At 40.2% G+C, this 144,179-nt stretch overlaps 2 long non-coding RNA genes across 2 annotated transcripts; one reads left to right on the forward strand and one right to left on the reverse strand.

The window, feature by feature from the left end:
- Positions 1-4,589: 4,589 nt before the first annotated feature.
- Positions 4,590-98,418, reverse strand: LOC142109407 (uncharacterized). Its single transcript, XR_012680368.1, has 3 exons — positions 98,344-98,418; positions 96,927-96,989; positions 4,590-5,142 (listed from the first exon to the last, which is right to left on the reverse strand). It is a non-coding gene; the product is annotated as an uncharacterized LOC142109407 (long non-coding RNA).
- Positions 90,722-92,864, forward strand: LOC142109403 (uncharacterized). Its single transcript, XR_012680365.1, has 3 exons — positions 90,722-90,811; positions 91,625-91,763; positions 92,430-92,864. It is a non-coding gene; the product is annotated as an uncharacterized LOC142109403 (long non-coding RNA).
- Positions 98,419-144,179: the final 45,761 nt, after the last annotated feature.

The following is a 144,179-nucleotide window of genomic DNA, read 5'->3' on the forward strand; positions in this document are numbered from 1 at the left end:
GATATATTTACTAAACTGCAGGTTTAATAAAGTGGAGATGTTGCCTATAGCAACCAATCAGATTCTAGTTTTCAGTTATTTAGTACATTCTACAAAATGACAGCTAGAATCTGATTGGTTGCTTTAGGCAACATCTCCACTTTTTCAAACCCGCAGTTTAGTAAATATACCCCTAAGATCCAAAAGGAAATATGCAGATATGGGTAGTTTTAGTTTCCCTTTATCTTAAAACTGAAGGGAACTTGTGATGACAATAGGAACCAAAAGTTCTTTTGAATAGCTTAGGACCCTGGTCACTTAGGTTTAAATGTCCCTAAATCAATCTTGAGACAAATCCTCCATTTTACACATAGCATCACAACGTATGTGGCAAACTGTAATGTACATTGGCTGCTGTTGTTTTCAACATGCAGTGTTTTTGTAGTTTGTCACTAGTGGCTTTTAGGCAAGCAGTCAGAGAAAGGGATTAATCACTTTCAAATGTCACAGAAAGAAAAACTGTCTTTCAGTTGTATTGCTGTTCTATTGGATCTATATATTAATGCTTATTTAGATCAATTTATTGTATTTATTAGGGATCAATGGAGCCTGACATCATGTATACAAGTATAAGCTATGCATGATGGACGATTTATAAATTTGATCAAATTACTGCATGCTACGCTTTATTCTTTAAAATACTGAAAATTGTAAATGTAAATAAAGATAAAGACTAAAGGTCATGAAATCCCATAGTAAATAACTTGTTTAGCTTTAATATAGTTACAGGATAAATAAGAAATATTAGGAAATATTAGATGACCTTTACAACTAAATACCATTCTAAATGGTATCTTATCTAATATACTGTATGTCCAAAAAAGAAGAGAGAAAGAGAAAATATGTATAGAGGGGCACTCAATGGGTTTAAATTGTTGAATATAGACTGTCAAATTGAGAAAGATTCATATATATATAAAAAACATAGCTTTATTGGTATTCATTAAAATACTAGAGTTCCCCATATAGTATCTGGGGTTAATGACAAATCACAAAATTAGCGAAAATATTAAAAAATGTGAATGAGTAATAGTGACCAGAATTAAGGATACTGTTAATAAGCAGTGTTACCTGCTATTCTGTGTTGCTGTCTGTAATATTAATTGTGGGTAAAATACCCTATATAGCATAAGTCAAAATACCTGTAGTCTAAACCTTACAGTGATAAGAGTATAATCCTTTTAATAATATGTAACGATATAAAGACCGCGTTTATACGCGTAGTCACTCTGAATGGAGTTGAAAGGATAGATCAAGATATACAGTTTCCTGTAATCAGCTGTGCTGTGTTTACATAAGGATTATGCTAATAGGATTATCCATAACACCTATACAGTACTATTGTATTATTCGTTGTTATCTATGTGTGTAGAGACTTTATTGATAATATGAGTCTAGTTTTATTATCCAACAATAGTAGAATCAAAAGCCCATAATGAGTGGCTCTGCATGGTGGGGTTAATGCTGCTTTCCCTGTAAAGGACCCTGTATAACAGACGCTGGTATACGCGACTATTATGTTAACATATCTATCCTAATACGGAATATAGACAATGTTATAAGTAGCCCCCTAACATGAGCCCAGTCTTTATAGGATAAAACCCATTGAGTGCCCCTTTATATATATTTTCTCTTTCTCTCTTCTTTTTTGGACATACATGTTATAGTATGTAAAGGGGGCACCACAAATCAGTAATAGATTACTTATATAGGTCACATTTGTGTTGACTTCATTAAATATTTTTGTATGGGTTTACCCAGTGCGGTCTACAATTTTCTAGACCTAATATACTGTATGCATGGAATAAATAGGGATTTTATTATACTAATATGATAAATGTTTTTGTTAACTGTATGTCGTACCAAGTAACTTGAATAAGTCCTTATATGTAGGGTTTACATATTTATGTAACTGAAGACCAGGACACCCACATGGCATGCAATCATTTAGAATTCTATGACTACAAGATTCTAGGATGGATTAAATAAAGTGTGTTAAGTATAATGTTAAGTGCTCCAACTTCTTCAGAGCAATATCCAAATGATTTGCTTGATATTATAATACATTAACTAATCATACTGAAGTTTTGCCAAATAATTTGGTATTGTGCCTATAATTCTGCTATATACTCACTGCTTCTGAGTGTCCCCTAAAAACTCTTTCAAAATTTGTTTTGTGGATTTAATAGATCTATGAAATCCAAAAATTGCTTTCTCCATGTGCTGAATAAAACAATATTCCACATAGGATATTCCTGTCCACCTTGGTTCCTACACCACAGTAATTTTTTCTCTTTCTTATCTTAATGTCAATAGGAGCTATAGAGGGAGTTTGCCATCATTATTAATTTGTTGCTGTGCAAATTTGCAATATGTTTTTACAATTCACATATTATCTTTATTAGTTAGAGACCTAATTTTATACATCACTTTTGATTATGTTGAGATTATATTGCAATCATTTAAACTGAGCCTACTGTGATATTTGAGGCCTTTATTAGACAGACAATTTCAGACACAGTTAGTATAAATTATATTACAATAATTTCAACCACAACTACTACCTTCTTTAATAGAGTGAAAATGGGTATTTGTAAGGCAATTATAATAAAGTGTATTAAAGCAACCTATAACCCAAATACTGCAGCACTTGACTGAAAAAGAGTTGTTTATAAAATAAATTAGTGTTGCAATTAGAATGAAGAATATTAAACGAATTGCTACACTATTTATTTGAATAAATATTAGCTATTTACAGGGCAGTAAATTTATGAGCACTTAGTATCAAATTATATTCTGATCATTTGACCAACACCTATTTTGATATTTATTTGAATGAAAAATGAATTGTAAAAGTGTGGCTAAACTTAAGCACAAATCAAAAATATTGTTTTCTTTATAAGTGCCATCAATACATATAGTATCTGTCCATCATCATTGTATTTGTCCAATTCATCACAATTATAGTTTAAGGATGTATGCATTTGTGAAAGTTCCATGTGAGGGGCATTTAGTTAATTTCACTGTAGTGTGTTGTTGTTAACATAAGTGTAATGATCATTTTTGTATTACCACGAGTCTTGCTAAATAAGTAATGCATTTTCTGGTTGCATAAAAAACTATATTCCATTAAATGGTAATCACAAAAAAATGCAGTAATTATTTCACTGAAAAAATAGAATGTTTTAAGAAAGACAATTTCTTGTCACTTTAAGGATAAAGTATATTCTTTTAATCTGCAACCACAGTACAACAGTATTTATTTGAGTGTAAAAAAGGTTTTATAACACAGACAATTTTCTGGTTCTATAAGGATACAGTAACTTGTATGAAAATGCAACCATATTTGTTTTAGTGAAAAATAGGAATGTCTCTATAAAATTAAAATTAAACACTAAAACAAAGTAATATAATTGCATAATGTAAATTATATATATGAAGTTATTGACTGCAATGTACTTGTTATAGACAGATATTATTCATGAGATACACAGAAACTGTCTAGACTGAGAAATCTGTGCAGTATATGACTGAACAGTTTATGTAGACAGCATTGTATGTGGGTGTATTTGTAAGAATATTTAATAGGCAGAGCTGTGCAGAAATTTCAAGATTAATTTAACCCCTCTATGGCCAGAGGTATTTCATGCCTTAATGACCAGACTAAATTTCATATTTAGGAGATATGCTACATTCAGCAGAAATCTATATTATTATTATTATTATTTTTTTTAAATGTTTTAAATGAATTTTATGTTGCATTATTCTTCTTGTAGCATAATTGTATAAAATATACAGTATATATTTTTTTTTTATTGCGGGCCATTGTATATGGAAAATAAGCACATTGGAAAAAACAATTTCCCATGATCCATCCCATTATTACTTACACACAATTAGCAAACATCAGAAATGACCCCCTCCATTTAATCAGCTTGTTATGACATGTACAGGTGATACCAGATATGTGTACATAATGCAAGCTCTATCTAAGCTGTAGGACAAAGTAAAATGTGCAGCTACTCCACTTGGGTGGAAAGCACTGGTATGTAAAAGTCTCCATGGTGGTAAGGCAGGGCCACTGGTGGGCATACAACATTTGGAGGGATTTCTCCTTTTGCATGTGTGACTTGCATGCATTATTGTATAAGGTGTTGAAGGCAGTAGGAAATGACATGGCAATGCTGAGGACTGTCATCACAGCAAGGACAAGGTTGTTTGGAAGACCTACTGAAGTTCAGCTGCTGAATCATCAAGGTATGTATTCTGAGTGCAACCTATGTTCACAATTATATGCACGTATTTAGGATTAATGTCGCCAGAATTCACAAAGGCACAGACCTCAAGATGTGTGTGCTTTTGAAATCAGGGTCAGGTCTGTTGTAACCTACTAACCTGGATGCAGCAGGATGTGTCCAATACCTATGTGGATTATAAATTTGCACAGGGAAAAAAAATCTTGCATTATTGTATTATTGTTACATGATATTAATAAAAGCATTAATGTTAAAACAGGAAAAAAATATTTTTGATTATCTTCTTTCTCCATGAATTATATTTATTAAAATGTTGTTACTGTCTGCTGAACACAAAATACATTTTTACAGTTGCAAACACATGTTCTAGCATGCTACTTATCGGGACTTAGACCAGCCCTTTAGCTGACGCAAGAGATACAGCAGAAAAACAAGTAACTTTGAGATGTCCAAACCTTTATTCTGACGTGACTACGTGCGCTCGAGTTTTGTCCGCCCACCTGTAAATTCATTACGCCAAAACGCCCTTTCCCCATCCAGTTCACTCCCCAAAATCATAGGCTGCAGTGAGTGTCCTTTGTGCTCACAGGCACATGGAACAGGACTGCGATCATGGATATTTCTGTTTTGGGCATGCGCAGAGTGATTTTGCATACAATATGCTCATAATCGGCAGATACGTGTCCTGGTGAATCAGGCCCAGTGAGTTTGACTGTCATTGTTGTCAACTATTTTCACTCTTTGCCATATCTTACTCCTTGGCCATCTCCACTCCTTGGAGGCAGTAGCTGTCTTTAAACATACCTCCGATGAACACAAGAGTGCCCTTGCAGCACGTAAGTCTTCTCTAGAACACAAAGAGAAAGGAGGTTCAGTTAAGATAAATAGTGAAAGACAGTTATGTTCCCCACACCTCTTAAATTGTTATCTTGTTTGAGCAGAGACAGCTTTACTTTCTGTTTCATGTCATTGTATATTTTACAGAAAGACCACAGTGTTTTTTTCAGGGAACACATGTCCACTAAAATATTGTTGTTTTTTTTTTAAAAAAAAAACCATATTACTTCCTAATAAAATTGGCAAAACCTCTCACTGGGGTGAAATATTGAATTAAAAGATAGAATTATAATAGCAAATTATACTTCTTACAGTAGTTAATAGGAAAGATATTGTTTTGGAAATCTTGTAGGAAGCAACACACTCTTAGTAACAAAATCATATGTGTCTGGAACTCTTTACTATATTAGCTGGTTAAGAGAAATACAAAAATGATAACTATGTATATATATATATATATATATATATATATATATATATATATTAACACTGACACCTGGCAGATGACAGACACAATGCCTTCTTTCTTAAATAACAGTGCTTTTATTGTACACATCACCAATAATACCGCAAACTCCTACTAGGATGACACCAGCCAACCCTGGCTCTGCCAGACCTCCTGCCTAGTCACTGGGCCAACCAGCTCTGCATTGTTCATGCCACACAAAACAACAATACAGGTTTAAATACTTTACACCCCCACCCCTTAGCCTGATGGACAGGTGACACATTTAACTAATAAAATGACCTGCAGACTGTCTGCTGAATATCTATGTTTTCTCTCTGAGACCTTTGTCAAATCACTCCCTTTGTCACTATATATATATATATATATATATATATATATATATATATACATACAAGTTAACCCGTGCATGATACTCATGCATTCTAGTCAAATCAAGCTACTTAAGGTCTTAAAAAGGTACTGGTCATGCATTTGGGCCTAGCCCAGGCCTCCTCAGGGGAAGAGCGTTACTTCCCGACGCAAGCGGCCTTTTTAATGTGTGTTCATGAGGTAAAATTACCTCACGAAAATGAGTTTGAGCCCTCAACTCGTAAATTTAGCCTTTACTACCCCTCCCACGGGGGAAGGGGGGGGTGATGGAAGTTAACTGACTTGACTATTCTAATTTTTTGTCAAATAATGTCATTATACCAAATTTCAGGTCAATTGGATGAGCCCTTTCTGAGAAAATAGTTTTTTCCACACACACACACTAACGCACGCCTCTACACTATGTGTGTTCATGAGGTAAAATTACCTCACGAAAATGAGTTTGAGCCCTACCAAATTTCAGCCCTTTTTGAATTTTTTTCCCCACACACACTAAGAATTTAGTAGGTCAGTGTATAACTCTGCCCAGCAGGTGGCGCTGCAACTTGGTTTTTTTTTATTCCACACACACACAGACGCCACTAAGCATTTATATATTAGATATATATATATATAACTTTGTTTGCGTATTACAATATTATACTGTGTGTGTGGCTCTGGCCAACATCATATTGGAATTTAAATTAACATTGTTATTACAATATCACATTTGATTTAATTAAAAGTTCTGCTGTACTGGAAAAGATGATAATGTATTTAAAGTAACGACAACCAACTGAACAATTGGATTTGCAATTCACATATAAGGACATAGACCCTTGGAGGATTTTACTTATAAATCCCACTTGTATTTTTCCCAGCAGACTAAAATGGGTTTCTTAGCAACTTTTTTGTTCTTACCTTTGATATTCTTATTCACGATTAACATATTTTTAAATCAGTATTCTATATTTTAATTCAATATTTCATGACAATGAGAGGCTTTGACATTTTATTAGGAGCTAATAAAGCATAATGGTTTTTTTTATAAAAATAAAAAGTCTAGACTCACTGCAGTGTTTCCCAACTCCAGTCCTTCGGTAGCCCTAACAGTGCAGATTTTCCAGGTCACAAGTGAAATAAGTAATACCACCTGTGAATCTTTCAAAATGTGTCAGTCAGTAATGAATACACCTGTCCTCTAGCAAAGAGATATGGAAAACCTGCACTGTTAGGGGTCCTCGAGGACTGAAGTTGAGAACCAGTGGACCTAGTAGCCCTGAAAATCTGGTCTTCAGCTTTGACAAATGTTAGGAAAGCACCCCCTCAAAATGAAATTTGGATAAATATTACAACATATTATGTAATAGAGAAAGCATGGCCCTGTTTCCAGTGAGGACAAGTATTTTATTTCATATCATTGCTTGTATTTGTTTGTGATCCCATTAATGTGCAGCTCTGTATAATATGTCAGCGATTTATAAATATAAATTAATAAGAAAAAGAATTTGATCTCTGTTACAAGTGATCTCATATTGCTGGGGTGCAGGGGTGACCTAAATTCGCCAGACCTATTAGTCAGATCTCCTGCACGTGGGTGTAATCAGTTTTGAAAAATGAATGCAATAAATGCTCCTTAAATAGACAGATATATTAAAACATATCATATTTTTATTATATATATGGTTTTTATATGGTTAATGTACATCTCTAGTCACTACACTGAATTATTTTGATATCCTGAAAAGCAGTTCAATAAAAATGCCCTATTGGGCACTCCAAGCAATAAAGTACAGACAGTAAAATTGCCACACCTACTTACTATTTAAATACACCATTACTCATGGCATTAAACTACAGAACATCAATCATTGCATTTTAAAGCAAAAAAATTGTTTCAAACACATACATATAAAACAAAGTTTGGTACTACACTTTGTGCAAAATGGTGCATGACAGTATGAACAGATAATTCAAACTTAACATATGCAAATATGACATGTCTGAATTAATGCTGGACATGCGGAGCTATGGATTGTAATGATTTCTTCATTTATATGTGCATAAGATTATGCATATTATTATTATCCTTAATTTAAATAACTCCAACATATTCTACTCTGCTACCCAAGAGAATTTTATCCAAGCACATGAGTCCCTTCCACAGTGGTGTTTAAGATCTAGTTTCCCTACCACTATGTACTTAGACTGTGAGAGGACACTGCACAAAAATGGACAGAATATATAAATGTTTTTCAGAGAGTACGTACCAGGTTTGAAACTGAACCCAAGGTCAAACACTAGGAAGTTGCAATGTTATCCATTGTACAGCCATAGTATACTCCTGAATACATTCTCTGTCACCTGCCAGTGAGAATCAATTTGAACCAGCTAAAATGTGTGCCATCTAGTCTATAGATTTATTTTCAGGCTCTTTATTAGAATTTCATGGTCCATGCTCTATGAAATGTTGCAGAGAAGTCCAGAAGGTTGACTAAGTGACTGGGGTTATCATTAGGTCAAGGACTTCTAATCCACTCTGAAAACAAGAACAAGGGGTATATTTACTAACCTGCAGGTTTGAAAAAGTGGAGATGTTGTCTATAGCAACCAATCAGATTCTAGCTGTCATTTTGTAGAATATACTTAGTTAATGATAACTAGAATCTGGTTGCTATAGGCAACATCTCTACTTTTTCAAACCCGCAGTGTAGTAGATATACCCCCAAGTGTGTGACTGCATTATAGTAGTAGAGAATAAAGTGTGAAGTCCAGAGCATTCATCGTGCGGAGGAGTTCTTGGCTAAGATGTAAGAGTGTATCATAGACTTGTGCATTTAAATCCCCCCAGGATAAGCCATTGTGATGTCCCAGGACTAGACCAGCAAAAATATCTGTGATTTCTTTTATAAATATCTTCCCATCCCCAGAGGGAAGGTGGGCGAGGGGAAGAGGGGGGGATGAGAAGGACTCTGAAACCCAAACCTATAGCATTCTGGGCAGCTAATCATTTAAATGAGCAAGTTATTTCCATTGGGTGAACCCTAAGTGTTTTGCCACTTCACCTACCTTGGGTTCTTGTCTTACGCAGTGGATCACAGAGTATTAGGTTGGGACTACAGCTTCCAAGATAGGGGATGCACTTTCGTCTAGCTAGGTCTCCATAATGCATGCTACATGTGATGATTCAATAAGGTCAGCAATTGCAGGAAACTTGTTTCTTATAGATCTGGCATTACAGAGGACAGACCTGATAGGTGTCAGATGCCATCCCTGCACCTTTCCCACTGTGCAGGGACAGACGCTTTTTATCCTCCCGGCCCGCAACAATACGCGACTTTCACCCGGCTGGAACCAACACTTCTGCGCATTCACATTCTGTCACTAAGTAACAGGACATTTGTGTGTGCCGTCGGTCAGCGATGTCACTGACCTCTGGGGCAGTCTAATTAAGCACCTATATAAGGAAGACTCTGGCACCATTAGGGTGCCAGAAAATTAGGTCTCCTTAGCTCCAGCACTTACTACCTGTTCCAGTGTCCAGTTCTGCTCTCCTGATTCCTGTTTTGCTCGATCCGTGGGGTTGTGACTTCAGCTTGGTACCACATACCCATCTGGCTATTGATCTTGGACTGTCTGACCTCGCTTTCTTAATCTACCTGTTTAGCCAGTGGCTGTCCTTGAGAACTGCAACCTGCGTGTTACACTCAGCGAATCACATACTCCCTTGCTGAGGTCCTTGGTGAATACCAGGGAGCGTGGTAGACTCTGCGCCTCTTAGTTCAGTTGCGCTAATTACTGGCAAACAGCTACCATCCTCATTTTCCATCCGGAAAATGTGAAAATAGGGCATATCAGAGGCCTGAGGGGTCTCTGGGTATGGAGGTCACACAGGGAGCATTCACAGATCCGTTCCTCCAAGTACGAGACCACCCATTGGACACCACTTCTATCTATCTGCTCTCTGAAAGTGGAGGAGGTGATCAGTAAATGCTGGACTTTTATGTTGACTAATTAAAATAATTCTTCAACATGTGCTGCTTTACCGCAATGTGAGTAATAAATATTTAATCTTGAACTGGAAGTTTATAGAATAATAGACAAAAAATGGAATGAATGGGTGAAAAATGTAATCATTTCTCTTTAAATTTCCCTTACAGAGTGAACGAATTGGAAACTAATACAGAATATTCACTTGGGAAGTAACTATGCCCGAATAAGAGTAAAAAAGAGTAAAACTACAAGAATTCTAGTTAAATTCATATTATTTATGATCAATATTTGATGACTTGATGTATAAAAGTCTCTGTTGACATACTCTACGTCTAGGATGCAGTTCTGAAAGATTCCCTGTTGTGTAACAAGTTTGAGCACATCCTGGCAGATCATGGCTATTGAAGCACATAAATGTGGAGGAACTGTAAGTAATACCAGCAGATGGTTTCAGGCAAATTCTTTTTTAAGCCCCATGCTGACAAATTTAAAAGTATCACATCTCCTCTCACAAGGCCACCTATAATCATGCTATATAAACATGAGTTCTTTAATCACACATAATATATTTATTTGTCATAGCTGTCAAAGCTGCCTTGTGCTTTCAGCAAGCACTGCAGGTGTATTTTGTAGGAAGTAAGAAAGATTATAAAAGCCTTGTGGCCGCCTGGAGACATAATACAATTGCTTGTATGGATGAGGGATACATTTTAGGATATCTTTTTGTGCTGTTTATTTTTAAACATACATTTTCTTTTTCAATAGTATGTAGATTGCTTTTTCTGATTTCACGTGTCTCCAGATTCCAATGTAAATATACAGTATGCATTTGTATTCTTGCCGTTGTTGGCATTTTCATTTATAGCAGAAATGGCAACAAACTGTTTAAGTATCCAGGGTCCTATTTACAAAATGAAAATGATGTGAAACTGTCCCAGAGAGGTAATAGTAGCTTGGGCCAGCCTCAAGGGACAGTGGAACTGAATGCCCAGACTTGGACTTCCAGTTCAATTAGTTAAGAATAAATAAATAATTTCTAAAAAAACAGAAATGTAACCCCCTGTCACTGTGTGTAGTGTGGGGTGCAAAGGTTACACAGTGCACCTGCTTCTCAAGCCCTGGCTAGCTGATGGGCATGGGTCAGGGGTGCACGGAGGATTTTTTAGGGGAGGGTTTCCCCTTCACCTAAAAAAGAAAAAAAGCGAGAGAGCTGCAGTGCATGCGCCCGCGCATGCGCAGCAGCTCCGTTTCGGCAGCATTGTACTATACAGCAGCCGCTGTACTCCTCCTGTACACATCTTACACTGCTGGTATTATCACAGTAGATGCCAGATTCTCCTGGTCACAGTAGTTCCACAACTTCTCACAGTTCAGCCACTGTCTGTTTCCAGTACACACAGGCAGGAAGCACAGTGTAGCTCTCAGCTTTGCAAGCAAGGGTACAATCCCTTGTGCTATGACACTCTTCTCTAGTGTTCTCTCTGCCCCTCTCTGGGTTTCCAAAAACTCCACAACTGCCTCTCTTTGCTACAATCCTCTATCCAGGGGTCTCTGCACTTACATCCCTTAGTATATGCATGCTGCCACTTGCAGCAATCCCCTCCTCTCCAGGGGTCTCTGCTCTGGGGACTCTCTCCCTATTCAGGGCAAGAAATGTGTGCCCTGTATAGGGAGAGAGTCCCCAGAGCAGAGACTCACATTCCCAGGCAATGCTGGGGGAACCTGGGAGCTCCCCAGCTGCTCACATCATCTCTCTTCTATCTCCCTGTCTGTCTCCTCCTTTTCCTTATCCCCCTTTTTTACAGCCCCTCCTCCTTCTCACTCTGTCTCTAGCAGACTGGGCTGGGTTGTCCGCATAGCAACCAGTCTTAATCACTGCTCTTTCCACAAACACCTAACCCACCACTAGGTTAGGTGTAGTGGTGGGTTAGGGTTAGGTGGGTTGTGTAACGCCACCACTAGGGGGCGTTACACAAATAAACAACATCATATAGAATAAATAGCTTTTTTAAAAAGGTTTAAAATCATTATTGAAGACAATGGGGTAAATTACCCCATGCAATTTAATGTGTGGTTTGTAAACCACACTGCACAATTTACTAAAGGCAAAATCGCTCATCAGATCTCATGAATCAAACTCGCAAGGTCTTAAACCACATTTGCGGTTTGACAATCTTGCAGGCATTCAAGGCATTCCAATAATCAAACAGCACTCAGAGTGAAAAAAATTGAAATAAAGAATATAAAATGCCCCCCCCCCCCTTATATTCTTTCTTACAGCCCAGCCTATTCAGGATCAGGATCAGGGATGTCTAAAAAAAATATAGAGCCCCTATACCTAGAGAGTACCAGCCCAATACTGACTAGCACTGGGCTTCTCCTGACACTCCATGCCGTGTGCACTATAAGTGTTGTGCCCATAAGTAAAAAAAATAACTATAGCCCCTGTAATTAATAAAGAATTCTCTCCTAAGTAATTAAATATTATTTTATGCTGTGCCCTTAATAGATACCTTCTTAAAATCTTCTTTCTTTCTTGGTCTGCCTTATGCAGTGACAATCTTGTAATCCATAAGAAGAAATTAAACAAAACCCCTATATAATGAATGGACTGATCCTGAGAAACAATGCGAAATGTATCAATCTCTGTTGAGCTCAACTAGTTAATAGCCAGGCAGCCAATCAGGAATAGTCTCGTGCACTGCTCAGTCAATTACAGATAAGCTATAAGCAATTGTTAAAATGACATTAAAATGTCCGCTGATGTGTTATTACAGATGTCTCTTTCTTTAATTAAATGCATTGTTTTAATTTATTACTGAGATTAATGGTAATGTGCAGCCCTTTTGAAGGTTAGTGGGTTGCACATGTACCTACTGAAGGTTGAGCATCACTGACCTAAATGATAAAATACAATTTTGCAATTAGTCTTTTTGAGGTAGAGGCCCAAATCCTAGCGTATTAGCGTATTAGTGTTTAAAACACTTTAATAAAAGTTGAAAGTTTATATCTCACAAACAGAGGATCAAATAGGGTAGTACAGAGTGGGGGAGTTGAGGTGATAGCCAAGACAAAGGAGTTAGGAGAAGGATTTGTAGGCTTATAGGCTTGAATACAGAAATGAGTCTTGCAGAAACAGCCCAGGTAAAGTCCTGGAGGCAGGAGTGGGAAGAGGTGATTTTGATAATGAGGCAGCAGTTGATAGAGTGAAGGGGGCGGCAATAAATCTGGTTAGAGATAAGGTTGGAGATGTCAGTGTTTCAACAATATCAGCAATATCCAAACATAAATCACTACAATACATACCGTATTTCCCCAAGTATAAGACGCATCCATGTATAAGACGCACCTTAATTTTGGGGCCCAAAATGAAAAAAAAGCTTCCTGGGACGACTGGGGTTACCACTGACGGCTGGACGTCCCGCGCCATCTGATGCTCTGAGCATGCTGCCCTCCTGGCGGTTTTCAGATTCCCGGGTGCCCCCGCCTTCTGAGAGTCCCTCCTGGCCCTGGTGGCTCCTAGCTGAGTGCCTTACCTCTCGGAGCGCCTATCCCGGTAATTGTGGCCTGTTTCCGGTGGAGACCAGAGGCTGGAGTTGGAACAGCCGGCGGACCCACTACTTCCGGTTACGCGGCGGGACTTCCGGTTCACCCGGATCGATCGGAGTCAGCACCTCATCACTGGAGCCTCTAGTGCAAGTTACCCCCACTGCTCCTCTTAATCGCTGGGTTAAAGCTCGCATAGGGATGGCTCCTGCCAGCAGGGACACGCTGTTCCATACAGCCAGCGGGGACTCCCCCCCTCTCCTCTCTCACTTCCAGGTGCTGAGTTCTTCATTGAGTTAAGTAAGACTTGCAGTGTATAAGACGCACCTTTTTTTTAGACCCAAAATTTGGGGGAAAAAGGTGCGTCTTATACATGGGGAAATACGGTAGGTCACTCAATAAAAATATCTCCCTTTGAAGTTAGGCACTAGTACTTCTATGAAATGGGTTTCGCTGGACAATCACACTTAAAAGGCAACAAGTTGCAAACAGGTCAACTAGACCATTACACTAAGTGCTCCTGCAGCAGATTATCAATCATAATAGATTTTTACTGCAATTATAAAGATTACACTTATCACACAAAAAACAAGGATTAATCCAACTTGATCAGGTTAGATGCCTTAGAATAAATGACTGCAGACTAGTGTCACTTTACAATAGAGATAACGCCCAGGGGTAAATTTTAATTCACAGGTTAAAGCAAAGTTTCAGCTGGACATATTAAAGTTATTAGCTTGACTCCTAAGATCAGTGTAAGAAAAAGTAATTCTGCACAATACTTGATTGCCAGTGTAAGCAACACCTGTCACCGTCTAATGGAATAGGCAGTGCTCAATCAGCAACTGTAGAGTTAAATAACTTGCCATTTCCTCCTTAGCAGCCATTTTAGGCAGTTTCACAATAGGATCAAACTACTGATGCAATATAGACAAACTCGTATGACAAATAGTTTCTCTCTATTTCCTTAGCACTCTGTGTCAGCTTGCAGATAATCTTTAAATACAGCAGCTTTGGCTGGAATAAACTCTTCCTTCAGACAGAGCCATAACCTCTCAATAACAATGATACAGTACTTGACAGAGGTTTTAATAACACATGTTGACGTCTCACTTGCTTCACTTTAAGTTGAACATAGCAAGGCAAAATAAATTGTAAACTTATCTGTCTTCATATGAGTCCTGCTGACATCCGATGGTCTTTACTCCAGAGATGATTTCTTCTGGGATGCCTTTTAAAACTTGAACTTTAGCTGCAATCATCCCACAGGGCAAAAGTCCAGCAACAGCACTCAAGCTCTAGTGAGCAGCTTGGGGCTTTAGTTTGAAGTTTGTCCACGCCAAAATGGCCAACGTCATTTGCAATGAAGTTCCCAGGCACTCTGGGAGATGTAGTTTTCTGAATGAATGCATACAGCAATAAACCTGTGATTTATATAGTAATACATTAGAATCGAATAACCCACCTTATTGTAAACATTACTAAGAAAAATATGTGTTTCTTCTACACATACAAATCCCTTTACTCAGTTGAACGATGGACAAGCTGATTTTATACAACAGTAGTGTGACAAGGCTCCACTTGGAAAAATCCTGACTGCCTTTTCATGGTGTAAGTAAACAATATAATCTCATATATATATTGTCAATAAAATATTACTAGCCTCAGCGCCAAAAATCAACCAAAATAGTCAAAGTAATGTATGTGCACAGTGTATATATATATATATATATATATATATATATATATATATATACATACAGTATATTGTGCCAAAGGGAAGGGTTTGCCACAGACCTCTAAGAGAGGATTCAGCTGACAGTCTGCTGGTAAAAGGCTGCAACTTGGGTTATATACAGGTCTGAGACATGTGTCATAGAGTAGAAGAGTGAAAATATGTGATTTAGCTTGCATACTTTGAAAGTATCTTTTCCACAGGAAAGGGTGTGTCTGCAAGAAGTAATTACAGAGCATCAGAGCGCCGAATATTTAAAAAACATTATTTTTGGGTTGCCAACAAGTGTTTTACTGCTGGAAGGAAACCTCACCATAACACGACAAAAGGACAATGCAACGAAGCAACAAATCTTATTTTCTAAATAGCAGTTTTGGTCTGCTTACCAAATAGTTTGGTAATATATAAATACTGCTACACACCAAAATATGAACGTGAACATTTGTTTTACAAACAAAATTAGATCCAAAAGCAAAACACGCGGTTCATACTAACAGTCCCTCAGTAAATACTACTAACTGACTTTCTCCCCATCAGTTTTCCATGTTTATCTCTAAAAACTATGGTTCTTGTTACAAGATCTCTTAACTGAAATTGATGTATTTAATTCACAAGCAATTGATATACTGATTATAATTTTCTATATAATCATTTGGATCAAGTCTGCACAATAGTGGAAGCCAATACTATAGGCCTTCATATTATCTATATGTCTATTTAGTAGCTCATATTAATGTATTATTTTTATGTCATCCATGCGATGTGAATTTATATGTTTTTATGTTCTATATTGTATTTTAACATATGAGCTCAAATTAGTTGTGTATGGATATAAAAATATAATATAAGAGTTTAATAAAAATATTATTAACTATCAATGGATCACTTTTTTGCTTGCATGTAGATCCAGGGCACTATTGCAGTTTTATTTTTTGCAGTTTTATAAGTCGCTTTTTATGTATTAAGGTCACATGGCCTAATTTTTGGCTCTACTGTATCTCCAAACATGCAGGTCTCCTGCTGCGTGACAGGGGGAGTTGGCGCAACTTGATGGGGTCGTGGCCACATCACAATTGGCTGCTTAGTGCTATAAAGTGCTAGGCTACCCATTATCTCTCGCCCTTCCCCCAACATTCCCACCCGCGGGACAAACATGTGCTCCGGCAGGACAGTGTCACAGAGCTCTAAATTCGGAACTGTCCTGCTGAAATTGGGACAGTTGGGAGATATGCTAGACTCTTTCACTAGTTATAAAAATTTACTTTTTGGCCTTTCAAGTATCCACTTGTGTAAAAAGAAAACAGTATTTTATGTATTTCCAGAAACCTTATACAGAAGTAACTTAGTTTAATGAATTTTTAAATATATTCTGCAATTCTACAAATATATTCTGCTTTCATTTACAACTCCTATGCTACAGTTAAAAAGACGTTGCAAGTTAGGCTTTTACTTTATCAGCATAACTGGCACAAGACTCTTGTGACATCTTAAATATTCCTTCCTTAGCTGGGAGCCCCCACAGAGAAACACTCCCAAATGACTTTGCTTTGGTTTTTGTATTTGAATCATTTCATTTTTTTTTTCAACTTCTTTCTCAAAGTTGATTAAAAAAATAATGAATTTTACAACAAAATATCCACCACTGGATCCTGTCATCATAACTCTGGAAAACCCTCATGAGAGAAACTCATGAAAATATAGTTTGTAATGTTGAGGACAAGTGTATACTTTAGATATAAATGAACTGTAAAAAGTTGTACATTTTTATGTAGATTGCTAAGTTTGGCATTATTTGGAAATATATACAAGACACTGTATTTTCACTGCCCATCCCATTGTGTTACTAGAAACTATGGGCCCCATTTAGAGTTTGATATCTTGCGCCCTGAACATATGCGTAAAAATTTGGTTACAAAAATAGCAGACTTACATATATATGTTGAGTCTCACATATGTCAAGATACTTCCCACTTAAAACACAGTTGTACAAATGCACACACTGATTTTTTTTTTATTGAAAGCCTGGGAACATGCAATCAAAATCCAAAAGTGCCCAAAAAAGGTGCAAAACCATAAAAAAGTGCACTAAGGAATGCGGAACTTGGCCTGGTCCCCGACCCCCGGAATCAAAAGGTCCCTTAGGGGTCAAGGGTCTTCAGACCCCCTTTTCCGCAAGGCTAGGGTGGTCCCTTTAGCTCCACCGAGGCTTCACCCAGGCACTACAACTATTCCACCCTCTAAGGGGAGGACCTTCGAGGGGTTTCAGGGGGGCCAGAGCCTCAGGACCGCACAGCCCCCCCTAGATCTTCCGGGGACAGGAGCCCAAAAGGGCCTACCCACACCCAAAAAAATCCAACAAACGTGAAAACATAAAAGTAAAAGTGACAAACGTGAAGAAAAATAAATAGTGCCGAGTGGATACGGCCCCAGCCTAATGACAAATGCACACACTGATAGTGTAGAGATGCAGCTTGACAGTGTTGGTTATAAACGTGAAAGTCGCATTATCCTATTTGTGCACAATATAATGTAATGAAGACTCATATACATAAGAGAGGACAGTGTCTTTACAATGTTAGTTCTAAATGCAAGAATCAAGCATACAATTTAATTGCATGTTAACACCCCCACATCCCGTATTGACCACTTTATAAGTCCAACAGGAATCTCCTTTCCTACAGTAGTCCATCTGGCAAACAAGAAATACAGATTTCCACAACTTAACATAATGCTGACACTAACGATACAAACAGCCAGTGCTGCTGGTGTTATCATCATCACATATCTATACATCAGGCCTCAAGTTCTTGCAAAAGATATGCCTCCTAATTAAGGATGAGCGGGCTCAGATTTTCTAAATCAGAGCACCCACAAACAGTGCGGATCCGAGCCCGATCCGAGTGTAAAGGTGCCCGCGGAGATGCCCAGCCTCGCCGTGTCCCTGGAGGGACAGAAGATGCCCCTGATTCCTGTGCCCAGCAAGAGGGTGAAAAAAGAAGAAATAACCTACTTACCCGTCCAGTGCTCCCGCGGCGGTAAGTATAGCTTCTTTCCTGCAGGTTCTGGCAGCGGAGGAAGGATGAGCCAATCAGGGCTCATCTTTCCCCGCTGGCCAATCAGCGGCCGGATACGCGAGCTAATCGCGGCTCGCACCCGGCCATTTAAAAGATTGGCGCCGACGCGAGCCAATCGGTGCTCGCGCCGGCTGATGACATTGCGCCGGCGACTATATAAGTCGCCGGCCGGCGCCATTTTAGCAGAAGGAGTCCGGCGGATCAGAGAGAAGGACATCGGGGGACGTCCGGAGCGGCGAGTCAAAAACAGAAGACATCTAGCAACAGGACTCCGGAAGTGGCAGGGAGCCCTTGTAAGGGCTAGGAGCGACCCTGCCACTTATCACTCACCGCGGAGACGTCGGCGGGGAGCCCTTGTCAGGGCTAGGAGCGCCGCCGCTTCCGGAGCAGCCAGAAGACCCGCGCCGAACGGGAGAAGAGTGAAGATGGCGATGGCTGGAGGGTCTGGAAGACCCGAAGAAAAAAGAGGAAGACGGTGTGGCAAGCTGAGATTCCTGCGCAGAGCAGGTAAGTCGACTCAGCATTAATTCGGGCACTAGGCCCGCAGCCATGGTCGGGCTTAAGGCTCGTGGGGATAATTAATTAGGGGCACAAGGCCCAGGGAACTGGGCACTAGGCCCTTATGCAGTAGTGGGCCAGTAGGCCACAAAGTTGTTAAAAGGGGACAAGCCTCTGTTAGAAGATAGAGAGGGGGAGGCTCAGAGCCCCCAGTTGTACAAGGGCACAAGGCCCTTAGGTAGTTAGTGGCCTAGAGGCCATAGAAAGGCCACAGGGCCTGAGTAGGGGCTGATAGCCTGTAGGCTATAGAGGGCATAAGGCCCTTAGCAGTTAGCTAGGGAGGCCACAAGGCCTATGTAGGCAGGGGCTAGTGCCACTAGGTAGTAGGGCACAAGGCCCTTAGTTAGAGGGCTCAGAGCCCTGAGTTAGAGAGGGGGCTGAGGCCCAAAGTCTTAAAGAGCACAAGGCTCTATGTATAGTTGGGCAGAGGCCCATGGTGTGTTGGCAGAAGGCCATGCTTGTGATGTGTTAGAGGCGTGAGAGCCTTCTAAGTGTAGGGCACGGTCCAGTGTGAGGTGAGCACACTAACGTTGAGAGGTACAGTAGAGCGGAGGCTCCTGTGGGTGCTGTAGCAATCGGCTGGTTGGCTAGCAGCGGTGTGCTCTGGTGAGTAGCGTACAAAGTACTGTATTACTGTATTCTGTCTGTGCGGCGAGTAATGTCTGTATTACTGTAACTTTGGGTGTGCTACATAATTGTGTCCAGGGGCAAGACGTCAGGCCCTCATTAAAGGTAGGCTCTTGTTCCCTGTGTTTTCCTGTACTAACCCGTGCTGTGGGGACAAGTGTAGTTACCAGCTTACACATAGTCAGGGAAGAACATACATAGTTTTCCCGTCCCTTAGGTCCCTGGGGTCACACTGGTTTCCAAAGGGGGTGACTGAGTGAGTCAGTGGCAGTGCAGCACAGCTCAACGCAGTTCCAGGGGCGTCCCGTGGTTCTGGTTGAGTGTCCCAGTCCTCAGTCCCCTGGCAGTTCCGGAGTGGGATACGTGTTCGATATCTGGATGCAGCCAGTCGGGCGGTTCAGTTTCGATCGGCTGTTTCAGGTGGCAGTCTGTACGCAGGTTAGTGTGCTGTTCCAGTGAGCCTCAGTCGGGCCTGGTGCAGCCGGTCCTTAGGATCCGTGGGTGACCCCATAGCAAGAAGGCAGCTTCTTGGTACGGCCTGGGTGAGGGGGTTAGGAACCGCCCTCCGGTTTAGTCCGTGAACACCGGCTGGTGTTCCCCGTAGTGGTTAGTGAGCAGTTCCGTTAGTGCACCACACCTAGTTAGTCATAGTTGTTTGACTTAGTTGCGTTGCTGACCATTAGAGCGCTGTTAGGGTCGGGTCGCTGTTGTAGTCAGTTTAGTTTTGTGGGTGGCCATCTTAGTCTTACTGAGAGTGCAGAGGGAGGCTGTGTGTTCCTTGTCATCCGCAGGTGTCGGGGAGGTGCAGGAGAACCGGATCGGAAGTGGGAGTGTCCCGGTGAGTATCACGCTCGATTCCCCCTTTCGGTTAGGCCCTTACCGGGTGGTGTGCGAGGTTCTTGAGGCGGGACTAGTCCTGGTTTAAAGTGCCTGTAGTCCCCCGTGCCTTGGCAAGAGCAAAGTGAGGAGGCGGCAAGGGGGCTTGGACTGACAGTGTCCTTGTTCATTGCCGTATTCTCGGACAGCCTTTACCTGGTAGGCACGGCCGTAATCTCTGTCTCTTTCTTAGAGGGACGTGATTGGAGGTGACAAGGGTTGCGGCTGCGGATCTGCTGGGATCGGGTCGCAGCTGGGATATCGGAGGCGGACTGGAGGTGACCATCGTTTACAAGTTAAGTTCTATTGTGTTGCGTCTGTCCTGTTCCCCGCAGGCGCTACACGAGCACTGTTTGGGTATTCACACCGATTGCTAAACTCAAAACGAGGCTTTTGGTCATTACTTCCGCCGTCGGATCTCGCGATACTCGGATTATTTAAATTCCCTGCTTGCCGCCGCCATCTGCACTCGGGCATTGATCAGGGAAGCGGGAGGGTGTGTTTTAGTGGTGTCCTCTGTCCTGGTCATTCCTGTGGTTCTGTCCTGGTTAGTGCAGTGGTGCTGTGTCCTGTGCTCTGTCCTGCTGAGTCCAGTGGTGCTTTGTCCTGTGCTCTGTCCTGCTGAGTCCAGTGGTGCTGTGTCCTGTGCTCTGTCCTGCTGAGTCCATTGGTACTGCTATATATCAACGTTCACTGTTCCTGCAGTCTAAAAAAATTTGGTACTGCAATCTAACTACGTTCACTGTTCCTGCAGTCAAAAAAAATTGGTACTGCAATCTAACTGCGTTCACTGCTCCTGCAGTCAAAAAAAATTGGTACTGCAATCTAACTACGTTCATTGTTCCTGCAGTCAAAAAAAATTGGTACTGCAATCTAACTACGTTCACTGTTCCTGCAGTCAAAAAAAATTGGTACTGCAATCTAACTACGTTCACTGTTCCTGCAGTCAAAAGAAATTGGTACTGCAATCTAACTACGTTCATTGTTCCTGCAGTCAAAAAAAATTGGTACTGCAATCTAACTACGTTCACTGTTCCTACAGTCCCAAAAAATTGGTACTGCAATCTAACTACGTTCACTGTTCCTGCAGTCAAAAAAAATTGGTACTGCAATCTAACTATGGTCACTGTTCCTGCAGTCAAAAAAAAATTGGTACTGCAATCTAACTACGTTCACTGATCCTGCAGTCCAAAAAAATTGGTACTGCAATCTAACTACGTTCAATCTAGCTACATATAATTTTTAAAGCCTTTGCCGGGTGTGTGTGGTTTAGGGGTACGCTCTCTTGTGCTGCATATAATGGAGTACAAAAATTTGGAGGATAAAGTAGGGAAAGATCAAGAACCACTTCCTCCTAATGCTGAAGCTGCTGCCACTAGTCATGACATAGACGATGAAATGCCATCAACGTCGTCTGCCAAGGCCGATGCCCAATCTCTTAGTAGAGGGCATATAAAATCCAAAAAGCCAAAGTTCACTAAAATTAGCAAAAAAAGAAAATTAAAATCATCTGAGGAGAAACGTAAACTTGCCAATTGTCACGAGCCGCGGCGGTACTCACAGCCGCCGCGGCTCGCATCCTGTCGGTCCCAGCGTCCCGGCCGTCGCTATGACGACCGGGACGTCACTTCCTTCCAGTTCCCGACCGTTGCCAAGGCAACGGCCGGGCAGCGTCGCTGCAGCCAGGCGCGCCTGCGGATTAGGGACTAATAGATTCAGCCTGTGGCTGAATTAGCAGTCTTTAGCATGCAGGTGTGAGATTCAGGGCTAAGCCCTGATTGGCCTTTTAGGATCTGGCAATTAGTCTGCAACTGTGGCTCTGTTTGTGATTGGCTCTGGGCTGCATTTAAGGCAATGAGGGCTGATGCCTCATTGCCGGTTATAGCGTTCTGTCCTCAGTCCTGCTGCCTGCTTGTACTATCCGTTGAGGTTCCTGCTACCTTAGATTTGACCACCCGTGTTTGACCCCTGCTTGTTATTGGACCTGTGAACCTTCTCTTCTGACCTTGACCTTTTGCCTAGAATTCGGATTTTGCTTCTTTGCCTGTGAGTTTGACCCTTCGCTTGCCCTTGGATATTGTATCTGTGCCTGTGACCATTTGACCTTAGATTTCTCTTATTTACCGTCCACCAATCACTCCTGGGAAACTCCTTAAAGTCAGTATACGCTACTCGACCCTCCGTCGGCCCGCAGCCCAGTCTGTCCCCACCACTAGGGGCTCCAGCGAACACCTGGCCTTCTGAGTAGTTCCCGAGTTTCACTGTACTGACTTGGGAGTTCCTAACACCAATATGCCATTTACGACTCGGAGTGGCAAGGAACGGCTTAGGCCCTGGCCCGTGTTCATGACTAGTGGTTCAGCTTCACCCAAGGATCTAAGCCCTCCTCCTCCCCCCCCTCTAAAAAATTTAAGAGAGTTAAGCTGTCATCAACAACACAGCAAACAACTCTGCCTTCTAAAAGGATGTCATCACAAATCCCCAAGGCGAGTCCAAGGGTGTTGGTGGTTGCGAAGCCTGACCTTCCCATCACTGTACGGGAAGAGGTGGCTCCTTCCACCATGTGCAGTACGCCCTCTGCATATGCTGGAAGGATCACCCACAGTGCAGTTACAGATTTGGCTAATGAAGGTGTCAATGTTGTACACCGGGAGGAGGATATTGATGTAGCTGGCGCTGAGGAGGAACTTGATGAGGAGGATGCTGATGTGGTTATCATAAATGAGGCACCAGGGGGGGAAACATTTGTTGTCCATGGGATGAAAAAGCACATCGTCATGCCTGGCCAGAAGACCAAGAAATCCACCTCTTCGGTCTGGAATTATTTCTATCCCAATCCGGACAACAAATGTATTGCCATATGTACCTTATGTAAAGCTAAAAAAAGCAGGGGTAAGGATCTTGGCCACCTAGGGACATCCTCCCTTATACGTCACCTGAAGAACCTTCATAATTCAGTGTTTAGTTCAGGAACTGTGGCTAGCACCGTCGGCAGTCCAGGGACACCTAAATCCCTTGGTCCTGTTGTATCCACACTAGCAACACCCTCCTCGTCAATTTCCTCCTCGATCTCAATTGGAGATAGTCCTGCAGGCCATGTTACCGGCATGACTGAGTCCTCTTCAATCCGGGATTCTTCCGGAGAATCCTGCAGCGCTACGCCTACTACTGCCGCTGCTGCTGTTGCTGCTGGTAGTCGGTCATCTTCCCAGAGGGGAAGTCGTAAGACCGCTACGTCTTTCACTAAACAATTGACAGTACAACAGTCGTTTGCCATGAGCACGAAGTACGACAGTAGTCATCCTATGGCAAAGCGGATAACTGCGGCCTTAACAGCTATGTTGGTGTTAGACGTGCGTCCGGTGTCCGCCATCACTGGAGTGGGATTTAGACGGTTGATGGAGGTATTGTGTCCCCGGTTCCAAATCCCGTTGAGATTCCACTTCACTGGACAGGCGATACCCGGGATGTACAGAGAAGTACGAAAAAGTGTCCTCAGTGCTCTGAAAAATGCGGTTATACCCACTGTCCACTTAACCACGGACATGTGGACAAGTGGTTCAGGGCAAACTAAGGACTATATGACTGTGACAGCCCACTGGGTAGATGCATCGCCTTCCGCAGCAACAGCAGCAGCTGCATCAGTAGCAGCATCTCCCAAACGCCTGCTCGTTCCAAGGCAGGCAACGTTGTGTATCACTGGTTTCAGTAAGAGGCACAACGCTGACAACCTCTTAGAGAAACTGAGGGAAATAATTTTGCAGTGGCTTACCCCTCTTACACTCTCCTGGGGATTTATGGTGTCGGACAACGCCAGTAACATTGTGCGGGCATTACATATGGGCAATTTCCAGCACGTGCCATGTTTTGCCCAAACAATAAATTTGGTGGTGCAGCATTACCTGAAGAGTGACAGGGATGTGCAGGATATGCTTGCAGTGGCCCGCAAAATTGCTGGGCACTTTCGGCATTCTGGCACTGCCTACCGCAGACTCGAGCAACATCAGAAAAGCCTGAACCTGCGCTGCCATCACCTCAAACAAGAGGTTGTAACGCGCTGGAACCCCACCCTCTATATGCTGCAGAGGATGGAGGAGCAGCAAAAGGCCATTCAAGCCTACACAGCCACCTACGACATAGGCAAAGGAGTGGGGATGCTCCTCAGTCAAGCACAGTGGAGACTGATTTCCGTGTTGTGCAAGGTTCTCCAGCCATTTGAACTTGCCACACGAGAAGTCAGTTCCGACACTGCCAGCTTGAGTCAGGTCATTCCCCTGATCAGGCTGTTGCAGAAGCAGCTGGAGAAAGTGAGGGAGGAGCTGGTAAAGCATTGCGATTCCACAAAGCATGTAGCTCTTGTGGATGAAGCCCTTCGTACGCTTTGCCAGGATCCGAGGGTGGTCACTCTTTTAAAGTCAGAGGAATACATTTTGGCCACCGTGCTCGATCCTCGGTTTAAAGCGTATGTTGTGTCTCTGTTTCCGGCAGACACAAGTCTACAGCGATGAAAAGACCTGCTGGTCAGGAGATTGTCCTCTGAAGAGGACCGTGATATGCCAACAGCTCCTCCTTCATTTTCTTCCACACCTGTGGCTGCGAGGAAACAGCTGAGATTTCATAAACGACCCGCTGGCGGGGATACAGAGAACATCTGGTCCGGACTGAAGGACCTGCCAACCATAGCTGACATGTCTACTGTTGCTGCATTGGATGCTGTCACCATTGAAAAAATGGTGGAGGATTACTTTGCTGACACCATCCAAGTAGACATGTCAGACAGTCCTTACTTTTACTGGCAGGAAAAAAAGGCAGTTTGAAAGCCCCTGTACAAACTGGCTCTATTTTACCTGAGTTGTCCCCCCTCCAGTGTGTACTCCGAAAGAGTTTTTAGTGCAGCGGGGAACCTGGTCAGTGAGCGGCGAAGGAGGTTGCTTGAGAAGATGATGTTCATAAAAATGAATTATCAATTCTTCAATCAAGACCAGCAATGGCCTCCAGAGACTACAGAGTGACCTGTGATTGTGGAGTCCAGCGGGGATGAATTGATAATGTGTGAGGATGAGGAAGTACACACTGAAGGGGGCGAGGAATCAGAGGATGAGGATAAGGACGACATCTTGCCTCAGTAGAGCCAGTTTACTTTGTACAGGGAGAGATGAATTGCTTTTTTTGTGTGGGGGCCCAAACAAACCAATCATTTCAGCCACAGTGGTTTGGTAGGCCCTATCGCTGAAATGATTGGTTTGTTAAAGTGTGCGTGTCCTTTTTCCGCAACATAAGGGTGGGTGGGAGGGCCCAAGGACAATTCCATCTTGCACCTCTTTTTTTTCTTTGCCAGCTCATTTTGTGGGGGTCCAAACGAACCAATCATTTCAGCCACAGTTTTGTAGGCCCTGTCGCTGAAATGATTGGTTTGTTAAAGTGCGCATGTCCTATTTCACCAACATAAGGGTGGGAGGGCCCAAGGACAATTCCATCTTGCACCTCTTTTTTTGGCATTATGTGCTCTTTGGGGCCTAGTTTTTCAAACTACCAACCTGTGTCTGCCACTGCAGTGCCACTCCTAGAAGGTCCACGTGTTTGTGCCGCCCACTTGTGTCGCTTAGCTTAGACATCCAGCTACCTCGGTGCAACCTTTTGGCCTAAAAACAATATTGTGAGGTGTGAGGTGTTCAGAATAGACTGGAAATTAGTGGAAATGAATGTTATTGAGGTTAGTAATAGTGTAGGAGTGAGGGAAAAAACCAAAAATATGGATTTTAGCACTTTTTATGCTTTTTTAAAAAAAAATCAGAACCCAAAACCCAAAATCAGAACCAAAACCTTGAGTGGGGTGTTTTGGCAAAACCAATCCAAACCCAAAACCTGAAGGTAATCAGAACCCAAAACACAAAAAGTGGCTGGTGCACACCCCTACTCCTAATAAGTTTATCTGGAAATGCATCTAACGCTTATTAAATGGCTTCTCCTCTACGCATGCTACACTTAACTGTACACATACTGTGCTCAACTAACCCTTACCCAACCCATTCTGCCTCTCCAGGGATAAAAGGACACTAGACATTTTAGTGCTCATGCACAGAACTGAAATGCATATGTTTTAAACACAGAAAAATGGACGTATAGCCAACCATAGATGATGTCCTGTATATTCAATGTCATTCAGCTGGTTTAGTGCTATGGGACCTTTAAATTTTACAATTCACCATTCATTAACAGTTAGAGTTAAATGCATACAATGGTAATCCTTACTATATAGCACAGCATCCTCTGACTCACACAGTTGGCAATGTCATCACCAAGTGGTCACTCCTTCATAATGATTCTGAATATTCTGCTGACGTTTTGCAGAACTTGAAACTGCATTAATCTAAGAAAGTGTCATTAACTCTGACGCAAAGAGAGGCGAGACCACCCCAAACAAGGCAAGACCCCAAAAGCAGGATCCACTTGTATGACTGATCTTTTTTATCAGGAACCAATCAAAACAGTTGGAAAGGATGAACATAGAGATAATCACAGGGCATTGACTGGATTTAACACTAACAACAAATTATTCTAAAAGAGAAATTCATGTATATACTACTTTCTGTACTACAATTTTATAAATTACTTTAAAATTTAGGATAAATCATTTTGTTACTCTTACAATAAATCTTCTACAATCTATCTCTTGCTGTAAAATACAGGTAAAGTTGTTTCCCATTGCATGAAAAATATACTCAATTAGTGATCCTGGGCCCTTTGGGGTCAAGAACTTGTTCTCAATTATTAAAGTTCAATTCCACACTTAGTTTAACTATAATTATAAGGAATAATAACCCTCACTATAAAGGTTCTATCTACAACCGTGTCTCTTGATCTCCTTCTTTGTCCGCTGTTAGGTGTTGTTATATATGTATATATTTTTATTACTGTAATGTGTGGTACCATATACCTACTCCTGTTGAGTCTTGAAACAATGGAATGCATCTGTTGGTCTCTATCTTCATGGTCTGGGTGTGCGGGTCTTTAAAGAGCTGTAGTACAGTAATTTAGGACTCATCTCTTTGGGTGCTAGATTGGTTGTACACAGGGCCAGTGCTAGGGTTCTCGGCGCCCTAGGCAAAATTTCAAGATACCGCCCCCCCCCCCCCTCGCGAACACACCAAGTACCTTCCTCACAGACCCTTACCTACTCGACTGTGTGCATTTGTGTTTAAAAAAAAAAAAAAAAAAATAGCCTTACCTTCTCCAGCGGTCCAGATGCTGTGATGTTTGATGCAGAACACTGTCCAGACTCCACTGCAGACACAGGATTTCTAGAGGGGAGGTATCCAGGTGTTAGATTTCAGGACACCTGCATCACACCACTGCACCCCCCTCTGAATCACACCACTGGACCCCCCTCTGCGTCACTTGCAAACTATGGTGTAGAAATTGTACCCCATAGATTGCAAGTCAAATATAGAGCATGAGGTGCCAATAAAATAATTATTTTATCCACCATAGTGTTTAAATCAAATATATAGCATGAAGTGCCAAATAATAGTCATTTTTCCACCGCATAGTTTGCAAATCGAATATAGAGTATGACGTGGCGTCATTTTTATACCATTGAAAAATTACTATTTGCCACCTCATGCTCTATATTTATTTGTCAAGCTATGTGGGAGAAAAATGATTATTTTGCACTTTATGCTCTATCTTAGATTTAAAAACTATGGTGGATAAAATAATTATTTTATTGGCACGTCATACTCTATTTTTGACTTGCAGCAAGTCAAATATAGATCATGAGGTGCAATAAAATAATTATTTTATCCACCATAGTTTTTAAATCTAAGATAGAGCATAAAGTGCAAAATAATAATGAAATCCCACCCCCAACATTTTTTTTTCCTTCCACACTTTATAATTTTACCTTTGGGTATCCCTTTTTTTTTACAAAAAAAAAAAAATGAATACTACAAAAAAAATGTAAATTAAATATACTCACCGTTTTTGAGGCTGGTCAGCAGATGCAGGGAGGCTCTCCTTTAATGGCTCAGCAGAGCAGTGATTGCTGGGAGGGGAGGGGAGGGTAGGAGAGGGGGGCGTTGGGTAGGAACTTTATTCACTGTCTGTCCAGCGGCGCCTGTCTTCAGGTTCACACTGTCTGTCACAGACAGTGTGAACCTGAAGACAGGCGCCACCGGACAGACTATCACATGATCACTGACTAATGTCAGTGATCATGTGTGAGATGCGCTGGGCAGCCGGCACATCACACTGAAGAGGAAGGCGGACAGTTATAAAACAGCGGCAGCACCTTGCCGCTGCAATTCTCTCACAAGCCGCTGACTAGATTTTAAAATCTAGTCAGCAGCGCCCTGCAGGTCCCGGCGCCCTAGGCAACTGCCTAAGGTTGCCTAATGGGAGCGCCGGGCCTGGTTGTACACGAACTTTTGAAATTCTGGTGGATGTTGTCTCTACAGCCACCTCTCCTCATGAGACTAAGGGGCATATTTATCAAACTGCTGGTTTGAAAATGTGGAGATGTTGCCTATAGCAACCAATCAACTTCTAGGGCCTGATTTATTAAGGATCTTAACTTGAGAAACTTCTTATTTCAGTCTCCAGGACAAAACCATGTTACAATGCAAGGGGTGCAAATTAGTATTCTGTTTTGCACATAAGTTAAATACTGACTGTTTTCTCATGTAGCACACAAATATCACTTTAAATTTCAGTGTACAAATAAGCTATCAAGTATTTGTGTGCTACATGAAAAAACAGTCAGTATTTAACTCATGTGCAAAACAGAATACTAATTTGCACCCCTTGCATTGTAACATGGAATTGTAACATAAGAAGTTTCTCAAGTTAAGATCCTTAATGAATCAGGCCCCTAGTTATCATTTATTTAGTACATTCTAATGACAGCTAGAGTCTGATTGGTTGCTACAGGCAACGTCTCAACTTTTTCAAACAAACAGCTTGATAAATTTTCCCCTAAGAGTTTTCCTGCTCATTCTAAAGGTAGCTTCATCTGTTCCACCCTGATGTTGATGGATGTCAGCAGCATAGCACATCTGCACAGGGAAGTACAGTGGGCTGTGGGCATGATGTGGCTGCGGGGTGGCCATGATGTGGCTGGAAAGGGCATGATGTGGCTGGTAAAGGCATTTACAGTAACACTGATTTTTCTTGTCTAACTCATTTTGATTATTGTTTTGTAAGTTTGTGCTAATTGATTATTGATTTCATATTTGGCCACACCAGTAACGAGGTACACTCCGTTAAGGAAAGTAGAGCAAATAAATTAGTAACTTTGAACCTTGGCAAAACCATGTTGCAATGCAAGGGGTGCAAATGAGTTTATTATTTTCCACATAAGGAAAATACTGGCTGTTTTTTCATGTAGGACGCAAAATTTGATAGCATTATTTTTACACTGACATTAAAAGCTGATCTAGGACATGCTTTACCCCAATTATAAATCTGAACTCCCATTTTAAAATTTACCTCCCCTCCAGTACAACATGGTTTTGCCAAGGTTCAAACGCACTCATTTTTTTGGCTTTACTTTCCTTAAGGAATCAGGCCCAATGTGTCTATATCTATAAACACCTCTATGTAAGAGGGGGGATACCCCCTTGGATGGTACATTTACACTGTTTAATACTATTTACATGTGGATTTGGATTTACACTGTTGTTGTTAGATAGCCAGTGTCAACACTATCTTCAATTGCGATTTGGGGATTAAGCAGGATGAAATCCCATGAGGTGGGCTGCAAGTGATTGGTAGCACCAGAGTCAAGTATCCTTTTCTATTTTATCACTGCACCTGTTTTACTCTGTTGGACTCTATCAAGTGGGCGGCAGCCTTTGAACTGGGTATTCCCACTTACTGCAGGTCAGAATGCCAGCTTTAGACTGTCTGTAGATGGTGCTATTACTGTTACTGTACTGTAAAAACCAAATTTATAGGAACTATAATAAGTAGAAGAACTGTATATAAGTGGTGGGATGGAGCAGTGATCTTCTCACTTGAGATGTGGCACTGCTGTACTGTCATGATGCATGGGTCTTTGGGAGCAGTGTGATTGAATGCTAGCAGTGTGTTGGAAACTGTATAATGCTCGTTGCTGCAAACAGAGTCAGGACAGTTGTTCCCAATGTTCAGTAACAGTTGCTGTCACCAAAGAGGAAGTGGAGATCACCAAAGGAGGAAAAGAGATGGCAACAGCAATTACAATTGAACTAACTGGGTCCAGCAGCTGAACTGAGATGGTATCCAGTAGTCTAAACAATCCCGTCATTGGTGTGATGGCATTCTTCTGCACAACAATGATTTACTCACTTACTTCACAAGTTTGTGACTTTTATAGATTTGTGAGAAGATGATAATGGGGGAGGTAGGGCACAGAGCTGATCTAAAGCACATCCATCAAAATCTGCCATCCACATGTCACCATATATGTAAAGTTCTCATACCATGACAGAACGTGCAACATTTGACATTCTATTTTATATATCTCCCGCCACAAACACAACATCTCTTAAATATCTTCAGTTCTGATAAGCTCTTCAAACTTCTATACATATATATGTGAATGTTTTAAATAGCTAATTTACATGAGATAACTTGAATTTTAGGTTTAGTGGTCATTTAAGCTATAATTTTCATCCATAGCCTAAATGTTTAAGCAATAGCAGTGTCCAATCTAGCTGATGTAGTTACAGAAACATTTACAGTTCACATTTGTTCAGTGGTAGTTGTTAACTGACTGTACTGTGACCAGCACTGACTGATATATCTAAGTTAAGTGACATCACAAAACTTATTTATGATGTAGTCGGTAACATGATCAGCTGCTAAATGTCAACCTAATTGGATGTTGTAAATAATTAGAAAGAAATTAGATATCTGTTTAGAATATTTTAAAGAACACTAATACTTCTGTTCTAAGCACTTTTGACGACCTAATACACATAACTTAATCAACACAAGACAACTTTCCACATAAATCTTGCTGAAACATCAGGTGCTGCTATACCAGTAAAGTACAGCAACTAACTGAAATTGAGGCTGGGTTTGAAGACCTTGTAGTAATCATTCCCAGCAAGCTAATTGTATATCAATAGGAACACGTAGAGATCTAAGGGACTTCTACTAACTGTGCATGCATCAAGGGCAAACATATCAAGGATTAGACATTTCTAGACAACTGGCACTGGCTGGTACCTAAGAAGCTTACTAGATATATTTTAAAAAGCTAAGCACAATGTAAACTTTGAAAAAAAAAATTACAGAAGCATATTTTGATACAACAGCGCTGAATGCCATAAGATACCTGGCATGTGACCACAGATTGTGAGGTGTAAAATCCTGGTGACAAATTAGGAAAAAGACCGATAGTGGGGATAATCACCCATAAGTATTATGGGCCCCTGACAAATTTTGATCCTTGGTCCACCTCTCTTTGAGAGATGGGTTTGTTTACATTCCAAAACTTTCAAGCAAAGGATCAATATTATGCACTCTATGGTATGTACTCTATTATATTCTCTCTATGGTATGCACTCTATGGAATGCACTCTATGGTATGTACTCTATGGTATGTACTCTATGAGCCGCACGCAGATTTGAATCAACGTATTATGCTAGTAAATAAAAATATCCAGAGTCCCCTATTACTGTAGGCAGAGAGAGATCTTTGATAGTGTACCATTACATCTGTTTTACTGTGGTTCTCTAACAGCTCGGTGGTGAGCTTTGAACTGGGTATTCCCAGTTGATGCAGGTCAGAAGATCAGCTGTAGATTGTATATTGTACTGTAACTGTTATTGTACTGTAAAAAACAATTTTAAGCAGCAAAACTGTATATTGGTGGGGTATTGGTGCAGTGACCTTCTCACTTGAGAAATGACAACTCTGCAAGGTGCATTGGCAGCCGAATGGCCTGCATTTCTCGTTAACAGTACCATAATAATGTGGTAGTGATGCGCGAGCCTTCATGCCTTCAGGAGCAGTGTGATTGAATGCCGGCAGCATGCTTGAATTCATCTGGGCCTCAAAATATAACAGTTACAGCACTTAACGCAGAGCTTTCTCATGGGCGCCCTCACATGACTCTACCCTTGTGCTCCTCTATCGGCAGCCCTGTATTCAAGCAGCTATAAATCGTTTTTGCTTCTTTGAACTTAATTTATATTCAATAGAGTTAACAGAATATTGTGGAGAGACCATGTGTGTATGAGACTATGACAAAATGGTGGACAGACCATGTGTGTGAGACTATGACAAAATGGTGGACAGACTGTGTGTGTGTGAGACTATGACAATCTAACATTATCTCATACAAATAACTATGTAACAAATATCAAATATTCACAACATTTTTCTATGCACAATCAGTGTAAAGAACACAATGTTTTTCTATGTACAGTGTAAACAACACAATATTTTTTTTCCAAGTCACTTTCTAAACATACTCACACACTGTCACTGGATCACTTATAAATAACTTATGGTATAAAGTTATTTAAAGGAAATAGCGCAGGGCGCTTATCTATATAATTGCCAATGCACTTATTTTTGATATTTTGTATATTTTGATGTAGGAAATTGTTATTTCTGAGACCAGGGTAGAAAATTTGTTTTTCTGTTTTAACATTTCTAGAGGAAAGGCCTTATTTCTGATGTATATATCTGATACAATAAGTCTTTGTTTTGAAAGCCTTTTGTATATCGTGGTGTAAGGAAATGTCTTATTTGGGGTTTACAACTTTTCCTGGGGAATTATTTTCTTTGGAGGAAATGTGTATTCTGCAACTATTGGAAGAAGGACTCATACTAATCTCATGCTAATTAGACCTTTTGATGTATGAGGGTTATAGAAAGATGTAATTAGACTTGTTGTCCACTGTTAGATGCAAGATATCACAGCAAGGTTTTAAGATAGCACAGACAAGCGTAAATATTGTTAGCTTTGCAATGCATGTAAATTCATGTTTGTGTAAACACATTGCATCCTTATTCTACACATAGCCTGTGTCCAAATCGGTATAAAAAGCACTGTGTTGTACACTGAAAAGTATCGTTCTTCTTGTTTCATCTGACCTGACCACTGGTACCTTCAACCAGTGTGAGAGCAAATAAACATCACTAGCTTCAAATACCTGCTTGAAAACATCTTCAATATTGCTGTATTGCTGTGACCTGCAGATTAGACTATATTATTATTTATATTATTTAAACTTCACATATTTATATTATCTTACCCAGGTACCAACCAAAGCCTTCATCTATGTTGCTTTACACCGCAGCTTCTATTAATATTCCATAATTATCCATGGAGCATCCAACAACAGATCTCTCCCCCTCTCTGTCCAGCAAAATGAGTGACTGTGCGTTAATGAACATGTGCTGTTTCCCCATTTACCCCAAAGCTGGGCTGTACCAAGTATAGGTTACCTTGGTTTTCCTTGATGTGTTAATTACCTTGACCACTGGGAGGAAGCCAAGCTAGCACAGGTCTGTATGGATCATGTTTCAAAGCCAAAGAAACTGGTTTTGCGAAATAGAATTCTAATAAAGAGGGGTCTCCCTCTTCATCACTATCCCATTTTCAAAAATGACTAAAATGTTTTAATTCTCATTTTGTAGAACTATACTATACATACAATAAGTTATCTTGTTTCATTTACAATTTCTTTCAATAGACTCCATTAGATTCCTTCTCTACCTACTACACAACACTCCTCTGAAAACCACCATTAAGTGGATTGCCTTATTACTAAGTTTCAAGTGTCAAACTAGATTCCAAATCTGGCCACATTTTTCACATAAATTCTATTTCCGTCGCCTCCTGTAACCAGAAACAATGTCTGGGGGTAAATGTAATAAGCCGAGAGTTTTCCGGCGGGTTTGAAAAACCAATCAGATTCTAGCTGTCATGTTATGTAGTACATTCTACAAAATGATAGCTAGAATCTGATTGGTTGCTATAGGCAACATCTCCACTTTTCAAACCCGCCGGAAAACTCTCAGCTTGATACATTTACCCCCTGGTCTTCTTAAATGTATCCTGTCCTAATCTAAAAAACAAGATCCATATTTTATCTCTTCTGATGCCAGTCACACATTTACAAATGTTGCCTCTCAGCCCGACTACCAAGCAACATGATCAGTTTTATTTCACCAGTGTCCAGTTTGGATAGATAGAATGTGATCCTCCATTTGAGACCAGATCAATTCTGGTGTAGGGCCAATTAGACCAGTCAAAAGATTACTGCATATGCATAGTGGTCATCCTCCAATTGCGCTTCCTATCTGCTGCAAAAATTATCTGATCCATTTCATAAGTTTTCAGCTAGTCCTGAACTTTACCTGTATTCTGGACCTCTGTATGCCGCAGTCTGCAATGACCTATCTTGGTGTCTCTGGCTACACTTGTCTGCTGCCTTCTTTGACCTCTTCCTTGGATACATCTTCTGTACTTACTACTAGTACTGTCTTGGATAACCTGTTTACAACCTCCTCAAGCATGAACAGTGTAAGTTTTACTTTTCTTTCCTTTTACTTCTGCCGGATACCCTGTGCCCTATATTGTTTTCTCTTCCTGGCCTTGTCTCCATCTCCTTCGTTTGCCTGTGGATTAGTGCCTAAAATCAGTTACATAAGTCCTGGGGACAACTGAGTACCGTACCGGTAATTGTTATCAGCTCTATGGGAAAAGTGGGGTTGCTGTTGACAAAGTGCACAAATAGTTAGGGTTCTTGGCATTTAACCTAGGGTCCCTGTGTTTTGGCATTGCTCTCATGGGATTTTCAGTTATTTATTTATTTATTCATTTTGTGTCAAGCAACATTCCATTAATCTTTCCAATCGGGTGGCTCATTAATGTCACCATAACACTTATTTATCTATGATAGGTAAACATATGTGCATAAGTGATAGCAAGTGCTCAGAATTTCACTATTATTTTTATATTAATAGTAAATATTGCTATAGCAGTGTGTCAAACAGCAGTTTTAGGGCCTATTTACCAATTATTGGGAGCTTTTTTGATCTGACATATCAAAGCTATTTATTATTATTTTTATGCTGTGACAACACTTTCGAAAACAACTGTCCCGGCAGAGTATTTGCCTCCCCATTGATTTCTTTAGCTGCAGTGGTAAAATACATCACTTCCATGTTTGACTGGCTAGTATATACTGCATAGGCAAGCCCGGAAAATCATCAGCAGCTATTTATATAGCGCTACTAATTCCGCAGCGCTGTACAGAGAACTCATTCACATCAGTCCCTGCTCCATTGGAGCTTACAGTCTAAATTCCCTAACATACACACACAGACAAAGAGAGACTATGGTCAATTTAATAGCAGCCACTTAACCTACTAGTATGTTTATAAAGATTCAAACTACAGAGATATTACACTCTCCAGTGGCCATATAATAAGGCAAGATATGCTTAACGTCATCTTCAGTTTGTTAAATAACTGTCCCAATGGCGATCTATGGGGACAGATAGTGAATTATTACTGTTTTAATAAATGTCCCTGATACTTAAAGTTGACATAAACATGAGAAAACAGCTGTTTCTGAATGATTTTTGGTAATAATAAATTTACCCCTTTGTCTGTACTATGTCTAGATAGTACATTCATGGTTTATGAGCTGTCTCAATTCAATTAGTTAAGTAGGATAAGTAACATAAGTCTGAAATGCATTTCATTGTATAAGTGGAGGATACAACATAAGTGCATGTTATGTCACATGACACTACACAATATGTCTGTAAATATGTTGGTAAAGCTCCTTATTTTTTTTATTATACAAGATCAATGTTGTCTAAGTGTTTCCAGGAAGATTGATGCATTTCTATTATAGCTACACGATAACAGGCCAAATACTGTTCTAAAAAATTATGTATTTCAGCAAAGTTTAGGGAACGTTCATGGAAGTTGGTTGTCACAAAAAGTTTGGCTGACTATAGACAGCTCACGGGTCTCCAATTCCCCAGCTATATACTAGATAAACATAAGACATATACATATAATATTGGTAAACATGATCAAAAATATTATATTGAAATATTATTTAATAGACAATGCAAAGGTGCAGTAATTTATATCTAATTTGCAATAAACAGATGAAAGCTAATTATTGATTGGGTGGTATGAGTTACTACATTTTTTCTCTTTGTTTATTCAAACCTCAGTTTTTTTCCTTTGTGAACGTCCATTATTACTTTTATTATACAAGCCAGTCAACCTGAATTAAAAAAAATATTAAAACTACTGCTTTGAAAAATCAATCCCCCTTTAAAAATACTTAGGAGAAACTCATCCGATTGAGAATGCAGAATATTAATTCCAATACCTGAGCTCTAATATTGCTCACTGATAACGTATAACAAGATTCAGATTAATAATTTAAGAATTCACTGATATTCTTTCCCACCACTCATACATTAGCATTTATTTTATGAAATGTTAACTTTAAGGAGATAGATTCCTTTGTTTGCCCACTGTCATATGTGCACATTCTACATTGTTTCATAAGAATTATAAATGATTGATTTTTGACATGTAGGCATGTGGGTAAGAGAGTGATTAAATTGGATGTCTGATTGCTTTTGTATCTTTTGTCATGACTAGGAATTGGATTTTTACGTAAATGCTGTATTCCATGAGTAATTCTCACACAGTGCGCAGCAAGAGCTGATTCTCTATGTAAGTATGCAATTTTCAGTAGCGCGTCTCTGAATATGTAACAATTAGAACTCGATAAATGTCTCAAGTGATTTTCAAAAAAAACAACAAAATACTGTATTATATACAACATGCTGCATCCAGTTTTGTTATGAGACAAGTGTATTAAATGAGTTGGATATCATACATAGTGATGTGTAGTCTGCCTGCATATTCTCGAGTTATATGTCATATTGCCAAATTCTTATTCAACAAAGGCAAAACTAAAAAAAGCTGAAAAAAAATTCTTTAAACCCTCACCTGACCTTAACCTCAACTAGTGTGTGAAATCCTTATTGTAACCCTGAAAACTCATCCACTCTTTAGCCAAACCATCCTCAACCTCCCTTTACAGTTCAACCATAACTTACATTTATTCTCCTTCTATACTCACACACCTCTAAAGCCAAACCAACATTGCTCTACAGCCCTATTAAGCACTTTTTCCCATTGGACTCTAACTGGACCAGTATGAAATCAGTGTCACTTAACCTTATTGTATCACATGTCTATGTTCCTATAGATTGTATGCTTGCAAGCAGGGCCCTGTTACCTCTTTGTGTGTTTGGTAATACACAGTCTTATATATTACGATGTTTGCTCCCAATTATAAAGCACTGCTATATACTAAATGATAATAATAATAACACTGTTGGGTCTGGGTGTGACAGCTGAGAAGCAATACCATTGGATCAACCTGTACCAAGTATGCAGATGATGATTTTTGCTCCCTGAAATTTACTCTTGTAAATATAATAATGCAGGCAACTCTCAACTATGAATGCTCTTCTCCTCATCACTTCGCCTACTTTTCTATTTCTGGCTTCTTTTATTTAACTTACTCCCCTGTGTTAAGAAATATGGTGATCACCGCCGCACGCCGGATGAGTTACCTAGCCACAGCAGTCGGCATCCTCTCCATGTAAGGTGACAGCAAACCGTACCCTTATGTGTCAAGTATATGGTAATCACCAACACATGTCAGATCTGCTACCAGCATCTTTTCCCTGTCGTATGGGTTAAGAAATACGGTGGTCATGCCACATACTAGGTCCGTTACCAGCATCCTCTTTCTATAAAGCAGCAGTGGATTGTGCCCTGAGTTACTACATTTTTTTGTCTTTGTTTATTTAAACCTCAGTTTATTCTTTTATGAACGGCCATTCTTTTATGAACGACGTGTCAGTTACGTCCTGTGTATGTTGCAGGATATTGCCCTTTACACTCTGTTCACTTCACTTCTCTCTCTCATCTCTATTTTTTTATTCTCTCCATTGCTATCTTCACAGACCTCCTTTTTTCCTTCATACATATTTTCAACAGCTACAACCTTCCAAATTATTGATTAGTTATTAGATCTACTTGATCTGTGGCAGTGAAGGACTTTCTTGGAAGATATGAGGCTGATGCAGAGTTAGTTGCAAAGTGGGAGTAAAAGTGAGTATTTTCACCTGTCCTATTACAGGTGCAAAAGATACATCTCCTTACAAGCATATTTTTGCAAGTCTGCATGATCGAGATTTTAGCAAACACATTTACTCTGGTCAGCCAAAATTAGAGCGATTTCATACAGATTTGCGTATGTTCCACTCTGTATCATTTCCTAAGTACACAGAATGTAATTAACTAGACTACAGACTACACAGAGAGATTTGCCTAAAATCAATGTGGGTCCCTGAGCTCTAAAATTAAATTATTAACGCTATCAGAAAAAAAACTGTGCCTAATATTTTTTTTTTGTTGTGCACAGAGCCAGTGGCCAGTGCAGAACTTTTTAAATGTACTTGTGACTATCACCAAAATTGTCATATTCACTGATTGATATCCTGAGTACATGTACATTGTTTTATTAAGAGCTCGTATTGTTGTCTAAGGCTGATTTTTTTCTATCTCTCCATAATTGTCCCTAACAGATCAGATAAGAACTAATGGTCTAGTCAATTAGACAATTCCCCTGTGCATGAATAATGAAATCCAGAAAACATGGACTGTAGGCAGTGCTCACGTGAGTACCACTTTTACAATGACAAAATCTTAAACCCACCAAAATCTTTAACTCACATTATTTATATTCTTGTCATTGAAACTCATAATGAACCCATGTTAACAAGACAAGGTTCATTTAACTGTTTTTTCCAAGTTAGTGCCAAAAAAGAATTATTGGGTGGAATTTATGGTCTGAGAAATGTCGAGACCACACTGGTGTCCTGGAATTTCGTTTCAGTTCATGCCCCCCCCAATACAAAACTTTATTAGCAAAGTGTAGTCATGACTAGAAAGATCCTTTCTCCTACATAAACAACCTGCACATTGTTTTCTTTCATTCAATCAACTAAATGTAATTTCTTATAATGTGAGCATTTCAACTTTTTGAAGTCATACTTTTTTCAGGAGCGTATAGTGTTTTACTGATTATTTATGTAACTTATCTAAGTCAATTATTTAAAATGTAATTGTGATGAGATATTTCAGTGCTCAGTGTTATGCCACTTGTAATTTCCACAATGAGTCATAACGAACTAGCCATGTAACAGCATTTAATTAGCTATGGCACAATAATACCACAGTGATACAAATAAAGTGAAGTAAAGAGGCATTAACATTTTTCTAATAGCACTAAAAAGGCAACTCTGCATTTGAGACCTATCCTTACACTTCGGTAAATGTCATTTTTCTAGTCTATCAAGAAGGTAGCATAATTGATTACAGCACATACATGCAGAAGAATACATGCCGATAAAAAATATATGTGGTAATGCATTCCCTGGGGTTGTTTATAAGACTTTAATAACTATAAGAAAATCTGACTTCTTCCTCTTCTAAAAGAAGACATAAAAAATAATTTAGAGAGCAAAAATGAGAGAGGCTCAGCACTAAAGGCTTTTGTGACATTGTGACTGTTTATATGCTATATGTTACTGCTTTATTCCACCGTACATGGATGTATGTGACAACCATTTTTTTTAGTCTGAATTATTGTCAACTTGGGGGAGGATTAATGAGTTTCTAAAGTTTATGATTTTTTACTATCTTGTTAAGTTGGGCTGCAGAAATCAATTAAATTATATTTTGATCTAGATTAGTGAGTTGCAAGTGTAAGTAATAGAGATGATGTAAAGGTATTCCCTGATTAGCAAGGCATCATAGCCTGTTTTTGACCTTGCAATGTGGTTCACTATTTTCAATAGGATGTTTTTTGCCCATTCTAGAAATGTAGAATGCTTCGGCATAAGCAAATGCTGAACAAGATGCTGGAGGAAACCTAGGTAAACTGTGAGTTTGGTAGGATGGTGGAACCAAAGCTACACAAAACAAACAATGGTAAGCAGAAAGTCCAAGGCGCAGGATAAGAAACTTAATAATCAGGAAAAAAACAATCACCAGCACGGTGCGTGGTGAGGGGCAGAAATAGATAGTCAGGGAAACAGGTGCAGGTGATCCAACAGGGGAAGGAGATTAGCTCCCACAGGGGTGGTGAAAATGTCCAAAGTCATAACAACAGCACCTCTGGTAACATAGAGGTACTGCATACCTGATATAAAATAGGACAGAGTCTTAGCAAGAAGATATTACATGTGCACAATACTGCTTTGTCAAACCAATGCAGATGAAAACAAAAAATAAAAACATTTGACGACTGGAAAAAGGTATGATGTCACACATTAGTATGAATTATACCAGAGGCTGAAATATCGTGGGTCTAGTGGGTGCAGTCTCTAGGGGCCTGCAGGTGAGGGGAGCCTGTCAATGTCAGGTCATAACCCTTTGAGGCCTCCACACCCTTGTCCCACACTTCCACAGCACTCCCAAAGGCTCACTCTATGCTCTTTTCAGACCATTACAAGGAGGCTACAGTATCAGATCCCTGCCCAAGAGAAAACACAGGATTTCTAAAGGAAGTTTACAAATACTTGGTTTCTAAAAAAAAACATTTGCCATAATAATAATAATACAAATAATAATAATAATAATAATAATAATAATAATAATAATAAAAAAAAAAAAGAAGTACATTGTATATAAATGTATTTGATATGATAAATATTATAAGGAAAAAAAGAATGAGGCATAAGGTATGCTGTACATTAAAAAAACACATTAATATTAACCTTGTACCAAATTAATATAATGTAATATCTTGTAAAGTAATACAACTCTACAAATTCAGGGTCCCTAGGGCACAAGGTAGGTAAGGAGAAAAATGTGTTCACTGAAGGAGTGTAAGGAAGACAAGGATAATTGTCAGTAGTATGTCAATGAGCACAATAAACTAAGATGTAAAATGCTTATTACTCCAGTAAACATAAAAAGTGCACATTTAATAAATTAATTACTAAAGGCAAAGTATAATCACAATATAATACATCAGGCCTGGCCAATCTGTGGCTCTCCAGGTGTTGTGAAACTGCAAGCTCCAGCGTGCGTCGCCAGCAGATAGCCAGCTGATAACTGGCAGGGTATGCTGGGACTTTTAGGTTCCCTATACATAGAGACCTACAGGCCTGTAATACAACATGGCAAACATATATTGATATATTGTTCAAAAGTAATTTCACAGTATTAGGTTTAAACAACTCCATAATATCAATAAACATCGGTTTTATGAAAGGGATTCCTTTGACGAAGGGATAGTCTTTCCAAACACAGAGGTGTCCACCGCATCACTTACGGATTCTCATGTGTCTCTTTCTGTTCCTGGATCAGATTTATGTAAAATAATATAAAAGTATTCAGATATTTAATCCTTAGTCCAAATTAAGGATGAGCGGGCTCGGATTCCGCTAATCCGAGCACACCCGAACAGTGCGGATCCGACGGGATCCGAGCACTGTTCGGGTACTTCCGGCCGCCAAAGGAATCCGAAACGAGGCTATGACATCCATAAATTCTCACCTTGCGGCCGCCATCTTCATTTCGCCTGACATCAGGGAAGAGGGAGGGTGTGTAGGGTAGTGATGGTCTGTCCTTGCTGAGTCCAGTGGTGCTTTATGCTTGTGTCCAGTGCTCTGTCCTTGCTGAGTCCAGTGGTGCATCAGTCCAGTGCTCTGTCCTTGCTGAGTCCAGTGGTGCTTTATGCTTGTGTCCAGTGCTCTGTCCTTGCTGAGTCCAGTGGTGCATCAGTCCAGTGCTCTGTCCTTGCTGAATCCAGTGGTGCTTTATGCTTGTGTCCAGTGCTCTATCCTTGCTGAGTCCAGTGGTGCTTTTGTCCTGTGCTCTGTGCTGCTGAGTACAGTGGTGCTTTTATCCTGTGCTTTGTTCTGCTAAGTGCATAGTTATTTTAAAAGTATTAAAAAATCTTAAAAAAAATTAAACAAAAATTTTAAAAAAATATAAAAAAAAATTTAAAAAGTATAAAAAAAATTCTAGTGCTATATATTCTTGCAGTACAAAAACATTAGTACTGCAATCTATAAAAAATTGTTCACTGTTCTTGCAGTCCATAAACATAGTACTGCAATCTATAAAAAAATTGTTCACTGTTCTTGCAGTCCAGAAACATTAGTACTGCAATCTATAAAAAATTGTTCACTGTTCCAGCAGTATTAAAAAATAGTACTGATGCTGAGAACATCTGGTCCGGACTGAAGGACCTGCCAACCATTGCAGACATGTCTACTGTCGCTGCATTGCATGCTGTCACAATTGAAAAAATGGTGGAGGATTACTTTGCTGACACCATCCAAGTAGACATGTCAGACAGTCCATATTCTTACTGGCAGGAAAAAAAGGCAGTTTGGAAGCCCCTGTACAAACTGGCTCTATTTTACCTGAGTTGTCCCCCCTCCAGTGTGTACTCGGAAAGAGTTTTTAGTGCAGCGGGGAACCTGGTCAGTGAGCGGCGAAGGAGGTTGCTTCCGCAAAACGTTGAAAAAATTATGTTCATAAAAATGAATTATCAATTCCTCAATCAAGTACAGCACTGGCCTCCAGATACTATAGAGGGACCTGTGGTTGTGGAGTCCAGTGGGGACGAATTGATAATGTGTGAGGATGAGGAAGTACACACTAAAGGGGGTGAGGAATCAGAGGATGAGGATGACATCTTGCCTCAGCAGAGCCAGTTTAGTTTGTACAGGGAGAGATGAATAGTTTTTTTTGTGTGGGGGCCCAAACAAACCAATCATTTCAGCCACAGTTTGGTAGGCCCTTTCGCTGAAATGATTGGTTTGTTAAAGTGCGCATGTCCTATTTCAACAACATCAGGGTGGGTGGGAGTGCCCAAGGACAATTCCATCTTGCAACTCTTTTTTTGGCATTATGTGACCGTCCAACAATCGTTTGCCATGAGCACGAAGTACGACAGTAGTCATCCTATGGCAAAGCGGATAACTGCGGCCTTAACAGCTATCTTGGTGTTAGACGTGCATCCGGTGTCCGCCATCTGTGCAGTGGAATTTAGACAGTTGAAGGAGGTATTGTGGCCCCGGTACCAAATTTGATATCGGGGGCCACTCCACTACGCAGTCCAGAAATCTTAGTATCAGATATTAAACTACGTTCACTGTTCCTGCTACATCAAAAAAGCATGAACATGCCCTGCCATCAACAAAAACAAGAGGTAGTGACGCGCTTGAACTCCACCCTCTATATGCTGCAGAGGATGGAGGAGCAGCAAAAGGCCATTCAAGCCTACACAGCCACCTACGATGGGCCACGTGTTTGTGCCGCCCACTTGTGTCGCTTAGCTTAGACATCCAGCTACCTCGGTGCAACCTTTTGGCCTAAAAACAATATTGTGAGGTGTGAGGTGTTCAGAATAGACTGGAAATTAGTGGAAATGATTGTTATTGAATGTTATTGAGGTTAATAATAGCGTAGGAGTGAAAAAAAACCCCAAAAAATGGATTTTAGCACTTTTTATGCTTTTTTAAAAATAAATCAGAACCCAAAACCCTAAATTAGAACCAAAACCTTTCGTCGGGTGTTTTGGCAAAACAAATCAGAACCCAAAACCTCAAGCTAATCAGAACTCAAAACATAAAACACAAAACACTAAAAGTGGCCGGTGCACACCCCTAGTCCAATTGCCTTTAGAGTTATAAATAGTAAGATAAACCCAATTGTTTAAAAGATCCAATGACACAGTCTTATCACGCTAGTCGAAAAGGGTGTATAAGAAGGGATTTAGATTCCAGAAAATACCTTGGCGCCCGGATACAGTCTCTTTCACAGAGTCGTAGTAGAACAAGGTACAAGTTTTTTACCTTGTAGGACGTTTTTCTGGACTGACCGGTCCTCTGTTACCCTTTCGCCTCCTGAGTCCGTAAGCTCTGTGGCTTGCTGCTCAAAGTGTGTATCGGGCAGTTAGAAACTCAGCTGTGGTCACAGCTGGTGTTGTTTCTCTCATGAGGAGTGATTTCAATAGAGCCTGTCCGTTGCCGTCTGTATGAAGAGCAATCAGCGAAAATGTTCAGTGGTGATAAAGTACAATGTAGTAGTAATTAACCAACGGTTTTGCCTTTAATAACATTGTGGGCATCCTCAGAGATATTGTTTCAGTCTGCTCTGTTTTAACAGGATGAATAATAGAAACAGTCGCTGATGTAGTGGAGGCTGGTTGGGTAGTTTTCCAGATCCACAGGTGTTGTGCTTACTTGGGGAGGCAGGTATATCGATTTGACCAGGGGTGTCATGGATTAGGTATGTATCCACAGGGTCTCACAAAATATATAGAGAATTATATTATACCAAGAGGTTTAAAATTCATTATAATACAAACCTAAAATTAAGAAGATAAAAGCTTTATGAATAGATGGAATGAAATTCTAGATACCTGTTCATTCTCACTAATGAAACTGATTATTGAAGACAGGAAATCCTGTTTAACAAAGACAAAGGACAAAGTTCAATTAATATAAGACAAACTGAAACCAACAGAGCATTTAGAATATTTCAAAAAATTTCAAAAATTAACTCTTAGCTAAATAAAAGACTGAAGAAATAATAAAAAATAAAGAAAATAAATTGCAAGTTTGCATTTACAAGGCAGCGCCGCTTTAAATTTTAGCTGTAAACTCGCCGATTTCTGGCGACTTGAACAAATCGGACTTTCATACATTTACCTCCATGAGTCTGATTACAACAAACGCAAAAGAGAAAATAATACGAGAGATTACCATTACTCCTAGGGGTAAATGTATCATACTCCGCTTTGTACAAATCGGCGAGTTGACAGCTTAAATTTAAAGCGGCGCTGCCTTGTAAAGGGAAGTTTCCCTTTACAAGGCGGCGCCGCTTTAAATTTTAGCTGTCAACTCGCCGATTTCCGGTAACTTGTACAAAGCGGAGTATGATACATTTACCCCCTAGACTCTATAAGGGATGGAAAGAATACAAGGGGAAACAAAGCCCCACACACAGAGGTCTAATACAGATCCCCGCTTATCAAACTAACACCCAAATGTAAAACGAATAGGAGGATCTATAGGCTACTACACCCCAGAAAATGTAGGGACTCCTTTGAAATATCTCACCAATCATTCACCTTTGGATCAATTCTGTACTCTGGAATCTTTGTGTCACAACTTCCCCACAACAAAAGGTCTAATAGCTATACTGTACAAGCTGACCAAAAATCATAACCAACCTGTAAAAGACCCTCTTGTGCTAGCATGGGAGAGGGACATGGGGGAGACTCTGGATCCAAAAGAATGGTCCAAATAAGATATAATTTATCATCAATAGCAGTCAAAATAAAGGAAAACTACTTTAAAATTTACTATAGGTGTGTCCAGCCAGTACATCAAAACCCGGAGTCTCCTCTGAAGTCTGGTGTTCACTGAAGCCCCTAGTGGTGGGGACAGACTTGGCCACAGACAACAGAGAGTCGTGAGTTGTGCACTGACTGGGGAGAACCCAGCGATAGAGTATAGGAGCAAACAGCAGAGTGAAGTCCAGGCAAGGGTCGAGGGCCGGCAGCAGACAGAGTATCCAGTAGACAAGCCGAGATCAGAGGTCACAGGCAAAACAGCAGAGTAAGAGTCCAGGCAATAAATCAAGGGGCACAGGCAGTCAAACGTAGTCAGGTATCCAGGCAAGGGTCGGCAACAATAAACAGATACAAGAGCAAGCAGGTGCAGAGAGCAGGCTAGAGCACTGAAACAGGAACTATAACCAGCAGTGAGGCCCAGTCCTCACTGCCTTAAATACTATGATGGTCAAATCAGAAAGGAGGAGGACAGGGCTGATAATCAGCCTCAGGAGGCTGCTGATTAATTACTAGCTGGAACTAGCATAGGTCATATCACAACCAGGAACATGTATGAATGACAAATAGAATCATGCAAGAGCTCCCCCCTGGAGTTGGAGGATGTCACTACAACCTCCAAAAATATAACAGTGCATTGAAACTAATGTACGCGCTTGGCTGCTACCTTACGCCAGGATGCGGCGTACCGCCGCGGCTCACAACAAGGTGGTATTTGGCTCCCTTCCATCTACACGTCATCTTCCCAAATACTTCTGATCTATGCTGGTGAGAATGTGGTTGTCAAGGCACCCTGCTGCACATGTGGTGGCCCTGTCTGAAAATAAGGCCCTAATGGCAACAAGTGCATAAACTCATACAATCAGTCACACAGGTACAAATTCGTGATTCTACTTTATTCTCACTCCTTCCCAGAACCATTCCAGATACCATTCGATCTATATGAAAACTGATTAAACAAATATTAAATGTGGCCAAATGTCTTATAGCAAAAAGTTATTCCCCTCTTTCCATATCCGCTACCATAAATAGTATCTATTCCACCTACCGAATGGAAAGTATTACAGCTACACTGACTAACACGCCAGTGAACTTTCAATCCACTTGGACTCGGTGGACGAGTTATTACGAAACTAAACCTCCCTTAACTACCACTTGACAATTCCTAGACAATTTAGAAGTAATCTATACTTTCATCTGGGGACTTTTAATCCACTAGTTTCACATAACAATTCAGTTTAATAATTATGTATTGGACCTGAATTCCTTTCCAGAAAAAAAACTCATTGCATCTTTCCAAAAATGAGACAAATAATAATTAGCATCCAATTGTTCCCTCCTTCCTTCCCTGGCTTTCCCACTCCTTGTCTATCTTCCCTCATAAGCAAGTTACATTGTTTAGAAAAATGCTACATTCTTTTAATGATATTATGAAAAACAAAAAATATATACTTTTCAAAAAAAAGAAAGAACTCACCAAAAGGAAAAGCTACTCTGATATAGCAAAAGCAGGATATAGAAAGGGAGTACATGAAATCCAATCAGATATATCTCAAACACAACTTGTCAAATAGAGGATCTATACATCTAGGTGTCAAGGGCACTAGGAGTTTATACCCGAGTTTCACCTGATGTTATAACTGACAGAGAGGCGGTGTTGACCACGGACCTCAGGGCAGTTAGGTGAATGATTGGAATGATGATAACAGCAGGAAAGTAGAGAATGTCTTATGAAGTCAATGACTTGCAGCTGTTGATGGTGGAAGGTCAGCGACTTGGAACTGCAGAAAAGAAGCGATATAGCTTCAGACGAGATGAGAGGACGTGAGTAGGTGAAGGTAGCTCGTGGAGGAGTCAGTGGTCTGCGTACAGCAAGTTGTACCACTGTAGTGATGAGGAGGTTGTCCTGGTGCAGGTAGGTAGTAGGGTAGTCGGTGGTCTGCGTATAGCAAGTTGTACCACCGCTGTGATGAAGAATGTCCAGGTGTAGGTAGGTAGCAGGAGAGTCAGTGGTCTGCGTATAGCAAGTTGTACCACTGCTGTGATAGGAGGACTTGTCCAGGTGCTGGTAGGTAGCAGGGAAGTCAGTGGTCTGTGTGTAGCAAGTTGTACCACTGCTGTGAGGAGGAATGAGGACTTGTCCAGGTGCAGGAGAGTGGTGTGGAAACGGCAAACTGTAGCTGTGTGGAAACAGCGCGAGTAGAAAGGAGTTTTGTACAACACAAGTAGGTAAGTACAATGAATAGTCTGTCAATATAGTAGCTGGCTTTGCAGCGTGGAGAAGCGGGTCAGCGCGGATATGCAAGTAACAACAAAGTCAATATGATGAGAGCATACCGCAGCTGAGTGAGAAGCTTGTCCGGGTAAACAGGCAATGTAGCATAGACAGTCTATCATAGGTAACTGTACCTTAGTGCAGTAGTCACGTATAGTTCAATAGGTATGCAAGTAAACGATAATAGTCAATAGTGGTTATGCATACCAAGTCAAGCAGGAATCAGCTGGGAAGCTGAAGAAGAGATCAGCTGAGTAGACACGTTGAGCGGGTATGGGAACCACCGGTGAGTAGAGCAGGAAGCAGCTTGGAAACTGCAGACGATCAGCTGAGTAGTAATGCTGTAGCGGGTATGGGAACCGCCGATGAGTAGAGATGGAGGCAGCTTGGAAACTGCAGACACGAGTAGAGCTGGAAGCAGCTTGGAAACTGCAGACACGAGTAGCTCACAGGAACACCTATAGAGAATCACCGGGAATGAGACTCCAAGATCAGGCCACTACCTAAGGCTGCAGGTGCCATAAGTAGGGTGAGGTGATTGATCCATCAATCACATTAGTGCTCAGGTGTAGTTGTTAAAGGAACCTGCGCATGCGCAGTGCGACAGGATGGCAGACGGCCGCGGTTCAACACAGGTGTAAGCGGGAAAGAAGGAGAACCATGTACCAGAGTGGAGGCACTCACACTCCGGTGAGTGACACTAGGCCTGTTTCCCTAGCCCTGTTTACTTAAGCCAAGGCCTACTTCACGATGGACATTACCATCACTCTCACGCATTGTGCCATAAATAACTTGACTTGCATTACCAAGTTATCTGTTTATTATTTGTTAATTCATTATACATTATATGCACAAAATTATTTGGCCACATATGTTAGTTATTGAATTGAGGTGTTACAATCAAAACCGTTGCCAGATGTGTATAAAATCAATCACCTAGCCATGCAGTCTCCATTTGCAAACATTTGTGATATAAAATGGGTCGTTCTCAAGAGCTCAGTGACTTCAAGCAGTTGTACTGTGATAAGATGCCACCTTTGAAATAAGAAGGTTCGTGAAATTTCATCCCTGCTGAACATTGCATGGTTAACTGTAAGTGAAAATGGAACTGAGGAATAAATTAAGCCCAAAGGAAAAATAAAAACTGAGGTTTGTGAATAATGGTTTTGTTCACTGAGATTTAGCAAAACCAGGAATATGTGGTGATGACCAAAGATAGTGTTACAGGGGGGGAACAGAGGAATTGGCTCCAGGACAAGCATTCCTCCCTCCCATTCCCGAATCCTAGATCCGGTTCGCTTTCTGGTTGAGATGTCTCGTTACCTTCTGTTTTAAAATTTGCGAAAATTATCTCACAGCCAGGTGGTGAAACAACAAGGGCAATAGGTTGGGCCAACCTGGAGTGCAGGCCGTAGTATGGTATCAGGGCTGGTGCAGCCTGGTGGTGAGTGCGGGCCGTGGTATTGGAATGGGTGGTGATTAAGCCCCAGAGGTAGTTTGGGCCGACCTGGAACGCTGGCCGTGATGTTAAGATGGGTGCTGGTTAAGCACCGGAAGTAGGTTGTGCCAACCTATAGTGCTGGCCGTGGTATTTGTACGGGTGCAGGTTAAGCCTCAGAGGTAGCTTGGGCTGACCTGGAGCACTGGCCGTGGTATTTGTATGGGTGCTGGTTAAGTCCTGGAGGTATGTTGGGCAAACCAAGAGCGCGGGCCTTGGTTTCACTCACTGATGCAGCTTTAAAGTGGCAGGGGAACACTGTACAGGATAAAAAAGGTGGGTGAAGCGCACATTCATAGTAGCAAGCTGTTGGAACCCGTTCCCTTCGAGGAGTCTGCTTAGGTTCGGTGCAGTGGAAACGTGTTCTGTGGCGTGACGAATCATGCTTCTCTGTTTTGCAGTCAGATGGGTGAGTCTGTGTCTGGCGGATGCCGGGAGAATGTTACCTGCCTGACTGCATTATGCCAACTCTGTTGTTTTCAGGGTTTGGGCTAGGCCCCTTATCTCCAATAAAGGGTAATCTTAATGCTTCAGCATAAGAAGTCACTTTGGACAATGCTATGCTTCCAACTTTGTAGCAACAGTTTGGGGAAGGGCCTTTTCTATTCCAACATGACTGTCCCCCAGTGCACAAAGCAAGGACTACAAAGACATGGTTTGAGGAGTTTGGTGTGGAAGAACTTGACTGGCCCACACAGAGCACTGACCTCAATCCCATCGAACACCTTTGGGATGAGCTGGAACAGAGATTGCGAGCCAGGCCTTCTCATCCTGACCTCATGAATGCTCTACAGAATGAATGGGCACAAATTCCCACAGAAGCACTCCAACATTTTGTGGAAAGCCTTCCAAGAAGAGTGGAAGCTGTTATCACTACAAAAAGGGAGACCAATTCCACATGAAAGTATATGTATTTGAAAACAATGCAATTACAGTCCCTGTTGGTGTAATGGTCAAGAGACTGAATGCTTTTGTCCAAATAGTGTATGTCTAGTCTTTGTATTATTTTGCTTTTCATGTATTTTGTAATATGCTATGGATCATTGCTGTCTGTTTATTTTATACTACTGTATATGTCATGTCCAGCGCTGCCGACCTTTTATGCATAAGAAGATATTTATAATAATAATTAACAAAGCGTACTGTATGCCTTGATTTTGAATCCAGCACAGTTTAAGGTCCACACCTACTCTTCATTCTTGAGACAGTTGGAAGTTTGGAACAGAGAAGGTGTAACGATCTGCAAGCAGGAGTACACAGAGGTCCAGTTATGCTAGGAAGCAAGGAGACTGGATCAGCAGAGTTGTTACACTCTGCGGGCAAGGGTACAGAGAGGTCCAGGTATGCTAGGAAGCAAGGTAATTGGATCAGCAAAGGTAAAACGGTCTGCAGACAGGAGTACCTAGAGATTCAGGTATGCTTAGAAACAAAGTGCCTGGAACAGCAGAAGCATAACTGTCTGCAGCAGGAATAAACAGTAGACATGAAAGGAGCCAGAGAAAGCCATATCCACACAGGTAGGAAAGACTTATAAGAGGACCATACAAGAGGAGGGTCGAACAAGCCAATGGCCAGAAGCCAGAGGGTCCAGGATGATACCAGGGAGAAAGCAGGAGCGAAGTCAAATCAAAGCCAGTGCCTGAGTCATAAGCTGAGATACAAACAGAAGGACAAGCAGGAGTCTATACCAGGAAGTCAGTCAGGATCAATACACAGGAGGTACTCTAAGAGACCAGCAGCATCAAAGATCATTGATGAATTGGCCAAGACTGATGGGAGAGGCAGTCTTTTAAAGGCCAGTGACAGGTTAAAAGCATTGAGGAGTAATGAGCTTAACTGCTGCAGGTAGGAGAAATGTCAAGTACAACAGCAGCCTGTTTGGTGGTACAGAGGTACTGCAGGTGTCAGGTTCATATATTTGCAGAGTCAGAATAGTCCCTTGCAGGCAGGAGCTGCAGAAGGCAAATCAGCATCCCCATAGAGGCAGATCATGACACAGGAGTAGTGTGGGTAGTAACAGCATATGCCCCTATCCGATGATAATTGTTGATGTCAAAAAGCATGTTACTGTCATGGTCAAAACTTACAAGACTGAATTCAAGAGTGGCAAGTTCTGGACAAAAGTAGCTGAACTAATCAGAGTACAAAATTAAATTTAGAAAAGAGAAAATGGTACCTTTATTATAAATTGACCTATATATGGAAGTTATTCAGTGATCCTTTATCTTTCATATGTCATAAAGTAGGCTCTCCCTTCCTGTTGTCTCACTCCTGTTTCTCTCACTGGTTCTCTACCCACCAAGAATCTTTCACCCTCCCCATTGTTCTCTCAACCCCCATCCTATGCTCTCAACCAACACAACAAATGTTTCTCCTACTCTCTGAAATTCACAAACCTAAGGCTTGGCTTCAAAGCAACTGTTCAGACAGTAACTACTGCCCGTAAGTTCTGTAAAGCACATAAGTTTTGTGGATGTGATTTAATGTTGCCGCAATTCTTATAGGTGAAGAGAGAAAAAAGAGCTTTTTATTTTCTTTTGCCACTGTGGGTCTGCGGTGTAATAGAGCAGATGGGGCTACTCAGGCAAATATCCGAAATAAAACAAATATGTTTATTTCACAAAATGGTAGCATAAAACAGCAATAGAGATATTTAAATAATAACTTGCAATAATAACTTGCAACAGATAACACTACAGTCTGGCACAGACAACATACAGGGTATAATGAAAACACCTCACCAGTATCCTTGTCACTCTCAGGGACTGCTGTCTATCAATCCAAGCTTATCCCCCTCTCTCCTTTCAAGCTACCAGCAAAGGTAGCAGCCACACAGTTCCCCAAGACCTGGAGAGGTAGATCAGGGCAATGGCAGTACTCCAGGAACCGATTGTCCCTTTCCTGTCAGGGGCAGAGATCTATATCTTAACTCCAGCCTTACTTCAGCTATCACTTGGTAGTGTATGCCAATTTGCTGTCCTCTAGAGCTCTCTTTTAAGCCCAAAAATGACCTTATCAGCAATTCCAGGACCTGCCATTTCTGTGTTTACCTTTTCACAGGTAAACATACAGACAAAGGGATAGAAGAGGATTCACTCCTGAATTAATTAGGGACAGGTATTGTTCTGTGGCTATACAGCAGAATTTGTTTAAACAGGAGAGATCACAATCCAGATACATTTACATTTAAATGCACAATGCAGTCCTCTGTAGTTAAACATAGAGCTCACAGCTAAACAAAGACAAGAGACCCCTTGGTGTGATGTACATTCATACAGGACTGATGGACAATGATCCTTTTGCCTAGACTGAAACAATGGAGTAGTCTGCAAAATTACAATGCATGCTGGCAGACATTTTAGCTACTTTCAAAATAGAATATACAAGTCTAAATATGACTGAGAAATATGTAGAACCAGAGGGCTAGAAAAGTATATATTTTTATAGTCCGCAGTTTGTGAGAAACGAGGTGCAGACAGGTTGAGGTGATATTAATACCTTGTTTCCCCACAATACATGTCCATTTATTAAATTGCGGAAATAGGGATGATTTCCTATTACCATTTATCGTGGCGATAGAAAAATGCTTGCCACTGCAATCTATCATTAAAATAGTATGGTAGCTGAGCGATGGGGGACATGCACATGCGTGACCCGGCTACGTTGTTCACACATGCACAGTGGAAACTCCAGACTTGGGTTTTCATTTACACGTCATAATAGTTATAAATAGGTTTAAAAACATTATTTTAAAAGAATTCACAATTGAAAAAAAATGCTTTATTTAAACAATAAAGCATTTTTCATTGATTTTCTTCTGTTCCTGCCACAATCCGTGTTAAATAGACTTTCCCTTGCCTTGCACAAGGAAGCTTTCACAAGTGGTGACCCCTTGATGTATATGGCAATGCCCTATGTCTGGCTTTTTACCCTTTAATAAATAGATGTGACCTCCACCAGCTCAGAGTTAGAGCAATATTGAAGCCCTTTAGCGAAGTAGTAATGGCCGTGCTCACTTCTGCACAACCAGAAGTGCCCCCAAATTTTTTTTATTTTTTTTTGCTTTACGAAGAATGTTTATTCATTCACATTGGTCCTTGCTCCAGTGCAGCTTACAATCTAATTCACCTACCACAGGCAAAAACATGCAAACTATCCAACATTGGTCCCAGTCCAAATCCGGACAAAGTGTGTGTGCCACAGTGAAGAGGTGTTGCACACACAAAAAGGTGGCATGTTCACACAATGTGCCACATCCCTTGGGGACATGCCTAGCGCTCCCAAAGTACTAGGCCACCCCCAACTCCGCTCTTCTCCCATTAAAAGATCTTTGAGTTGCCACATGCAATAGTAGCAAGTGCGTGGCACCTGCTCACTATGACGAGTGGGCACATACTCCCCAATTCTCCAGAAGTTGGAATAAAGGTGTACACAGGTGGGACGTTGTATCAGTCCCTTCAAATCGTGACATTTGGGAGTTATCCATGCGCTAGTGCTAATGTAGAGAGAATCCAACTATTCTACCAGTATGCTCTTGAATTGTGAGAGGAAACTGGAGCACCCAGAGGAAACCCACATGGACACAGGGAGAACATACAAACTCCCCAAACTGTGCCACAAATTGAATTAGAGTTGGATGCAAATACATATGATGTAGTGTTTTCCTCTCTGCACTGTGCATGCGCACAACTTGTTTTTTCAGCCACATATATCTGACGTTTGTAGTCCCTTGCACTTCAAGAGGTGGAACAAGGTAGTCATGTACAAGTGGAGTACTGTAAGAGTGTGGACACGCTCTTTAGTTTCACTCTTTGGCATGCATCTGTATTTTGGGGTACACCTATCTTTAAATTCATTACTTACAAAGTTTAAATTCTGCACCTACACAAAGTCGTCCTCTTATTCGGTCCATAGGTTATAATAGATCTCTATTGTAGATCTATAGATTCAGCTTCCTGGCTCTCAGTAGCAGAGAATAGATGAGTTTCCAACAAGAATAACTCCCTATTAGATATATATGTAAAGAAAAGGTTAGTTTAAGAAGGAGTTGTTTAAAAGTCGGCAACTCTGCACAACCATTAGCATAGAATGTTACATACAGTATCACCTTTAGAATGTATCTCTTTGGAGAAAAGGTAAGTTCCTTTTTTCTATTGCCAGCAAGTATGCAAAGACAAGGTGTGCTTAATTACAGCAACTCCTGTTATCATTGTAATGCCATTGTATTAAATAAGTGTCAGGCACAAGTGACAAACTATTAGGAAATGGCAGTGAAAAAGCCCCAGCTGGTGGCTACATTGTACATAAGTGGCACATTTTGAAGGTGACTTTAAACATAGAATGCTCTTAGTGCAACTCAGTACGTCATTCAAGAGTTACAGTCTACCACCAAAAAGGAAAGTTTTTTGCTAGATGGATAAATAGTTTAAAACTATTTAATTTTTTAATTTTTTTTTATAAACTTTTTATTAGAAACTTTTTTCTTTTTCAATAAAAAGCATTACAAAATCTCGAGAGGTTAATCAATAACAGATAACACGTGTTTACATACAGCAGGACACATAAACACTCTCATAGTTTGATGATAGTGGCACATTTATATACTTTAATACATTAATTCCCACAGAAAAGGCACCTAAATGGTGCAAAAGGTATCTCAATTCTACTTTTGGTGGGGGGGATTCAAATATGACCCATTAAATGTGCCCTCTACCCCTTGAATCTCTTTAAATATCAATTTTCTCAAAATAAAAACAAAATCTCAATTATACATATGGGCAAAATATCAGGAGCAAGCAACCTAAATTTGACTAAAAATAGCTTGTTCATCTTACCTCCCACCACGACTGGGGTCTGTTAGAGCTGTTGACTGATATCCTCATAAACCTTTTGACCACATTGACCAAGACGCCCAATCATAATCAATAACATAGCAATTTCAATATGATCATTATTTTCATTGTTATCATTTTAGGACCTGAAACACGCAATAACGAGCCAATTACCGAAAATTGCTGCGAAATTGCATGGGTATTGCCAGCATCAGGCCTTTGATTGTGTTAGATCTAAAATCTGATCCAAGTTTGCCTGTGGTATCAAGTATATCTGGAAGCGCTTTAATCAGCTGGAGAGAATTGATACAGACCAAGTTCTGTATACAAGGAATATTCTCTGTTTATTTATATCAAGATACAAGTCTTTATAGCCTACTGAATATATGAATTCTACGTCATAAGCATACAATAGTCTATTGGATGCGCTGCTGATTAACTATCTCACGTATTATTGAGGTGTTTACTTTCTTCCCCTTCTCAGGACAGATGTGTCTATTGTTCTTATCCCAAGGGGGCTGGAGCTTTATCTCTTGTCTCCCATATCCAACGTCATGGGCACAGCTCCCACACTACGAGCTGAAAATGAAACTACCCATTGTTCACAAATCTTGCTACATTCTTACAGGATTTCTCTATGTCAGCTTAACCTCATGACCGTGGGCTTACATCTTCCAAAACTGCATTTCAGCAAAAAAATGAATAATCTCTTTTAGCAAATAAAATATCTATGTGAGTTACAAAAATGGCTGAACAAAGGCTTTATGAGGCCTTAACAAAAAAATCATATTTAACAATTGTCATAGACTGAGAGGCAGCACGTATGCAAATTCACTAAATATAAAAGCGAAAATTCACTAAATATGAAAGCGAACTCGTAGATTTGCTCCTTGACAGGAAAAAACAAAGCTAGAGAATGTCCTGTGTACAAGAGATGTGGCCAGTGAACAAGGTAGGACTAAGGGCCCTGTTGCGCGAGTACAGGCTACATTTACAGAAATCCAGAACTGTTTATAAGGTTAATTTTTCAGCATCTATCTGAAAGCTTTAATTTTCTCAGCTATATCTTATTATTCAAACAAATCTCATCATGCCTGAACTAGGTGTTCCGCCGAGGAAGTGTAATTTCCGCCACTCTGGGGATTATGACTTTGAAAATATGTATGATGCTATTACAGATACAAAAATGTAATCAGTTTTAATGAGTTAATTACAGAAATTATTTTCCGTTCCAGAGATCTTCCAGTTGCCTTCTAAAAGTTATCATTGCAAGCAATTATTTAGATATTAAAGGTAATTAAATGTAATCTACTTTTTTAAATATTCATTTAGTGGGAAAACCCTATCAATTTCATAGGTGCTAACAGCATTAAAATGCTAAATATTATAGTATAATGTAAGTAAGGCAGAATTTTACACCAACAAATAACTGACAAATGTTATAGCGATTTTGTACTTTTAGATTAAAGCACCAGACTGTATTTTCTGAAGTTTTCCTATGTTTACTGTATGTACAGTAATATGATCACTCTTCAGCATTTCCGTTTTATATGTTAACCTACTTTTTACACTTTAACTTACATAAATATGTGTATGATCTCTATAGACAATGGGTTCTGCTTAAAAATTTGCAGTGTGCATTTTCTCTCAATTTGTACCCTCTTTAATTGCCAGTGTTTAATTTTCTCACTTCAAAATAGTTTAACAAAATCCTTAATTTTCACTGCAAATTAATTAAATCTACAGTTGCAGTTTTAATTCTAAAAATATAGTTCAAATATGTATACAGCTGTGTACTGTCTTTAATGCCACTTTCATGCCATATATAAAACAAAAAAAATGAACTCCTGCTCTAATTATCTTTAAACCATTACAGCAATTGAAGCTGTGAAGCTGCACCGCTATCATTAGGTGTAAGTATACACGCCTAACATACACATGGTGCAAGTACAACTGATTTTGAATTGAGTGCATTTTAGGATATTTACAACTCAACATCCAGAAGCAAGTACGTTTATTGTATGACAAAAGTTTTATCTCTATGCTCAGACCATAGCTGCATTAAGCTCTAAAACAGGCTCTGAGCCGAGACTGAACATGAGGCTGATGATAGTGTCTTGCACAGAGGCGGAATTAGCAAGCTGTGGGCCCCCGAAGCAGGGAACCAGGTAGGAGGGAACCGGGGCTCACAGATCGCTAGCTCCCCATGCACTGGGCCCCATTATCTCCATGGGCCCCGTGCACTGCACCTGCTGCACCAATGGTATTTCCGCCACTTGCAGATCTGAATAGATGTAGATCATCACTGACTAGTTGATCAACAAGTCCAGATGCAGATGATTCTGCACCAGTGGAAAACAAGCAAAGGAGACAGACTTCTGAAGTATTGTATACTAAAGAAGTTTTACAATTTCAGATGCTTTCAATGTAATACTGAATTTATTGTTTATTTGTTTTGCACTTGGATACAACATATATCTGCTCTGCTCTCCACATTGAATATAATTATATCCAGAGAGCAGCTCTGTTCCTTTTATTGTCTGGGAGTCCTTTGGAAGAAACACAAACCTGCTCCATGGATAATTAGGGTATTTCCTAGATTACTATAACCCCCCCACTCATACTATGTTACGATGTTCAAGTCTATAGACCCATGTTTACATACACGTCTCCTGTCTGATATACTATAATTATCTACAAATGACATTTGATAGCACTATAGTGATACATTTTACAATTATACATTATATTGCATTAGAGAGGCAGGAAACCTACTGTCAGAGCCATTACTATGCAGGTTGGAGCAGGAAGCTGAGCAGCATACCGTGTCTGTACAGGATGGAATAGGTACTGGGCTTCTGGATGTGTTAGTGGAAATAAAAAAGCAAATGACCATTGTGTTGGAGTCATAAAAGGGTGAGGGGAGGTTCTTTTAATGGAGAACCCCTCCAATGATTTAGAAATGTTCCTGTGTGGAACAGAAATGATGAGTTATCTGTCATAAAATGTAGTTGTGGGCATTTATTTTGGGAGATAAGTATGTGACATAGGTGCTGCTGTGCAACTGCGCATGCACCAGGACAGGATAAAAAATACATTTCACAGCAAGCTCCACTGTTGCCGGGGAGAAGCCAGAGGAGGAGTTAAGCCAGTCTGGTGTATATTCCTATTCAAAGGGAGAGGAAAAAGGCACCAACCATGGGGGAGTAGCCAGTGTGTGAGGAAAAATCTGAGAGATGAATCTGTGAAGACAAAGAAGCTGAGGAAGTTAGACACCAATGTTGTGAGAGGAGAGAAAACAGAGCTGAAGCAGAGAGAGACAGCAGCAAAGCAGTAAGAAAGAGATACTGTGAAGAGAGAAAAAACAGAAGCCTGAAGCTGTTATTTAGGACAGAGTGGAAGACAGCAGCCATTGAAGTTCAAATAAGGAGTCTTGGAGTGGAGGAATTGCAGATAAGTATAGCTGGTTATATTACTTATTTGCTGGTTAACTGAGATACTACTCTAAATTTATCAAGCTATAGGTTTGAAAAAGTGGAAATGTTGCCTATAGCAGTCAATCAGATTCTAGTCAGTTATTACATTTTACAAAAAGACAGGTAGAATCTGATTGGTTGCTATAGGCAACATCTCCACTTTTTCAAACCTATAGCTTGATAAATGTACCCCTTAGGCTGCAAGCATCACTCAGGACAACAATTCAGTCATAGAATCAGTGGCTCTTGGTGGGAAGATCCTACATGAACTCAGCCAGCAGTCTTACATCACTTCTCTCTCTATCCAGTCTCTTTTTGACTCCTCCCCTTTCCCCCCAAGAATCTCCTGGAACCTTCTAGTTCATTCACTGCAGTTTCCCCATCCCAAAATAGCAGATGCAATTTGCATTTAACTTCCCTGAGGCACTCTGGGGAATTGAAGATTTCTGAATGATTGCATACAGTAGTATACATGTATTTTGCAGGGTATTACATTCTTAAAATACTGTGAAGCATAGTTGTAATCAAATTGTTTAGGTTATAGTAGTATTAACATATAGGAATATTATTGTTGCTCTACTTATCCTGAATTAAGGGCCGATAGTGTTTCCCATAGCAATGGCCAAGTTAAATGCACTATAAGGTATCGTGGCTGACACCTCCATTAGCTAAGGCCTGTGAATACTGTATTTAGATTTTACTTATTGCTAATCAAAGAATAATTAAGAAAACAAAGAATTGTTAAGAAATACTTTAGTGACACACTGGTCCTGTATAATAAATCTGATTTTACACATTTAGGGCCTGAGTCATTAAGGAGAGCAAAGCATAAAAAAAGAGTATCTTTGAATCTGGGCAAAACCATGTTGCATTGGAGGGGGAAGTAAATTTAAAATGTGGGGACAGATTTATAGTTGGGGAGGGCATGTCCTAGATCAACTTTACATTTCAGTGTAAAAATAAATCTATCAAGTATTTGTGCGCTAGATGAATAAACAGCTAGTATTTATCTGATGTGCAAAAAAATAAAGTCATTTGCATCCCTTCCATTGTAACATGGTTTGTCCCGGAGAACATTTACTCCTTTTTCCTGCCTTACTTTCCTTAATGACTCAGGCCCTTAGTGTCCTACTTGTATTGGGGACTCAGGGGTTCTCTGTCCCACTGCTGTGCAGTGACCGAGAGAAGAGTGTCTGGAGACCAGGTACGATTCGCACTACACTTGTATAACACCAACCTATAGGAGTGTTACACTTGTATATTAAATTTTTATGCCCTGTCATTATTTTATGTCAAACATATTTTTTGTTATAAAATACAGAAAAGTAGTTGCTGCCCAATCCTCATCTAATAAATATGTAAGGGTGGCTTCTACATCATTCTTGCCTCCAGCTAAAGTGATTTTTGTGTTTGTGGTCATAGTTATAGTGGTGGGAGAGAAGTCTCCCAAGTCTCCCCTTGGTGTTTGTGGTCCCGGACATTCCCCTGAAGATAAGCCACGTGTTAATATTTGGGTAGAGGCACTGTTCTGAATAAGGTGAGAGGAAAACCTACAATTCCCATAGGGGCGTGAAAAAGAGGTGTTACAGATAGATAGATAGATAGATAGATATGATATATATATATATATATGAGATAGATAGATGTGCAATGGATTTTAGATTTGAGATCTATGGATATTAGATAGGTAGATATTAGATTGATAGATATATATGAGATATATAGATGTGAGATAGATAGATAGATAGATAGATAGATAGATAGATAGATAGATAGATAGATAGATAGATAGTGCTTCAGAAAATACAATTTCTTCTCAAAACGTAATTTAATCTCCCTTTTAAAAAGTAAAAGTAATTTTCCCAGCCCACATATCTACTGACATGTCATTGCTTGCTTCTGACAGTGATTTTGTTCTGATTCATAGATGTCTAAGGCACTTTTGAGAATTGTTATTTGAAATGTGAATCGCAGAGATTTATTTTTATTAATTTTGCAATAGGTCCCATTTCAGCTATGCTCAGGCAGTTACAGCCACAATAGATCATTCTCTGAAATAGAGGTTTATCCTAATGAGAATATTTCATTCTATCCAAATACAATTATTTATAATGCAGTAGGAAAAACAAAGAAAACTATTTTCATTTAGTGCTATTTGTTATCATATTTGTACATTTTCTGGAGTTGTGTATTGTATTCCAACAGTGTATGACACTTTAAGATATTGTTCTAGTATCAGGAACAGAGCTTTATGCTTATATGTTTCTGAATCCTTGCCTCTACTCTTAAAGCAGAATTCCTCTATCTGTAGCTCTCCAACTGCGTTTAAACTATAACTCTCAGCATCTTTTCCCAGCCTGCAGCCAAGAAGGTGATCTTAACATGGATGTTTCTATAAAGAATAAGGCTACCTTTTTCCTAAAGTCTGTATAATATACCATTTCATAAAAAAAAGACACAGCAAACAGTCAGGTTCAAGGACCTAAGACTATCTGTAATTTTTCTAGAAAGGGACATGAACCTACTTTGACTATTAATGTGCTCAGCCTCCACATTTTCAAGCTGCTGCATAGGTGTTGGCTGAGGCTGAGCAGGTATAAAAAAAAGACACCAGTCCTGAAATGTTGGAGGGGGTTCTAGGCGGCTGCACACACCCGATTTTGGTCTTGACAAACACATCAGAAGAACCATACCTTCTGCTAATGGCTCCACTGTCACTGGTGCCGCCGTCACTTGGAATGGTAGCAGTCTTCTGGAATTACTGTATTTGCAACAAGCCCATGCAAACTTTATGTAAACCACTGTGGAAATAGTTTCTGGGGTTTCATACATCTCTACTCACTAGCCCAAACAACTATTTGAGATAGTGATTTTATGCAGGTGTGGCCCCTTAAGATACAGCCACTGCAAAAACAAGTACCTGTTAGATACACTCTATTAGAGAATCTAACCAATGAATAAAGATAGGAGAGAAATTATATCTACATAATAGACCCTTTGGGTCTGCTATACACATTTAAGGAGAAAAACAAATATACATAGAAAGACTTATTCTTTAATAAAATGTCACATATATATATGAACAAATATACTTCTTATTTTTGCTAGTATCATTCAATTGTAAATCATTACATTCCACAGAGATGTGCAAGAAGGGAAATCAATTGAATATAGCATAATAACAGTACAGGAGCATACATTTAAATGGAAGGTGACAGAACCTTACAATCTAACATTCTAATTGGGAATAACACATAAGACACTATCGCTTGTCCTGTGCTTAGCCCCTAACATATTATCCACATTTTGTTCTGCAGATTCTGAATGTGAAACAGATTCAAGTAGAAATACTTGTAACTCATCCACAATGTATTTATGAACAAAACCTTTCAACAAAGTACTAAAAATGTAAAACAGAAATGCTTACTTTTTCAAAGTATTGTCAGTGCTAGCTGAAATATACAAAAGTATAATACATTACCTAAAAAGTCACACAATTTGCTAATTGACCATTTGAGTAAAAAGTAGAGGACCACATGTTGTCAATTATTTTTTCGATATAAATACCCATTTTTCTGTGATATCCTACAGCATTGTAGAGACATTAAAAAACATCAAAATGAAGGCACAGGAGCATATGTGTCCCATGTCGGCGCTGGTGTCCGCTCTTCATTTACCTAACTAGGCGTCCAGTTGTATTCCTGGTTCTTGATCTTGGCTAGCCCTGACTACTCTTCTGGTTTAAGATTTGGTACTTCATTGTCCGCTTGTGTACCAGACCCCAACTCGCCTGATCCAACCTCTTCATATTGACTCAGCACTCTGCATACAGTAAGTACTACCTTGTCACACCAGTGGGCAGCGCAGAGGGTCATAACTTATGGATCATCCAGCAGTGAGTATACGCTGCTGAGTGACAGTATACTCTGGGCACTTGTTCGCCATCTCTTAGAGATCTGCTACAGAATCTGATGGGCCATGATTAGAAGCAAGAGGGGAACTAGAACCAGTTGATTTAATTCCTCCAGGGTCTTTCCTGCAATGTTTATGCACTCCAGCTTACTCTAGGTGGTCAGGCTCCTTCCACTTTGCCACCAGAGCCACCATCAGTGGTGCATATAGCATCTGAGCTCCGTATACCTAATCCTTCCAAGTATGACTGGGATCCCAAGGCCTGCAGGCCTTCTTAAACCAATTCACCATCCATTTAAAGCTTGTGCCTCGGAACCTCTCTTCGGAAAAGGTGAAAGTGCCATTCATTAATTGGCTACTTTCTGGTCCAGCCTTAGCCAAGGCCACACCTTTGTGAGAGTGTAATGATCCTGCATTTATGGTGGCCTTCTACAAAATCCTTTTATGAACCATGTCAGGTACCCTTCACTACTCCAGCATCTTCCAGCTTCATCGAGGCTCCAAACCATTTTTCAATTTGCAGCACAATTCCAGACTAGGAACAACAAAGCTTTGGTTGCTACTTTCTTACAGGGTGTCTCCAATAAAATTAAGTATGAACTGGCCTCACAAGAGCTTTCATCTTCTTTGGGCAATTTTTTCTGACATTCTGTAAGGTGGATATCTGTTTCAGGATGCAGGCTCAGGAAAAGGAACAGTCTTGACTTAGACTGGCTCCTCATTTCCAAATACTGGTACTTACTCCTGAAGAAACCAGGTAGCTTGTTCGAAAAAATTTGTCTTCTGAATAGCACTTAAGGAGATTTAAGAAAAATCTTCTGATGCGCTCCTCAGTAGACAAATGACGAATAGAAGATGCGTTCAATACCAGGGATGGACATTATGACTACAAGGTGATGCCATTTGGCTTGTGTAATGCTCCCATTGTCTGTTAGAGCTTTTCGAATGAGATTTATTGTTACTAAACTTTGGCCTTTAAGGCCTCTTAAACTAATCAGTTAAAACTATCTGGCACTTCCACTCCCATTCTCAGGCAGCCCAATACTTCTCTTCCATTTTTCCCAGAAGTTGACACTTTCTCACCCGGTATTGGGACAGTTCTTTCTCAGCTCACTCCTTCTGGGAAACGCTGTCCTTGTGGCTTTTTCTACTTTAAATTTATACAGGCTGAGAAGAACTATGACACAAGGAATAATGAGCTCCTTGCTTTCAAACTGGCACTGGAAGAGTGGAGACACTTGTTGGAGGGTTCTATCTACTTACAGTCCGCACAACATCTAAATCCCAGACAAGCAAGATGATCTCTGTTTTTCTCATGATTTAATCCATTAATCACGTATTGACCAGCCTGCTTCCAAGCCGAAATCCATATTGAATCCGATTTGCATCCTGGGTACTACACCCTCCATCTCTACTGAGCCTCCTTATGGGAAGACGTTTATCTCTCCAAGGCTGTCTCAAATTATTTTTCTGGGATTATACTTGTCATTTTGCCAGTCATGCCAATATCAAAAAGACCCGGTAGTTATTTTCCCCAAATTACTAGTGGCCCACACTCCATAGAAATGTTAAAGATTTTGGTTCATTATGTTCAAATTGTGCAAAGAATAAAATGTCTCTCCAAAATCTACTGGAAATATTACGTAAACTATCCAACCCAGATAAACCCTGAACCCACCTTACTATGGACTTTATTATTGATTTTCCTTCGTCCAGTTCTATAACATACTCTGCTTGAACTGGTTCTCCAAGGCTGCTCATTTCATTCCTCTGAAAGGTCTTCCTTCAGCTTCTAATCTGGCTTCTCTGTTCAAGAAATCTTTGTCCTGCATAGCTGTACCTTGAAATTCTGTCTGATCGAACGAGTCAGTTTATATCACAGCCAATCAAGATTACTAGGTTGACTTATTGCCCTGGGCAAAATTCATTGAAAATAACCACTAGCATCATGTCAACCTACTGTGTTCTGGATGGTTGCAATACTAATCTTCCCACTTTATCGACTATTCCTCTATTCCACTTCCTGACATACTAGCAATTGAATCCCTTCTTTGGAAATTTTCAGATATCTGGGCCCAGTTTAGAATAAACTTTATTGGTTATAAACACATAGACTGATAAAAAGAGACACACAGTACCCAAATTGATTCCGGGTGATAAATTATGACTGTCCACTCAGAATCTTCGAATCAGAATTGTGAGTATGAAATTCACTCCTTGCAATATTCAGAATCCTGCAAGTTTTTTTATTCAAGGGGCCTTCATGGTAACTCCATGCTTTATAAAGGTAAAAGATATTTGCCCAGATCTTTATACACAATACAGAGGTAACACAGTAAGAGTTAAACTAGCCCTTGGGAATGAATAATTGTCGTCAATGTATTGTTGTTGTTGTTATTGTTATTATTTATTAATAAGGCGCCACAAGATTTCCGCAGCGTCGTGAAGAGTACACACTTTTGACCATACAGGGTAAAACAGTACAGAACAATAAACTAGTAAAACCAAGACTCCAATATCTCCAAGCATAGCTAATACAGTGAACTTGAAATGGTATGGAGACAGGAGGGAAGAGGGCCCTGCTTGTAAGAGCTTACATACTATAGGGAAGGCAAACAGACTGCACAAGGGGAGTCAGTGGAGGGGATCCTGTGCAAGAGGAGCACATACAGGGACAGGGGAAGAGAGAGGTGAGGAGATCAAGCATGGAGAGAAGGTTAGGTGGATGGCTGGCAGGCTTTGAGGAACAAATGAGTTTTAAGTGCCTGTTTGAAGGAGCACAGATTAGGGGACAGTCGGATAGAGAGGTCATTCCAGTGGAGAGGGGCAGCCTGGGAGAAATCTTCTGGTGTGGGATGGGTTGATCAGAATGGAGCATGAGGCAATGAGCATAGGAAGACCCATAGGCACAATATATGATGTGGAGTTTAATAATGAGATGCCAGAACCAGGTGAGCCATATCTTGCTAAAGTAGTCCAGTATAACATACAGTAAAGCACAGTGGAATGTACATAAGGTGAACAGCAGAATATATTACAATTCGTTTCAAGAGGGAGACCTAAAAGCTGAGAAAGAGAGTACCATAGACATTGAGAACCTATGAACACCAGCAAGGAGAAAAGAGTCTACACAACAGTCTCAATATGGAAACTATTGTTTTTCACACTTCACATTCTTCCACAAGTAAACTGCAGTCCTGATATCATTAACAGAACCCCTGGAAGTCAACGAAACATGGTTCTGGGGCAAGATAAAGGTTTCCCCGTTCCATAAGGGAATCCTCCACATGAAGATAAATGGAGTTGTGCCTGTAAATTTTCCTTTGAATTTCGCAATGAGCAGATATTTCACTCAGCTGGAGAAAACCTATCTATATAATAAATGTACTAATCTACACAAAGCTGCAGTGTTACAGTATATCTGGATAGCAGACAGCACACATGCATTGTGTCAAATAAACATAAATGTAACACAATACAGTGACAACTTTCACGCAGACACAAATTAACTTAATATTCTATTAAAAACATTATGGTTATAAACTGGAGGCAAACATTATTATATGTGTTTATAGATTATGGTTAATTATATGTACAAAAATGGTGAATTTTAATAATTTTAAAGACAGTTTAACACCACTTTATGCCTACTTGGTGGTATTGTGAATAATAAGAGAAATCCTAATTGGTACCATTGTGATTCTTATTTATAGATTAGCTAAACTAATTGTCTGAATCCTGTTTAGCATCACTTTTATCAGTATATATAAATACTTGCGTATCTGTGGCCTTAGGTATCTGATAATCTTATAGTTTATGCGGGACAACCCCTTTCTCTAAAACATGCCCAAAGTATTCTCCATCATACAAATCTCTCTTTAATGTCCTTAACTAAATAGAAGTAGACTATAGAATCTTTGCTGAGAATACATTACAAATATGATGTCATCTATTGCTAATAAATGTAATAAATAATATATAAACAATAATGTTTCACAGGCTTCCTTATTTGCTCCTGTTTTCTCTGACAGTACAAAAATATTCTAACATGTTAATGTTACTGCGTGGTGTTTTTAGAAAATTTAGACTGTAAACTGCACTGGGACAGGAACTGACATTAATGATTAAATATGCTACAAAAAGTGCTGCGTAATATTTTGATGCTATATAAATACAGGTTGATGACTAAATAAATACAAAATACATTTCCAATAAAACTTTACCACCATATTTGCCACTAACATGCAATGGTTCATACTGGTTAATGGTTTTATGCAGCTGAAAGCAATACAATCTAGGAAGTGGTAAAATATTCATTGGATTTATAAATAGGCTTGCTGACAGACAGCTACAAGCAGCCCTTCACAGATCAGTCCTTGATATTGCAGGCACAGTAGAAGATGTGTTAGAAAGTTATCATGTCTCAAAGACCTTAATATGCATAGCTTTCAGCAGAGTTGTCCAACTGGCAGACCAGGGCAAAGTCTCTTGTAGCATAGAATCAATATATGTCCCTTACAAGGATTTAAACATTCACACTATAGGACACCAGGGGGTATATTTACTAAGCTGTGGGTTTGAAAAAGTGGAGATGTTGCCTATAGCAACCAATCAGATTCTAGTTGTCATTTTGTAGAATGCACTAAATAAATGAGAACTACAATCTGATTGGTTGCTATAGACAACGCCTCCACTTTTTCAAACCCGCAGTTTAGTAAATATACCCCTGGGAAATTTCAACATGTGATACAACTGTTGCTGCTGTTTTTTAATTGGCAGTCGGGATATTTAGTATAGGAATATTACAGCATGTGTCAGCTAACTCATACGATCAGTGGCAAAGAATAATAAAAAAGAATACCTAAAATAAATGACTTTCAAGTAAATATTTAAAGTGGAGTAAAGAAAGTAGAAAAAATTCACAAGATATAAATGTGACTGAAAGCAACAAAATTTTCACAAAACACCATAAAATTCAGTTTTATTTTGACTAGGACCTACAAATATAATACCTGAATTAAAATGATGGTAGAATATGTCACAAATACCTCATGTGTAGTAAATTATTCTGGGTTAAATTACTAAGTAGCGGTTTATTGCTGCAAACCACCACACATCATAACAGATTTTCAGATCCAAACCACTGGATTTTCCTATACTGCATTTTGTAAACAGAAAACTCAAATCGCATCTGAAGTGTGGCCAGGGCCTAGGCTAATTTGCTCATAATACTCTCTCGCCTTTCATGATAGGCTAAAAAGTAAAAATGAGCTAATCTTTAATTTAAAATTCCTTCACCACCCCACCAATGTTTAAGTTTGCGTCTTTTCGAAACTCAGCTCCACTTGGCTTTTTAAACGGTACACGGCAATTTTTGTCACTCCTTTAATTTTCAGTAATGTCAGAACTATATAGCGGAACAGAGACATGAAAGAGCACTACAGATGAGTTGGGTACGGTTATTTGGTTTCAAAACATCTGACACCCACTTCACCTACAAAAAAAATGTCTGCGGTGGGCCCGACATTGCCACTTTAAATTCAGATGAATACAAGTTGCGATGACAGTAAACAGTAGTTCCGGACACTTCTTCAATCAAAATCTCTTGCGGGTCAGCATTCGGGTCCATCGGTGATCTGCAGAGTCGCTTTAAAGGTAAGTCTATAAATATTAACATCGCTTTTTAAAACTTTCGGGGTTTTTTATAGGTGAAGTGGGTGTTGGAATAGTGGTAATCGTATTAACGATTACCACCGCTACAGATGGGGCTACCCCATCCACGCCTGTCGCAGTCCTTGTCTCTACTGTTCACTTGTCCTCATGATTTGTTTTCTTTAACTTTTACCATGGGAATACGTCAAAATTAAAACCTTACTACAGTTTTGTTTCTTGTTTTCTTTTAACTTTGGAAAACAACTTTTCCTTCCTGACTTGAGCCCAAATATCTGCAAATTTGCGTAAAGCAGAATTAACTGCTGAACCTCAGGCTGGGATTAAAGACAGCATAGGTGGGGATGGATGATAGCCATAAAGAATAAATAATTAAGAAAGGGGACCTAGCGGTACTAACATTGGTATTAAAATTATGAGCTAACTCTGCCCATGGCAACAACTCTAACCAGATATCCTGATTCGTGGAGACATAAATCCTAAGGTATTTACTCTGTCAGTATGCCCGTTGGTCTGAGGGTAATAGGCCAAAGATAATTTGTGATTTACACCCATATTTTTGCATAGAGCTCGTCATAACTTAGATGTAAATTGTGTACCTCGGTCTGAAATGATCTCCTCTGGGCATCCATGAAGCTGACAGTTCTACTTAAGAAATAGATTGGCAAGAGATGTCATGCCCCTTGATGGGCACAAAATGTGCCATTTTAGAGAAACAGTCTACCACAACCCATATATTACTACTGAAAATGGGAAGTCCTTGTCAACCAGGGGTGGGCTGGGCCTTGGGGCAGGGGGGCACCGGCTCCCTGGGCCGCTCAGTCAGACCCCTGTTAGGGCATCACATCACACACGATGCGGCCGCGTCAGCGCACAGGCCTCGCATGTCATGTGATGCGGCCCCCTGTGTGCCCCTCGGGCTGCATGTTGCTAGCCCGCCTCTGTTGCCAACATACTCATACTGATGCCAAATATTGCTTAACTAATATGGCCACTAAGCAAACATTTATATTATACTATATTATAATATATAGCAAGAATTGATGTGCAAGCACAAAGCTATACCACAGCATCGCCCTACTAGGAAAAATCACCCAAAAAATTGGGCAAAAATATGCCATAACATGTCTCCAAATATATTTAATCATACTATATATAAGGCACCATAAGCAAATAACAAATTTAAATGCTTGTCATTGTCATTAATCAGAATTAATTATTATTAACTAAAAAAAACTAAATTACAACATGTCCCAAAATAGCGATGAGCTCACCCTACCCTTCTCCTAACTAAGAAACACCAGTCCCACTTCACCTATCCACTGCACCATCCACAAGATAAAGAAGAGGTGCGTAACTGATTAAAAAATGTACAAAATAACAAAGAAACGCACTAATCTCAAATAAATATGGCAGAAATAAAAGTCTAAAAATTATTGTCACTCACATTTCACACATACACAACAAAAAAGTCTCCCATATACTTAATGGACATGATTCATTTAGGATCTTAACTGGCGATTCGTGGCATATAATGCATACAATTACACTGCACATGCCCAAAACTGGACCATAGAATGCATGTCCGATTGACCTATGAGCCTACGGCTTCAGAGAGAGAGAGTGGGGTGGGGACGGGGTGGATGCATGTAAGCAATGTACAGTAAGAGCATAGACATATTCAATTGTCGCCATTTTCCGCGGCGTTAAAACTACTACCGTTATTACGGTAATAGCTGGATTTCAGCTCGTAGCTCAGGGAGCTGCAAGCTGAAAACGAGAGAGAAAACTACCGTAATAACATTTTTTTACGTGCACTATTACCGTAATAACGGTAATAGTGTGCGGAGCACGAGATTTTCTGCGTTTCCGCCGACAATTGAATATGCCCCTTAGAGTGATATAGTAATATTTTAAAATAAAATACTATTAGATATATATTAAAATGATCCCTAAATGACCAATAAGCCAGCAATAGTGAAATATTTAAAAACAAAATGAACAGTGACAAAAGTGCAAAATGTGTGATTAAAATTGGCAGCTGCTGCTGACCCGCCCCGCTATGTTAAGTATATTTTGGTAGTGAATCAATAATCACAATAATAAATTATTATGAGATCCTAAATTGTTAATCTCTCAATAAAGATTATTTAATCTCTTTTAATGTCCTAATTGATACGATATAACAAAAGCTATTTATAATTTGACGGACAAGTAAATATTATATCTTAAAATTAACTAGGTGCAAGAGAAAAAAAAACATTGAGAAATACACTGCGCAAGGTTCACACGGCTCTATACAAATACCAGCCTCTGTATGGGGATTGAACTAAGTAAAATGCTTGTCAACTTCCTAGTGGAATGCTGTGATACTATCACTCCTGAATCAATGTTATCTTAAGAGTAGCCTACTTATGATAAAAATAGAGAAAGGTACGCTAGTCTAAGTGGTTCACATCCTGGATAAACCAGGGGTAGTGCCACTGAATACTGTTATCTAGGACTGATAATAAAGGATCTATTATAATGAGGTATAGTGAGACGAATGACAACTCGCGTTTCGCATACTCGCTCTAGCAAGGCTAACCGATGAGAACCAATGGCAGTGCTTTTAGAGGGGAAGAGACACCCCCTGTGATTACATCACAATTGTTCAGCCAATCAGGTATCCTAAATATCGGAAAGTACCACTGAGGATTGATAGACCTATCCTGAAGCTGGGAATGAAAGTCCCACCTTACCAGTTAAAATAACTTGTCAACGAAACAGGCTAATATAACATATATTTATTACTTGAATCTGCAGGCAAATGAAATGTCCCTGATTAATTGGTCCAGGTAAATAAACAGACCCCCGTTGTGATAAATAGTGTAGGCAAAAAAAAAAAAAAAGACCGTAGACCACCATTATTATTATTGTTATTATCTTTAACTTATAAGGCGCCACAAAGGGTCTGCAGCGCCGTACATTACATATACAGAAAAGAGAGACCCAAGACACAACATGATACAGAAAGAACAAAAATAAATACAAATACAGGTAACAAGGTAAAGCAAATCAAATTATTAATGGGACAGTTAGTGAAAGGGATGGTAGAAATCAGTGATAAGTAGGCCGAAGCTAAAGAAAACAGGACTAGCAAAGCCGACCAAGAGGTACAGAGGGTGATGGAATAGTAGAAGGAGCACACAAGGAAAGAGGGCCCCTCCATCTACGTAGATTTGCTACTAGCTTAACATCCTATAGCAGAGATACTCTGGATGTTTTAGCTAAAATTAATGATGTTACGGTTACTCAAAATACCAAACTGGCTTCACTCGATGTCAAACCTTTGTATACAAACGTGTCCTACCAACAAGTGATTAATGTGGTCCAATACTTCTTGAACATGGAGATACAAAATTACTTCAATAAGTTTATAATATCAATTTTGGAATTTGTATTGACAAAAAATTATTTTGTTTTAGATGAGAAGTATTATTTACAAATCAGAGGCACCGCAATGGGCACAGGATGTGCTCCAACATATGCAAATTTATTCCTTGGATGGTGGGAGGCTAAGACACTGTTTCAAGAAGATTATGATAAATATACCAGCCATATACTATTATGGCTGAAGTATATCGATGATATTTTGATTCTTTGGGAGGGGGAAGAGAGCCTCTTCCATGAATTTACTGACCAACTTAATATGAACCATCTTAATTTACGGCTAATGTCAGAAATTCATGAGTACAAGATAAACTTCTTGGACCTCACAATCCAAATAGACTCAGATGGAAGACTAGTTACTGATAAGTTAAGAAAATCTACTGCTACGAACAATCTCTTACATGATGCCAGCTCTCATTTTCCACCTGTGATCAAAGGGGTTCCTAAGGGTGAATTCCTCAGGACAAAACGTAATTGTTCCAATGCATATACATATGATAAGAGATCTAAAGAATTGTTCTATAGATTCCAACAGAGCGGTAAATCTCTGAAGAAGGTGGTACAAACAGTTAACCGAATAAAAAGGGATTCCTTAGTCTTTCTTCCACCAAAACCCCCAACAAAGGACAAAGTGAGAATGATAGGTACATTTTGTTTTGAGTGGTGAGAGATTAGGGATATTTTTCAACAGTATTTGCATGTCCTTTTACTCTATTCATCATCTGATCTGAAACAAGAATTGGAAGAACGAGTTTGAATAACTTGGAGGAGGGCACGAAATTTGAATGATCATCTGGTCCATAGTCTATTAGTAAGAAACATAAAACATCCAAATCCATTACTGGCTTCCACAAATGTGGCAGGTGCAAAGCTTGCAAGTATACGGTAGAAATGGATGAGTAAGAAGATAGATTCCACAAGATTTGGAAAATTAAAGAGTTTGTGAACTGTAGCTCAACAGGTGTTATTTGTTTGTCTGATCTATCCCTGTGACTTGAAATATATTGGCATGACTACAAGACCATTTAAAAGGCGATTACTAGAGCATGTTTGTAATATCAGAAATACTCTTAGTAATAAAAACAAATTTAAACCGCTCACGACAGTTGCCAAACATTTTTTATCACATCATGAAGGCATTCCTGACTCTTTCAGAGCGTTTGTTATAGAAAAAACTATCCTTGGTATCAGAGGCGGTGATTTACAACAAGAGCTATTAAAAAAGAGCTATTAAAAAAGAGTCTAAAAAAATCGAATGAATTAAATGGTCACACTAACTACTTGGTCTTTGTGATTGTAAATATATATGGGCATTTCACTAATATTTTTTATTAAATAATGGTACTTTTAATACCTCATATTTACTTCAGGTACCAAGGGATAGGATTTAGGATCATATTAAATATGAGCCATCTCTATATAAAAACAAAAATCCTCTCTACTAATTACCGTGGCCTTATTTCACTTGTTGGCTAAGTTCATATTTTTTTCTTCTTTATCACTTTACTACTTTCTTTCTTTAACATATAGCATTCACACCATTTTACTTTTACTTTTATTTTTACCTTTATATTCATTGGTTTATAGCTGACCACATCCTAAATATTCACCTTATCTTACACCCCTATATTTCACTTCAATAGGTCCCTGCTTTTTCAGCCTTAGGAATATGTTTCATAGGGTTAATAACCATTATTACCTATATTCTAGCACCATTATGGTTAGATTTTTTTATTTATTTATTTTTGCATTCGAATTTGTGTACGATTTTTACACAGCCATGAATAAAGAATGGTACCAAAACATCCTCCAAGAGCAACTTCTCCCAACCATCCAAGAATAGTTTAGTGATGAACAATGCCTATCCAGCATGATGGAGCACCTTGTTATTAGGCAAAAGTGATAACTTAGTGGCTCGGGGATCAAAACATCGAAATTTGGGGTCCATGACCAGGAAAATCCCCAGACCTTAATCCCATTGAGAACTTGTGGCTAATCCTCAAGAGGCAGATGGACAAAGAAAAACCCACAAATTCTGACAAACTCCAAGCATTGATTAGACAACAATGGGTGGCCATCTGTCAGTATGTGGCCCAGAAGTTGATTGAAATCATGCCAGGGCGAATTGCAGAGTTCTTCAAAAAGACAGGTCAACACTGTAAAAATTGACTCTTTGCATAAACTTAATATAATTGTTAATAAAAGTCATTGACACTTATGAAATGCTTGTAATTTTAGTTCAGTATACTATAGTAACATCTGACAAAAAGGTCTAAAAATACTGAAGCAGCAAACTTTATGAAAACCAATACTTGTGTTATTCTCAAAACTTTTGCCCATGACTGTACATCAGCCATAATAGACAGATCAAGGCACTTAGCACTTGAAAAACAGAATAAGAGGAAGGCCACAAATGATAGTAATTTATTTGCTAATTTTTTATTTAATAATTTCCCTACTCATGACATAACAAATAATAATAACAAAAAATAATAATAATAACAAAAAATAACAAAAATAATAATAAAAAATACTATGTTTGGGTTGAAAATGCCTTTTGAAGGACCAATAAACCTTAAATACTGGTTGCCTTGCCTAAAAGTGTAACTAGTAATATTTACAAATACATATGCAAGAAAAAGTCACGAACTTTGCATATCAGAAGATTTATGCATGCCTAAAACTTTCACCAATTTCCGAATGGGCATTTATCAAATGACACTCACATCCAGGGCACACACATCTCACAACAGGGAAATCAGACTCATACCACTAACTTCCAGCAAGTAAAATATCTAAATAGCAAATCAAATCAATTTTCTTTAGATTTAAAATGTGAATAGGAAGAGTGCAAGGTGTAATAAGTAAAGAGGTGAATGGAAGTTGGTTTTAAAGTGCAGTAACTCTGGTGACTAATGGTGCAAGGACAAGATGTAGAGAAGCTCTGGAAAGAGAGTTATGACTGACTAACAGCTATGGTGCTGTAGGGGACTTGAATTAGGACAAAATGGTTTGTGTATGTTAAGACAAATGAATACTTCCAAATTGGCAGCTGTGCACGGTAGCAGAGTATTAGTTTTTACAAGGGCAGCAATGCTACAACATAGGATGAAGTGGGCGGAGTGGCAATACCAATAAAACATAACAGGCTTTTATGAATGAGAGCAAGCCAGCAGATGGGGATGGCTAGAGAATGGAATATGCTAAAAAGAACAGTTTTAGACAAAATACCCTCTTTGAATAACTCTAAAGTGCAGCAAAATTTTACTGGTATTAGGGAGAAGAATTAAGTGGAGACAAAAGGGGCGACAGGCTGACGCTTTGCCTAGGGCGTCGCGAAGCCTTGCACCGGCCCTGCTTTCAGGTGCATCACTTGCACCAGCTACAGGTCTGTTGTTAGTGCCAACTACTAGTGATGACGGTCACGTATGCATGCTAGAGCATGTGTTTGCAATCAGCAGCAACTGTAACTGTATTTTATGCACAATAGACATTATTTACATCCTAATGTATTTGAAGGAAATCGAACAAAGCGCACCTAGACCCGTATTCATCAACAGACATATCTTAACATCCTCTTCTTGCTGAATACAGACGTGCGTATATCCAATGCATGTGCATTGTATACCAAAATGTACATTGGGTTTCGCTTGATAATGAATGAGTCCCAAAACGTCTCCAGACATTAAAAGACAAAACTATACCTCCGAATGTTACATATACAAAAGTAATAACAGCAATTGGAAGCTTGCTTCTAACTGAGATTAAATGTCTCTGATAATAATTAAATGAGGAACAATACAGTCTTATAACTAAGCAAAAAATCAGCCAGTGACTCCACATATAGATCTTACATATCTGTAGATGACTTCATAAGGAACAATAAAGTCCCACAGAATTTTCAAAGAATATTTCCAGACCTGTTTAATCTCAGTGATCTAGCTGGCTCCAATTGTGAGGAGCTTGTAGTCACAGTCTGATCCACATAATAAATGCAGCTCTTTACTAGTACTGGCCACCTCTAGTGTTGTATTGTCCAGTAACTGCAATTTCTAAAGCATAAAAAGAAGCCCACCTCCACTGTTGATTATACCAAATGTAAATACTTATTTCATCTCAGTAATATTTCTGCTTCCGTTTCAAAGATTAACAACTAAATAGAGGTTCTGCAGTGAGTCACCCGAAGCGTTTCATCTCATAGGGGTCTATGCATTGATATAATGCAGTGCCAGTAAATATGCATTGCTTCAAGTCACAGCAATGCATATTTAAGCACCGCTGAAATGCACCTTGCTAGGGCTACTCTGGGAGCCTCGGTGAAGTGACCCTTCTGGTGCGATCTATTTTTGAAAAGCTTTGCATTGCAGAACTTTGCAGTTCCCATACTAATATATGGGGACTGCATTAACAAACATTAAGTGGGTTATGGCCAGAGAAATCTTTGATTTCTCCAGCAATCATCCCTTCATGCATTTTGCGATGGCCATTTAACCATCAAAAGTGCAATTTTCTCTGTTTTAATGGCTCATCGTACTTTAATGCATAGATCCCTTAGACTGATAACTTTTTTAAAGAGAATGAAACTGTCTGCTGCCTGGTCTTTTATGGGAAGAGGCAACCAATAAAATTGTTAGTACCTAAAATAGATATCTTTGGGTTAACATTGCCCACATTGTTAGATACAGTATCAAGGCAGCATGTATTTAACCTTACTACCTTGGCTAAAGTTTGTATCGCTAGAACCTGGATGGCTTCCTCAGGCCCTCAATTCCAAGAATGAATACATTTAGTGAATAATACTGTTGATCACAAGCTCTTTTATTTACACTAGCAGAGATGCTTATTCGAAGCTTACAAATGTTTGGTCTAGATGGACTAAATCTATTTGATGGACCAGTCCACCAGTAGATGGTAAATATTAATCCACAATGGCCAAGGTGCCCAGCTCCATCACTTTTATTTAGTTTCAATTTCATATTCGCATCAACCTGCTATACATCTATTCTTAATTTACTTTTTGGTGGAATATTACTTTTTGATGGACTATTACTTTTTGATGGTAATTTTCTGTATGGACACCTCTTGTCTATTCTCATATGTATCTTTGTCTATAAGAAAAAATGAATAAAGGACACTTGATGGGAAAAACATAGGTACACTGCATTACTAAACTGATCAGAACACATACATATATAATAAACAAGTAAGTTACAGCAGTATACATTAAGAAAAGGAACAGTGGTATACAGGGAATTATTATCTACGAGTAGTTCATTGGATAGGGCCAATATAACTAATAGATGAATACTGGTGCAAAATTCATGTTCATCTTTTTGAAAGTTCAGCTGTAAACCTATTCCCAACATTTATCCCTCTCATGGACTCCAGGTCAAAGGTTCCTTTTTCACAAGTCATTGTTGTTGTACTGTATCTTCCATGTTGGACTGTACTGTAAATGTACTGTATGTAAGGCTATATATGGATATTGTATAGGTAAAGGAGATAACCGCACCAAGCTGTTAGGTTAATATAGAACATTCCCTATTTAACTGGTTATTCAATTAAGTCCAGAATTCTATCACACATGTATCTCTGAAGGGTGCACCCAACTACTTAAACCATAAATACAGAAAAGAAGAAAAAAAAGTATATATATCCCATTCATTTTTTTTAAATGTATACCAATAAAATAGATGTTTTTAATATGAGTTAATATCCCAGAGTGCTGCACTCTGGGATATTAACTCATATTAAAAGCATCTATTTTATTGGTATACATTTAAAAAAAAATTAATGGTTTCATATAGAGTTGTGAAAAAAAAAGTGAGCATATAGTGATTAACTGTGTATTGTGATTAAAATGCAGAACCAGCTGCAATAGTTTTGTTATCTCACAAATTCCTTATTAATAAACACCTTAATTTGTGTTATATATGTTTTCTCTGCCAATGTTAATGATCTGCTAATCTAGCCATGCAGTTAGGGAAACAATCATGTATTGCTGACTGCCTGACCGAAAACTATCTATGGGCATAGATCGCTAATATAAGGAAGCATAGATTGCTTAAGCTACCTAACCAGAACTAGCTGTCATGGTAGAATTATGTTGGCAGATCATGGGATAAACAAAGCAAAAGCTGACACGCATTTCCCTTGTATGCTTTCTCAAGGCAAGACGAGTGTGCGAATTGACAGGTTTATTATATTGTGAGAGCCAAGCCTCCATCGTGACGTCATTCATTTAAAAAAATCAGAGTGTTATTTGTATTTAGATGATTGACAGTCAATGCTGCCAATCCAAGTGAAGTCCCGTCCATTCAGGATTTTGATTGGTTCAAAAACAATATAGGCTCATTGCCGGGAAACAGAGCTCATTCATGTATTCCCTTGTTGTTATATAGTTGCTATAGCGATCAGAGGTAATTATGAATTAAAATTATTAGATTTTAATAGCGTTAAAGAAGGAGAAAGCAGTATTCTTACGTGATTAATTCAGATAAATATATCATAAGCGGAAGATTACTGCATAATGTGTAGAAATTGTTCCCCATAAGATAGCATACATGTTCTAATTAAGGTAAGTATCAAATACAATAACTAGCCTTCCAATTCTTTGCTATGAGGTAAAATAGACTACTGTTATTAAGGAATCTCCATAATGGGTATGAATTATAAATAAATAAAGGAATAAAATGGTGATGATCGTATATTAAAGATCAAGTGACCGTGTACATTGGGCGTGATATTAGTAATTTAATAAATTAATTATAATTAAATATTGTGATTTTTTTATGTATGATAAAAATCAGAAGATTTATATTATATTGGTACAGCCCTGGCCACAGGTTGGTCAGGCCTGTACCAATTATTATGATGAAGATGTCTAGATATGTAAGATAAGTATGCATGGAATTATTATGTATGGGAGGCCTTAAGAATCATATATGAGCATTTTGTTGCTTCAAAAAGTCATATACATTCAAAGGAAGACCCCATACTTGCCTGATAACTTGTTGTTACAAATAAACATAATTTTTTAATCAAAAATAATCGATTCTAAAGTGTTTTTTTCAGTAATTCAGCAATAAATTCTCTTGAATAGTTTCCTACATTGGGCATCCTTTGATATTTTCATACATTGAGATTAGAACCCTAGGCATACACTATATTAGGGGAAAAGTAAAAAAAAAAACTTTTAGTTAAAATTTAGGACATGGATGAGCCAGTTTTGTGAGCAATTTTAAAGCCAAATAAATATATTGAGAACAGTAGTCATCATCATCCTCATTATTATATCACCATTATGACATTACAAAGCTGGCCGGCTGAAGCGCTGGATCATGAGAATTGTTGTCCGGCTGCAATCTAGCTTCAGGCGGTGAGAAGAACCGAACAGCGCAGCCGGACTACAACTCTATTTGTTACCGTTTTTGTTTCTTCACTTCAAAATAAGATAAAAAATAAGAAAAAAATAAGATATATGCAGTGTGCATAGGAATTTGTTCATAGTTTTTGTTTTTACTATAGTCCGGCCCTCCAACTGTCTGAGGGACAGTGAACTGGCCCCCTGCTTAAAAAGTTTGAGGACCCCTGGTCTAGAGAGAGAGGAGAGCTTAATATGACGGCAAACTGCATAATTCTTATAATATTTGCTGTTACCAGAAAAAAAAACATTGAAAACTTAAAGTACTATTTAAATTATATCTATTTATTTATTAAGACAACTGTTTTTTTTTTTATATTTTCACATTTGTATTTAAGTTGAAAAACAACATTATACATATAAGACATATATTATACATAATGATGATTATGTGTGTGTGTTTTTAAGACTTTATTATAACAATTTTCTTATTCAAATAATGTACCTGAAAGGCCAAATCTGGGTTTCAGTTCCATTACACATGGGCATCATTTTGATGGGTTTTATTTATGTTGTGCTATTAGGTTTTGTGCTTAATAGGGTTTAAATCTAATAGATTCTTACTTGCAGATTCCATTGTACTGCCTGGATAGGGTCAGTCAAAGATGTTTACCAGTGTATGTATATATATATATATATATATATATATATATCTATAATATAAAAGCCTAGTGGCGTGTGTTAGTCTGTGCGTGAAAAAAAACAAACAAGCTGCAGCGCCACCTGCTGGGCGGAGTTATACACTGACCTACTAAATTCTTAGCATTATCTAATATCTATAATATAAAAGTCTAGTGGCGTGTGTGTGTGTAAAAAATAAAATCAAGCTGCAGCGCCACCTGCTGGGCGGAGTTATACACTGACCTACTAAATTCTTAGTGTGTGTGGAAAAAAAAATTCAGAAAGGGCTGAAATTTGGTATACTAAGATGTTTTTAATTTGTTAATTTAATTTATTAATTGTTAAAAGTGTTTATAAAGATTTTAAAAAATATATATATATATTTCTTGAAGGAGAAGTGACAGTTGGGAGTGGTTGGTGGTTGCCGGGGGTGACAGTGGGGAGTGGTTGGTGGTTGAGGCCTGGGCTATGGCCCAAATGCATGACAAGAACCTTTTTAACACCTTAAGTAGCTTGATTTGACTAGAATGCATGAGTATCATGCACGGGTTTACTTGTATAAAAGTAAAAGCCTAGCGGCGTGTGTTAGTGTGTATGTGTGTGGAAAAAACTATTTTCTCAGAAAGGGCTCATCCAATTGACCTGAAATTTGGTATAATAACATTAGTTGACAAAAAAATTAGAATAGTCAAGTCAGTTAACGTCCATCATCCCCCCTTCCCCCCGTGGGAGGGGTAGTAAAGACTAAATTTACGAGTTGAGGGCTCAAACTCATTTTCGTGAGGCAATTTTACCTCATGAACACACATTAAAAAGGGCGCTTGCGTCGGGAAGTAACGCTCTTCCCCTGAGGAGGCCTGGGCTAGGCCCAAATGCATGACAAGAACCTTTTTAAGACCATAAGTAGCTTGATTTGACTAGAATGCATGAGTATCATGCACGGGTTAACTTGTGTATATATATATATATATATATATATATATATATATGTACAATATCGCAGGAAGACTGTAGTTTTGGAGGGTCACATTTATCCACATGTCTAAGTTTATTTGTAATATAGTGTAATTAGTAATCTTATAAGTGCTGAAACTGTGTCAGAATCACTAGGTGGAATTGATGATACCTGCCAGCAGTTGGCGCTACTGAGTACTGAGGCGCAGAGTCTAACACTCCCCTGGTTTTCACCAGGAACCGCCGCAAGGAGGTATGGACTTCGCTGCAAGGGACGTGCAGGTCGCGGCCCTCAGTATCAGTCAGCTGGCGAGGTAACAATTGAGGCAGCAGTGATAGCCCACCAGGATGCAGGATGGAAGAGTAGTCAGCAAGCCGGGTCAAAGCCAGAGGAACGGATATAGCCAAATCAGAAGCAGGAGAATGGTCAGGAAGCCTGGTCAATACCAAATATCACTCTAAGCCAGAATCAGGAACCAAAGGAGAAGTCAGGAACAAGCCAGGGTCAGAATCCAAATAACAGCAACACAGGAACAAACGCTGGAGCAAAGCTGAAAACCAAATACTCTGACACTAGACATGTGTCAGAGGCTGCCTTATATACCCTAAGGTGCTTTCTGATAGGGCTAGGGAGATTTTGGCGGTAATACATGCTGGCTGCAGACAGGTGAGCAGAGATAGCGTCCCGCTGCTAGGCAACAGGACGTGGTTGCTTGGAAGGTGCAGGCATCCGTCTCCTGCACCAAGTGTCAGTGCGGAGACAGCACCTGACAGTACTCTCCCCTTTCTTCTTTTTCAGTGCTTGCAAGGTCGCCTCTCTCTCCTTCTTGAATTTGGCCAATAAGCGAGGGGCATGTATCTCTTGTACATCGATGCAAGATCTCTCCTCGGAGCCATAACCCCTCCAGTCAACAAGATATTGGTGGCGACCCCTGGAGATCCAGAAATCCAGAATCTGATTGATCTCATATTCCTCCCCATGATCAGTCCGGGGGTGGGGTTCTTTTGACAAATCTGTTGAGAACGAGAGGTTTAAGTAGAGCAATATGAAACACATTGTGAATCTTGAGTGATGGAGGAAGAAGGAGTTTGAATGTCACAGGATTTATAACTTGAGTTTTTTTAAAAGGTCCGATATAACGGGGTGCGAGCTTCATGGTGGGAACTCAAAGTCTTAAGTTCCTTGTAGATAACCACACTTTGTCCCCAACTCGAAGTCTGGGGACTGGTCTACGGCGACGATCGGCGCTAGCTTTGTAGCGTCGGGAGGATTCCAATAATTTGGACTTCGCCTGAGACCATATTTGAGAAAAGTCCTGAATGAGATTCTGCATGGCCGGAAGCGCTGAACCAGGTTGGGAAAGTTCAGGAAGGAGAGGGTAAAACCCATAGGTAAGAAAAAATGGAGACGAACCAGTAGATACATGCACCTGGTTATTATGAGCAAATTCTGCCCAACACAAGAAACGACTCCATTCAGCCTGATTACACGAAGAGTAAGTCCTGAGAAATTGTTCCAAGTCTTGGTTGACCCTCTCCGTTTGGCCGTTGGTTTGAGGGTGGTACCCTGAGGAAAACTTTAGATTGACCCCCAACTCTTTGCAGAATGATCTCCAGAACTTGGACACGAACTGTACTCCTCTATCCGAGATAATGTCCTGGGGACAGCCGTGAAGACGGAAAATCTGCTTGATGAAGAGGTTAGCAAGGATAGAAGCCGAAGGAAGTCCCTTGAGAGGTATGAAATGTGCCAACTTGGAAAATCTATCCACTACCACCCAGATAGTATTGAATCCATGGCTAGCTGGCAAATCGGTGATGAAATCCATAGAAATACTAGTCCATGGTCTCTCTGCAATAGGAAGTGGTACCAAGGGTCCTGCAGAAGACTGCCTAGGTGTCTTGTGTCTGGCACAGATTCCACAAGCGGCAACATAGGCCTTAACGTCCGCCTGGATAGAGGGCCACCAATAATACCTAGAAATCAACGAGAAGGTCTTCTTGACACCCGCATGCCCGGCAAACAGAATCATGGGCCCACTTGAGAGCCTTGGGCCGAAGCCTGGAAGTGAGAAAGGAGTGACCAGGAGGAGGAACCTTGGTTGAAGCTCTGGTGAGGGCCACAATGGTAGTAGGATCCAAGATGGTTCTGGGGGTGGGGGCGGGTTGAAGATCTTTATCATCAAATGACCAGTAGAGAGCATCTGCCCTGATATTCTTAACCCCAGGTCAAAAGGTCAAAATGAGATTAAAATGGGCAAAAAACAAGGACCAGCGGCCTGACGTGGGTTCAGACACTGAGCTGTGTAGACAGTAACAGGATGCTCAGCCCCCTCTAGCAAATGTCTCCACTCCTCTAGTGCTGTTTTGATGGCCAATAACTCTTTATCCCCGATACCATAGTTTAATTCACTGGAGGAAAATCTTCTGGAACAGAAACCACAGGGATGAAACTTTCCATCAGAATCTTTCTGTGAAAGAATGGCTCCTATGCCAATGGAGGATGCATCAACTTCAACAAAGAAAGGCCGAGACAAGTCAGGTTGTAGCAAAATAGGGGCGGAGGAGAACGCCCTTTTTAATGACTGGAAGGCACTGAGGGCTTCGGCAGACCATGATTTTGCTGCTCCCTTGCGGGTGAGAGCAGTAATGGAAGAAATGAAAGTTGAAAAGTCTTGGATAAAGTGCCGATAATAATTGGCAAAGCCAATAAAGCGTTGGATCGCCTTAAGGCCCAATGGTTGTGGCCAATTGAGAATGGCAGCCACTTTCCCACTATCCATGGAAAGACCAGCACCGGACACAATATATCCCAGGAAGTGGACCTGAGAGGCTTCAAAGACACACTTCTCCAGCTTGCAGTAAAGGTGGTTGGAACGTAGTTGAGAGAGAACCTCCTTGACGTGACCTCTATGGGATTCTAACTCTCTGTAGAATATAAGTATGTCATCCAGATAGACAACGACTGAGAGATAGAGTGTCACGGGCACTAGGAGTCTTTACCCAGGGATCACCAGGTGGTAGGCTTACCAGAGCAATGTAGGTGGTAATAGGGTACTCTGGTAGCAGGGTGATCACGGAACAGGAAATAGCAGATGATGAGATGCTCAGGAAAGTCTATGACTAGCAGCACTGGTAATATGGAGGTAATAATACACGAGGAACTGTATGGACAAGGACACGTGAAGGTAGTCAGTGGTCTGCGATAGCAAGTTGTACCACTGCTATAGTGAGGAGGAATGTCCAACAGAAACGAGGAGGTGATGAGAGTCAGCGGTCTGCGGATAGCAAGTTGTACCGCTGTCTATGTGAAGGAATGGAATCCAAGTGGAGGTATCCGGGGAGTCAGTGGTCTGCGATAGCAAGTTGTACCACTGCTATGTGAGAGGATACTGGAACAGGTGATACAGGAAACAGGGATCAGTGGTCTGCCACTAGCAAGTTGTACCACTGAATATATATGTGAGGAGGTGCACGGGGAGAGACTGCAACACAGGGTATACACGGCACCTTAAACACGATCTACAGTAATATGCACAATATAGATATATATATGAATGACTGAACAGCACTGCAAATATAGAAAGTCTCTTGAAGTAATCCGGCACAAGATAATACAGTCAATGATGGCAATAGACTCAGCGGATAGTAGACTCCAGAGGAGAACCAACACAGTCCAGCAAGATATGCAATACACCAGCACAGTCAATGAGAAGTATGCATACCGTGGTTCAGAAGCAGGCAGTCAGACAGGAGTGCAGCGATACCTGAGCGGCAGGAGGCCGGCAGGATGAGAAGTCCCTGGATGGATGAAGCAGAGGTCTAGTAGGTGCAGCGCACAGGTAAGTAGACCAACAGGGACACGAATCCACAGGAATCAGTAGAACGTGGAACTGGACTCTTGGAGGACCCAGGAGAATGGTGATGGTCTAGCAGAGGGATAAATGGTGAGACACGAATCCAATGCTGACAGGCGGGTAGAGACCAGCGGGACACAGGAAGGCGTGGAGAGCGGATCAGCAGTAGATGGACGATAGCGCTGCCAGCAGCAGCAGGACTCTGCGGACACACGGAGGTAACCAGTAGCAACCAGCAGGTGCAAATAGCGATGGAACACGGGAGAGCAGAGTAGACCAGGAGCTGTTGATCACGGAGAGTAGCAGATGGCAATAATAGCAGCAGACTCGAGGAAACACGGGAGAGATGAGATGAGATGAAGACTGCAGTGCACAGGGGCAGCGGATAGGAATCAGCTAACAGTCACGATGATGAAACACAGACGAGTTGCAAGCTGGAGACTGTAGTGCACGGAGGCAGCGGATAGGAATCAGCTAACAGTCACGATGATGAAACACAGACGAGTTGCAAGCTGGAGACTGTAGTGCACGGAGGCAGCGGATAGGAATCAGCTCACAGTCTTGATGATGAACAGGTGAGTGGATGTGGAGAGAGGGCTGTAGTGCACGGAGGCAGCGGATAGGAATCAGCAAACAGTCACAATGATATATGATAGAGTTGAAGTGGTATAGAAGACTGTAGTGCACGGAGGCAGCGGATAGGAATCAGCTAACAGTCACGATGATACACTTGATGGTAGAAGTGGTATGGGAACCACAGTGGTAGAAGTGGTTTGGAAACCACAGAGGTAGAAGTGGTTTGGAAACCACAGGAATCAGCAGCGCTGAATAAACGAGGAAACACAGGAACACCTTCAGAGACTCATGGGGAATGAGACTCCAAGATCAGGCAACGTGGTGTTGACCACAGGTGCTTAATATAGGGAGTGTTGGCTGATCTGCCAATTAAGTTAAAGGGACATACACTGAAGGATGGGAAAGGGCTGCGCATGCGCAGACCCTCAGGATGGAGGACGGCCACGGTTCCTAAATGTCCGGGAAGAAGCACTCACAGTCCGGTGAGTGACATAAAGTAGGTCTCGGAAGATGTCATTAATGAACTCCTGGAAGACCGCTGGGGCATTGCATAGGCCAAAAGGCATCACCAGGTATTAATAGTGGCCATCCCGAGTGTTAAAAGCGGTCTTCCATTCATCGCCCTCATGAATCCTAATCAAATTATAGGCGCCCCTGAGGTCTAGTTTGGTGAATATTGTGGCACCTTTGATCCGATCGAATAACTTGAAAACCAGGGGTATGGGGTACCTGTTCTACACGGTAATGGCATTGAGTAGTCTGTAGTCAATGCATGGTCTTAGAGAACCATCCTTCTTCTTTACAAAAAAAAATCCTGCACCGGCAGGTGAGGAAGATTTTCTAATAAATCCTCGTTCGAGGTTTTCAGATACATACTCGGTCATGGCTCGAGTCTCAGGGAGGGACAGAGAGTACGTTCTGCCACGAGGAATCCTTTCTCCAGGAAAAAGTTCAATGGAACAATCACAAGGACGGTGGGGTGGAAGAGTCTCAGCGGCAGTCTTACTGAAGACATCCACGAAGTCAGCGTATTCAGATAGCAACCCAAGACTGGGTCTGAGAGCATGACATCTAATAGGTAGGTTATTGAGACATCGATCAGCGCAGAGCGGACCCTAAGAAGTAACCTGAGCATGATGCCAATCAAATTGGGGTGAATGGTCCCTTAACCAGGGTAGTCCTAATATTACCGGATTAACAGTCTGTGGAAGGACTAGAAATGAGATCCATTCAAAATGGAGGAGACCAACTTGCAGTCGGATCGGCCGGGTGGCCTGAGAGATAGATCCATTGGCCACTCTGTTACCATCCACCGCTGTCAGAACCAAGGGTTGCAATAATGATTCCAGGGTGAGATGAAGGTTAGCTGCTAAGGATGCAGAAATAAAGTTTCCAGCTGCCCCTGAATCCACGAAGGCCCGAAGGGAGACCGGACCCTGGGAAGCATGGATGATGATGGGCATCAAAAAGTCCGTCTTGTCTGGGGAATAAGGGGAAGATGTACTCAGTCCTAGTCCGGCTGTCCCGGCACCGACTAGGATCTGGTGTTTTCCCGGTCTCTTGGGACACTGAAATAGAATGTGAGAGGGATCAGCGCAGTAGAGGCATAGATGGTTTTTAAACCTTCGTTCCCACTCCTCCACAGTTAGACGAGAACGCCCGATCTGCATGGGCTCCTCAGGTAGAATTGGTGGGTTCTGAAAAGTGGAGACCAAACGTGGACTAGCCCGGCGAGATTGTTCTTGATCCTGATTACGCTCCAAATACCGGATATCGACCTTGATGCATAAGGAGATCAGATCATCTAGGGTAGCAGGTAAATCCCTGGAGACCAACTCGTCCTTTATCCGATCAGTCAGCCCCTGCCAGAAGGTAGCTATAAGAGCCTCATTATTCCAGTTCAGTTCAGAGGCGAGAGTTCTGAACTGAATCGCGTACTGACCCACAGCAAGGCTTCCCTGACGTAGCTTCAAAATGCTGGAGGCCGCAGAGGCAACTCGACCAGGCTTATCGAACACTTTTATGAAGCTTTGTATGAAGGAGGATGGATTTTGTAACAGGGGGTCATCATGCTCCCATAGAGGAGAGGCCCAGGCAAGCACTTGATCCGTGAGTAACAAAATAATATGCCTATAATAATAATAAAAATAATAATAATAATATTATAATAATAATAGTATTATAAAAGAATAATAATAGAATTATAATAATTATAATAATAATAGTATTATAATAGAATAATAATAGTATTCCTGAAGCAGGAATTACAGACATGGCTACAGGCTCCTTTCCTCTATGTTGCTGACGGTCACCAAGTATAGTTCATGTATAGTTTTTTGGGAAAATTATATATTTTTTTACAAATGATATATGTACAGTCACTATTATACTAATAGTTATGCACTATATGAGATGCTCTGTTTTTAAAGTGTCATATTGTTTTACACAATTTATATACACTGTGGGTCCTGCTTAGAGTTAACTTAGAAAAGAAGCAGGTCCCACATATTTCTATCCATTCAGATTGAGATACTGATTAGGCAGAAACCTAAGGAAAACAGATATCCTCTACATTAACCCATTCTGCACCTGTTATGACTGTGTTGCCTGCTAAGGTATTTAAAACACGAGGAACTATATCTTTATTATATATCTTATAATATATCTAATATATAATTATATTATATATCTTATAATATCTTCTCCTGCTGGGTCCCTGGCTTGTCTGCGCTGGTTGATCTGCTGTGTGCCGACCCGGCTTGTTGATTGGCCCTTCTCCTGCTGATTCCATGGCTTATCTGCATCAACTGATCTACTGTGTACCGACCCGGCTTGTCAGTTAACCCCTCTCCTGCTGAATCCCTGGCTTATCTGCATCGACTGATCTACTGTGTACCGTCCCGGCTTGTCAGTTAACCCTTCTCCTGCTGAATCCCTGGCTTAACTGCATCAGCTGCATAAAAAACATTATTTTATATGCCATTATTTTGTTTTTCCTGATTGTACATTTACAAGTAACTACTTTTTACCTGTTATTATTCTACTATTTATATGCCTTTATCTTGTTTTTCCTGATTTTATATTTACCAGCAACTACTTTTACCTGTTATTATTCTTGCCTATTTTCATTGTCCTTATTACCTCTCCTTCTATTATTCCTTGCCTTCCACGCCCTAATTGGTTATTGTCCTCCATCTTGCTATTGTCTCCCTGCTTATTCTTACCTGTTATCTGCTGTCCTTATTATCTTACTGTTCTGCTATCATTCTTACCTGTTTTTATTGTCCTTATTATCTCACTGTACTGTTGTTCCATGCCCTCCACGACCCTAATTCGTTATTGTCTTCCACCTTTTCATTGTCTTGCTGCCATTGTTCTTACCTGTTTTTCACTGTCCCCACTATCTCACTGTTCTGTTACTCTCTCTCCCTACTATGCCTCCCCACTCTCCATACCCATACTGTCCCCAGCCCTAACTCTCCCGTTCCTCCCCGCTCTCCCCCGCGCGCTGCTCATCTTGCTAACCTCATCCCCATTTCCCCCCTCTCCTCTCCCCCTTTCTTCTGTGCCCTCTGGAATGCCAGATCCGTCCGCAACAAGCTGACTGCTATCCACGACCTCTTTCTATCCAACTCCTTTAACCTTCTTGCCGTTACTGAAACCTGGCTCTCCGATTCTGATACTACTTCCCCCACTGCCCTCTCCTATGGAGGCCTCTCCTTCACCCACTCCGCCAGGCCTGGTGCCCGCCCAGGCGGTGGAGTTGGCCTCCTCCTCTCCTCCACCTGTACTTTTTGTGTCATTCCCCCTGAACCCTCCCTCTCCTTCTCCTCCTTTGAAGCTCACTCCATCCGCCTCTTCTACCCCATCCACCTCCGCGTCACTGTCATCTACCGCCCCCCTGGCCCCACCTCCCTCTTCCTTGAAAACTTTGCTAGCTGGCTTCCTCACCACCTCTCCTCCGATCTCCCCTCGATCATTATCGGTGACTTTAACATCCCCATCGACAACCCCACCTACCCTGCTTCCAGCAAACTGCTCACCCTCTCTTCCTCCCTTGGTCTCACCCAATGGACCTCCTCCTCTACCCACTGCCTTGGTCACTCCCTTGATCTTGTCTTCTCCTACCTATGTAGTCTCTCCGACTTCTCCATCTCTCCCTTTCCTCTATCCGACCACCATCTCCTCTCCTTCTCTCTCTCCTCTTCTCCTGCTCCCCTCCCCCTGCCCAAACCTACTCTGTCTATACGCAACCTCAACGCTCTTGACCCTGCCTCTCTGTCTTCCTCTCTCGATACCCTCCTTTCTCCCCTTTCCTCCCAGGCCTGCCCCAACCAGGCGGTCTCCCTCTACAATCACACCCTCACTTCCGCTCTGGACGCGGTCGCCCCTGCCCACTCCCACTTTCACTGAATATAATGTATGAGACACCTGACTTATACACATATATACAGTGGTGGAAGTGGGGTGTATATGGTACCACTGCTCATGCTGCCTTCATTATAACACTATTACATCCCAGTCACCTACATCATATATATATATATATATATATATATATATATATATATATATAGCGGTGGAAGTGGGGGTGTATACGGGTCTATGTCATACCGCTGCTTCTCTTACTGCCTTCATTGTAACATTGTAACACTGCCACATTCCTTTCACTTACATTATATATATAAGTGGGGGGTATATGGTTTTATGTCATAACCCCTCCTCCCCCACCTTCCGCCTGTTATGTTAAGAGAAGGTAGGAGTGGAGGGAAGGGGGGCAGCACCCATAAACCTTCCACCGGCCCTGGCTAGATAAATCCCTGACAGGAGTTTCTAAAACTGTAGAGATGGCAGCATTGGCCCGGAGGTGAGGGGGGGCAGTGATACCAGTCCATCTTCTCAAATTGCCCCCACTTGGCTTTTATGATCTTGTGTGAGGGTTGGTGCATGCTCAGTGTAGTGGAGGTGGGAGGATGGTCCTGCATCACCGAACCCCCCCTTCCCTCTTAAATTGCCCACACACAGAACTGGTTGAGGGACAGGGTTATTGTTTAAGAGTCATTTATCTCTCACTTCAGGTGTCATTAAGACATTTTAGTGCTTTCTAAGATTACCACACACAACAGGCCGACAGCATCATCTTTACATTTTCCTCCCTGCCCAATAATCTTCCTATTCACTGTGATAGGCTCAGTCAGCAGCTCAGCTGTTTTCAGACCACCGATGCTTCAATATCCGCCCAATTGCCCTTATATCTGCGGCAATGTCACAGTGTGTGTAATCACCTTTATACACGTCCCAATCATACACATAGGAATTGTGTAAATCAATGTTACATTTTCTCATATGTATTTTCTCCATACACATCTAAAAGCTTATTACCTGCTTCTCTCATCCAGAATACTCTTTCTTTCCTGAACAGAAGATCAACAACAGTTGGAAAACATGGCAAGAGCCTGGGCAATAATATTTGCCATTATCTGCCTTATGTGGTAAGTTACAAACATTTTTTACACATTATGTTACATTTTACAAAGCACTTTAAACTCAAATATTTTCCTTACATAAATCATACTTGTCTACTCTTCCTGAATATCCAGGAGACTGAGACATTTCTGAGAGTTCTCACAGAGTTCCAGGAAAGTAGGTCACACTCACAGATCATGTGATCATTATCTCCCACTTCATGGTGACGGGAATTGCGGCATTGCACAGCGAGGAGGGGCGGGGTTGTGATGACATGAATCGCATTGTCACCTCCCCTACACTTGTTCCCTGGAGCTCCATAAATATTTCAAGTACCACAAATGCAATAACAAGATTTCATTTAAACATGCACAATATTCTAATAACCTTCAATGGGTGGTGAGTGAGCATTTTTGGAGGCTTCCACTTTTATTGGGTGTTTATGGAGCCATTTTAGTTGCACAAAACTGGCAGATATTTATTCCACCTTAGTAATTGCTGAGGATAGACGCCTACTCTGGGGCATTACATAACAGAGGCAGGTTAATATACACATATTAATCAATGTCATTAATTAAGGGACTAGTTTAAATATCATAGTAAACAGAATTGTGAAGTGATGTGTTTACCTTAGATGACATTATACATAAATTACACTCTCTTTGTCTCCCAGTAGCTCTCGGCTTATTAACAACTTACAAAAAAATTCTGATTCAATAATATTATTATACTTTTATCTTCTAAGTTACTTCTGTTCCTGTCCTGGAGCTTTACTACACATTACAATCTCTAATAGTTGTACAGTATTGTCCATTAACAGCTTCTCATTATTGTTGCAGTTTAGCAATTTACCAGAACATGGTAAAGAAGTCACTGAAAGGGAGCAGGAACCAGCCCATAAAAGTTTCTTTACTCCACGGAAGCCATACGATGCCACTGTGTTATCACCTATGCGTGGTAATAATAACTATAGGAAGAGTAAGTAGGAAGCTTTATAATTTTGCAACTAAAGCCCTTTAGTCTCATATTTTTGCAATTGTCAACAACAAAAAAAACCAACTCCTGATAGAACCTTAGTATAATTATTTAAGACCTTAATGAGGGTGAAATGAGCAGCATACACGGAGAAGTAACATTTAATGGGGGAGTGGGAATGTAGCAACATCAATGGACTATTACCATTTAATAACCCTCGCATAGAAGAACTGCCAACCACAAAGTCATCAGCGCAGGTATCTTCAGACCCGTTTCTTGTTAAATTCGGGAGTTTGCAGCCAAATTATGAACATTAAAAAACTATTGCATACCTTCATTCATCAGACCTTCTATGAGGATTGTACCATAACTATTTTAAATCGGGTAGTTATAAACACACAAAATTATTGGATAATGTATATCATTAAAAGTTCTTTTTTTTTATCTCCTTTGCAAGATGAATCAATATAAAATAAAAACAAAGAGGCTCCGTACTCCTGTCATTCTGTCCTCCCACCCTCATTGCTGTGGTTCAGGTTCCCCAATGCAAGTGCCAAAGAGACATGGGTGACTGGACTTAACACTTGGGGGCCTAATACTAGAATCTAGAGTTTGACTACATGACTGTTTTGGACTCACAGCTAATGTCTCTTGATACTTCTCTTACAGATGGAAATGTTGCAGAACAATCTTTGGCTCTGGCTCGTAAAATGAAACAAATAAAATTAAGCAGAGTAGTGATGAGAAAATAAATGTGAGATATCATTTGTTCCAGAGTATATCTCTATTGTTCTCTCTATAAATATAATAAGGAGAGATCATTATTCTGTCACCTATCACATACAATAGACTTGTGTTGTTCTGCAAAGTGAGGAGTGGAGCAGCGATCTGTGATCAAGAACCAAGATAAAGAGGACAAGTTGGGGTAACATATACAGTAACTGACGCCAAAATTTAACCCCTGGCTAGCCGACATCGCAGTGTGGAGAACCTCATTGGCCGGCCTCAACGCTCACAAACCGTCCTATATTGCTCAATCAGAGCTAAGGACCAAAGGCTGACATTACACCCTCCCTGATTGTAATTAGATTTGTCCATTATAACTTCTCCCCAACACGGTGACTGCACCTCTCTGCAGAGAGGGGAATCTGGCTGCAGCCTACATCTCATGCTGGGGAGGAAGGGCTGGTGTCCTAGTGTCCTGGAGCTGACATCACAGTGTACATCTCACAGCTGACAACATAGTACATAAACTTCATCAGTCACATACACTGTAACCACAGCAAGTAACCACAGACTGTTCATAAAACCTCCATGTATATGAATGGACTAATCTAATGCACCTCTCTCACAACAACCTCAATAGTCTATTAAACATTAGCTTAACAAGCCCATCAGCTCCCGATCACTTTAAAAAACAAAAGTGAGAAGTATTGGAGCTGAGACCAGCACTGCTAGAGGTGGGCACCAATTATAAATATCACCCGTATAACAGTGTGTTTTGTGGGGAAATTTTAAACAAGTAACAAAGAGTTTCCTACAGGATCATCAGCTGGACAGTTGCACCATATTGACACCACAATATGAACAGGCTCAACTGAAATAACGGTTATTTCATGACAGTTGCTATCTTACCTATGGAGTCTTAGTTATATACCCAATAAAACCACTGAGAAGATATTAATTTACACATTGAGAAATACTTGACAGTTCCTGTCATATATGCAAATGACAATATTTGCACAAAGTCATAATCTATGAAACATCATTTACTGTCTTGTGATTATAAGTCAATAGCCAGAATTTTGCTTACTCTTAGTGAAGATTTCGTTTTTCCAACTATACAATCCAAATAGGTAAATTGAAGCTTTCCCTAACACATACAACTCTACCGGGAATAGAAATAGAAGAATACAAATCTACTCAGAGTATACCTAATATGTCAACTATCTATACTTATTATGAAATTCATATATATATATATATATATATATATATATATATATATATATATATATATATGTACATATATATATGTTCCATAGACAAAAAACCTTATGGTTAAACATGTCCAATTAAGGTTCCATATATACAATCTACAATGTAAGAAAACGATTGAAACTCTTCAACTCAAACTACAAAAAGCAATGAAATTACGACAATTAAGGCAGAAGCCTTAATGGACGTGTTCCTTGAGCAATACAGACATGGTATGTCCTCACATCCTGTGGTTAGCTGCAGATTCAGCACTATCATGGAGGGAGATTGCTGTCACTCACACAATACAGACATGGTGCCATCACATCCTGTGGTTAGCTGCAGATTCAGCACTATCATGGAGTGAGATTACTGTCACTCACACAATACAGACATGGTGCCATCATATCCTGTGGTTAGCTGCAGATTCAGCACTATCATGGAGTGAGATTACTGTCACTCACACAATACAGACATGGTATGTCCTCACATCCTGTGGTTACCTGCAGATTCAGCACTATCATGGAGTGAGATTGCTGTCACTCACACAATACAGACATGGTGCCATCATATCCTGTGGTTAGCTGCAGTTTCAGCACTATCATGGGGGAGATTGCTGTCACTCACACAATACAGACATGGTATGTCCTCACATTCTGTGGTTACCTGCAGATTCAGCACTATCATGGAGAGAGATTGCTGTCACTCACACAATACAGACATGGTATCCCATCACATCCTGTGGTTACCTGCAGATTCAGCACTATCATGGAGTGAGATTGCTGTCACTCACAAAATGGTGGAGCTGCTAATTCACAGATTTGTGTGTTCACTGGAATACACAGATGATAGTCCCCACAGCCATCCCTCTTAGTCCTGATTTATGGATGTTAATTTATATAAGTGTGTATGCAAGTTTGGAGCTACATATTAGAGCCTGGTTTGTAAATGTACCGAGATTTGGCTGAACAGAACCTCATATTGAGGATTTAGTATTTACTAGTGCATAACTGAAGTTTGAGCATCAGTACTCTTATTAACTGAGGATTTGGTAAACCAGCTGGTTACTGCTGCAATAAGACCTTATCCAATTGAGGATCGTTAATTTTTACCACAGCTGGACTAATTTTGGTTCCTTAATTTTCTCTGAGCAATTGTAACATCTGTGTCTATCTGTATATGCTGATTTGAGCACTCGCTGTACGTTTAAAATACTTTGTATTGTTGGAAATCCATTTGCATGAAGTTTTTACTTTATTAATAAATACATTTGATATCCTTTATTATTATATTAAAATAAACTAGTTTTTATTTTTCTTTTGCTGTGGGAACATATTCCTATTTTATTGATATACCCCTTGCAGCTTTGCTCTGGCGCTCTCTGTGCGTTCAGTTTACCAGGAAATATTTTATTAGTTAAGTCTTGTTGGCTTTATATCTCCTTGAATTGTTGTTAAAAGTCAGCTTAGACCTTATAAGGGAATGTAATGGCCAACTTTGCTCACTGATAACCAAACTAAGCAGAGGCTTCTCTACTATTTAAATGTATTTCAAATATATTATTTTGTAGTTTTTTAATGAAATTATTCTACTGTCCCTTTCTAAGACACAGAGACCCTAATCTAAGATAAAGGTAAACTAAGAAAATGTACTACTATTGTATGTGTGTATTCCAGTGAACACACAAATCTGTGAATTAGCAGCTCCATCATTTTGTGAGTGACAGCAATCTCACTCCATGATAGTGCTGAATCTGCAGCTAACCACAGGATGTGAGGATATACCATGTCTGTATTGTGTGAGTGACAGTAATCTCCCTCCATGATAGTGCTGAATCTGCAGCTAACCACAGGATGTGATGGGATACCATGTCTGTATTGTGTGAGTGACAGCAATCTCACTCCATGATAGTGCTGAATCTGCAGCTAACCACAGGATGAGAGGATATACCATGTCTGTATTGCGCAAGGTACACGTCCATTAAGGTTTCTGCCTTAATCGTCGTAATTTCATTGCTTTTTGCAGTTTGAGTTGAAGAGTTTCAATCGTTTTTTTACATTGTAGATTGTGTATAAGTAACCTTAATTCGACATGTTAAACCGTAAGGTTTTTTGTCTATGGAATTTCATGGCTTTTTGTAAATGTGAAAATATTGATAATACATTTATGAACTTAGAATTTCACAGCAGTTAAAAATAGTGGAAACTAGATGGGCCAAGTGGTTCTTCTTAATCCCTAATAAACAAGAGTGTTTATATTGCTCTACTATATTAGCCTCTACCACCTCTGTTAGATGACTATCCCACTTGTCCCCTACTGTTTTGATAAAGTAATATTTCCTCAGATTTCCTCTAAACCTAGTACCCTCCATTTCTAGTGCATGTCTTTTATTCATATATCTCCAACTGCCCACCAGCTTTGTAACCACATGCACACGTCACCGCCGATTGCACCAGCTTTTATCTCATGTTACCTCCTGTGTACCTGTGTCTCTCACTTGATACCCCATTCTCACCAGCTCTATTTTCACTTGTCACCCCCTTTGCACCAACAAATCTTTCAAATGTCACTCCCTGCGCACCAGCTTTTGTCACATGTCACTCATGTATGTATGTGCAGGCAGGCAGTTATGGGATAAAGTATGTATGTTCTGGCAGGCATTGGTGCATATGTATGTTTTGGCAGGATTTGATGCATATGTATGTTCTGGCACACAGTGGTAGGGTCAGGGGAGGGCTGGCAGACTTTAGCCCGGGGGGCAAGCACACAGCAATGGCCCATAACTAGCGGCCCATCCTTAAAGGGTGGTTTTTGGTACAATATATATTTATCTATATACAAAGAGGCTATTTGTGTTGCTTAATCCATATATATATATATATATATATATATATATATATATATATATATATATTTATGCCCAGGCCCAGAGCTGGATTAAGGCTCTGGGGAGCCTGGGCACTTTAGACAGGGTAACCCCCTATGATGTAGCATGGTTATCATGTTAGAGAAAAAATACACAGGCAATACTGTGTGCACCACTGTTAGGTGCACACAGTTCTGCCTTCACGAGCAGTACACGGTGAAGCGGGACATACCTCCCAACTGTCCTAAGCAAAACAGTCACCCAAATTCGGGACTGTCTCATCAGATTCAGGACAGTTGGCAGACTGTCCTGCTCTCTCCTACCTGTTCTTGTCACTGTCACCACTTGTGGCTGCTGGTTACTTTGGCTCTGGATCCTTGAAGGTCCTATTTGGTAAAAAAAAAAAAAAAAAAAAAAAAACGGGTACAAGAAATTTAGAAAACTTCAACAATCCCTGGCATTAAATCAATATATCACCCAAGTTTTATAATTAGGCCCCCCTCTGTCCCAGCACCTATAGTCACACATGTCCCCCTTTGTCCCAGCACCTTTAGTCACACATGTCCCCCTCTGTCCCAACTCTATAGTCACACATGTCCCCCTCTGTCCCAGCACCTTTAGTCACACATGTCCCCCTCTGTCCCAGCACCTTTAGTCACACATGTCCCTCTCTGTCCCAGCATCTTTAGTCACACATGTCCATCTCTGTCCCAGCACCTATAGTCACACATGTCCCTCTCTGTCCCAGCACCTTTAGTCACACATGTCCATCTCTGTCCCAGCACCTTTAGTCACACATGTCCATCTCTGTCCCAGCACCTTTAGTCACACATGCCCATCTCTGTCCCAGCACCTTTAGTCACACATGTCCCCTCTGTCCCAGCACCTATAGTCACACATGTCCCCCTCTGTTCCAGCACCTTTAGTCACACATGTCCCCTCTGTCCCAGCACCTATAGTCACACATGTCCCCCTTTGTCCCAGCACCTTTAGTCACACATGTCCCCCTCTGTCCCAACTCTATAGTCACACATGTCCCCCTCTGTCCCAGCACCTTTAGTCACACATGTCCCCCTCTGTCCCAGCACCTTTAGTCACACATGTCCCTCTCTGTCCCAGCAACTTTAGTCACACATGTCCATCTCTGTCCCAGCACCTATAGTCACACATGTCCCCCTCTGTCCCAGCACCTTTAGTCACACATGTCCCCCTCTGTCCCAGCACCTTTAGTCACACATGTCCCTCTCTGTCCCAGCACCTTTAGTCACACATGTCCATCTCTGTCCAGGCACCTATAGTCACACATGTCCCCTCTGTCCCAGCACCTTTAGTCACACATGTCCATCTCTGTCCCAGCACCTATAGTCACACATGTCCCTCTCTGTCCCAGCACCTTTAGTCACACATGTCCATCTCTGTCCCAGCACCTTTAGTCACACATGTCCATCTCTGTCCCAGCACCTTTAGTCACACATGCCCATCTCTGTCCCAGCACCTTTAGTCACACATGTCCCCTCTGTCCCAGCACCTATAGTCACACATGTCCCCCTCTGTTCCAGCACCTTTAGTCACACATGTCCCCTCTGTCCCAGCACCTATAGTCACACATGTCCCCCTCTGTCCCAGCACCTATAGTCACACATGTCCCTCTCTGTCCCAGCACCTTTATTCACACATGTATCCCTATACCCTGCAGCTTCAATTCCCCCCCTACACACACTAACTCCCCCTTCCTTTTACCTTTTTGTACACGAGTGGCTCCAGGGACATAGAGAACTGCTGCAGGTCTGCACAGACCATAGAGTTCCAGCAGCCCCGCCTACACTTCCTACCATGTGACCACGGAGGTCACATGACCTGGTGATGTAGCTGTTACTGAGATGCGATGGAGACAGCCTTTGCGGTCTGTGCAGGGGCTGTCACATCGCAGAGTACTCACTGCAGCCGGATCATTCATTCACAGAATTAATTCTGTGAATGGATGATGCCCCCGCAGTGAGTACTCTGCGATGTGACAGCCCCTGCACAGACCGCAAAGGCTGTCTCCATCGCATTACCACTGGACCACCAGGCGGCCCAAAATACTGTTATGCTGTCCGGCCCGGGTCCCACCTGCCCCCCGGGCCAGCCCGTCCCTGGGTAGGGTATGTCTGTCTGTTGTGGCAGACAGTGGTGGGGTACAGAATATATGTATGTATATGTTCTGGCAGGCAGTAATGGGGTGCAGAATGTATGTTCTTGCAGGCAGCAATGTGGTGCAGTATGTATGTAAGTATGTTTTGGCAGGCAGTGATGGGGTGCAGCATATATGTATGTTTGTTATGGCAGGCTGTGATAGGGTGCAGTATGTATGTTGTGACAGACAGTGGTGGGGTGCAGTATGCATGTATGTTCTGGCAGACAGTGGTGGTGTGCAGTATGTATGCATGCATGTTCTGGCAGTCAGTGGCGGCGTGCAGTATGTATGCATGCATGTTCTAGCAGTCAGTGGCGGCGTGCAGTATGTATGCATGTTCTAGCAGTCAGTGGCGGCGTGCAGTATGTATGCATGCATGTTCTGGCAGTCAGTGGCGGCGTGCAGTATGTATGCATGCATGTTCTAGCAGTCAGTGGCGGCATGCAGTATGTATGCATGCATGTTCTAGCAGTCAGTGGCGGCGTGCAGTATGTATGCATGCATGTTCTAGCAGTCAGTGGTGGCGTGCAGTATGTGTGCATGCATGTTCTGGCAGTCAGTGGCGGCGTGAAGTATGTATGCATGCATGTTCTATCAGTCAGTGGTGGCGTGCAGTATGTGTGCATGCATGTTCTGGCAGTCAGCACTGTGGTGCAGTATGTACCACATTGTGCTTATGTGCTTCCCACCAGCACCTGCCGCACTGTAATCACCTCCCCAGTCCCCAAATTTGAGTCCTTGTTGATGCTGTCACCAGTGAGAGCAGAGAGACTTTTACAGAGATTCTGACAGAAAAGTCCTCCAAGACAGGAAGTGATGAAACGGCTGTCAGATCAGCTGTGAGTTAACCCTCCATGGTTTCAGCAGCAGAGTTCTCACACAGCAGTACAGTACAACACTGGGAAGGAGCAGTGTGTGTGTGTGAAAACACTACATTCTGCTGACGAACCAATGAGTAAAACACAGCCCACAACAGGCAATGAGAAGTGGGTGTGTGTAGATTATCTGCAGCTTCTCTCCAGTACATGTCACTTGTAAAGAGGGACATGTCAGATGCTAATGTCCAGATACCTCACATCTACTTCCCGCTGTGATCACCACTGAGTGTGATCAGTACAAGTACCATAAAACACTTTTGAATTTCCCGCAATTAGCTAAGTGCAGTGAATAAATGTCACTGAGGGTCGGGAGGTTTATAATGGATTCACTAACAGCTGTCTCTGGTACCTCAGGGAGAGATTAAACTCTCAATTGAGAGCAGTTTCTGGGCTAATAGTACTACAGGGTGCCCCTCCCATATCCCCAAAACACTAACCAGCCCCCCTGTGGTTACAAAATGTGGGTAATTTCTTCAGCTGAGATGAAAATCTCTTAACCAGAGACTCAGCCATGTTTGTGCTCTCAAGTGAAGACAGTCTGAGTACACCCAGCAGACACCTCTAACTGACATGTGCAACGTTATGAAATCCCCAATCTTTAAAATGCGGCATATTTTACCAAATTGTAAAAAAACTATAACTTTCTCAAAATTTTAAACCCTCAAAGGAACTCCTCAGCCATAATAGCTTTCTTATAAAACAAACCCCAGGTCTTTAAACCTCCTGTACACTGAGTTACGATCTCCGGAAAAAAACAGAAAAACTGTGAATTTCGCAAAACAGGAAGTGGAAAAAAACGGCGAGATTTTGAACTTTAGATTATTCCTAATTTGTCATTTTTTATTCTTTTTTTCTGAAATAGCCCCTAAAACACCATGCCCCCCCTCACAGATTTAATACGGCAAAATGTCGTTCATTAGATGCAACCTTAATATAAGGGCACAACTGTGCCCTTATAATTTCCATATAATTACGCTCAAAATTTTTAGATAATTATTAGAAAGTATTACCACTAGAGGAAGCTCCTATTACAGTTTATATATCCAAGACTACTTATAAAAAATAACAGAAGATTATATATTCACCTTTTAAGTGTGAACTGTTATTATGTCTTCTCAAGATATATTTTATCATTTTAAACAATTTTCTATCATTCAAGAGATTTAATATAACATCATCTTATTGATTTAAAAGACCTATTTTAATTGAACTGTGTTGACAACTAGATCATAATGTAAAATAAAAAATGTTCCTGTGCGTGGACCATTCACTATTGGAACATTACCTATACACCAATTTTTGACTAAAATTATTTCTGAATCTCTCTACAATTTTTTATAAACATGCCTAAAAATAAAAAAACTGATTCTCAGACAATAGTTAAATATCTTACCCCAAATAACCTAACCCCATCCAAAAAAAGATCTTCACTATCTTTACCTGATAGTGGCCCCGAAATGGATTTTACTATAGATGATCCTTCTGCCCATTCTACTAAAGCTGACACTACTGCCCTCCTTTCTGAAATGAGAAACATTAAACAGATTATTTAGGACGTAGCTAAAGCCAGGTCTAATCTTTCATCTGAAGTTACAGAAATTGGCAATCGAGTGGATGCACTTGAAAGATCACAGGAAGAGATTATCCAATTCCAAAAATTTTCAGAACAAGAATTTATACACATATGAAAAAACCTTTTACCCTTAGCCGATAAACAAGAGGATACCGAAAACAGAGGATGACGTAATAACCTTAGAATCCGTAATATTCCGGAGACAGTAGAGAAGCCACAATTTAGGATAATCTTCTTCATCTTTTCGGATACTGGCTCCTTCTGTATCAGATGACTTATTTGTACCAGACAGACCTCATCGAGCGCTCCGCCCCAGCTCTCAAAATAGCGATACACCAAGAGATGTCATTATTCACCTATATTACTACAAAATAAAAGAACAAATGCACACAGAAGCTAAAAAAACATCCAGAAATCACCATAGATGGGTAAAAAGTCTTGTTTTTAAGGATTTGGCTCCCTCTACCTTGATCAAACGGAGAGAAAAGAAGGAGGTGACTTAAATTCTTAGAGATCACAACATAAAATATAGATGGGGATTTCCCTTTTCTCTTCATATTCAAAAAGAGGGCAATATATTATCAGCTAGGTCTTGAAGTTACTCAATCATTACTTCTAAAACTAAATCTTTTAACATTTATACCATTAGCATCAAAACATTCATCTGATAATTGTGTTACCCCTTTACCCCAAAGAGCACCAAAAGAAATTTGGGACTCAACCTCTTCTAGAAAGAAAACTCCTCCCACCACGTGAATAAATGTGTGTGTGTGTGTGTGTGTATATATATATATATATATATATATATATATATATAGTGGTGGAAGTGGGGGTGTACGGGTTTATGTCATACCGCCACTTCTCTTACTGCCTTCATTGTAACATTGTAACACTGCCACATTCCTTTTACTTACATTATATATATAAGTGGGGGGTATATAGTTTTTTGTCATAACCCCTCCTCCCCCACCTCCCGTCTGTTATGTTAAGAGCAGGTTGGGGTGGAGGGAAGGGGGGCAGCACCCATATACCTTCCACCGGCCCTGACTAGGTAAATCCCTGACAGGGGCTTCTAAAACTGTAGAGATGGCAGCGTTGGCCCGGAGGTGAGGGGGGCAGTGATACCAGTCCATCTACTCAAATTGCCCCCACTTGGCTTTTATGATCTTGTGTGAGGGTTGGTGCATGCTCAGTGTAGTGGAGGTGGGAGGATGGTCCTGCATCACCGACCCGCCCCCCCCCCCTCTTAAATTGCCCACACACAGAACTGGCTGAGGGACAGGGTTATTGTTTAAGAGTCATTTATCTCTCACTTCCAGAGTCATTAAGATATTTTAGTGCTCTCAAAGATCACCACACACAACAGGCCGACAGCATCATCTTTACATTCTCCTCCCTGCCCAATAATCATCCTATTCACTGTGATAGGCTCAGTCAGCAGCTCAGCTGTTCTCAGACCACCAATGCTTTATTATCCCCCCAATTGCCCTTATATCTGCAGCAATGTCACAGCGTGTGTAATCACCTTTATACACGTCCCAATCGTACACGTAGGAATTGTGTCCATCAATATTAATTTCTCTCATATGTATTTTCTCCATACACATCTAAAAGCTTATTACCTGCTTCTCTCATCCAGAATACTCTTTCTTTCCTGAACAGAAGATCAACAACAGTTGGAAAACATGGCAGGAGCCTGGGCAATAGTATTTGATGTTATATATCTAATGTGGTAAGTTACTAACATTTTTTACACATTATGTTACATTTTACAAAGCACTTTAAACCCAAATATTTTCTTTACATAAATCATACTTGTCTACTCTCCCTGAATGTCCAGGAGGCTGAGAAATTTCTGAGAGTTCTCACAGAGTTCCAGGAAAGTAGGTCACAGCTCACGGATCATGTGATCATTGTCTCCCACTGCGTGATGGCGGGAATTGCGGCATTGCACATCGGGAGGGGCGGGGCTGTGATTACAAGAATCACATTGTTACCCCTCCTACACTTGTTCCCTGGAGCTCCATACATATTTCAAGTACCACAAATGTAATAACAAGATTTCATTTAAACATGCACAATATTCTAATAAACTTCAAGGGGTGGAGAGTGAGCATTTTTGGAGGCTTCCACTTTTATTGGGTGTTTATGGAGCCATTTTAGTTGCACAAAACTGGCAGATATTTATTCCACCTTAGTAATTGCTGAGGATAGACGCCTACTCCGGGGCATTACATAACAGAGGCAGGTTAATATACACATATTAATTAATGTCCTTAATTAAGGGACTAGATTAAATATCATAGTAAACAGAATTGTGAAGTGATGTGTTTACTTTAGATGACATTTCTGTAACAGACCACAGACGCAAAAAAAGTGTCTACTCAGCATGCAGGAAATGTATACACACACGCAGACAAATAAATTATACATACATTATACTCTGTCTCCCAGTAGCTCTCGGCTTATTAACATCTTACATAAATATTCTGATTCAATAATAATATTATATCTTTATCTTCTAAGTTGCTTATGTTACTGTCCTAGAGCTTTACTACACATTACAATCTCTAATAGTTGTACAGTATTGTCCATTAACAGCTTCTCATTATTGTTGCAGTTTAGCAATTTACCAGAACATAGTAAAGAAGTCCCTGAAAGGGAGCCCGAACCAGCCCATAAAAGTTTTTTTATTTCACAGAAGCCATACGATACCATTGTGTTAACACGTACGCAAGGTAATAATAACTATAGGAAGAATAAGTAGGAAGCTTTATAATTTTGCAACTTTTAAGCTTTTGCAGCTAAAGCCCTTTAGTTTCATATTTTTGCAATTTTCAACATTTAGGAAAACCAAAACATCTCCTGATAGAACCTTAGTATAATTATGAGTTATTTAAGACCCTAATGAGGGTGAAATGAGCAGCATACAAGGAGAAGTAACATGTAATGGGGGAGGGGGAGTGTATTGACATCTGTGGACTTTTACCATTTAATAACCCTTGCACAGAAGAACTGCCAACCACAAAGTCATCAGCGCAGGTATCTTCAGATCCGTTTCTTGCTAAATTCAGGAGTTCACAGCCAAATTATGAGCATTAAAAAACAAATGCGTACCTTAATTAATCAGGCCCTCTATGTGGATTGTACCATAACTGTTTTAAATTGTGTAGTTATAAACACACAAAACACACAAAATTATTGGATTATGTATATCATTAAAAGTTCTTTTTTTTTTATCTCCTGTCCAAGATGAATCATTATAAAACAAAGAGGCTCCGTACTCCCGTTGTTCTCTCCTCCCAACCTCATTGCTGTGGTTCAGGTGCCCCAATGCAACTGCAAAGGGACCTGGGTGACTGGACTAAACACTTGGGGGCCTAATATTGAATCTAGAGTTTGACTACATGACTGTTTTAGACTCACAGCTAATCTCTTTTGATACTTCTCTAACAGATGGAAATGTTGCAGAAAAATCTTTGGCTCTGGCTCGTAGAATGAAACAAATAAAATTAAGCAGAGTGGTGAAGAGAAAATGAATGTGTGATATCATTTGTTCCAGTGTATATCTCTATTGTTTTCTCAATAAGTATAATAAGGAGAAATCATTATTCTGCAACTATCACATTAATAGACTTGTGTTGTTCTGCAAAGTGAGGAGTGAATCAGCGATCTGTGATCAAGAACCAAGATAAAGAGGACAAGTTGGGGTAACATATACAGTAACTGACGCCATAATTTAACCCCTGGCTAGCCGACATCGCAGTGTGGAGAACATTATTGGCCGGCTTCAACGCTCACAAACCCTCCTATATTGCTCTATCGAAACTAGTGACCAAAGGCTGACATTACACCCTCCCTGTTTGTAATTAGATTTGTCCGTTATAACTTCTTCTCAACATGGAGACTGCACCTCTCTGCAGAGAGGGGAATCTGGCTGCAGCCTACATCTCATGCTGGGGAGGAAGGGTTGGTGTCCTAGTGTCCTGGAGCTGACACCACAATGTAGCACCTCACAGCTGACAACATAGTGCGCAGACTTCATCAATCACATACACTGTATTCCTGACGGAGCAAGTAACCACAAACTGTCCATAAAACCTCCATGTATATGAATAGACTAATCTAATGCACCTCTCTCACAACAATCTCAATAGTCTATTAAACATTAACTTAACAAGCCCATCAGCACCCGATCACTTTAAAAAACAAAAGTGAGAAGTATTGGAGCTGAGACCAGAATTGCTAGAGGTGGGCACCAATTATAAATATCACCCGTATAACAGTGTGTTTTGTGGGGAAATTTTAAACAAGTAACAAAGAGTTTCCTACAGGATCATCAGCTGGACAGTTGCACCATACTGACACCACAATATGAACAGGCTCAACTGAAATAACGGTTATTTCATGACAGTTACTATCTATCCTATGAAGTCTTAGTTAAATACCCAATAAAACCACTGAGAAGATATTAATTTACACATTGAGAAATACTTGACAGTTCCTGTCATATATGCAAATGACAATATTTGCACAATGTCCATATCTGTGAAACATCATTACTGTCTTGTGATTATAAGTCAATATCCAGAATTTTGCTTACTCTTAGTGAAGATTTAGTTTCTCCAACTATACAATCCAAATAGGTAAATTGAAGCTTCCCTTAACACATTCAGCTCTACCGGGAATAGAAATAGAAGAATACAAATCTACTCAGAGTATACCTAATATGTCAATTATCTCTACTTATTATGAAATTCAAATATATATATATATATATATATATATATATATATATATATATATATATATATATATATTTCATAGACAAAAAACCTTACGGTTTAACATATCCAATTAAGGTTCCATATATACAATCTACAATGTAAGAAAACGATTGAAACTCTTCAACTCAAACTACAAAAAGCAATGAAATTACGACAATTAAGGCAGAAACCTTAATGGACGTGTTCCTTGCGCAATACAGACATGGTATGTCCTCACATCCTGTGGTTAGCTGCAGATTCAGCACTATCATGGAGGGAGATTGCTGTCACTCACACAACACAGACATGGTGCCATCATATCCTGTGGTTAGCTGCAGATTCAGCACTATCATGGAGTGAGATTACTGTCACTCACACAATACAGACATGGTATGTCCTCACATCCTGTGGTTAGCTGCAGATTCAGCACTATCATGGAGGGAGATTACTGTCACTCACACAATACAGACATGGTGTTCCATCACATCCTGTGGTTAGCTGCAGATTCAGCACTATCATGGAGTGAGATTACTGTCACTCACACAATACAGACATGGTATGTCCTCACATCCTGTGGTTAGCTGCAGATTCAGCACTATCATGGAGGGAGATTGTTGTCACTCACACAATACAGACATGGTGCCATCATATCCTGTGGTTAGCTGCAGATTCAGCACTATCATGGAGTGAGATTACTGTCACTCACACAATACAGACATGGTATGTCCTCACATCCTGTGGTTAGCTGCAGATTCAGCACTATCATGGAGGGAGATTACTGTCACTCACACAATACAGACATGGTGCCATCATATCCTGTGGTTAGCTGCAGATTCAGCACTATCATGGAGTGAGATTGCTGTCACTCACAAAATGGGGGAGCTGCTAATTCACAGATTTGTGTGTTCACAAATTTCATGGCATTTTGTAAATGTGAAAATATTGATAATAAATTTATGAATTTCACAGCAGTTAAAAATAGTGGAAACTAGATGGGCCAAGTGGTTCTTCTTAATCCCTAATAAACAAGAGTGTTTATATTGCTCTACTTTATTAGCCTCTACCACCTCTGTTAGATGCCTATCCCACTTGTCCCCTACTGTTTTGATAAAGTAATATTTCCTCAGATTTCCTCTAAACCTAGTACCCTCCATTTCCAGTGCATGTCTTTTTTTCACATATCCCCAACTGCCCACCAGCTTTGTAACCACATGCACACGTCACCGCCTATTTTCACTTGTCACCCCCTTTGCACCAACAAATCTTTCAAATGTCACTCCCTGCGCACCAGCTTTTGTCACATGTCACTCATGTATGTATGTGCAGGCAGGCAGTTATGGGATGAAGTATGTATGTTCTGGCAGGCATTAGTGCATATGTATGTTCTGGCAGGATTTGATGCATATGTATGTTCTGGCAGACAGTGGTGGGTTGCAGTATGCATATTCTGTCTGGCAATGATGGGATGAAGTATGTATGTTCTGGCAGCCATTGATGCAGTATGTATGTTCTGGCAGAAAGTGGTGGGGTACAGAATATATGTATGACTATGTATATGTTCTGGCAGGCAGTAATGGGGTGCAGAATGTATGTTCTTGCAGGTAGCAATGTGGTGCAGTATGTATGTAAGTATGTTTTGGCAGGCAGTGACGGGGTGCAGCATATATGTATGTTTGTTATGGCAGGCTGTGATAGGGTGCAGTATGCATGTATGTTCTGGCAGACAATGGTGGCGTGCAGTATGTATGCATGTTCTGGCAGTCAGTGGCGGCATGCAGTATGTATGCATGCATGTTCTGGCAGTCAGTGGCGGCGTGCAGTATGTATGCATGCATGTTCTGGCAGTCAGTGGTGGCGTGCAGTATGTATCCATGCATGTTCTGGCAGTCAGTGGAGACGTGCAGTATCTACCAGATTGTGCTTATGTGCTTCCCACCAGCATTGTAATCACCTCCCCAGTCCTTAAACTTGAGTCCTTGTTGATGCTGTCACCAGTGAAAGCAGACAGACTTTTGAATTTCCCGCACTCAGCTAAGTGCAGTGAATAAATGAACTGATGTCACTGAGGGTCGGGAGGTTTATAATGGATTCACTAACAGCTGTCTCTGGTACCTCAGGGAGAGATTAAATTCTGAATTGAGAGCAGTGTCTGGGCTAATAGTACTACAGGGTGCCCCTCCCATATCCCCAAAACACTAACCAGCCCCCCTGTGGCTACAAAATGTGGGTAATTTCTTCAGCTCAGAGATGAAAATCTCTTAACCAGAGACTCAGCCATGTTTGTGCTCTTAAGTGAAGCCAGTCTGAGTACACCCAGCACACACCTCTAACTGACATGTGCAACGTTATGAAATCCCCTATCTTTAAAATGGGGCATATTTTACCAAATTGTAAAAAAAACTATACCTTTCTCAAATATTTTAAACCCTCAAAGGGACCCATTATAATAGCTTTCTTATAAAACAAACACCTGGGGGTAAATGTATCAATATGCGGGTTCTTCAACACCCGCATGTTCAGCCTCTTCCGCGATTAAATTTCAAGCGGCGCTGCATTGTAAGGGGAAGTTAACCCCGAACACGCGGGTGTTAAAGAACCCGCATATTGATACATTTACCCCCAGGTATTTAAACTTCCTGTACACCATGTTACGCTCTCCGGAAGAAAAGGAAAAACTTTTGCTAAACAGGAAGTGGAAAAAAAACGGCGAGATTTTGAACTTTAGATTATTCCTTATTCGTCATTTTTTATTCTTTTTTCCTGAAATTTGGCACGCGGCACCTATGGACGGTTCTTCATTTGCATGCCAAATTTCAGTTTAATAGCTTTAATACTTTTTAAAATTTAGCCCCTCAAACACCATGCCCCCCCTCTCACAGATTTAATATGGTGGAATGTCATTCATTAGATGCAACCTTAATATAAGGGCACACCTGTGCCCTTATAATGTCCATATTGAGCATAGTAATACGCTCAAAATTTTTAGATAATTATTTGAAAGTATTACCACTAGAGGAAGCTCCTATTACAGTTTATATATCCAAGACTACTTTTAAAAAATAACAGAAGATTATATATTCACCTTTTAAGTGTCAACTGTTATTATGTCTTCTCAAGATATATTTTATCATTTTAAACAATTCTATCATTCAAGAGATTTAATATAACATCATCTTATTGATTTAAAAGACCTATTTTATTTTAACTGTGTTGAAAACTAGATTATAATGTAAAATAAAAAAAATTTCCTGTGCGTGGACCATTCACTATTGGAACATTACCTATACACCAATTTTTGGTTTAAATAATTCCTGAGTCTCTCTACAATTTTTTATAAACATTCCTAAAAATAAAAAAATTGATTCTTAGACAATAGTTAAATATCTTACCCCAAATAACCTAACCCCATCCAAAAAGAGATCTTCACTATATTTACCTAATAGTGACCCTGAAATGGATTCTACGATAGATGATCCTTCTGCCCATTCTACTAAAGCTGACATTACTGCCCTCTTTTCTGAAATGAGAAATATTAAACAAATATTAAGGAGGATGTAGCTAAAGCCAGGTCTAATCTTTAATCTGAAGTTACAGAAATAGGCACTAGAGTAGATACACTTGAAAGATCACAGGGAGAGATTATCCAATTCCAAAACTTTTTCAGAACAAGAATTTATACACATACGAAAAAACCTTTTACCCTTAGCCGATAAACAAGAGGATACCGAAAACAGAGGATGACGTAATAACCTTAGAATCCCTAATTTTCCAGAGACAGTAGAGAAGCCACAATTTAGGATTATCTTCTTCGCCTTTTTCAAATACTGGCTTCCTCTGTATCCGATGACTTATGTGTGCCCGACAGAGCTCATCGAGGGCTCCGCCCCAGCTTTCAAAATAGCAATACACCAAGAGATGTCATTCTTCACCTACATTACAACAAAATAAAAGAACAAATACACACAGAAGCTAAAAAAAACATCCAGAAATCACCATAAATGTGTAAAAAAAAATTTTTTTAAGGATTTGGCTCCCTCTACCTTGATCAAACGGAGAGAAAAGAAGGAGGTGACTCAAATTCTTAGAGATCACAACTTAAAATATAGATGGGGCTTTCCTTTTTCTCTTCAAATTCAAAAAGAGGGCAAGATATTATCAGCTAGGTCTTGAAGATACTCGATCATTACTTCTAAAACTTAATTTTTTAACATCTATACCATTAGCATCAAAACAATCATCTGGTAATTGTGTTACCCCTTTACCCCAAAGAACACCAAAAGAAATTTGGGACTCAACCTCCTCTAGAAAGAAAACTCCTCCCGCCATGTGAATAAATGCTTGTAGATTCTTATTGATTCTTTCCATCTTTTTCAGAGACTTTTGAGTCTTCCTCATTGATTGTTGTTTAATTTTTTTTATATACTTTTGTTGATATTTATTTGCAGCTCGTAAGTCTCTTGGTCTTTACAGATATCAACTCCCCATCTTCATTTCCTTATATCTGGATTTAGATTTATCTTGGAAGTTATCTATTTATACTGACCTATAGATAAGTCATATACTGTTCTATGCTTTTTTGTTTACAATACACACTATATTGTACTCAATTTAATATTTTTTTATATTGTCAATATATATTGCACTAATGTTCCTTTCTATAATTATTTATTAATTTCATGTATTTTAGTCCTTTCACACACTTTGAACTCTCGATTTTTACACTTATTCTTACCCCATCTGATAGATGCTAATGCCATTGTACCCCCCTCTGGTCCTCAAGACCAGCTTTGGACACCTTTGGCCAAATGGCCATTCCTTTCCCTGGGTCCGATTCCTCGGGCTAAACATGCTCATATTCCTAACCCTTGCTTCTTTTTCCTCCCCTACCCATCTTTCTCCACACCTTAATCATATTTCTGGGTCTGACCTGGTGGTCTGAACTGCTATTATTCTCATCATTATACATTTGCAATTTTAACCACTCTCCACGGCTATTAAAATGATAACACTAAATCTGAAGGGCTTGAATTGCCCAGGAAAATGAACCACTTTGTTTCAAACTATCAAACAGATGAAAGGTGACATAATATATTTACAGGACACTCACTTTTCTGGTGTCCGCCATCGTGAGCTTAAATTTAAATATTACCCTTGCTCTTATCACACCTGCGACCCCTTTTCCAAAAAAAAGGGAGTGTCAATCATCATAACTAAACGTCTCACATTCACACTTTCCAAAGAAATTAGGGAGCCAGAGGAGAACTAATTATTTCTGATAGGTGACCTTAATAACATTCCATATACATTCCTAAATATCTATGCTCCCAACACAAATTTATCCTTTATCAACTATTCATACTATAAATATTAACTCTAAAGCTTTGGGTTCTCTTTTCTCTCAGCACCTCCTGTTTGATGCACGGTGAGTTAAGGAACCCAAGGTTACAAATTTTATTTTTATTCCCCATGACGTGCACACACGACTAGACATGATCTTCCTATGTACTGGTCTAACTCAAAATATCCTTGATGTTGATATTCTTCCCAGCACTTGGTCAGTCCATGGTCCAGCTACTGTAGACATTGTGGGTCCTCAATTTGGAAAAAGACTAATTATGTGGCACTTAAATGACAGAACTTGACCCTCATCTTAAATTACAAATTAATACTGAGATTAGACAATATTCTGAAAATAATTCTGACCCATTGGAGTCAACCTATGCTCCTATGGGATGCCCATAAAGCTGTAACCAGTGGGAGTTTAAATGAAGCGGCTACATATGCTAAAAAGATTAGAACTCAGAAATTACTTAAAATTTCCAAAAAAGGAACTAGCTTGGATAGAGCCCACAAAGCTTCCGGTTCTCCAGAAGATTATACTAAACTTGTAACAGCACAAGGTGAACTAAATCTTTTACTCTATGTTAAAGTCGAAAACTCACTAAGAAATCTAAACCAGGCCTTCTATGAAAAAGGAGAAAAGCAGATAGATTATTGGTATCAAAGTTATGATCCAAAATCTCCCAGAGTAATGTACACCAAATCAAATCTCATTTGGGATATATCATACAAGATCCTAATCAGATTACAGAAGAATTCCGCCGATTTTATAATAAACTTTATAATATTGCACAAAATTCTGACCCCTCCACAGATTCATTGAAGTCCACTAAACACTTCCTCTCCCATTGTCGTTTACCCAAACTTCAACCTACAACACTTGAAATGTTAGGAGCAGAATTTACTACAAAAGAAATTTCTGGCATTATTAAAAATTTAAAACCAAATAAGTCACCAGGTCCAGACGGATTTACAACTATGTAATATATAACATACAATTCACTTATTTTGCCTCAACTTATTGACCTATTCAATAGTATATTAAAATGCAAATCTTTTGCAAAAGAAGCCCTTGAGGTACGGATTATTGTTATCCCAAAAGACGGCAAAGATCCATTAGACTGTGTCCACTATAGACCCATTTCACTCTTGAACCATCAAGATAATTATACTACCTTGTTTGCTCTACCTTTTTCAAACTCTTCCAGTGTTAGTACCCAGGCCTATTTTAACTCAGATACACCGATGGTTTTCTCAATTTATATGGCAAAATAATCCTCCACTCACTAATTTTACCACTTTGCGTAGAAAGACAGTTAATGGTGGTAGAGGATTTCCATATTTACGCTTATAGTACAATGCTTCTTATTTGAGCCAAGCAGCGGCATGGTTTACACAAAAGCAAGATCCGCGATGGATTGATTTGGAATCCTCCAGTTGAAAAATACCATTTCTGGGTTCAATATTATATGTTCCAAGAAGTGACAGACCTCCTTTACTAAAAGGTCATCCTGTGGTTTCATTCACCTGTCGAATATGGGACTATTGTAGATTCCAGTTTAAAACTACATCAATTCCTTCCCCTATAACACATCTCTGGGACAATCCTGCATTCACCTCGGGGCAATGCCTCACTTGATTTAGATCCTGGTTGGAAAAAGGAGTTAAGGTGTTTGGAGATATGTTTGCCTTGGTTCAATGTATCTCTCTGCCGAAAATGCAACAAACATTTAACATTCCAATTATTACCACATTTTCTTATTTACAAATTAAACACTATATTGATTCCCTTCCAAAACCTGACATAACTAGATCTTTAACTCCACTGGACACTCTATGTATTGATACAACCTTACATAAAGGAATTATCTCCACTTTATATAATCTCTTCACCTCCTCCACACAATACACCATTCCCTATTTATGAACTTAGATAGGAGGCTGACTTGGACAGACTACCAGAAAAGATTACTTGAGCAAAAATTAGAGAAAGGATTTCTAAAATCTCTATTTCCTCCTTAGTTAAACAAAATGCTTACAAAATATACTATAGCTGGTACCTGGTTCCCAACAAACTGAAGAAGATTTATGGAACCACTTCTGACATATGTTGGAGAGGTTGTGAAAATCAATGATCCTTTCTCCTTATATGGTGGTCCTGCCCAAAAATTATTCCTTTTTGGGATGATGACGCAGGTTTGATAAGTGAAATCACTTCAATTTAAATTACTAAATGTCCATGGTCATTTCTTCTGGGTTCTCCTCTGGAGGTCCTACAGAAATACTCAGAAAAGCTGTTTAAATACTCAATGCAGCCAAATGTCTGGTTGTAAAACAATGGAAAAACACAGATCCTCCTTCTAGACAAGGGCTCCTTAATACAATTTGGTATTTGGCGTTCATGGAAAAAATATCTGCTTATTTAAATAAAAAATCTCACTTATTTTCCAAATTTGATATGATTGGTTTCTATTCGATAGCCCCTCTAACTTAAATACATCATATAACCACAAACAAGACATATTGACCTTCATTCTGTAAACCGAAAGTTCATTATTAAATTGCCTTCCATTCCTATATTAATACCCACTACCACAGAGGACCCCAGGTTAGTTCTCAGACACCCCCCCCCCATCCCTACACCTTTCCCTTCTCTTTCTTCCCTCCTACTCTTAGTTAATAAATACAAATATCATCACACAGCTATATGTTTCATTGAGATCCTTTATTTGTATAAATTTGTGTAATTTTATTATCTCCTATTATATGATTATCCTATGAGAAAGGGATTCATTTTGATATTCAATTAAAATGATGTCTTATTTATTGACCCCTCAATGTCAATACTGAATCATTGTATATTATGTGATGTATCTTACAAATAATCTTATTAAATATATAATAGGTTTGGTGCACAATTGTTTCAATAGGGTTTGGGTAGTAAAGACTTTTATTTCATGATTTAGATATTACAGTTGTTGGCTGATGTAGCGGCACACAGAAGACTGCAGTACCTGTCATTATATTCAGTAATTAAGCTTTCATTTCAAATATATCCTTACTGCAACTGCAAACTTATAACAAATATTATCCTGGTTTGAAATATAATAACAGCGCTCAGAAAATCTCTCTCTAATTTCTTATTATAATGTTTGGATTAATTCAGCATGTCTGACCGCCAAAATCTCCCTAACCCAATCAGAATGCACCTAAGGTTCTTTAAAGCAGCCCTTGACACATGTCTAGTGCCAGAGTATTGGTTCACTTCTGCTCCAGCATTTCCTGAACTTCTGATCCAGTGTGTTATTCGGTTCTGACTCGGCTTCCTGTGACTATTCTCCTGTGTTTCGTTTTGGTACCTAGCTGCCCGGCTGGTTTGACTATTTGGCTTGTCCTGACTTCTCTCTGGATCCTCCCTGTGTACTGCACCGCCCGGTTGGCTCTAACCTGGATTGCCTGACTACGCCTGTCTACTACTGTCGCTACACCGGTGACTGTCTTGGAGAACCGCGATCTGCGTACCCTCTGCAGCTAAGCCCAAACCCTCTTGTGGGGATCCATGGTGCATACCGGGGGTACGTTTGACTCCGCGCCTCCCTGTTCAGTTGCGCCAATACCGGTTAGCGGCCATCTCTGCTATCCGTGACATATGCATTTCTTGTAATAAAATTTTACATTTTTGGGAAATTAATTTGGTGAGAAGTATAGAAGAGAAAAAAGTGTCCCCTACTTCATCACACTGTCCCGTTCTTCATTACACTGTATCCCCCTTCATCACACTGTGCTGTAATCCATCATCACATTGTGCCCCCTTCATCATCACAATGTATCCCCCTTCATCATCTCACTGTGACCCCTTTATCATCACACTGTTTCTCCTTCATCATCACACTGTGCCCAGTCATCATCACACTGTGGCTTCTTCATCACACTGTATCCCCCTTTATCATCACACTATGCCTCCTTCAACATCACATTGTACCCCCTTCTTCATCACACTTTACCCATTCATCATCACACTGTGCCCCCCTCCTCATCACACTGTGCCCCTTTCATCCCATTGAATCCCCTTCATCATCACACTGTGCCCATTCATCATCACACTGTGCCCATTCATCATCACACTGTGCCCATTCATCATCACACTCACAGAAGAAAAGAGAAGAGAAAAAGACGATAGAAAGGTAAGTGAAGGGGCGCAAAGAGCAGCATAATAGAGGGCACACAGTGTGATACAGGGAGACATGAAAGAGAGCAAATAGCAGCTTAATGGAGGGCACAGAGGGTGATACAGGGAGACATGAAGGGAAGTAAATAGCAGCATAATGGAGGGCACAAAATGTGACACAGGGGAGACATGAAGGGGAGCAAATAGCAGCATAATGGAGGGCACAGAGTGTAAAATATGGGAGACATAAAGGGAAGCAAATAGCAGCATAATAGAGGGAACAGTGTGTGATACAGGGAGACATGAAGAGGGACAATTAACACCATAATGAAGGGCACAAAGTGTGACACAGGGAGACATGAAGGGGAGCAAATAGCAGCATATTGGAGGGCACAGAGTGTAAAATAGGGGAGACATGAAAGGGAGCAAATAGAAGCACAATAGAGGGCAGAGAGTGTAATACAGGGAGACATTAAAGGGAGAAAATAGCAGCATAATAGAGGGTACAAAGTTGATACAGGGGAGACATGAAGGGGAGCAAATAGCACCATAATGGAGGGCACAGAGTGTGATCTAGGGAGACACGAAGGGGAGGAAATAGCAGGATAATGGAGGGCACAGAGCGTGAAATAGGGGAGATATGAAGGGGAGCAAATAGCAGTATAATGGAGGGAACAGAGTGTTACAGTTGAGACATGTTGTACAGACTACAATCTGGGTGAGTGAATAAGGCAGGAAAGGGTCGTTTGGTAATAGACAATATGCAATAAGGGAGTGCCAAGCTCAAGTCCACGCAGCCACGTCTAAATCAAGCTCTGGGCATCGCAAAGTTATTCGTTTTTCTGCTGTATCTCTTGCTCCAGCTTCATGGCTAGTCTAACTAAAGTACTAGTAATGACATTGTATGCATGCTATAACATGTGTTTGCAAATAGGGACAACTGTAAATATGTGTTTTATGTTCAGTAGACATTAAGAACATTCTAATAAATGTATTTAGTGGGGGGGGGCACTTTTTAAAAAATTTTTTTTTTTTTTACTCTTTTATCATTAATGCCTATATTATTAACAGGTGACATTTATTCCATATTTAGTTTCTGTGCATTCTTTTGCGAATTTATAATCTACATAGGTGTTGGATGTATCCTGCAGTATCTTGTGTAGTAGACGATAGCAGACCGTACACTTGGCCTAGTATTTGTATTTCAGCAATGACAATAAGCAATGGAGCAATGGAGCTCTTCTCTTTGTGTGTAACCTGTATACCACCGTACAATTTGACTGCAAAGTCAGAAGAAAAGTCTGAAAGGCCTAGTATTTGCATTTCAGCAATGACAATTAGCAATGGAGCAATGGAGCTCTTCTCTTTGTGTGTAACCTATGTAACACAGTAGAATGTGACTACAGAATTACACCAACCCTGCCAGCACTAGTATTTGTATTTTTCTGCAATGAGAATTAGCAATGGAGCTCTCCTCGTTGTGTATAACCTATATAACACAGTAGAATTTGACTGCAGATTTACACCAACCCTGCCAGCACTAGTATTTTTATTTTTCTGTAATGAGAATTAGCAATGGAGCAATGGAGCTCTCCTGAATGTCACTGTAGACTTTGTTGAACATTGCTACCCTCTCCTCTTTCAATTCTTTCTATTTGGCTGCCCAACTGCTCTACACACTGTGGTACCCCTTCTGTGTCCCTCTTTCAAATGGCGCTAGATCGCCGTGGAGGGTGGTATTTATAGATTTCAAAACTCGCGAGATTTGAGATCCGACGACGTAACAATGATGTTTTGCCTCGTTTTTCATTCTGAAAAAGCGCGAAAGTACTGAGCCGACTCGGTACGGTATTCGGGTCATCTTAGTTCGGGTGTGTTCAGTTCTCGAGGAACCGAGCCTGAGCATCTCTAGTATAGACAGTAGCACAGAGTCTCTTTGCTACTCCTTACATGTAGCACTGAGAGGTTTTGTTCTCGTCTCAGTAGCTTCCACTGAGCTCTGCATTCCATCTCTGTAGTGCTTGAACTGTCATACATTCGTACTTCCTGCATACCTATTTTCTGTTTATCCTGAGTCTTCAGTACTTGTGTGCACATGATGCTCTTTCATATTCAGAACTCTTAGTACCTGACCATCTTATTTGGTACAAGACTATTGCCTCAATCTGCATTACCTCAAGTTTACATAGACTGTTGCTTCTACCTGCAGTTGCAAAGATGTTCCATGAACCTTCCCATACCCTAAGACTGCTCCTGATATTGCATTCCTGATTTTTTTTGCATTTCTATGATTTACCTGTAATAAGACTCATAAACTTTTCATTATTTCTCAACACTACTTCACATCTCTGCCTTTGAATCCTAACAAGAGGAATGGGGTACTTGTTCTTTATAGTAATGACATTTAAACCCTTATAATCTACATACTGATAAAGACCACCATATTTTCTCTCGACAAATAAAAATCCTTCTCCAGCTGGTGATGTGGACTTCCCGATGAAGCCTGTCTGGAGGTTTTCTTTAATGTACAATGGCACAGCCTGCATCACAAGTAACGAGAATCAGTACACATGCCCTCTACTAGGAATTTTACCATGCATGAGGTTGATAGCACATTCCCACTCCCTGTGAAGAGGAAGAGGTTCTGCTTGTCCTTGTCAAAAACATAAGCAAATTCACAGTATTGTGGTGGAATTTGAAGTTCTGATTGTGTGGTACAGATTGAGAGACACAAAGGAGGTAATACTTTGTTTAGACAGTGGGAATGAAACTGAGACCCCCAAGACATTGTTTGACCAGAACTCCAATCAAGAACAGGAGCATGGTATTTTAGCCATGGTAATCCTGGAATGACTAAATTGATTGTTTGGGTATGTACATAGAATGAGATTTCTTCTTTATGGAGCACTCCAACTTACACAAAAGATACATAGTTTGGCATGAGACAGCACTTCCAGGAGTTTTATTCCCATCAATATCTATCAATGACAGTGATTTGGGTATTGGAGTCACAGATACACCCAATTGCTTAAACAAAGCAGCAGAAATAAAGTTCCCTGCTGACCCACAGTCAAGAAAGGCACAGGACTCAATTACCCCCTTAGACTTAAATTGCACTATCAATGAAAAAAGTAGATAATTCTGTTTGTCGAGGATACAACATAATACACCTAGCAAGATCTCCCCAGTACTTCCTAGGCTTTGGTGTTTCCTGGCGTCTGTTTGTTGGTTATACAAGATAATACACCTAGCAAGATCTCCCCAGTACTTCCTAGGCTTTGGTGTTTCCTGGCTTCTGTTTGTTGGTTATACAAGATAATACACCTAGCAAGATCTCCCCAGTACTTCCTAGGCTTTGGTGTTTCCTGGCTTCTGTTTGTTGGGTATACAAGATAATACACCTAGCAAGATCTCCCCAGTACTTCCTAGGCTTTGGTGTTTCCTGGCTTCTGTTTGTTGGGTATACAAGATAATACACCTAGCAAGATCTCCCCAGTACTTCCTAGGCTTTGGTGTTTCCTGGCTTCTGTTTGTTGGGTATACAAGATAATACACCTAGCAAGATCTCCCCAGTACTTCCTAGGCTTTGGTGTTTCCTGGCTTCTGTTTGCCGAGGATACAACATAATACGCCTAGCAAGATCTCCCCAGTACCTTCTAGGGTTTTGGAGTTTACTTAATGATCAGGAGCTGCACAGTACAGACACAGATTATATTTAAATTGCCTTTCATTATTTTCAGTTGTCAAACAAGAATGCCGCAAATACTTCATCATTCCAACTTTATACAGATGCATAAGTGTAAGATTAGATAACATTTGGCCCACAGTCTGTGACCCTTGGTGAAGGCTCAGGATAAAAGTAGCGACAGATGATACCCCGATACGCTCATCAAAAAGTTAGTGAAATGTCTGAATGGATTGTACAATTATCCTCTACAGGTTTTGGGATCACCATCATACATTGGAGGTTTTGAATCATGAGACGAGAAGATTGGCTGGTTGCTAATGTAACAAAAGGTGAGGATGCTGCTGGGGGCACCACTGTAGTCCTCTGCAGGGAGTCCAGGTGACGGGAGAACCCATCAAGACATTGCAGGATTTGGCCTTGGTTAGCCTCCTGTTTCTCAATTCTTGTAATGAGGTGTTGCAGTAAGTCATAATTCATAGGTGCTCCAGCCTGGTCCATGCATTCTATCAGGTCCGGGGTTGTAGACACAACACCAGCTGAGGTTGACCCTGATAGGGCCGCCAAGAGAAATTTTGGGCCTCATTAGAGGATACAATCATTTGATGCTACAGGGCTCCCGTAGTCTAGGGGCCAAGCCCTGTAGCACTCACATATGCCTCCTGTGCCCTGCAGCTTTACACACACATGTAACCTCTGCCCACATGCTTTATTTGCACATGCCCCCCCCGTGCCCAGCAGCTTTACTCACACATACCCCCTCTGCCAAGCAGCTTTACTCACACGTGCCCCCACTGCCCACATGCTTTACACACATACACACCCACTCTGCCCAGCAGCTTTACACACACATGCCACCTCTGCCTAGCAGATTTAATCACACATGTCCCACTCAGTCTAGCAGCTTTAGTCACACATGTCCTCCTCAGCCTAGCAGCTTTAATAAAACATCACCCTTCTGCTCAGCAGCTTTAATAACACATGTCCACCTCCCCATCACATAACACCTATTTCTTTCCTTTTTCTCCACTGCACAGCACACAAGAGCATGAAAATATCCAGCCGTCTGCCTGCACTGTGTCATGTGACTGCTGCAGTCACATGACCTGCTGATGTCACAGTGACCGGGATCTAGCCACTAACTAGAAAAAATAAGAACAAAAAAAATAAAATAATCTTGCTAGTCTGCAGTGCGGGCCCGAGCCACCTGGCATACCCTGGCCCCTTGTAATCAGTACCCACTCCCCCATACAAACATACTAGCTCCATGCAGATAAGGCCATGGTCAGAAATTGAACTCATGACCCCAGCGCTGTGAGGCAGAAGTGCTAACCACTTAGGCATCTTGCTGCCCCATAATCAGGATGGATTTGGCTGCATATTGTAACCAGGACACGGTTCACCGAACTGGCCCTTAGTGTAGTGGTCTGAGCATTACAGGTAAGTGGCTCTGAAGCCAGAATAGCCAAAGTCAGCAGGATGCAGGTTGAACAAACAGAATCAGCAATCAGAGGAATAGTCAGGAAAAGTCAAAGGTCAAAAGCGGCATAGCCAGGATCCAGGTATCGCGAAGTCAAGAACAAGCAGGGTCAATAATCAGGAAACAAGCAGTAAACAGGATAACACACTCAGAACAGCACAGCTGATACTGCAAGGAATGACAAGCAGAGCAGGTTTAAATACTGATTGGGGGTTCAGCTCCTCTGTAATGGCAGTGATCCTCTGATTGTATCTCAGTAAACTTGCATCAGCTGTGCTTACCATGCTGTGAAGTAAAAGTTGAATACTGAGTTTGCATCTAAATGCAGGATTACTGACAATATGATAAATAGAGGCTATGGAGAAGATCATGACTAATTTAATTAATAAATCTCCTAAATTAACGTAAACTTAATTACATATGGTACCTGTAGCATAGACCATTTACCAAGGACCCAACTGCAGACCTATTCTTATAATATTCAATTAAAAACGTTCAACGTAATGGGATCTAGAAAGGAAAAGTGGAGATGTAGCCCATAGCAACCAATCAGATTCTAGCTATCATTTTCTAGAATATACTAAATCTACTCCAATATTTATCAAAATCAGAAGGACTCCAGTTCACCAGTGGCCCTAATTTCTTACTCCACCTGTTTCCCCCAAGCTATCTTTCCCACCCCTTCTCCTCCACCATACTCAAGTTATATTTACCTTCCATGTTGCATTATGTTTGCTTACAAATTAATGACAGTGATGCTCTGATGTCTAAATCCCTTATTTCTAATCTACCCAATTTTTTTTTGGCCAATGCTGTTAGGATGTACTGTCTGTCAATGTTCTGGTGCTTACATTGTTTTTATATAAGAAATTAAAATAAAATAGTTATAGACAGTGTTAATAAGATCTATTGTCTTGCATGTTCTATATCCTACCTATCGTGACTGACAAATCTGACTTGATCAGTTTGAAGTAACTAGGCTCATTCAATCTTTTAGTTTAGTCCTAATTAATAATTTAAAATGCAATTGGCTGATTGTCTTCCTTAGAAACTGGCATCATTTGAAAGGGGAGTATTTGAAACATCCTTTAAAAAGGAGATATACAATGGGAAGAAGATGTGATGTTTACGACAGTCAAGTTTTATATGAATGGCAAAAAATTGATAGATTAAGCAGGCATTCTTGCTGCTTAGAAAGATTGCACATTTACCTAAATAAATGCTTAGTTGGTCCTTTAAAACTCCACTATTGTTTTATGTTGTTGTGACAATTACACATTAAGATAATCACAAGGGGCTTGATTCATTAAGGATCTTAACTTGAGAAACTTCTTATATCAGTCTCCTGGACAAAACCATGTTGCAATGCAAGGGGTGCAAATCAGTATTCTGTTTTGCACATAAGTTAAATACTGACTGTTTTTTCATGTAGCACACAAATACTTGATAGCTTATTTGTACACTGAAATTTAAAGTTGATATTTGTGTGCTACATGAAAATACAGTCAGTATTTAACTTATGTGCAAAACAAAATACTAATTTGCACCCCTTGCATTGTAAATGAAATAATGAAATAAGAAGTTTCTCAAGTTAAGATCCTTAATGAATCAGGCCCAAGAAGAACAAAAGGTTAATCGGTGAAGCACATCTGTGATATATCAGGGTGCTTTTAGAAGAAGGAATTCATAAAACTTGTTTCCAATAACCAGTTTCCGTACTAACGCTTTAGTGATTTGTATGAAGGCTAACCTCTTTTATCCATTTCATGTAAAGTAATATCCAGTAAATCTATTTTTCACACCTCTACCAGCAAGTAACATTAAATTGCAAATCAAAGACGGTAATCAAGCAATGATAAATCCATCAATGATCCTCTTAGAATCGACAGAGGATTACAATAATCCCTGTGGGCAATAAATGCTAAGAAGTAGAACTTCTATTAAAATGACTGTATGTTAACAGGATCCACAGTTTCAAATGAATATTTTGAAAGCCAGATCCAGGCATTTGGGAATATCTATCGGGACAAAAATAGCTTGAGGGTAGCATAAAATGCAAATTTCTACATTAGAGCAGAAATTGTTGTTTTTATGTATTTTTGGCTTTCTGAAAACTCAACCTTGATGTTTACCAATATATTCTATTCAGCTGCTAACTTCAAACCTTCTTTTGAATATGTGCCTCAAGGCAAGAATGTAATTATTCCTCTTTTATACATGTTATTTTATGTTTAGGGCGATTGGGGGATTCCATATGTTTACATTGTGTTTATGCATTTAATCATAAGTTTTAAACCAATTTAATTGACTAAAATATTTTGTTCGGAGAAAAGAAGTGGCTACTGGCTATATAACTTACACGAACTTGCATAGAGAGTAATATGTGCTAGATTGACGTTGTGTTGTCAAACTTCATTTCCATGTGATGCAAAATTATTCCATGCACTAAACATCTAACAAACAATTATTATGCTTTTCATGAGCCCCACAGAATAAAACTAGTATGAAACAGTATTGGGTAGAGCCCTATTTTGAGGAACAGATGAGTGAACCATAAGGTCTGAGGAGCAGCAATGCCTCTTAATCATACTTTGCCTCATTGACTTTAGGGAGATCCTGGGGGACGTGGGCGTGCGGGGATGTGGCTTGATGAATCGCATCATTTTGGCTAAGATGACGTGATATTTGCATCATTAAGCCCCCCCCGCCACTTATCTATTGTGGGGGCGAGAACCAGGAGGCTGCGCTGCTCTCTTGGGAGCTCGAGAGGTCTCCCAGACATTCCGGGTGAGTAGGCAACTATGCGTTAAGAAAAAGCAGCTAATGAATTTCTAGAGACTGAAGTGTCTTTTACATTTCTGTCTCCATTACTGAATTCATGTTGTCTTACCTGTCAGTCTTTGATTAAATGTTGGTCTACATGAAAATGGCCACCTTCATACATAAATACATAGACATAGGACACAATTTCTGAACTGTGTCATCATGCCACAGATGGTGAAGCCAACCACGTCTTGTACTAGCTCAGCATCAGGGAGAATGCCAGACTCTTCAGGGAGTGAGGGAGATCACCCCTATTTCAGGGAGTCTCCCTGACATTCAGGGAGAGTTAGCAAGTATGCTCTTAATATGGACAACTGAGCCCACTGCAATGCTTGGTACATTTTCAAGCAGCAATCCCACATGTCTTTAAAATAGCAAGTTAAGTAACTTTTAAGCATGCACCATTTTTTTTTTTTTAGCTATCCTCCTACAAATCGTTATCTCATTTTCAAAAGCTCTCTGGTTGGCAAACAAAATGGCCGCCAGACACAGATACAGACAGTCTGCTACACAGACACAGGTCTCAGAGGGTCGTTCCAAAGCCTCTCTGCTCCCTACATCATGTCTATGACTATGGGTGCAATGGCAATCCAAAAATCACAAATCATTGATAGCAGCCTGTAGACAGCAAAAAAACAAGGACAAATGGTAAATACCAACATTCGTCTTATATCCTGTCACAGTCATTTAAGTTAAAAAACACATGGGATTTCTCAGTTAAGGTGCACGCCCACTTCATGGTACTCGGAGACTCCTCCATAAATAAAATCTGTATCTAAATTTGCAGAGTTGTGGTTGCTCAGAAAAATGTGCAATGTGAAAAACAGTAAAAATTGGCTGTATCCTGACGACCGTGGGCCTCTAGGAAGTAGAAAAGCTAATTTTGGTCAGAAGGAAACAGATCTATGGCAGAAAAAGATCCTTACTAAAGAAAATGTCCGTCAGAGACAGTGGCAGATTATAATAAGGGCATTTATGTCAATATCCCAGGGCTGTAAGGAGGACCTGTCATTCCACATTCTAAATAAAGGCTGCAAGTACGACCTTGACAAGATCTAAATTAAGCTTAGTGTGAGGGGTTTGTCCTATATTTCAAGGAACTTGTTGAGATGTTCTTGATGTTTATTGTAACCTACACTGAGCATGAGGCTTGCTGCCTATAATAAAATACTTGACAAAAAGCTTGCTGTGCATAATTAAAGAAAAATAACACTCGAAAGTGTTCCGTAGGGGATGTGAAAGAATTATGACCGTTTCAGTGAGTGATCAAGATCATAAAAACTACCACCCAGAACAAATGGGTTAGTAGTTTTAAACCGTTGAATAGTTACTGTGGCATACAATAAATAAACAATATATCTGAGAAAGATTTTATCATGCTATTTCTCATAATTTATTTGTATTACTGGAAGTCTTATCTATTTTATCCTTGATTTATTTGTTTATGTTACTTCTGTTTCACATCATTAGACTGTGTTAATATTTGAACACTTACTGAAAGAGCCTATTGACTATTTAATATATCTGACTTGGGAAAAGTCAATGAATATATTGAACTGCCACATTAATACTTAAAAATATGATCACAGGGGGGTCAACTATTTTGTTTGTGATCCAACAAACTTCAGTAACAGGTCTTACTTAACAGGCAATTTGGAGGTACTTATGTAAACTGTATAAACAGTGTTTTGAGCGCTGATCGAATGATTAAAAAGATTTTTCAACTGAAAGTCTTGATTTATGCCACAGTTGTTAAAGTAATGAGCTGTGCTGAAGATGTGCCCTCTGCACCTGATGCAGTTCTGAATGACACAACCAGTTATCTACATAATCTGCATGGCTAAATATAAAACTTAATAGAGGCATATTTTGTTAGACTCCGTGATTACGGTGTGTGAATCTGTACCAAATTTCTAGAAGGAAGTGCAAGCCATTTACTTTTCAGGCTTGTCTCTTTTTTGGCATGAAGAAATTGATAAATAACTGCCGGAAGAATTGAATAAATTTAGCACAAATAATCAGGGTTTTCTTTTATCAAGCCACTTATTGCCATGGTGTTCTGTAAATTACAATATAAATATATAGATAAGGAGGCAGGGTGCTTTGCAGGTGCAGCCAATCCAAATTATTGTGGCAATACAATACAAATGAGACTATTTGTGGCCTTGTCATAGGTCAAGGAGTGTTGTCACCAAATTTACGTTTTGGCACCCCTGTAACCGGATTAAATTAATTGCCTGCAAAATGCCTACATCTAATTATCTAAAACTTTGGATGGAATCTGCTTTCCTGAGTACACCCCTGGGGAGAAGGATTCCGTGCTGAACTGGTTGCTGCCATGAACTAGCAGGTATCAATAGCTCTCATTAATAATTCAAGTGGGAATTGCTATTCTACTGTACTTTGTTTTCCAAGGTTAGATAAGACTGTGTGAAGCCCAATAAAATAATGTCTCTCGTAACAAAACATCCTAAAAAATGGCAATGTGCTGTGTTTGCTTGGTTATGCCAATCTATACTGCAATTTCCTTTATTTTTGCAGTATGCATGATCAGCTCTACAAGGTATTATTTTTTTAAATAGGAACCCCAAAAGAGACATCTGTAAGCTCTAAAATTAGTAACATAAATCCAATTCTAAAACTTCTTATTTATTTAATGAAATTGCAGCATAAATGGGGTTAGCTCCTGGGAAGAACCATTACATGTGTATTTAGATAAAATTTAGCCAGTTCCTAAATAATAAAAGCACCCCCATGCCAAAATATATCTAGATTCTAACCCCCTACTGATTCTAAACCCAATTTTATGTTTTAAGGCCTGGAAAACTGTCTGTGGTGTGCTTGAGAAGGATGCTCAACAGATAATGATGGAAATATATTATTATTAATATTATTCTCATTGTTGATATGCAAGGAGCCAGGTGCCAGACAGTGGCAACAACAGAGCATACATAAAACAAGGACATACAAGGTAGACAAAAGAAATCATGAAAAGAAAGGGTAGGGAGGGCCCTGCTTGTGAGAGAGTTTATAATTTAGTAGGAAAAGAGTTTAAACGAGAGAAGTGAGTGTGGACAGAGAGGAGATTTTGGCAGCATCAAGACTCTACTGGTATGAGTAGTATAGGTTGAGGTAGGGCTGGCACTAGAATTTATGTGAGTTTTCAGAGAGTGTTTAAAGATTTGAAGGCCAAGGGAGTGACTGATCAGGTGTTTCAGATAATTCCATAGGTGGACAATTACATGGGAGAAGTCGTGTGGACAGTAGTAGAGGTGGCAACGCATCGATCAGAGTTAGATCTAAGAAGACATGAGGAAGAGTATTTTGAGATCAGGTTTGAGCTGTTAAACAGAGTGGAGTTGCTGAGGCTTTGTAGGTGAGGGTGAGTAATTTGAATTGGACTATGGAGGATTTTGGAATCCAGTGTAGGGATGTACAGAGTGCTGCGGTTGATGTGGAGCAGCAAGAGAGGAAGACTAATCTTGCTGCAACATTTGGAACATATTGAAGCAGACACAGATGGTAGTGGGAAATGCCAGATAGGAGGAGGTTGTAATAGTTTAGGAAAGAGATTTTTGCAGAATAAATAATAGATTTGATTGAATTTTGGTGAGAAAATCATGTATTCTAGCAATGTTAAAAAGGTGAAGGTGACAGGACTGAGAGAGAGATTGGATGTGAGGAGTAAAGCTGAGGGTGAATTAATGGTAAAACTAAGGAAGTGGACTTGAGTGCCTCAGAAGACTGTGGTGTTGCTGACGGTGAGAGATAATTGATGGAAGACGGTAACTCTGGAAGAAGGTAAGATGATAAACTCTATTTTTTTTAGGTAGCACTCGGACATCCATGTGGAAACAGCGAGAAAGTTGTTTAAACAAGATAGTAGAAAAGGGCAAGAGATTGGGAGGAGAGATAGATTCATATCATGAGTGAATGATATTGAAAGGCAAATGGAGAGTTTGAGAGTTAATTAATTCACCAAGAGAAGAGGTAAATAGTTTGAGAAAAGAGTCTTGTGTAGTCTTCAATACATAGCGGGGAGGAAGTGCCAGAAGCTAATACACTAAGGAAATTATTGAATAGGTAGAAAAAATAAATAAAGTGAACCAGGAGAGAACGGAGTTATGAAGGCCAATGGAGAGAAGTGTGTGTAGGAGCTGAGGGTGATCAATGGTGTTGAAAGCGGTAGAGGACTTACTTATTTAGTTGTGGGTGAGATGATTAGATGAGTGCACAGACTTTATCTTCAGTTATAGGGGACAAGGATGTGAATTTTGGCATGTAGGAAATTTTGGGTGGGGCATGTGCTGTTTTGTATGAGGAAATATTGCAACATACTTGTAGGAGCAAGAAGTGGTTTTAGTGGAGATGAGAAGTGGTCAGGTAAAGAGCAATTTGAGAGCATGAAGAAGTTGCGGTTGGAGAGAGGGAATGCCTAGTTAGAGAAACTTGAGATAGAGCAGAAGTGAAAGAAGGCAAGTGCAAGCACAACAATTAAGTAAGTGATTAAATGATTAAGTGAAGTCATGTGAAAGATGTGCATAGATGTGGATTAGATAGGATAGGTGTTGAGAGAGTGCAGGGTGCAGTTGGTTAGGTTTGTGCAGGGCACTGGAGGAGGTAGAAGCTCCTTTTCCAGCACATGGCTGATTTAGTGGCATAGGCAACCTCCACCATATGGACACGTGGTTTGGGACACTGACGATTAGACTCAGTGTGTCCAGCAGCTGAACAGAGATGGCAACAGCAATGAAAGTTGGGCTCACTGGGTCTAGTAGTTGAAAATTAATGGCAACAGCAATGTCAGCAGGTCCAAATACTGAACAGATCTATTAGTCCAGTAGAGCCTTGAAACAATCGTGTTATTGTTATGTAGACACTATTCAGTGCTCATCAGGCTCAGTACCAAGGGATTGGCAAATAGTAGATGTGGTGCCATTGTTTAAAAAGGGAACGAGATCTCAACCAGGGAATAGACCTGTAAGTCTGACATCAATAGTGGGGAAACTACTGGAAGGTATACTAAGGGATTGTATTCAGGTGCATAATAAGATTATTAGTGGGAATAAGCATGGATTTGTGAGGGATAGGTCATGTCAAACTAACCTAATTAGTTTCTATGAGGAAGTTAGTGGAAACTTAGACCAGGGCAGCACAGTAGATGTGGTCTACTTAGATTTTGCAAAGGCCTTTGATACACTGACACACAAGAGGTTGGTTTACAAAATAAGGGAACTGGGTCTAGGAAACAACATTTGTGCTTGGATCGAAAACTGGTTAGAGAATACGGAACAGAGAGTTGTGATAAATGGAACAATTTCTATCAACCATGTTACTATGTTGGTATTGTGTGGTTCACCACCACTTTTTACATATATTAAATGCATTATAATCATGAGAATAACATTAGGCGAGAGGTAGGGTACAGGGTTCATTCACATTGTCATACTGCAGATAACATGAATCTTCCAATGCCCACTTTTAAATCCCAACATTTGTATCTTGATGTAACATTAACCAATTTAAAACTGTGTTCTATATTACAATGTATGATACTATATAAGGGCTGCTAGATAGAATACTATAGAAAATACAAAAATGTCACGATTAGTGTTGTAGTTTAAGATTGCTGACAAAGATCAGTGATACAGTATGTCTGACTCTCACAAGCATCTCTTTTGTTAGCAGAAGAAGTGAACTGTAAGTACCTGCAACTGACCCTTAGAATATTGAGGCTAAAGGAAATATTTCTGTAACAACTGTTTTCCACACTAATGTCTTGATGCTCTGCTGTAATAATACTGATAAGCTTTCTGCTCTAGAAAGTTAATAAGCGTTAATCAAGCCAGTGAATCTAGAGTGACTGTCAACTTTGAGTCTGTTCATGGAAAATGGTTCTAGTAAGCAGTAAATTTGTTGGCAATGAACTATTATAGAAAAGGTAAACTGTACACTCATTACTCCCAAAATGGTACTTGTACTTAATATACAATATATAAATAAAATAATAAAACAGTAAATGGTTCAATTAACTAATAATTGAGTATCATTGAGTATAAAGAGTATAATTGGAGTAGAATAAAAAATGTCATCATAAGAATATGCAAGAAAAACATTCTTTCTTGTAAATATTTTTTGTACCTGTGCAAGTTAAAAATACATACACCTGTACTTATTTCAGGCATAATTACAAAAAGTTATGCATAAATAAAAATCCAAGATATACATTACAGAAGTATGTTACATGATTTCATTAAATGTTTCTTGTTTTAAAGCCCTTTCCCAGGTCATATGATCTATGCTGTACTATATTTATTTCTCTGTTGTCACCATATTCCGAAGTGCTGCACAGAGACTATTTAATCATGTACAACAGTCCCTGTCCCATTGGAGTTTAGAGTTTAATTGCGCTACTAAAGAAACAAACTAGGGTTAATTTTGTCATAAGCCAATTAATCTACCACTATGTGGGAAGAAACTGGAGCACCCAGAGGAACCAAACCGAAAAAATGTAAAAGACAGACAAAATCTTCACAGAGGGGGACACCGTGCCACCAGGGCACCGTGCAATACATTATCCCACACATACTCTGTATACACCAAAAGAATAATATTAAACATTTAATGTATTATTTTGATATGTTAAGGACAATTAAAATTAGTCTGACAGGGCATTGTACGATCCACTTCAACTGCTTAAAGAAAATTGATTGTGTGTGAGTTGAGAAGGAAGGCTTTGAAAAATTTCAGTATGATGTAAATGTTGCTAGTCTACATATACAGATTAACACGAATGTGCTACAGAAAGCTCTCCCTTGAATACTACCAGATATTTAATTATTAATTGAGTGCATCATGTCAACAGTTTTGGTATTTTTGGCAAGAATTGAAGTGGAAATATATTACTGGAAAATACATTTTCTGTTTAATGCTTGGGAGAGACACAGATTCATATTTTTCCTTGGCCAATCAGAATATTGTAGAACAAGGATGGGAAGTAATGGATTTCCATTGATAGATTTTCTAGCTCTTCGATCAAGATGGAAATTTGTCTTTAGCCGTTTAACAAGGATATTCACCCTCAGATAACTTTATCTGCATTATTTATCTTGCTACCCTATGTGTTTTTATTGCTAAGACCTTTATATGATCCAGACTGTGTTGTTAATTTCCACTGTCTTGGATTACAGAATAATACTTTTGCAGTGTTATGAATAAAAACATAAAAATAGCAGGTGCCATTTAGAGAACATTTCTCGATATCTATACCTATTCAATGAAATATACTAAGGACTTGCAAAACTAAACCCTGTGCATTAAATATTTGATTGGAAACTTGCATAGTATAATCAATCTCTATTTTCGACTTTTAAATTATTGCTACCTTCAAAACTTTTTATGTTGGCTAAGAACCAGACACTGTATATCCGTGAACATCTTGTCCTTCCATTTAGCAAGTCTACATTTTTAATATTAGGTTTGTTTTTAATAAAAACCCTTAGATATGACTTTCAGCTATAATATTTCTTTTTGCTAGCAATGTGTTGTTTCATAATTTATCAATGTAGCGATCGCTCTGAAATGATATATTACTTAGTATTAATGCAGTTCTGTCTTGAAGGCGGTTTAGGTCAAGCAATAACTCCAGCTGTCACTTTTAAAAGGTATTTCAAAAGATTGTGAGGGGGGAATTAAGTAGAAGGTGTAATGGGTGCTTGATAGTTTCCAGTATACTGTCAATAAAATAGTTTTGAATAAACTTCCATATATATTAATGCATACAATATTACAATATTTTGCTAGAATGTTTTCCAAGTTAAACTAGAGTCATTAAAGTTAAACTAGAGTTATTATTTTTTCACTATGAAATAATTATTTAGAACATCAACAACAGTTATAAATAAAATATCAGTGGTGGAGGCAATTTTCCAGTGTTAATCTTTATATTTAACTGTTATTTTATCTGTGTATACCAAACTACCTCAGTAGATATATTTCTAAAGCATATAATATAAATAAATATATAATATATGTGGCACTTTCCTTGTGCGTACTTTGAAGGTGTCTGTCCCATATGCAGTGGGATGTGAGATTCATATGTGAACAGTTTTTTGGGCAGCTGAACACAGTATGAAAATTAATTTTGAAACATTCACATTATATATAAAAAGAATGTCAGTAACATTAGGAAACTGAAGATGTCATTGAATGAAACTTAAAGGAGTGCTCCTACAACAGTAGTGATATTTTTAATGTTAGCATATCACTTATTTCCTGAAGCATCCACCAATATGCACCTGTATAGCCAAAATGGATAGCCTTAGGCTGGGTACACACTATAGGTTTTTACCTAGCACGGTGGTTAGCACTTCTCCCTTGCAGCACTGGGGTCATGAGTTCAATTCCCAACCACGGCCTTATCTGTGAGGAGTTTGTATGTTCTTCCCGTGTTTGAGTGGGTTTCCTCCGAGTGCTCCAGTTTCCTCCCACACTCCAAAAATATACTGGAAGGTTAATTGGCTGCTAACAAATTGTCCCTAGTGTGTGTGTGTGTGTGTGTGTGTGTGTTAGAGAATTTAGACTGTAAGCCCCAATGGGCAGGGACTGATGTGTGTGAGTTCTTTGTACAGCGCTGCGGAGTTAGTGGCGCTATATAAATAAATGGTAATAATAATAATAATACCCGAGTATCAGACTAATCACACGATAAATGACTGCTCGGTCCGATATCGCATTAGTGTGTACGCCCCAACGATCAGGTTTTATCGTTCCAAAGAACATTGTATCATTTGATTTGATTTTATAAGTGGACTAAAAATCTCTATAAAAGATGGAAGATCTTGGGCAAATCCTGCAGTGTGTACTGTATGTACTCACGACCAGCAGTGTAGACAAATCTCCATAGAGTTTATAGAGTCACGTTTTTTTCAGCAGATGGTTATGACATATAAAGAGCACAGATCTGAGGGTAAATCTTGTAAAACGTGTATAGTGTGTACGTATGATTCCACATGCTGATTGGGACTTTCAGTCGTTAACAACATCGTATCGGCCTTAGAAGGTTTCCTTTCTTTTCACAAAACAATAACAATACAGTACACATTCTGTAATCAAGGGAAATGCTTGTTGGCACAGTACAAATTAAGATTGCATATTAATGACATCCAATTCCTTTATTCCCTTTCCAGAAAGGCATCTATCTGCTTTTCCACATAATGTAACAAAGAAAACTTCATTTTTGATATGTATCTTTGACTGTTGACATTATGCACAGTAATTGAAAAAAACTTAAGTATAAATGATTGTATTGTAATAAAAATTGTAGCAAAAACATTGCGCCATACTTCATTCAAACAAGTGTTTCAATTTTCAATTTTTGGGGGGGTTGGTTTGTTGTTTTATAAGCATTTTTAAAATGTAAGTTTTGTCACCGACTTTTCTGATTAGGTCTTGTCTGCAGCTATACCTAAACAAAACAAAATATACATTCATTTTGTTACATCTACAAATCTTCTATACCAGTATACTTCTCTGTTGTAGTTAAAATATCTCAATATTCTGCAAATTTCATCTGATGCATTAGTCACATTGCTAACCAGTCATATGATTCTGGATAGATTGGTTTACATCAGTATATATGGGATAACACTCTTCTTTGACGTATAAGGATATTAGAAGCACTGAGGCGTGTTGTGACCATATAAAAGCACAAGGCCACAAGCTGAGTGGTTTTAAACAGTTCACAGAACTCCGAGATGACTTTTCATATCTTACATATTTCACATTAGGGGATGAAATAAACATATATAATACATACATTAACCCCTTCTCACAAATTCACGTTTGACCATATTGGTTATGAACATCATCAAGGAGAAAGAGGATCACACTTCTACATGACCTCCCATCTACTAAATACGGCTGTAAATATCAAAATTGAATAATACGTATTGTTCCTGTATTGTCAATTGTTGCCATGGTAGCATGGCACTAACATAGACTGACATTGAACGTGACAGAGGCTGACATTGGCACAGACTAACTGTATCATGGTTGTTCTCTCACCATAGGAATCACCCTGTTTGCTCCTGCTGTAAGCGATCGGTGACCAGATTCATGGGGTCCAGAACTGTAAATGACCGCTTTAAGTGTGCAATAGGTTCCTTTACAGCTTATCAGATTCAGCCAACTGTTGTAGTACCACCAGCCCCAGATGTCACGGCCTAGTGCTAGTTCTAGTAAAATGCATTTTCTGCCCCCAAATTATCTAGTACCAGCATTAGGCTGGCAGCACTAAGGTTATTCTGATTGGGGAGCTGGGGGTTGGGGGAAAGCTTTTATTCTTGTCACGGACTTACCTGATCCCCGCCGCTCCGTCCAGCCGTACTTCCGCATTCAGGACCATGTGACCGCACCCGGAGGCGGTCACATGACCACAACCTAGAGGCGGGGATTTTGAATCCCCTTCAGTATAAAAACCTCACTCTGACACTCGCTGAGTGTCAGAGCAACACTTACCTGTTCCTGGCTCCTGCTCTTCGTGGATTGCAGTGTCTTCCTGTTTCCAGTGTCTCCTGTGTGCTGATCTCTGCCTGTTTGACTTCCCTGGCTCTCCAATCCCTGTGTACCGACCCGGCTTGCTGACCATTCTCCTATTCTTGTGACCCGTGTACCGAACCTGGCTTGTTGACTCCGAGTTGCCTTCTGATTCTGCCTGACTCCATTCCTGTGTACCGAACCGGCTTGTTGACTCCGCTACCACCGCTTCACTCCGCTGTACTACATCTTGAGGCGAACCTGGGGACCGCGACCTGCGACTCCTGGCAGCGAAGCCCACCCCGCCTTGCGGCGGTTCTTGGTGAACACCGGGGAGATCGTTAGACTCCGCACCTCAGGTAAGCCAGCGCTAATCAAGATTAGTAATATAGTATCCAGAATCTGTTACAGTTTGCTCTGACCATGGATACCACAGCTAAAGATCTGTTGGAGCATTTAGTAGGAAGGATGGATAAGCAAGAAGCTAACCAAGAGCAACTTTTAAAATTCCTCAATAGTCTATCCACTCGCTTGGTTGTTGTCCAGATCACCCTAGTGGCTGGTGGATCACCTGGGCCGGCAGTGGCCCCTGTACCTCAGGCCGCAGCAGCAGCTTCTTCCTCGCAGCTACGGTTACCTAACCCACCTAAGTTCGATGGAGACCCTAAAAATTGCAGAGGATTTTTAAATCAATGCTCCATACAATTCGAGCTTCTACCTGGGAACTTCCCCTCCGGAAAAACAAAAGTGGCCTATGTGATTTCGTTATTGTCCGGTCAAGCTTTAGCATGGGCTTCCCCCTTATGGGAGAGGGACGACCCCATTCTACATAACTTCAACCTCTTCTTGTCCACCTTCAAGAAAATATTTGATGAGCCAGGAAGGGTGTCCAATGCCGCTTCTGGCTTACTACGTCTCCGCCAGGGAAACCAGTCTGTGGGGCAGTATGCGGTCCACTTCAGAACCATGGCCTCTGAACTTCGCTGGAACGATGAGGCTCTAGTAGCTACATTCTGGCAGGGCCTTTCAGACCGAATCAAAGACGAGTTGGTATCCCAGGAACTCCCTACGTCTTTGGACGACATTATCTCCCTCTGTGTCAAAGTTGATTTGCGTTTCAAGGAACGTAATTCCGAGAAGGAACAGTCGCGGCGTAGCATGATTCGCTTGGCCCCCAACTTCCAAACCCCTGTTCTTCCCCCTGAAGAGCCCATGCAACTTGGGAGGACCCGCCTATCAGCCGAAGAGAGGGAGAGGAGATTTCGGAACAAGTTGTGTTTATATTGTGGAGAGAGTGGCCATCTTCTGAGTTCTTGTCCCAAACGCTCGGGAAATGACAGGGCCTAACGAGTTCTGGAGCTGTGTCGTTGGGCCTCTTTTCTCAGTGTCAGTCAGTTCCCAATAGTAATGATTGCCTGTCTATTCCCATTTCCCTTCAGTTAGGAAAAAAGACCTTCCCGCAGTCGGCTCTTCTAGATTCCGGAGCCGCAGGAAATTTCATTTCTGCCACAGTAGTTAAACAATTCGCTATTCCCACACAAGCCTTGGAACAACCCATCTCTCTGATGGCCATTGATGGGGGAAGAATCCCTGAGGGGTCCATCCTGGTACGCACTATTCCTCTTCTACTTCAGATAGGAGCACTTCATCGGGAGAAGATTTCTTTTCTAGTAATACAGAGATCTACCAACCCAGTCATCCTAGGACTTCCTTGGCTTCTTGTCCACTCTCCCACCTTGGACTGGAAATCTGGTCACATATTGTCCTGGGGACAGTCCTGCTTCTCTCGCTGCCTACAGAGAGTGGTTCCCCCGAATAGACCCAGACGTACCCAAGAATTTCCTGTGACTCTCCTGCCTGAGCCATACCAAACCTTCTCTGATGTTTTTTGTCAACAAGAGGCCACTAGACTTCCCCCTCACAGAATCTGGGACTGTGGCATTGATCTGATACCTGGTAAACCCATTCCCAGGGGTCGTGTTTACCCCCTTTCCCTCCCGGAATCTAAGGCTATGGAGGAGTACATCCAAGAAAATCTAAACAGGGGCTTCATCCGCAAGTCTGCCTCCCCAGCTGGGGCTGGCTTCTTCTTCGTAAAAAAGAAAGATGGGGGCCTCCGCCCTTGCATTGATTACAGAGGCCTGAATGCCATTACCATTAAAAATCGATATCCACTGCCACTGATTTCTGAACTATTTGACCGGATCAAGGGTGCCACCATCTTTTCTAAACTTGACCTCAGAGGAGCGTATAACCTTATACGCATTAAGGAGGGGGATGAATGGAAGACGGCGTTTAACACCCGAGACGGCCACTTTGAATATCTGGTCATGCCTTTCGGGCTATGCAATGCCCCAGCCATATTTCAGAGCTTTATGAATGAGCTGTTTCAAGACCTCTTGTACCAATCTGTAGTCATCTACTTGGACGACATTCTCATCTTTTCTCAAGATCTAGCATCTCATCGTACTCATGTATTGGAGGTCCTCTCTCGTATCCGAAAAAATCAGTTATTTTGCAAATTGGAGAAATGCACCTTCGAGCAGTGACAAATTCCCTTCCTGGGATATATAATTTCGGGCACCGGTGTACAGATGGATCCCACAAAATTGAAAGCCATACTTGACTGGCCCCAACCTTCGGGCCTTAAAGCCACTCAACACTTCCTAGGATTCTCCAACTATTATCGTCAATTTATCAAGGGGTACTCCTCTCTCGTGGCTCCCATCACAGCATTGACCCGCAAATCTGCTGATGCTGGTATTTGGTCCTCTGAGGCTATCCAAGCCTTTATATTATTAAAGTCTCTCTTTTCATCTGCACCCATTCTTCAACAGCCAGATTGTTCTCGTCCCTTTGTCCTGGAGGTAGATGCCTCTTCTGTTGGCACAGGAGCCGTACTATCACAGCGAGGTCCTTCTGGAAAACTTCATCCCTGCGGATTCTTTTCCCATCACTTTTTACCTGCTGAGAGGAATTATGGGATTGGCGACAAAGAGCTCCTGGCCATCAAATTGGCTCTCTCCGAATGGAGACATTTACTAGAAGGAGCGCAATTCCCTATCACCATATATACCGACCATAAGAATTTGCTTTACTTACGCACTGCTCGATGTCTAAACCCTCGACAAGCAAGGTGGTCCTTATTCTTCTCACGCTTTGATTTCAACATCACTTTTCACTCAGGATCTAAGAACACGAAGGCAGACGCCTTATCTCGCTCTTTTGATCCAGCTGACATGGAATCCTCGGAAGATAAGAAATTCATTGTAAATCCATGTCAAGTATTGGCAGCTACACACCTGAAAAAGGGTTGTCCTCCAGGCAAAACATTCATCTTGCCACATCTACGCACCCGGCTCCTTCACTGGGCTCATCACTCACTCTTCTCTGGGCATGCCGGCATTCGCAAGACCTGGGACTTATTGTCCCGAAGCTACTGGTGGCCTTCCTTGCTGGAGGATGTGAAGAGATTTGTTGCTGCATGTTCCAAATGTGCTCAACACAAGACCTCTAGGAAGAAGCCTTATGGATGCTTGCTCCCATTACCCATTCCTGATTACCCTTGGTCACAGATCTCCATGGATTTTATCACGGACCTTCCCCCTTCCAAATCCTGTACTGTAGTGCTTGTGGTCACGGATTGCTTCTCTAAAACAGCCCACTTTATTGCTCTCAAAGGCCTTCCTTCTTCCTCCTCCTTAGCCGATATTTTTATTAAAGAAATATTTCGCCCCCATGGCTGTCCTCAACATATTGTCTCCGATAGGGGATCACAATTCATATCAAAATTTTGGCGGTCTTTTTGCAATAAATCCGGGATTAAGCTTGACTTCTCTTCCGCATATCATCCCCAGTCCAATGGGGCTACTGAGAGAACCAACCAAGAATTAGAGAAGTTTCTAAGAATATTTATCTCTAGTAACCAAGACAACTGGGTGGACCTTCTCCCTTGGGCCGAGTTCGCCCATAACAACCATTTTCATGAGGCCATCTCTAACTCCCCCTTTTTGTTCTGTATGGCTGCCATCCTAGACTACCCACCTTCTCTCAAGTCTCATCTTCTGAAGTTCCAGCAGTGGACTCTCTGGTTCGTAACTTCTCTGATATTTGGGAACAAACCAAGACAAACTTAAAACAAGCAACTACTCGTTCCAAAAAATTCTACGATAAAAGGAGAAGAATGACTCCAAGTTTTGCAGTTGGTGACAGGGTATGGCTATCCACCCAGAACATTCGTTTGAAGGTTCCCAGTAAAAAATTTGCTCCCAAGTTTATTGGCCCATTTGCTATATCTGAGATTATTAATCCCGTAGCCTTTAGATTGAGTCTGCCTCCCTCCTTACGCATACCCAATGTCTTCCATGTCTCCTTGTTAAAACCGATGGTAACCAACAGATTCTCCACCTCATCCAGAACTCCTCCTCCTGCTGTGGATCGGGATCAAGTTGAATACGAGATTAAAACTATCCTAGATTCTCGTAAAAGTTCAAGGTGCCATACAGTTCTTGGTGGATTGGAAGGGTTACAGCCCTGAGGAGCGCTCATGGGTAAGAGCCATTGACCTACATGCTCCCCGTCTACTTAAATCCTTCCATAAAAAATTTCCTTTGAAACCCTATTAGGTGTTCGGAGTCCACCTTTATGGCAGGGGGTACTGTCACGGACTTACCTGATCCCCGCCGCTCCGTCCAGCCGCACTTCCGCATTCAGGACCATGTGACCACACCCGGAGGCGGTCACATGACCACAACCTAGAGGCAGGGATTTTGAATCCCCTTCAGTATAAAAACCTCACTCTGACACTCGCTGAGTGTCAGAGCAACACTTACCTGTTCCTGGCTCCTGCTCTTCGTGGATTGCAGTGTCTTCCTGTTTCCAGTGTCTCCTGTGTGCTGATCTCTGCCTGTTTGACTTCCCTGGCTCTCCAAACCCTGTGTACCGACCCGGCTTGCTGACCATTCTCCTATTCTTGTGACCCGTGTACCGAACCTGGCTTGTTGACTCCGAGTTGCCTTCTGATTCTGCCTGACTCCATTCCTGTGTACCGAACCGGCTTGTTGACTCCGCTACCACCGCTTCACTCCGCTGTACTACATCTTGAGGCGAACCTGGGGACCGCGACCTGCGAATCCTGGCAGCGAAGCCCACCCCGCCTTGCGGCGGTTCTTGGTGAACACCGGGGAGATCGTTAGACTCCGCACCTCAGGTAAGCCAGCGCTAATCAAGATTAGTAATATAGTATCCAGAATCTGTTACAATTCTACACTCTTTGTGTGTCGGCGACTTGCTTGTTGGCATTGTCACTGCATTTTCTCAGTGTAGATCAAATGGAAATGTCAGCATTTACCCTGTCAGCATTTTTATGTTGGCAGGATAAATGCTTCTGAAAGACTACAATACAACAGCCTACAACTGACAGCAGAGGTCATTTATGGTGTACACTCGCCATGATGGTCCCCCCAGCACACATAAAGGTGCACTCCTGCTCTCAGGTCTCGAGATATATTTCACAACCTTGAAGTGCTCTTAAGTGTGTGTAGAAGCCAAAAATCTCTAGAGATGCTCTATAAAGTACAATCTTCTAACACTTTAGAACAATAAAATAAATGTTTCAAATTTTCTACTACTGCTTAGTTTAGCCTCATTAAATTCAATTAATCATGAGTGGTGTGGAGGGCAGACACAAGCTCAGTGTGAAAGGCGATGACTTACCGGTGTGAAGAGATGCAACACGGGTTGAAACCATGATCATTAGAGAGAGAGAGAGAGAGAGAGGGTGAGACAGAGAGAGACAGAGATGAAGATGACAGGGGGAATGTGATGATGGTCAAAGCTCATCTCTTCACGCTTGCCTATCCTGACCCACCCTAATGCTGCGTTCACATTTCCGCCCCGGCAATATCCCGGGTATATGAACCCGGGATATTGCTGGGTGACAGAGCCTCCCACTCTGGCAAATTCTCGGGTCGATTTGGTTCACACTGAACCTGGGTCTGTCCGAGTCTCTACCAACATCACAAAAGGAGCTTTGATTTGCTCCTCTTGTGATGTTGATTTTATTTTATTTATTTTTTTCAATAGTTTTTGTTGAGACTGACCCCGGTAGATGCCAAGGACCCATTCACACTCAGCCTTGACCCGGGTCATCGGGGCTGTGACAAAACGAGTTTGATAACACCTTAATCAGCCTGTCCCTCGTTTCTCACAAAATATGGATTATAGCATGTACTTTTAATAGCCCTTACTTTTGTTCCCCAGCTCAACAGAATACAACTGCAGTGTCTAATTACATGTGGATAAGGGGATATTGTAGTTCTTTGTAAATATGTATATTGTATATTGTTGATGTGGCAGTGAGGTTGTTATTCATTGTCCTTAAAGTGAAGCCAGGTGGGTTATGGGTAGGGATCAGGTTGCAAGATACCAGTGAGGGGGAAGGCTAATTAGTATGCCTTGACTACTACAAGACTACTCCAGACGTTTGTTCTACAATCTGGCAGGGGAGTTTCTGTGGAAGTACATCTCCACTTCCCTCTCCAACCCCCTAGTCCAGGACTCACCAATGTTTGACAAGGAGAGACCCTGGGGTTTTCCCAGGGAGGGGAAAGCACTGTGGAAATTTGACCCTAGATATAAGGAGCCACTCCACGAGGGGAGGTGATGTTCATTCTGGGAATTGATGGCTGAAAGCTGCAGGGTGGCTGGTTTTTGAGTTGCCGTTCTCTACCAGTGAAATACATCGGCAGATCGATGGGTCGTCAAGTCCGGAGAGCCAGGTGACTGTTACTCCTAGTGGGGTAAGGGACACATGATGTGGTGAACCTGCCTGGCATTTGTTTACTGTGTGTACATAATATTCTAGTGTGTTTTTGTTACAATAAATGTACCGTTGTACTGTTGTAGGGTACTGGGTAGACTTCCCTGCCATAGTAAGGCACCCCTGGGTGGCCAGCCAGCGTGAAGTAGGTAGAATTGGGCAATAAAACCTGGTATCTTGACAGGAGTTCATCCTGGTAATAGACCCAGGTTTTTGAGGCAGTGTGAATGGGGTATAAGACAACTCCCTCCTCATGTCCCACCTGTCAATTGCACTTGCTTCACACAGCCCCCATTGTCTGAGTTTGTTTCCTCACCCCTCTAGAGTGTTAAGTGTCATGAGTAGGACCCTTTCTACTTCTCATCTCCTGTTCTCACCTCCTTGTCCTCTTATAAAGGCAGGTGCCCGGCTGTCAGAGAGAGATGTCTGTCGGTGCACAGTGGGGAAGACTCAGGGACGGCGCCTGACAGTTTCTTCATTTCATGTTTTTAATTGCAAAGTTTAGTATCTTTTACTTGCAATTTTAGTTATTGATTTTTTTATATTTGCTTTTTGCACTGTTAGGTGCTTTATTGACCGGTCCTATTACTTTGATTTTGTTAAAGTCAATGTTTTATTGAACATTTGTTTTATCTGAAAATAAATGTATATTGAAGGTTTTGTTGTTTCATTTGTACAACTCCTTACTGGTATATTGTTTCATTGACCGTTTTTCTGTTTTGATTGGAATTGTATTTTTCTCTCTTTATTCACTCTGTATTCAAAACTCAATGTAACAAAAAAAAAGCATTTATCTTAAAACAGTAGTTTAAGCTTCTGCAATCAACCTAGAAAACCACTGAAGAGATGCGCCAGAGTAGAAATTGGAAAGTCTGACCAACAAAAGACTTCCTAGACATTTCTTCAAATGATTGCTTAGAAACTTAGCAAACACCAGGATATTTATGAAAACTAGTGCACAGGTAACTGTAAGACTTAGCAGCAAAAACAGATTCTATCTGCATTTTAGTACATGTTAGACAAGCTGCTTGTATGGAACCTTGTTTCTTATAGAAATGTATGTGGCACACTAATCTTTCCAATTTACCCAAAACTGGGCACACACACCATTTGTTATAAAAAATCTTTTCTTCTTTGTTGACCGTCAATCAAAATGGACAAAACAACAACAAAATATTGAACCCCAAAATCCCCATAAAAAACATATTTTTTTCCACCCACATATCAAAAACTAATGTGATTATAATGGATGAAGAAAATAACCAATTTTTTTTAGATTTGGACTTACTGTGGGAGTGAACCATTTGTGTTGTCAGCAGGTGGCGCTGGTACGCCTGAGTCATATAATCTAAATGAGTCTCCTGTCTGCACCAGTCTGTACCAAGGATCCCCCACAAGGAAATTGTGAATTCCTCCTAGGTATGTTTCACCGGGCAGCAGCTCCCACAAGAAGCTGCACTTTGTTTACTATATAGAAGAACAGAGGCACGGGTTCACACCAAGCAGGACAGGAGAAGAGCAGCTTTGTGGGGACATTGCAAGAAGCAGCATTATGTTTCAGAAATGTCATTAACCAGGATTCCACTGATTCAAGCATTAAATGGAAAAGGCGAAGACAAAGGCAAAAAGTTGATAGAATTAATAAACTCATTGGGTCTGATTCGTTAAGGAAAATAAAGCAAAAGAAATGGTAACTTTTCACCTTGGCAAAACCATATTGCATTGGAGGGGGAGGTAAATTTAAAATATGGTAACAGATTTATAATTGGGGTAGGGAATGTTCTAGATCAACTTTAAATGTTAGTGTAAAAATAAAGCTATCAAGTATTTGTGTCCTACATTAAAAAAAAAACAGCCAGTATTTAACTTATGTGCAAAATAGTAAACTAATTTGCACCCCTCGAATTGTAGCATGGTTTTTGTCCAGGAGAAATCTAATTTTTTGCCCCACTTTCCTTAATGAATCAGACCCATTATCTTCTTGGATAAACTTATTCTCAGGGTTGAGACCAATACAGATTAACATTACAACAAGAAGATTATCTACAAAGAATTAGGTATTTATCAGACATATACATGTAGTACTTGTATTGATCAATTCTTATGCACCTCCTCCTTGGGCTCTCTGCCCATTGACTCCTCCAGAGACTTTGCCCCTCTTTCAGTGGCTCTAAACCTGTTAGTTGCTCCCACGCTTACGGGCACAGTTTTCACTCTGCGCTGCATATACCCCTTGCACCCCAGTAGCTGTGATGAGCGTTGGAGTGATATTTGCTTACTGTATTGTACTGTTATTCCATGTACTCACTTGTTGTTTTCCCACTGTACACCGCTGTGGACCTCATGTGGCGCCCTATAAATAAAGGTCAACAACAATTTTAAAAAAAGTTCTTACTTGATATGTATTGATCTAGTCAATAAAATGTAACAACAACAATGATGTATAAATGTCACAAAAAAATTGCTTTAAAGTTAACTAAAACATTATAAGATAATTAATGCTATATATATTAAGATTCTCACATTGCATGTTAATCATAGAACTAGGCAAGTGAGTATTGTAACTAATTTGGAATATGGTTTTAAATAACGATTTGCCAACGATACATATTATTATCATTTGTAACTATCCTCGAGAACTCATAAAAAATAAAAGATCAGCAAGATTTTAGCTCCAATGTATCCTATCTTTTCTATTTATCCATTACCTATTAGTAAATCAGGGTCAAGTCATCCCTTTAAAAGTAAGAGATAATAGGAACTAAGAAACATTGATTTATGATTAAACAATGCATATCTGTACAAAATAATAACTTTTCATTTTTGTAACACAGAAGTTTTAAAATTATATCAATGTGACCTTACAACTAACCAGAGTCTTTTTCCTTAATACAATGATTACATGCACAACAGAGTTACACATTTAGGGGCATATTCAATTCTTGGCGTTATAGCCAAAAATCCGTTATTACGGTAATAGTGCGCGTAAATACTGTTATTACGGTAGTTTTTTCGCTGGATTTCAGCTCGCGGCTCAGGGAGCTGCAAGCTGAAATCCAGCTTACTTTTACCATAATAACGGTAATGGTTTTAATGTCGCGGGGAATTCAAAGAATTGAATATGCCCCTTAGACGAACTGAGAATGATTTTAATATTCTGCTCTACAAATATCAGGGTTGCCTTGCAAAAGCAGTCTACAGCGAAACAAGCTTTGGCGTGTACGCTGAGTATTCCTATCCTAACTGTTCATGATTTAGGGTTTTAGAGATGGAAAATGAATCCTATTCTAATAAGTCAAAATTAGAGTTAGGTTTAGAATGCAGCATTGTT

This window comes from Mixophyes fleayi, chromosome 1 (genome assembly GCF_038048845.1).
Source record: "Mixophyes fleayi isolate aMixFle1 chromosome 1, aMixFle1.hap1, whole genome shotgun sequence".
Taxonomy (NCBI): Eukaryota; Metazoa; Chordata; class Amphibia; order Anura; family Limnodynastidae; genus Mixophyes; species Mixophyes fleayi.